We start from the raw sequence: 115816 nt of genomic DNA on the forward strand, positions 1-115816 counted from the left end.
ATTTCCTAACTATCGCTAATCTAACTGCTATTTAGACTCAATTTTTCAGCTTTCCTATCTCAGCTCTGCATCTTTGTTCCATCAATCTAAAGACATTTGCATCTAATCTATACTTAATAGACTGCAGCACATGTCTGAGCGCCGGCCCTTGCCTCATTTTGTTGTTCAGTTTTTTTTTTGGGGCGTGGCCAGCGGCATGTCTAGCGTGGGCCTAATGTCGCGGCAATTAAGAGGCAGCTAGCTGTCGTTCATCAATCATGGCCCAGGCAAAAGGCGCTTGGCTATTGAGGTTCGCGTCTGTTGACCCACAATGGGCCACAAATTAGGCAGCTCTGGGTGTGTGTGTGTGTGTGTGTGTGTGTGTGTGTGTGTGTGTGTGTGTGTGCTTGTAGCTGCTATGCAAATAGATTGAAGAGACAGCAATTGGGGAAGCAGGTGGCGCTCGTCTACGTTGACTGACTGCTAACTGGGCAACAAGCACAACAACAGGAACAACAATCGAGACAGCAACAACAACAACAACAACAGCAGCAGCAGCAGCAGCAACATGTTCAAGAGGACGCCCCACAAGCGACGTGCCATGAAATAAAATATCAGAGATAAAAGTCGCACGTCCAAATGGAGCAGCATCAACTGGCCAAGAGGCGAACGGCAAACGGCAAACGGCAAATGGCAAATGGCAAAAATAGTTAAACAGACGACTTAGGCAAATTGGCACGAGGCGATCGCAATGCCAACTTCTAAACTGGCAACAGTTGCTGCCAACTGGCAATTGCCAATTGCCAATTGGCAGCAGGAGCAGCAAGTGAGCCAAAGAATTACAATGATGCGTTGCCAGTCATAGAACGAGGCGACGTTAATAGATTTACACGCCAGCTGAAACAAGACAAGAAACGAAAGACAACAGCAGCAGCAGCAGCAGCAGCAGCAGCAGCAGCAGCAGCAACTGTTGCTGATGATGCCAAATTGAAAAGTAGACTGCGCATGCGTGGAATGGGAATGAGAATGAGAATGAGACTCGGACTCGGACTCGGACTGAGACTCAGACTGAGAATGAGAATGAGCACAGAATCAAACAGAAGAACAAGAACGAGCAGTTGCCCGTTGATGACAACTGTTGCCCATGTTGCAGCAGCAGCGGCAACATTGTTGCCCAGTTGCCCCCGTGTGGCATGGCGCGCCCATGTAGAGCTAATGAAGCGAACGGATGCAGCGTTTAGACGCTGCATTTGCGCCATTTTAGCTGTGTGGCAACGCTGTTCATTCCCATACACGCAATTAATAATCGCATTAGCCCATATGAGCTTTCATATGTGGCTAAAATTTTTATAAGCATTAATCAAAATCCACTTTCTTACGGTGTGGCAACTCTATTCAGCCAAAAGTCCTTTCAACTTCTCAAAGTATGGCAACGCTGCTCAGCTATATATACCCATTTAGCTATTTTTATATAACAACTTAGCAGACCTTCTTTAAAACCGAACTTTATATAATTTAATGCAGTCTGGCAACGCTGCTTATGTATGTATATAAGTAAGCATTTATGCTTTGGTACTGGGCTCAGATTTCTATATTTTATTATTGTCATAATGTCAAAATTTCATCAAATTGAGTTTTTCAAGTTCTGAATGCAGTCTGGCAACTCTGTAAGGCATAATTATACTTGTAATTCCGCACTCAAATAGCCATTATATTCCATTTCAACTGAAAAAAAATATATTTATTGGAAATTCTCACATTGCACTCGAAAAGCTGTCAAATCCAATTTTTCGGATTTCTCATGAAGCTTGGCAACTCGGTGTAACCAAATATATATCCATGTTTCAAATACTCTCGTAAAAATATTAATATATCTCATTATATACACATCCATATCTTATCTATCCGATTAATGTATTACAATAAATATCATGATAGACTCTTTAGCGAGGCTTTAGAAAGTACCGTTATTCATATGATGTCACACTTCTGGACTAAAATCAAATATTCAAGAACAATTGAACAAAAGCTCTATGCTATTTAAAGGTAATCTTTGTAGCGTCTGTCTATTATATAAAGCTTAAAGAAAAAAAATTTAATTTGTTCAAATTAGAGCTTAAATAGACCAATAAAAGCAGACGCCATTTACATGTGAATGCGGCGACAAGTGTTGCCACCTAACCAAACATAAACAAGAAGAAGCAGAATCATACAAAATGACAGTTGTTATCTGGCAGTTCATAACGGGCACTGCCTGTTGCATACAGGGATATTGCGCTCTAAGTATGCATGTGTGTGTGTCGCATAAACATGGTAGGTGACGAGGACGCAGACAAAGACGAAAGCGTAGACAGCGCAGACGACGTCGACGCCCGCCAAAGTCAAACGTTATTTAATCAGAATCGCAAAGGCAAAGGCACAGCACAGACGCAGAGCGAAAAATAACTGGCCCGCAGACGTCTCAGCAGCGTCTGCAGCATAACAACAACAGGTGCCTGGCAACGTCGACGACAGCATTGGCAGCGACAGAGGCAGCGGCTGTGACTGCTTAAAAAAATGCAGCAAGAAATAAAAGCTGGCGTGTGTAGTATGCGAACGCGACGGCCAATCAATTCTGAGAAATGAAAACGCCGTCTTCGGCATCGCCTGTTGTTGTTGCTGGCACAATTGTGCGATGGCTGGCAGTCCGCAGGCAAAGCAAAAGCCACAGCCACACATAAACATAAAAGAATGCGAAGAAATGCAAAATGCAAACACCACGAGCCACTTTCCAAATGCATTCATGATGTTTACCGTTGAAATGCGCCCAGTTGCCGCTCAGTGTATCTGTGCGCAAAAGAGAGGCAGCAGCATTGCAGGCTGAAGCAGAGGCAGCGGCAGCGACTGCACTGTCTCAAACAACAAATGCGGAGAAAAGCACAAACACAAGCGCATCTAAAGTAGTAGCAGCGCAGCAGCAAGCACACACACATGCGCACAAAGCAAAGCAATAGCGGCGCAAGCACGCACACATGCACACAGCTTGTGCTGACAGTAGAGTTGCCAATGGCACTGATTTTAACAGCAGCCCCTTACAAAAAATGAAAAGACATAAATATTTGTCAGTATCTAAACCAAATATATATTCTTAAACGATTGGTATAAAGAAATTTAAGTAGAAATCGACAAAATCCTGCGCTGCGCTTATTTTTCAACCTGGCAACTCTGTTACCATGAGCAACAACAAATTAGCTGTTGCTGCCCGCCTTTGCCGTTAGCTCGTAAGAACGCTGTGCGCCTTAAGTTCAAGTTCAAGTGCGCGTTAACTTCGACTGAGCTGCCACAAAAATGATCCTGCCAAAACTTAAATTGCCGTTGTAACCTTTTGTATCGATCGATTACCAAATGATTCAGCAATATTGGTGTGTAGAGCAACTAGTGCTAATTGAGCCTATGGATTGGCAGTTCTATGCTGGCGACGCGTCGGCTGCTCTGCTGTGCTCATTTGTGCAGTTGGCGTCGCTGTCGACGACAGCAACGGCGTCAGCGCGACGATATATTGTTGAGAGCGCCGGCGCAGCCAGTCACAGGCGGCTGCTTCTACTCTGCCGCAGATTTTGCTATGTGCGCGAGCGTTCGTCTGTCTGTGTGCGAGAGTGTGTGTGTCTTGTCTTGTCTTGAATTTCTTCTTCTGTTCCCGACAGTTACATTACGAGGCCAAAGAAAGTATCTTGGCTGGCTCGCGTGTATTTCGCGTTCGTCGCTCGACGAGTTCACACGTCTTTGGCTCGCTTGGCGCATCTAACACAGAATCCGAACAGTTGATTCTGAGTCCCCGAAACCAAATCCGAATTCCGCTCGGATCGTGAACGAGTCTCGTTTTTTGTCTCGTGCTCTCTAGCTGCAGACGCCGAGTGCCAGTGCCAGTGTATTAAATTCTTTTTTTTTTATATTTTGTATCTTGCTGTTGTTCTTTTCGCAATTACCGTTATTCAAATACACGCACACACACAAAAACACAGAGACTTAGCGGAGATCACCAGTGAAGTGAGTGTTGTTGTTCTTGTTGTTGTTGTTGTCGTCAATGCCGTTGTTGCTGTTGCCAGACATATAAGTTAACCCTGAGTGGGTAATTAAGCACTAAAAAAAACACAACTGCATAGCAAAAAAAAAAACTCGTAAACTAAAAACTTTTTTTTTTGGTGTTTACATTTTTTTTCTTATTTTTTTTAAATTTCATTTACTGTGCAACAAAAAGTTGTCAGAAACGAGAATTGTGTGCGTGCGAGGATGCCAATTGGACGCCAATCAGACCAAAATAGGACATGAGCCAAATGAAGAAGAAGTTGCATTAAATACCGCTGCACAGCCTGTTGAAAGGGGAAAGGCAAGGGGATCAGAAAATTGAGGCTTTTGTTGCGGTTCAAGCGGATTCGGCATTTCATGCTTTCTAATTTTTTCCAATTAGCACAAAATCCGTCTGTCCTCTGTATGTTTCTCGCTCGCTCAATTGAGAATCGAAAGAATCGAACAAAAAAAAAAAACGACCGGAATCATAGTTTTTCACAGTTTCCACAAATATTATAAAAATCATTACGCACACATATCAAAACGACCCACAAAAAGTGGCTTGTCATCGTGTTCCCTCCCCCCGCCTCTTTCTCAAAAATTCCCATATTCTCGTTACTTATTGACAATTTACCCAATGCCATTCACATTCTCCATTCACACACACATACACAAACAGATGCGCCTGCACCTGCATCTGTATTGTTGCTGTTCCTTTTGCTCTCTCCGTCTGCGATCCACATACCAAGCAACAAGTCACAGAGAGAGGAAAGAGAGAGAGAGAGGAAAAGAATTAGAGAGGGTGCGAGGGGAGTGAGTGAGCGAGCTTATGTGTCAAATGGCAACTAATCACTAATCAGTTGGCATCATCATTGGACTTTTCAACTTTTCAATGTGAAAAACACTTTATGATATAGCAGTCCCGCGCCACCGCCCTCCCCTCAACAAACACCCCGCATTTCACCTGAGTTGCTTGGCTGGTTAAGCCGTATGCTGTATGCTGTATTCTCTGGCTGCTTGGCTGGTTCCTATTTACGTTTACGTTTTACGTGCTGTGTCGATTTCACTTCAGCTTCTTCTTCTTCAGCGTACTTGCATGTTCTTCTACTACTACTACGACTATAACAGCAGCTTTTTTTTGTATCGTTATTTATTTGATTTACTTTTATTTCGTCTTCTTTTTCATTTTTTTTGGGTACATTTTATACACTCGCTTAAGAATTTAGTGCGACACACACACACTCACTCATACCCACACGCACACACACATTCAGAGTAATATCAGTCAGAAAGCTCTCATTGAGCGCAGCTTTCAAGGAGCAAGCGGCAAGTACGTGCGCGCAAGAGAGTTAAAAACGAGGACATTTGCTTTTCAACGGTAAGTGCTAAACAGTATAAGAGTATGTATATGAGTATAAGAGCGATCCAATTGCTATGCTTTGGGAATTAGTATGTGTACATATAACTGTATTAGGGCTCTTCTAGCAGCGATGCCAGCGTTAGCAGCTCTTGTTAATGAATTTTGGCAACGACACTTATACAAGAAAATGCTAACAGTAACCGTTATATCAATTATACACACGAGCTTCGCTTAAAAAGTTGTGCGCCCTTCAGCATATTTTTACAACTAGTTGTTATTCCTTGCGAGATTTAAATCACGACTTTTAGAATATAATAATATATTTTCTTGTTGGAAATGTACTATATATTTGAATAATATTAGAAAATATATATTTACAAAATCTAGTATTGCTTATAAATATATATAAAATGGTAGCTAAAAGATATGTAGTTTTTTCTCTAAGTGTATGGCCTATAATTAGGTTTTAATGCGAGTCTAATGAGTTCACATATCAATCAAGTCAAGTCAAGTCAAGTCAAATCAAATCGAATCGAATCGCTTAGCAAACAATATACACACACACACACACACACTTAAGCATACACTAAGCGAAAAGATCGGTGTTAAATGCATTTGATCCGTCTTGGAGCGCATTAAATGCACCGTTAACTACTTCGAATTCTAATCAAGCTGATGCGACAAACCAAAGAACACCGCGCGGTGGCACAATAAACTCAATTCCGCAAACACACAGACACACACACACACACAGAGAGCAATACAACATTAAGAGAGACAGGCAAGAAACACGCGACTTGGCCATAAATGCAATGCAACAGCTTTGCCATTTGCCAAGTTGTTGTTGTTGTTGTTGTCGCATCTGTTGCAAGTTGGCAAACGTAGCTCAGCTACACCTGTATCTCTCCCTCTCTCTCTCTCTCTTTCTGTCTGTGTATTTCTTTCTTGGCCTCAAATCATTTGGTTTTTAAGCTTTGCAACACCCTAAGCAGACGTCGCATCGCACTGCATCGCATCGTTCATGTCACTCGAACAACTCTTTGATGTATGAGTGTTTGCTGTTCTTTTCTCTCTCTTTCAGAGGATAATATCTCTGGGGCGTATCAGAAAGCCCTAAAGATTCAATTTGATATATGTGCAGATCTATGGAGACTATTTTCTATATATATGTATATATATCCATGGCACTTTATTCAGTTAGGAAATTGTACTTAATACTTCTCATAAGCAAATGATTGATTGATTGAGTATTGATTGAGCGCAGCTTAAGCTCTAAGCTCGTTAGAGCTAGAGAGCTGAAGGAAGTCAGTTGGAATCAGTCAAGACTCTTAATTGCAATATGGAAGTCTTAACTTAACTTTCATCACTAGTTTTTTGTTTTTTATTTTTTTCTTTTTGGTATCTTTTTGGTGGCGCCATAGATCTCTTTACATATGGCTGCTTGATTGGCATTTCAATTCAATTCACATTTGTTCGTTGCGCTCAGCTCAGTTGGACACATGAACTACATGAACATGTCCCCTCCCCTCCACCTACCCGCTTTCGGCCAGCTCTTTGATAACGCATAATTTATGAGCTGTTGGGCAAGTCAATTGGATTTTGGCCAGCTACTCTTTCATTCGGCACAAGAACTCTGCGCAGCTTTAGATATATTTACAGCACAGCACAGCTACAGCTACAGCTACAGCTACAGCTACATTTACAGCTTGGCTAACACGCGATTGGGCCCTGGCTCATAAAATGTTAATTTGCAGCTTAACAAGTTTTTTCCCCTCTGCTTTTTTTTTAACAATTTCTCGATATCTTCATCTGCTTCTTCTTCTGACTTTTTCGTGTTTCTGGCGTCTAACTGTTCTTTGCCTTTCTACATGCTGCAACATTTCCTCTCATGCCGCTCATTTGAATGATGAATGAACGAATGAATGAAATGGAAATCAGTTTGCATCTCGATAAGCCCAAATGAATGAAAAGGGAGAGTGAAGACGAAGCTCAATTTGAAGCTCAAGTTGAAAGAACATGCGCACATTAAGCTCACAAATGAATATACCCATTTCAATCGAATAGAAACTCCCAGCCCCAACTGTAAATGGGAGAAGAAGAAGCACTTGGCATATTTAAATACTTAACTATTTTGTTATTGTATTTTTGTTTTGTTTGCTTGTCAATTGCAAATGCTTTTAACTAAGCGTTTTGGTATTTTTTCGGTATTTTATACCGAATATATACTGCAAGAAAGGAGGAATATTTTCAGCTTTCAGCTCTTTGTTTAGCTTTTACTATTAAACTATGACAATTGAGCTCTTTTTATATTAACAATTTAAATAATGTATATAGCATAGTTTTTAGCATTAAATCTGCTTGTCAAATATTTGACATGAACTTCAAAGCTGTACAAGATATAGACTAGTAGGTCGGTTTTAATATTTGTTGATCCTATCTAAAGTAGCAATCGATTCAGTTTGCCAACAGAGCTGATGACTCATAAGTTAACTACATGTCAAATTTTGACGTGAACCCGAAAGCTGTACCCTTTAAACACTGTTATTACAGTAACCAGAGGCAAACTTAATTCAGAGCGCAAGCAGCTTTAGCTAACTACAAGACAAACTTGACACTAGCTGTTCAACTGTAGCTAAAACTGATATAATGCACAGGTGAAGAGCACACGAAGCGTGAGTCAATGATATGTAGCTTCGTCTCCCCCGCTCTTGAATAGAATTTCAAATTTAAGCAGTGGAAAAGTCAGTGAATTCGAGTGAAGTCTTCGACTCGTTTGCATATTGTCATCAAATGAGTCACTTTCCATGCGGTGGCATGTGGCAAGCACTGATAAAGAGCAGCTGGGGCATTCGAGCTGCGAGTCGGAAGCAAAACAAAAGGGCTTTGCCAGCTGCAATACCCAAAAGCAAACTTGTGCCAACTATTTGCTAACGCCTCTTACCCCTCTTCGACAGCCTCTACTTCTTCTGCGTGCTGTTGTAGCTGGGACATTTGACACGTTGTCGTTCCTTAGAACAGCGCAGCGCAGCGCAGCCAAACATTAGAAATGACAACGGCAAAGCTCACGAGAGAAAACTTCGCTCGGCTCTCGCCTCTCTTATCTCTCCCTCTGCCTGGCCAAGCAATTTGCATCTTGTGGCAAGCACAGCTGCGCATCCAAAATCTTGGCACTTGCCCAACTCCAATTCCAACTTCAACTCCAACGCCAATTGCATTGCAGTCGCTTAAAGTGCTTTAAGAAATTACCCCAACTTAATTTTATATGTATGCAATTTTAGCTATATTATAATATTGGGTTTATCAAAAAAAGCCAAAGGCTTTAAGCAATATTTGTAAAAGTTTCCAGACAATTGACATTTTTGCTGAATTCAAGTTTTAAATTGCCCAAAAAAGGAACAGCTACTATAGAGCCATTAAAACTAGTATACAGCTATTATACAACAATCCAGTTAACAGACATTGCTTAGTATATAGTTATATATATATATATATATTACCTCGATATCACTAAGCTGTTTGTGAAGGGATCAAGGCTAAAGATTAATGGAGAATATATATATATATATATATATATATATATTCTATAAAAGGGCATAGATCTACACAATATATATGTATATCTATATCTATATCTTAGTTCTTATCTATATGTTAACTGTTATATATCTATATTTATATAGTTGTAGATAAAATATTTTTCATTCTGTATACTTAGCATATTTTGTATAATTTTTATATGATCATCGAGTCAGATTTATATCAAGATTATCTATATCTATTAGTGCAGACTTAGCTAAATATATACAAATTTTTAAATATGAATATATATATATAAATATATATGTGACTTAAAGTTGAACTGCATTATTTCTTGTAGTTCTTTTTTTTTTGTTATAAGTGTGCCTATTAATTTGGCCATGGCTGTGCATGCAGCGCCCAGAGGCCAGCGATGCCCATTAACAATTGCCAACTAGACCAGTTCGGGCGCTAGAAACCAGTTTAATTAAAATCAGGTGCAAAAGAAAGTGAACCATTTTCGTATAAATATATCTTATAAATATATATATACATAAAATATAAATATATATATATTTATATATATATATATATAAATATACAAATCGGGTTTATAATTAACATCAATTGTTCAGCGATTTTCATTGTGCACACAAATATTTTCTGAAAGGAAAAAACCGCAAGAGAGAGAGAGAGAGAGAGAGAGAGAGAGATAGTGATAGTGACTGAAAGAGATAGAAAAGTCAATGAAGAAAAAAAGTTTCATAAAAATTTACGACTAACTGCGTTTTTGTTCGGTGATTTACCGTTAAATACTAGCCATCTGTGTGCTGTTGTGTGTGAAAATTCCGCTTCGATTGGAAAGTGGTCTTTTCCGAAAACGCCGCCCGCTTTTGATAGCTGGCTCAAAATGAGAAAAACCAAAATGAACCGCTAAGCGAGTTGCGTGAAAGAAAAGTGAAAACTGGGCGACAATTGGATTTTCCATTTCATTTCATTTAATTTCATTTCATTTGATTTTAATTTGATTTCGTTTCATTCTGCATCGTTTCAATACGTAAATGCATTATTATTTGGCATATGCCACGCCCACCTGCCACTCTAGCCGCCCCTGGCAACTGGCAACTGGCAACTGGCCGCGTCGAGTGGAAATACGGCGCTGTTAATTGGAACTGGCTGTGTGGCAGCAACTGTGGCAGCCAGCATTAACATTAATTAAGCGTTAGCGGAGCGTGCAACATGCTGCCCGCCCGTCCGCCTGCTTGCTACACGCTGGCTGCCACTTTCTTTGGCTTACATATTTAGGCTAGCCAACTCTTGGCTCAAATGCACCCCAAGACCAAGCCAGGCGCACTTAATTGGGCGCCATAGCGGTTGATTGGGGAAAGGGAAAAGGGGGGCAATGTCGTGTTAGTGTGGGTGCATTAAAGTGAGGCAGCTGCCACATGCAAAACAGTTAGACTCAACGGCGTCTGCAACGCTGTGTGGCACAAGCAGCCCAAAGAGTTCTTGAGACCTGATCAAACTCACCTTAAATCATAGCAATAGCATAGATATAGATATAGATATAGATATAGATATAGATATAGATATAGATATAGATATAGATATAGATATAGATATAGATATAGATATAGATATAGATATAGATATAGATATAGATATAGATATAGATATAGATATAGATATAGATATAGATATAGATATAGATATAGATATAGATATAGATATAGATATAGATATAGATATAGATATAGATATAGATATAGATATAGATATAGGTACAGATATAGATATAGATATAGATATAGATATAGATATAGATATAGATATAGATACATTTTCTATATGCCTAAAGTGAGATTTCATAATTAGGAAAAGTTGATAATCTATATACATAGATTCACATCAAATTGCCATCTAAGCTTCCTGCTTGATCATCATTAAAACTGTTTCATATCATATCTAGAGTAATGAAAAGATATTCACGATCTCAATAGCTTCTTGGAATACGTTAACTGATTTGCCAGCAGATCTTGTGTAGTTGGCATTGAAAGTGGTATTTAGTATAATTGTTAATGGCTTTATAACGCTAAGATAGAGTTATCTGTTCGAAGCAGGAAGTTAGATGGGTTTCTAATGAAATATCTTTTTGTGTGGATCTGCAAATGTTTCTAGCTGACGATTTCTTAATTTCTGATTAACAGAAGAACAGTTAGACAAGAGAACAAAGAGGTAGAAGACGGCGAAGAATAGTTGGCTAATGTGATCTACGCAGCGTCTGCTCTGATCGGTAGCCGACGGCGACGCATCGGCCAATTAGCCAAGTTAAAAGCAGGCAAAGAGTGAAAATGCGCTGCCCAAAAAAGAGAAATTAATTGGGCGCAAATTAAAGACAAAAAAAAACAAGAAGAGGAAAAGAAGAAGAGAATATAATAAAGTAAGACTCAACAAAAAAAAAGCCAAGCAGATGCTTAGAGTTTATAAGCAGACAATTTACCGTTGTTGAATCGCATTTCTATTGATTCATTTGTTGCTGGCTTTTTATAGTCGTCTTCTTCTTCTTCTTCTGCTTTTTACAATTTACAGTTCTGCGCGCGATTCTGACCGCATTTTTGCGCTTGAATTCAAGCGGCCAGTGGAAGTAGCCAACTGTATCTGTATCTGTACCTGTATCAGTATGTGTATCTGTATCTGTATCTGCATTTTGTATCTTTGTGTCTCATTGTATCTTTGGCATGCATACAGCAGCTGTGTGTGTGCGTGTCCGCCTTTTGTTCAGGCTTTAACTCACAAATCGATTGAAAGCAGCTCAACACAATTTCGATTTCATTTTCACCTGTTGTTCGCTTAGCTGCGACGCCCCCCCTTTGGCGGTAAAAGTGCGCAAATAGCCAGGCAATCATAAAAGAGAAAAACGAACGGCTTCTTCTCCTCCGTCGTCTGCTTTGCTTTGCTTTTATTATCATTGTGGGCTGGTCCATTTGACTCATTTGATTGACTGATTGATTGACTGCTTGAGTGACTGATTGTCAGCATGATTCAGATTCATATGTGCCCAAGTCGGCGAATTGTCGTTCAACAAAGTCTTAGTGAAAGTGCGAAAAGCTGCTTTTGACTCAATAAAAATTACTTTGAGAACACTAAAAATTTCTTTGTGAAATTGTCAAATTTTTATTTGAATAAGTTTTTTTTTTACTTCGCTGTAGTCATGCGCTAGGAATGCGTAGAGTTTGTTAGTCCCAAGACGACGACAGACTTGCATTTCACATTGATTTAATCTCTTAAGCTAGAGAGTTTAGATGGGCAATGCACGACGAGCATTTACCCAACATTCTTAATTATATCTATGTAAGTTAAAGGCAAGGAAGCGCAGTTATCTGAAGTGAAGCATCTATGTCTATCTATCTATCGAACTTGGTCAGTAAAACAAATAGTTAAAGACTCTATATATATATATATATATATAAATTTGATGTGTTTCATGTTAAATTATATAAATATGTTTTTTTTTTTCATTTCAACTTTGAGTTGGCTTAAATTATAGTCTCTCAATATCATAAACCAAATTGGTTTGGCTGTTGGGGCGTTAACACAATCTGCAGCGCAGATTTTTTTTTTTGTAAGCGGGCATGGGGCTGTGGTCTCTGGCCTCTGCCACCTTGTCGTTTACTTAATTTCAATTATGGTTTGTGGCTGCTCGGGTTAAATGTGATCGTTACCTGAATCGAGCTGTGTGGATGGGAAAACTTTGTTGTTCTTCAGCTGAGGAACGCGTTAAGTTTATAAAGTAATATTGAGGCTTGATTCTGCTTAAAGCTGTAACATGTTCTTCTCATTTATCCGATAGTTATCGATAGCTTATGAGGCGTAGTTCTGAAGAACGCTTGGATATTTATCGATAACTCTCAATTTATCGATAACTCTCAATAACTTACTTTAAATGTTCAATGTTACATGCTAAGCTACAGTATGAAGCTCAATAATAAGTTTAAGTAACTTCGATAACTATTGATAGCTGTCGATAGCTATACGATTTTTTTGTATTCGTTTTTTAATTGAGAAAAACTTAATTCAAATCGAATTTATTTGTATTTAAGCATACGTATCGATAGTTATCGATTATACTCGATAGCTGTACATCACAACCTGCAAACTAATTATAGTCTATAGTAAACTCTCCATACAACTTGCCTTTCTATGTTACACGTATTAACGATAAACCTTATTTTTTGCAATCTATCGTCTATCGATAAATACACAAAAGCAGCAGCTGCAAAGCTCAACTAATTTTCGCCGCTTGCACAATAATTTGGTTCTTTTGTGGGTCACCAACGAAGAATTGGACCAAGCGTGAGAGACAGGCGAAATGCATTTCGCACTTGGCATTTGGATTCGCGTTCGCATTCGTCAAGCTCTCCCAGCGAGATTTTTGCAATTGGGCAATTTCTTTTCATTAGCCGCATTCGCTATGCCACCCACTCACGCCAGCTCTCGCCGACAGCTAAGTGGCAGTTGCAAGCGCCGTGCACAGTGAAGCAAAGTGCAAAGAAAGAAAACCAAACTTCTTTAAGCTGCAAATCATATATCATAATCATAGAGACGTATCATATTAAGCTCACTTGGTCAATGCTGGCTATGATTAGCTTAAGACTACTTAACATAGATAACGAAAGAAAGAAAGAGAGAGACATGATTATGATTACATATAGCCTTTAGTTGATATATGTGTTAAGTGCTCAAATATCTCCTCTATTCAGGTGAGATAACAAAGGTCAATCTGTACTGGTGACCGGTATACCTGTACCTGTATGTACTATCTATATGTGTATACCCACCCATATCAAATTCATTGATGCTTAAATGCCTATTAACCTACGAATAGCATTCGACTCGGGGTTTGTTTATTGCCTTGAAGTGGGTCAGTTTCATTTCAGCTGCGATAACATTGCACAGCAGCTAGCAAATGTTAATAAAGATAACATCAACTGCAATTTTATGTATTTTGCAACTGTAAAAAAACAGTTTCATATATATCAAATTGTTTTTAAAATAAATTGGTCAGTCGCACTACTATTTTTATGAACATATTATTATATCTATCTATTAAAATTTCTTTTAATAATTTATTTACTAAATTCTTAATGCAAATCAATTTCACTGCATTTACAATCCTGTTGCACCACTGTGCACAGCTGCCACACGTGCCACACTGACACTTGTCATGGTCCACTCCAATGACATTTTGATATATATGCCGCTGGCTTAAATATATATTTATGTCTTCTTTTTATTCTTCTTCCTCTTTGCAGATATAGCCGCAGCGCCCACATCGCCAGTATGTGGAGCCCACAAAAAGGTCCTACACGGCTGTGGGACCTTAGACTGTGTAGCTGTATATTTATTTTACATTTAATGGTAAGTCGAGTCGAGTTATATTAAAGAATAAAATAACTAAATAAATATATAGTTAATGTTTAAGCAGATTATATATATTACATATAGATCTACTATAAATAAAGGAATATTTGGATACAGGAATATACTAAAAGAGAGAGAGAGATATATATATATATATATATGTATGTATATATATAGAGAGAGAGAGCTGACATCCATCACTTTTCGACAAGAGCTCAATCAGATCACCAAAAAATTTCCATATTCAGCTGTTGAGCTTTTAACGCTTTAACTGAACTTGAAGCTTTTCTGCTCTTCGCTTTGTGGGCCAAAGTGATTCGCACCGCTGTTAGGCTGGAACACAAACTTTGGCTATTTAATCGTGCTCATTATCATACACGCAATGCTCGAGTATTAAGAATATAATATATGATAAGATTCTCATCAGTCAGGCTGATATCGAGAGCGAGAGCGAGAGCGGTGTTGGCTATTATCTAAACGATCTCAGTGCCTTTCCCTCCCTCACTCCCTTATACATACATCAAATTGTTGATAATCATAAAAATTCAGGTTTTGTAGGCAAATTTCGTCATGTTCGAAGCATACTTGAGGGCAGAGTTCTCTGGAAATAAAAACTGCTTTAAAGTTACTTCTGAATGGATTTATTACTGTTTTTGTGAGTTATTTATGATTCTCATTATGAGTCTCATTTTTACCGATTATTTTTGGCATTTGTCTACATAAATAAATATATGTTTACTTGAGTATATATTCCTATATAGTAATTAGTCGCTTATGAAGCCAAAATAAATTTTCTTTAACTTTGGCACATATTTTAAATGTTCTATAAAGATCTTAGCCAGAGAGCATAAACATAAGCTTGGTTTTTAAATTTATTTTATATCAAGTTAGAGCGCTCTAGTCGGGAGTGCTCGCCTAAAAGATACCCTGAAACCTGAGTTACTACTTTAATAATTCAATATATTTAAGATCATACGGGCAGATCGATTGAACTTGTCGTTCTAATCAAGAATATATATACTTAATGGAGTCTGCCCTGCTCCCTTCTGCCTGTTACATAAATTTTCATTAAGCGATTATACTCTGAACTACTATTTGCTATAGATAAATTGGTCAAGATAGTATAGGCAGAGCTTATGTCATTGCAAACAAATACAACAAATCAAATGTCATACCTGATGTAGATTGTTCTATCAATTTCCCAACAAGTGTCTAGTCATATATGGTCATTGAGTTTGCTAGAATCTATCTACGCTGCTTTTAGAAGTATTACAATATGATGGAACTGTGTATTGCTTATATGAAATGATAATAAGCCAGAAAGATAGAGAGAGAGAGAGAGAGAGAGAGAGAGAGAGACCAGTATGAGAGAGAAAAAGAGATGCAAAGAGGGGAAGAGTGAGCTACGCAAGGGAGAGAGAGAGACAGGGAGAATAAAAGTCACGGAGAAATCGTAGTTCCATTCAGTATTTGTAGATAGTACACCCACATGGGGTATATCTGACCTTGGCGAACTCAAGTTAAGCTTTAATCTTAACAAATAATAATCAGTGCAAAAGTTTTCGATTTGATTTAGCAAGTAAAAAATTTTATTATGAATGAAAAAAAAAGAGGGAAATAAATATAATTCAACTTGGTCAGTATCTAAAGGCAGCTGGCAATTGATGGGCTTTAGAATATCTCGCCAACAGGCTTGATCGTTAGTTCGTGTATCTGGACATTGGGAGGTGTCTGAATGCAGTAGGAGATCGCATCGGCCACATCCTCGGAGCGCAGCATAGGGAAGCTACCAATGTTCGGCAGTTTGCTCTGGTTGAGGATTTCAGTGTCCACAGCGCCGGGACTGATGCTCTATAGATGACAGGAAACAACACAATGTTAGCAATCGACAGGTCTCCAGGACACTTCAATTGTAACTCACCGTGATCTTTGTCTTGGTGCCTTTGGTGAGGAACTCTTGGCGCAGGACCTCGGTCAAGGCGGTGACCGCAAACTTCGATGCCGGATACATGTTCAAACTGATATGCTGCATAACAGGCACATGATGGCCCGTAATGCTGTTCACAATCAAAATGTGTCCGTCGTCGATCTTGCGGCGCTGCAGCGATTGGAAAGCTTCACGTGTGCACCAGGTCACGCCCAATACGTTGGTGTCGAGGATCGCGCGCATTGCTTCGCTGTTGCCTTGGTCCACCAGGAACGTATTACTACGGACAATGCCCGCGTTGTTAACCAGCACATCGGCGCCGCCCAGTTCCTTATCGATCCAGGCAAACGTGTCGATCACTTGCTGCTCCACGGCCACATCGCAGACGCGATAGTAGAAGCGCTTGGCCTGATCTGCTGGCAGCTGTGCCTTCAGCTCCTGCAGGCGATTCTCACGCCGTGCCAGTGCCACGACGATCATGCCTTTGGCCACCAAGTCCTTGGCACTGGCAGCTCCAATACCCGAGCTGGCGCCAGTTACGACGGCTACACGATTCGACCAACGATCCATTTTGATATCGCAAATATTTAGTACGTTACGTCGCTGAGCTTTCAATGCTTTGACTGAGCCCCAAAGTCTCCAGCCGTCTCGTTTTTATAGACTGTGCACAGCTGGCTGCGTGTCTCTCCTCATGATACATTGGACATACATATACATACGATATGTTTGGCGTTACGAAAGTGTCGTGTCATGCTGATATTCTATTAAGCGCTATCCAGCTGGCATTTGGGCACCTTAAAGCGCTCTTTATTGATTCATTCCATAAAGTTAAGAGAAGCGGAGAGAGAGTGACTGGGAGAAATGGAGAGAGTGAAAGGGTGAGAGAGAGCAAGTGCAACAGAAAAGATAGAGAAGGAAAAAGAGACTAAGCAAGAGAGAGAATTTTAAAGTGTTAGAGAGATGTGTAGAGACAGCTATAGAAAAAGAGTAGAAGAGTGAGTCAAAAAAAGAAAGAGAGAAATTATAATAGATTGGCACAGAATAGACAGATAAACGTTTGTTTTCATTTTATATTTGTTGATATACTAGTTTACCCTATATTATTATTAATAATATTAACTGACTCAAGATCGACTAAAGGCACACTAAACAACAATCAATGCAATAGTTTTCGAGTTGTTTCAAGAAATAAGAGATTTTATTTTAAATTACAAAAAAAAGATTAAAAATAAAAACAAATAGGCCTTAAAATGTCTCGCCAACGGGTTTGATCGTGAGTTCGTGTATCTGGACATTGGGAGGTGTCTGAATGCAGTAGGAGATCGCATCGGCCACATCCTCGGAGCGCAGCATGGCGAGTACACCAAAGTCTTGTAGCTTGCTCCTGTCAATGATTTCAGTGTCAACAACTCCGGGACTGATGCTCTATACATGAAAGAGAACGAAACAATGTTAACGATCGACAGATCTCTACGGCACTTCAATTGTCACTCACCGTGATCTTTGTCTTGGTGCCTTTGGTGAGGAACTCTTGGCGCAGGACCTCGGTCAAGGCGGTAACTGCAAACTTCGATGGTCCATACATGTTGAAGCTGAAGTTCGGCATAATGGGCACCCGATGTCCCGCAACGCTGTTCACAATCACAATGTGTCCGTCGTCGATCTTGCGGCGCTGCAGCGATTGGAAAGCTTCACGTGTGCACCAGGTCACGCCCAATACGTTGGTGTCGAGGATCGCGCGCATTGCTTCGCTGTTGCCTTGGTCCACCAGGAACGTGTCACTACGGACAATGCCCGCGTTGTTAACCAGCACATCGGCGCCGCCCAGTTCCTTATCGATCCAGGCAAACGTGTCGATCACTTGCTGCTCCACGGCCACATCGCAGACGCGATAGTAGAAGCGCTTGGCCTGGTCTGGTGGCAGCTGTGCCTTCAGCTCCTGCAGGCGATTCTCACGCCGTGCCAGTGCCACGACGATCATGCCTTTGGCCACCAAGTCCTTGGCACTGGCAGCTCCAATACCCGAGCTGGCGCCAGTTACGACGGCTACACGATTCGACCAACGATCCATTTTGATATCGCAATTATTTAATACGTTACGTCGCTGAGCTTTCAATGCTTTGACTGAGCCCCAAAGTCTCCAGCCGTCTCGTTTTTATAGACTGTGGACAGTTGGCTGTGCGCCTCTCATCACAATATATATCAGATACATATATATATATATATATATATATATATATACATATATATATATATCTTTTATTATATTCTATTAAGCGCTATCCAGCCTTTGTTCTTTGTTCATTCATTTCATAAGAGTGAGAGAAAGAGAGCGAGAGAAAGATCAGAGGGTGAGCCATCGAGAGATCGAGAGAGAGAGACAGTGAGCGAGAGAAAGAGAGCGATAGAAGGAGAGCAGGAGAGAGAGTAAGAGAATTAGAGTGAAAGAGAGAGGTGTAAAGACAGTTATAGAAATAGAGTGCACGAAAGAGAGACAGAGAGAGAGAGAGAGATAGTATAGAATAGATTAGATTTGCATAGACAGATAAACATTTGTTTCAATTGTGTATTTGTTGATATACTTGTTTACCCTATATGTCTATGCATATGGGGTATACCTAATATTACATAACTCAAGAAAATAGTTTTCGAGTTGTATCAAGAAATAAATGATTTTATTGTAATTGACAAAAAAAGAAGAAATAAATATAGTTCAACCTGGTCAGATATAGTATCTATGGCAGCTGGCAATTGATGGGCTTTAGAATATCTCGCCAACGGGCTTGATCATTAGTTCGTGTATCTGGACATTGGGAGGTGTCTGAATGCAGTAGGAGATCGCGTCTGCCACATCCTCGGCGCGCAGCATTGCGAGGTCAGCAAGGTCACGCAGATTGCTTCTGTCAATGATTTCCGTGTTCACAATGCCGGGACTGATGCTCTACAGAACAAGGTTAGCAGTCGACAGGTCTCTAGAACACTTCAATTGTAACTCACCGTGATCTTTGTCTTGGTGCCTTTGGTGAGAAACTCTTGGCGCAGGAATCATGGGCACCCGGTGTCCCGTAACGCTGTTCATTGGAAAGCTTCCCGTGTGCACCAGGTCACGCCCAATACGTTGGTGTCGAGAATGGATCGTATTTCTTCGCTGTTGCCTTGGTCCACCAGGAACGTGTCACTACGGACAATGCCCGCGTTGTTAACCAGCACATCGGCGCCGCCCAGTTCCTTATCGACTCAGGCAAACGCCTCAATCACTTGCTGCTCCACGGTCACGTCGCAGACGCGATAGTAGAAGCGCTTGGCCTGATCTGCTGGCAGCTGTGCCTTCAGCTCCTGCAGGCGATTCTCGCGCCGTGCCAAACCCACGACGATCATGCCCTTGGCCACCAGGTTTTTGGCAGTGGCAGCTCCAATACCCGAGCTGGCGCCAGTTACGACGGCCACACGATTCGACCAACGATCCATTGTCAATGCTTTGAGTGATCTCCAAAATCTCCAGCAGTCTCACTTCTGAAAACTGTGGCCAGCCTGCTGCGTGCCTCTCGATGTAATGTATTATGTTTACTCATTTCATGCTTGGTATAAAAAGTCGCGTCATGCTTACATTTTGTATTTTGTGACCTTGAAGCGCTGTTTGTTCATTCATTTCATTAAGTTGAGAAAGAGGCCGAGAGCGGGCGAGAGAGTGGGAGAGACGCCGAGTCAGAAAATATGACCTCCCTCTCGCTATCTCTGTCCCTCTCTCTCTCTCTCTCTCTCTCTCTCAATCTCTACGATTTAATGATGATTGATCATCATTGAAATCAAATGGAAATTTGCGATGTTCTGCTTGACATAGATAGAGAAGAGATATGAAAGCTGAGCTGTGGACGTACAATTATATATATATATATAATTATATATATAATTATCTATGATTGAAATGAAAAGTTTTATTTATTTATATAGATTGATATCAAAAGCAAATATAGATCGTATTTTGTTTTATCTTTCTGTAATTTACATTTGAGCAAGATATATATATCGTTTGCCTTATCTCTGCAACAAGATAATGCCGTAACAAGCTGTTAAATATGCGAAACCATTAGACTAGAGTCAAGTCTATATATACACTTAAGCACACACATCATACCCATGTTGGGGCCCCAAATTGGCGGCTTTCATTGCTTCAGTGTTTTCGTGTCATCAATTATATATAATTTACATATTCATAAATATTGTGTGCATACTCGCTCACAAATGTCAGCTGAGCATATTGGTATACGATATTTTATTTGAAGTACTTCTTATGAAACACACAAATCTTACTAAATGATCGATAAACGTATCGATAACTCTGCACACATTTGCTTGATAGCACAACAGCGTGTATCACGTAGTCGCTAACACCCGACCACACATTATTTTAATTCGAGCTTATTTATCTTGCGAATTTGTTTGCCTCGGAAACTAAAACTCTGTTTTATCATTTATTGCGCATTGCAAGAAAATATAATTAAAATGAAATTAACTTAATCAACATTTGAATACAGCGCACGCTGACACACACACACACACACACACACACACACACACACACACACACACACACACACACACACACACACACACACACGCACGCACCCACAACGAAGGCGTAACACTATTAGTATCTTGTTTTTTATGCGAAATGTTTGTTGATAGGAAATTGTTGACATGGGGTATATTAGCTTTGATAGACATGTTTATGTTTATATACATACATATATCGGTAAATTATCCGTTTCCTGCTTTCCTTCTTTCTGTCCCTTTCTCTTGATTTGTCTCTCTCCGTTATCGTTGCTCTAGTAGTGGGAGAGTATGTAGCTGGCATCGAGAGAGAGAGAGAGCAGACAACGAGAGGGCGAAGGCGAAAACAAAGAAGAGCAGGGCGTTACGTCGTAGATCGAGTCTATCGAGAGAGTATATCTGCTCTATCTCTTTCTCTCTCGCTCTTTCTCTCTCGCTTCTCTCTCTCTCTCTCTCTCTCTCTCTCTCTCCTCTCCTCTATCTCTCTCTCTCTCTCTCTCTCTCTCTCTCTCTCTCTCTCTCTCTCTCTCTCTCTCTACTCAAGTCTACCGTAGCATAAAATACTTCAGCTATTACAGGGTATATCCATAGTTAACCACTCAAAATCTGTGTTGAAAACTTTTCAAATTAAGAAATTATTTATAAAAATACAAACTTTATGAAATTATATATGTTTATATAGAAGAACAATCACACATTTTTTATGGAATATTTTAGGGAATGTTTTCAAATGTATTTCGAGCACAGAGTCAAGGATTCTTCTTCTAGCTGTTGGTGGCTGCTGTAGGCCAGTGTAAATGCAAACACAAATCGTGTTGTGCAGTGTAGCTGCGCTGCAGACAATTTGGCACCGTCGTTGGCCAAGCACAGCTGTCAGTCAGGCCGCCTGCAAGAGTAGGCGTGGCGTGTTGTTGTTGTTGTGTGTGGGGATCAACTTTTACTGCAAGTGCAGCTAGAAATTCCATTTGCCGTTCAATTAAAGCCAAGCCAAGCCAAGCTAAGACCACGTCTAGGAGCTCTGCTTTCGTGTGGCAGGCTGGCAGGCTGGCAGGCTCTTGGGGCAAGTATGCAAATGTTGGCAGAGACTAGAGACGAGGCAGCTGCTGGAATTTGCTTTCTCAATGTGAAGCGGAAACTTGGCTTGCAGCATTTCGTTTTTATTGGCAACATGTTTGGCGGGATGTAATTAAACATAAATATATGCCATATGGATCGAATATGAATAACAATAAATCGATTGATTTGCAAGGCCGTCGATGTGCCGAACTCCGACCAAAGGGGGGCGGGTTAACGCCCTCGAGCACTCACTGGCAACGCTGGCAGCGCTGGCAACTCGACATCTATGCCAAAGCCAACTTGCGCCGACTCAACAGCAAATGCCATGCCAAAACCATTCCAGTTCCAGTTGCAAGTTGCTAGCTGCAAGCTGCAAGTTACCTGTTGCAGGCAGGTGGCAGCAGCAACAGGTGTCAAGTTTTGCCAGTGGGAATCGCGTTAATTAGAAATTATAACGGTCTACATATCTGGTTGTCTGTCTCATCAGTTAAGATCTACGAATGCACGAACACAGAAAATTTCTAAAAAAAAAAAAAATAAAAAAAAAGAATAATAATAATAATAAATTACATCCAGAAAAGTCAATTAACACGCCGCGAACTGTTGCAAAGCTATTTAAAGGCTATGATAACAATTCTCACACTTGGCTAACTGTGTAGCAAAGCGAAACCAGTTAGCAAATAACTTAAGTATCTCACTCTCCATCACAACTGGGCCCTCAGCTGAACATCGCATTTGAAAACTTTTTGATTAAAGATTTTGAAAGCTTGATCTGAAGCTTAAAGACTTTGTTTAATTGATTTGAGAGATGCTGTGTGAAGTGGCTAAAGCCTTCAGCTTCTATCAATCTGAGGCTTTACTCTGTGGTAGTGTAAATGTGCCTGATAAGACGGCTAAGCCCTCATTTTATAAGTCGCTTTAGAGATTGGTTCAACATGGTCCGAGGAAATCTATGTGAGTTCGCTTTAGACTTTAAACTTTAAGCTAGAAACCTAGAGCCTAGAAACTAATAAAATAAAAGCCAAAGTTGTTTCTTTAAGTGTATAAATTGATATCGGCTATGATGTTACTTGCAGTGACTTAATATTCCATTAAACAACTCCTTGAACCTAGAAACATGTTTAGATATTTTACAGTATACTTATAACACATAGAAACCGAGCAAACTAAACTTAAGCTGAAAGCATATTTGATTACAAAATTTTAACATGCACTTTAACATGCATTTCAAATTCCAATTTGCTCAAGATTCTGCCAGAGCTTAAATCAACATGGCCTGTGGCTATAGATAAACAGCTTTTGATAAGTTTTTAACATAACAATTAGATGTCAAAGATTAATCTTACTTTATTGCTTTATTCTGTTGTTTACAGTTTAGTTTAGTCATAGCTGGTAATGAACTGTGGCCCATGGATCGGCCAGATGGTATGCCAAACATAGTTTCACTGGAGGTCATGTGCGGTAAGGATCACATGGACGTCCATTTGACATTCTCGAATCCCTTCGAAGGCATTGTCAGCTCCAAAGGTGCGTAAGCCAAGCTCTACACAAATTCAGCTTTGATCCGATCGCATCTTATCTATTTCGAACAGGACAACACAGTGATCCACGCTGTGTGTATGTGCCACCGTCGACGGGCAAGACGTTCTTCTCGTTTCGCATCTCGTACTCGCGCTGCGGCACCAAACCGGATCTCAACGGCCAGTTCTATGAGAATACGGTAAGTGGAACGTCGCCTCAAACTGAATGTCGCTAGTTGGGGCATGGGCATGCAAAAGCAGTGTGGAACGGATGATCAGAATTGATCCAAGCAGATAGATCACAGGGCAATGCCAAATATTTAGGGAAGAGTAATCAATGGAATGCGTGATCCTAATATATGATCACTCTGCCCACAGATCACTCTTTCTTCCTTCAATGATCTTTAGAGCCGGAGGTCAGCGATCAGAATAATATAATAATAATATAATAATAATAATATAATAATAATAATATAATAATAATAATATAATAATAATAATATAATAATAAACTGATCACTAGTTTCATTATTAATTGCGAGAGTATGGAATCATACTGACAGCGCAAAAAGGGGATCTTTAATTGTGATCGGCGATCAGCAAACAGAGCTCCTTAATGAATATTCCCATGGAGCCCAAAAGTGAATGATCACACAGATAGCGTATGATCATATGCCAAAGCAAGCCCATGGGAGCATTGATCATTGAGCTGAAATGCATAACCGATCACCGATCAGCGATCGCTAAGCGTTGAACGCTTTCCCACGTCCCAACGTGCTGGGCATTCACCTGCTCGGGGGCCCTGGCAGTTGGGCCATTTACTTAACCCACTAAATCGCTAACCGCTAAACGGCATATTGCGACCGCAGGTAGTCGTGCAGTATGACAAGGATCTGCTGGAGGTCTGGGACGAGGCGAAGCGCTTGCGCTGCGAGTGGTTCAACGACTATGAGAAGACCGCCTCCAAGCCCCCAATGGTAATTGCCGATTTGGATGTAATACAGCTTGACTTTCGCGGTAAGTAGCGTGGGCCCTTGGCCTTTTCTTTTCTCCTTTTTTTTTGTATTTCTCATAGCCAGCATCCAGTGAAATGTGGCTTAAAAGAGTAACACGATTTATCGACACTTATATGTGTGTCTGACAAAGGCAAAGGCAGGCAAAAAACTGAGTCTTTATAGACTGAAGAATATTCTTCAGCTGTAGAGCTACGATGTTAAGCTTGTTTTATTGAAGTCTTTAAATTTGAATATATCGATAAATATCGATTGAAAAGATTAACATTACATCAATAACTTTTTAAGTTCAAAAGTACCTATAATCTCATATTATCTAATGAAGAACGAGAATATCGATAAGTATCGGTTTCAGAACACATCGCTGAAGATTCAAAATGAGATATATATATTGAAATCTTTAAGGTGGCTAAAAACTATATATAGAAGCTAAATTCATATAAATGCAATATATTTGCCAATTTTTATGATCGATAAATATCGATTAATGAAACCAAGTTATTCAAGCCTGGTTCATATAACATAGGAGCAATGAGAGCTTCATAATAGCCCGAAGAATCCTATGAATGTGAATATGACTATCTTGTGAATAACCACTATATACTACAGGGTATCTGTTGGTCGTGCACGGTCGCCTGGGCTTTCCTTTTCAATAAGCTGACCCCAAAAAAATAATAATACTAATAAGTGTATAACATTTTGTGCCTCTTTACTCTCTTCCGCGCGCAGGCGATAATGTTGATTGCTGGATGGAGATCCAGCATGGCAAGGGACCCTGGGCGCCGCCGGTGAGTGGAATAGTGCCGCTAGGATCAACGCTCACTCTGGTCGTGGCCATCAACGACTATCGCGGTAAGTGCGCCATGCAATCAATCAGCCAATCAATCAATTAACTAACCTCTCTCTCGCGGTCTGCAGGTGAGTTCGATATGCGGGTCAAGTCTTGCGTCGCCTCGGACGGATCGGGACATGTGATCAATTTGTCGGATGAGTTTGGCTGTGTGCTGCGTCCCAAGATGATTTCACGCTTCCTTAAGGCGCGCGCTCCCGATGAGCGGGCAACGGTCATTACCTATGCCTTCTTCCATGCCTTCAAGTTTCCGGATGCGCTCAGCGTGCACATCAAGTGCAAGGTGGAGATCTGCCGGCATGGCTGCCTGGATCACTGCCAGAACACGGCAGCTGGCGATGGACTGGGCCCGGCCATAAGCAATGCGCATGAGCGCAAGGATGTGCACATTGGCGACGCGATGGGCAGCAGCAGCAACAATGATCTGCACAGGGATCTGGCCATGCCGCCAGCTAACATGGGCCATGGATCGCAGAGTCAGATACATCATGGCATGGGCTCATCCATGGGCATGGATCATGACATCTTCTACGATGACATCATACACGATCACAAGCAGACCATGGGCGGTCCTGGCCCCGATCTGTACGAGGAGAAGAGCGGAAATCTACAGCCACGGCCCGTGCACGAGGATCCCGATGAGGAGGTCGATCTGTCCGATTTGTTTGGTGACGATGATCTGAGCGACATGGATGGTGATGGCGAACGTTACTTGGGCTTGAAGAAGAGCGGCAAATTCCCGCATGGACCACGCCAGCTGGAGGCGCAGAAGCGCATGGGCGTGCCCATGGCCGGACCACGGTCCTTGGAGCCCAAATCGGATCTGGAGGATGTGCCGCGTCCCGTTTACCGGCCACAAGCCGAGGCGCTGAAGAAGCCACGCGAAGATCACATCGACTTGGACGAGCCAAATGCCAACAGCTCCGCGGAGTCCACAACGACAGAGTCGCCGTCAGGCAGTCCCCGGCGTCGCCGATCGCTGGTCATAGCCGATCGTAAGGTGCGCAGCGCCGATGTCGGAGTCAGCGGTCTGTACGACGTCATCTCCGAGGCGGATCTGGCCTTTTCGCCGGACTCTAAGCAGGAGGCGGTAACCGTATTCCAGGGCAAGATCAGCGAGGAAGTGGTCTACGGCATCTGCATGCCAGTGCCGGGCTTCAGCATACTCTTCATCGTGGTCATCTCGGCGACCATTGTCTCGGCGCTCATTGCCGGCTCGCTGCTCTATCGCTATCAGCTGCAGAAGGAGGCGTTCGAAAAGCAGACGCCTATGCCGGTGCCGGGCACCCTGGCCTCCTGGATGACGTTGCGACTCTTCCGCTTGCGACACCTGCAACAGCAGCAGCAACAACAGCAGCAGCAACAGTTGCCCACCCCCGTTGCTGGCCATGAAACGGTGCAGTGAGCCGATTGCGTTCAGCTCCCTAACTAGCATCCATCTCCCCCCCCCTCTCCATCCCTTCGTTCCCTTTCTTCCTATGTCCTAGATAGTATCCTGCAACATGATTATTAAATAAATTTTTTTTTATTTTTTTTGTGCAAGCACAAAAAAATGCCCAATTGACTGGCAGGTTTTGCACCTGCGCCTAATTCGAATTCCAATACGTTTTGAAAATCGAAACTCAGCACCTATAGAAGAAAAGAAAGAGAGTGTAGCCAGGAAACAAATGGAATGGAACAAGCTATCTTTATCAGTCGAACGCTTGTTACGTACACAAATGGAGCAGAACTTCTCACACGCATTCAGTTTTTAATTCAAAGAACGAAGAAACGATATGGAATGGAACATGCTTTTTCAATAGTAAGCCACATCAATTGAAGCTAAGTTGACGGCAATTATTGAAGCTTTCATTAATACACTACTTTAAAATACTTGGAACCCGTGGAATGGAACAAAAATCAAGTGACGAATCACAATAGTATACAGCATGCAATCATTTAATTGCCAATCGACAAAATGGAATGAAACATAAATGTATAAGGAAGAGAGTCAAAAATGAGAGAGACGAAATGGAATGGAACACAGCTTAGTTCACTTGTACATGTGTTTGTTAGCTAAAGTGAGATACAACTGAATTTGAATGGAATGAAACTGGATAAGGAAACGAAATGGAATGAAACATAGACTAGTTCACTTCCACATGTGTTTGTTAGCTTAAACGAGATGTAATTGAATTCGAATGGAATGAAACAGGCTAAAGAAACAAGTGGAATGGAACACTCGTCGCTCCCATCTCAGCTAGGCTACACTAAAGGCAATCTAGACGATCAGAGAGATGAATTCAATGTTCCGATCTTCACACACACACACACACACACACATATTTTTTTTTGGTGCTGCATAAAATATATTTTATTTTTGTGTATTTTTTTATTGGGTGCATTTAGTCGTAAAATTTGCAATAACAATAACGAAAATACAAATAACAATAGTTTTTTGCCCGATGTAATCGTATTTCGAAATAGATCAACGCACAGCTTAATGTTAGGGGACACTTATTTATTTATTTAACTTATCTATCTGTATAAGAATCTATTCTATATCTATACTAAATACTAGACCATTGAGAGAATTGCGTAAAATTTGTAAAACAATTCAAAAATACTTCAAATTTCGGTCAAAAAGTCAAATTGGCAAATTTTATGCGAAAAAAAAAACAATTTTAGTTGAAATTATATGAAAACTTTTTTATATACATCTAAATTCACATAGAGCAGTTATAGGTATATGTATATCTCTTTCGATATGCTCTACTTTTTGGCTTTTCCTTCATTGATTTGATACCAAAATTCCGTATAGCTGATCCATGTGAATTTGGCCTCATGTATTTATACCTATTTAAACAGCTAGTAAATTATTATTAGAGAAATGGAAAAAAGACACAAGAAAAACAAAACAACAACAGCAACAAAGCAAATCGGTTGTCAAGGCCAAATAATTTATACAATCTTTATAAAATTAACTTTTTTTTATTAATACTCGTAAAGCTAAAGAGAAGAACGGAAAAACTCTGAAAATTGTAATGAACTAAATGCAAAAATATAATAAATTATAGTTAAGATTAAATATACTATAAATATGATACGTCATGGAGTGTTTTTATTTCTTTGCATCTAATATTTGTTCATCTACTGAAAACCTATCTGAATATCTATCTGAAGTCTAGAAATGCTTCTATCCAACTGCCTATATTACTATATTACTTACTGATGTTGTTCGATCAGTACACTAAACCATTTTCTATGTTTAACAATCGATCCATACAACTGTTTATCGATATTCTGCCATTCAAGGAGTTAACTATCTTTCGAGCTATCGATCTCTATCTTTTGATGTATGTAACATATGTATGTTTGTATCTATTTATCTGCTTAGCTAGCTATGCATATTTCTAGCATAGATAGATTATTTAGTCTGTCTTATATTTAACTGTTCGTTCATACATATACTTTTTGATCAATCGATCTTTTAATATATCTATTTTTCGATATTTTCATCTGTAGATCGATTGATCGATTGATCGATTGACTTTCCATCAGTGCGTCTCTCTATCTATCTGTTTATCTAGTGTTGTCTATATATAATTACTAGATTCATAGACTCACAGATATATAAAGATCGATAGGCAATATAATATTCTATTGATCAATCAAACTATCTCTTTCTTCAGAGCACGAATGAATAGCTGAATTTGGAAGAGCTTACAGCTTAGTTAACTTTAAGCAGACACTTACTAACATACTTACCATGAATCAAATAGAGCTCGGAGCTGTTAAAAGAGACGCGCCCAAAATAAGGCTTAAGTTAGCTAGAGAAAGAGTGGAAGTATAGAGCAGTCGATCAGCTGGCTTAGATGAGGAATAGTAGATATTACAGGGTCTGAAATATGTGGAGAATTTAACGTGATAAAACTATTCTAAACCTGCAATCCGAATAATAAAATAAATATCTTTAATCTCTGTAGTTTTTTTTTTTATAATTGTCGTTTATTGGTCTTGCTCGTATATAGATGCAAAGCTGTATTTGTAATTCGTACATTTCGTAAGTAAGTAAATAGATAATTCGATATGAAGGTTATGCAAGAGCTCGATTAAATTTGTAATATTTTTGTTACTGCTGATTTATTGAACAATTCTGTTAGCTTAATTTCCTTCTCTACAATTAAAGTAAAAGTAAACAAAAAAAAAAAAAAAAAATACTCATCATAAACAAAGGGATTAAGTGCGGGAGACAACTAGATGGTACAATAAATCAATAGATAAATCAATAAATAAAATCAATAAGTAAATCAATAAATAAGAATATAAATATAAGTATAAATATATTTTAAATTAACAAGATGCATTCGGGGATCGGGGGAACGGGGAGTCGACGGAGCTATGGAGTCAAAAAATCGAATCAAGTTCGGAGCTTAGACTAAGTTTAAAGCACTTAAAATATTTAGTGACTAATTGAAATACACACACACACACACGTTTATATGTATATGTATGTGTGTGTACATAGGTATAAGTATAATGTAAGCATAAATGTTAAGAATAGTCTTAGAGAGAGTATGCTAATGTCAAAGTTAACAGCGAGCAGCGTTGCCGGACCTGAGTCACGGGCAGCTCATGCTAACTGTAACCGAAACAAGTTGAGGAAGTACAGTCAGATTGTAGGAGAGGGAGACAGAGAGCGGGCGAGGCAGAGTTGCCAGATTGGCATTAAATATTTGAACTGTGAGCATTGGCTTAGCACCGATTTAAAATAGAACCTAGGCTTAAACTAGAGCATATATTTTAAATTGTGTTAAATCTGTTTTCTTTTATTTGTTAAATTGACTACCACCAACAGAGAGAGAGAGAGAGAGAGAGAGAGAGAGAGAGAGGGAGAGAGACTGAGCAAGTAGTAGAAAGAAACTAAGGGCGAGTGAGGCAGAGACCTGGCTTTAGATAGAAAGTCTGGGCAGAGGCGGGCTTAAGCCCAGTTAACGGCATTATGCAATTATTGATATTTAACTAATGCATTAGACAATTAGCTAATTTCATGGCCTAAACTAGTACAATGTGAAATGGACGTTCATGAGAGCGATCGCTTCTTGGAGAGCGTGCCCGCCAGTGCCTCGGCCGGTGATGGCAAATGGATGACGGGCAGTGGGCCGGCGGCCAGCTGGGGATTCGTAAAGGCGACGGCGCGCTCCTTGGCTGCAAAGCTGGAGAAGGGTCGCAGTCGCACGTAGAGCACGGCGGAAATCAAGCACGATGTCACCAGAATGCCAAGCAGCACGATCAGCGTAATGGCAAAGCCCGGCGTAGTCATGCAAATGAGTCCCTCCTCGCGCAGCGGAAAGACCATTGTCTGTGGCAAGGTGGAGCCACCGTTGCTGCTGCTGTTGTTGCCGCCACCGGCTGCCGCCTGTTCGTCAATGGCAAAGGTCAGGTCGCCGGAGGATACCACCTTGATGATACGATTGAGACCCACTTGCTCCGTGGACTCGGCAACGGCACGCGCACGCCTCTGGACGCGTCGCTCATCGCGTCGCTTGCCAATCGCACTGGCCACATGATACGCATCGCCATGTAGCTGAGGTGGTGGTCCGTACTGGGACTCGGGTCCCACCTGCAAGTGGTGCACATCCTGCAGATTGGTCTCGGCACTGCACTGGTCCGGGCAATGGTAGCGACAGATCTGTATGGTGCACTGGAAGTGCACCTCCATCGAATCGGGGAACTTGAAGGCCTGGAAGTGGGCGTACGACAGCACCGAGGCGGAGGCGCCAAAGTTCTTGATCTTGGTGAAGCGGGACATTAGCTTCGGTCGGGTGACACAGCCACGCTGATCCACCAGCTGAATGGGCGCCCGCTTGCCATCGTGTGCAACGCAGTTGCGCACCAGCATATCGAACTTCGAGTCGTCGTCCTTGATGGCCAGCACCATGGTCATGGTCTGTCCAATTTTGACCAGGCCAGAGACCTCCGATGCCCATGGACCCTTGCCCACCTGGATCTGCATCCAGCAGCCGACATTGTCGCCAGCGAAATCGGCCCGCACCACATCCAACATGTCCACCGGGAAGGGTCGGAAGGTCACGCTCTTCTCGTACTGATCGTGCCAAGTGCAGCGCAGCTTGCGCGCCTGATCCCATACCTCCTGCACCTGCGGATCGTACTGGATGACAATGATGTTCTCGAAGTAGGTGCCAGCGCCGGCGCTGCCGCCAGCATCGTGGCCATAGCCCTGATTGTAGTTGTCCGTATTGCCAGCTGTGCCGCACTCGTGTAGTCCAATATCGAAGCTGGCCGAGCTGCGACCCAGGCCGGAGGGCAAATGGACGCAGTTCATGTTGCTGTAGTGGCCCTTGGAGAAGACGATGCCATTGAAGGGCTTATCGAACTGGACAAACACCTTCATGCCGTTCTTCTCGCACTTGACGTCCAGCGACACGATCTTGGGCATGTCCTGGACGGGCGAGGCCCAGATCTCATTGTTGCTGGAGGCGCCCACGCTCAGATCAGCCAGCGATGGCACCTGCTGCACCTGCACCTGTTGCACCTGCTGCTGCTGCTGCTGCTGCTGCGATGGCGGCAGCACCAAGGGTCGCTGTGGTGCCGGCGGCGGTGGTCCCTTATAGAATTGTGCGCCGGGCGGCGGTGGCGGTCCGAAGGGCTGGCCAAAGCTCATCGGTATATTCTGATGATTGTTGCCTAGTTGGAACGAAATGAGTTTAAGTTTCGGCTAAAGCTACGACGACGACAACTTACTTCGGGCTGGGCCCAGGCCAAGGCTCAAACTGAGGCCAGGCGGCGCCTGCGGCAGACCATTGTGCGGGTAATGCACCTGCACCTTGGGCATGGAAACGGATTGCTGTTGTTGTAGTTGCTGCTGCTGCTGCTGTTGCTGCTGTTGTTGTTGCTGCTGCTGCTGTTGTTGCTGCTGCTGCTGCTGCTGCTGCTGCAATTCCTGTTCCGATTCGAGCGCCATTTGATCCACCTCATTGTCTTGCTCGCTCAGGCCAAGGGAGATCTCGTCGTTGCCGCCGCCGCCAGCGATTGCCTTCACCACCTCGACCTCATCCGCGTGTATCAAGGCGAGCTGCGCAAAACAAACACAAAAATGGGTCACAAGAGCACAAGCAGAAGAAGAAGAAGCAGCAGCAAAAGCAACAATGTTGCTTGCTTTAATGAGCTGCCACACAGTCAAACATAGAGAGTCTCGCCAAGAATTTCAACTAAGTACAATGGGAGCAGAGTCACATGTCGCATGCCAATTGCCAATTGGCAACTGTTGTTGGCGAATGGCGAATGGCGGATGCGACTAGCGATTCAATTGCATAAGGAAAAGCAACAACAGCAGCAGCAGCAGCAGCAACAAAAGAAAACTGCGCCAAGTGTAACAAATTTCACTTTTTTCTTTCTTTCTTTCTTCTTATTAGCCATCTCCAGCGACCCAATTGGCCCGGCAAATCCGTCTTGGCCAAAAACGATGTCAAGGCTAGAAAACGGGAACCGGATGAGCTGAGATCGCGATTTTCAAATTGTCTTGCACAGCACGTCAGCCATCGCGCCGCTAATTACTCAGCTCAGATCAGCGGCAAGTTCTACGGGAAACTATTTATTCTATGGTGAGCCAATCAGCCAGGCGACTAGCATATAGAGCGTTATAGTAACGATATTATTTACATTCTCCTTCAGTTCAAACGCCGTGAGACGAAACTGACACCAATCATGGCCCTAGACCAAGATTAGTGCTACAGCTCCAGCTGCAACTAGCAAATCTGTTCAGATCTATGTCAATGCTTCAAGAGCTTCAAGAACTAAACTTGGATAAGTCTTAGGAATATCTTAATGTCAATTCGAGCTCAGGCAAGTCTTAGGTGAACCATGATATCAATTCGAGCTTCAGGAACTAAACTTGAACAATTCTAAGGCAAATCCCAATGTCAATTCGGCTGTCAAGAACCTAACGCGGACCAGTCTTAGACAAATCTAAATCCCAATTCGAGTTTCAGGAACTAAACTTGTAAAACTCTTAGGTAAATCTGAATGTCAATTCGAGTTTCAAAAGCTACACTTAGGCAAGTCTTGGTATAATCTTAATGTCAATTCGGCTGTCAAGAAGGGTAGACTCTGGCAGGGCTTATTGAAATCTTAATGTCAATTCAAGCTTCCGGAACTAAACTTGAACAACTCTTAGGCAAATGCTAATGTCAATTCGGCTGTCAAGAACCTAACTCAGACAAGTCTTAAACAAATCTAAATCCCAATTCGAGTTTCAGGAACTAAACCTGAGCAAGTCTTATGCAAACTCAATTTTGTTTAGATTCTCTCAGAATTTAAATAGAAATAATTTATGTTTTTATAATATTTGATCAGCTTCACATTGTTGAGGCTTGTCCCTAGCTAAGATTTAAGATGTTTATAAATAGAATTTGTTTAATATCTAAAAAATAAAGAATTTAACGGGAAGTTAGAACTAGGCTCAACAACATTATAGGTACTTCTAGTGAATGTAATAGAGCATATAATATTCATAAATAATTTATATATATATATATATATATATATAATTTTTATATATATTATATATATTTATAAATATATGAATTAAAGAAAATTTGAAAATTAAAAAAAATATTTAAAAAAAAAGTATTTAATAAAATTTAATTTTTAAATTTTTTAAAAAGTTTTTTAAAATTTGCTCATTTTTTTAGAATTTTCAAAATAAAAATAATTTTTCATCAATTTTCTTTAAAGCTTTTTCTACATTATTTTCTACTCTTTCAGCTAGTCAAGTGATTTAATGCACAAAGAGATAGACAGAGAGAGAGAGAGAGATAGACAGGTGGCAGACGAGACAGTCTATGTGGCCAGCTGGCCCAGACCCAAGCATTTTCTTTGGTCCAAACTGTGCCGCGGGCCCAAAACAACTTTCACCCAGCCGCAGTGAGCAGCTTCCAATGGGGATGTCACATAATCAGCGCGACGTGGCATCCTGTGCCAATCCTGTTTAAGGTAGAAAGTGATGATGCCCATTCGGCAGACGACACACACACACACACACATACACTGAGATAAATTGGCAAACGAGTTCCCAAAACAAATTCTAAAAATATCAAAAAAAAAAAAAAAAACCAAAAAAATGAAGATTTTTGCATGCCAAGTCCGCGGCTTGGACGTGATTTGGAGCAGTCCATGGGCGATGGCTATGAATAACAAAGAGGAAGAGTTGCGGCAGCTGCAGAGCACTGGCTGCGCGAAGAGCAGGTGCGGAGGGAGCCCAAATTTCGCTTTTCAGATTTTGAGATGCGCGTGAGCCGGTTCCGCAATGCGATAGAACGCGCAGAGCCGTAGTTAAAAGGAGCCAAATGGGGGCCTGTGAAGGGGAGAGTGAAGCAGGAGGGGGAGGGGCCTGCTAGCGCCTGCGTTAATAGAAATGTGTGCCAAGTTTTCCATTTTGGCGACGGGCAATGCGCAAAATGCCCAGCGACAATAACAAAAAGTCGTGAGCAGCTGCTGCTGCTGCTGCTGCTGCTAATGCGACAGCTAATGATGCGGCAGCCGGAGCTGAAGACGGAACCAAAGCCACAGCCACAGCCAGAGCCAGAGCCAAAGCCAATGCCGGCTGTTGTTGTTAATCTTGACCTCGACCAATGCTGAAATGTCGAGTTTTGCTGTCTGGCTCCGGGTTCGAATCGCAGTCGCAGTCGCAGTCGCCGCTGCAGTCGCAGTCGCAGTCGCAGTCGCCGTCTGGCAGAGCGAGAGAAAGTAAATGTGAAAAAGTCACAGCAGCAGCCGCAGCAGCTTCTCCATCCAGAGTATGCGAAAATCTTTTGTCTTTTTTTTTGCTTCTTTTTTTTTTGGCAGCAGACGGAAACCTGGACAAGATCTGGCCGCTGGTTCAAAGTTGAACGCAACGAGGCTGGGAAAAACGAAAAGTTAGTGGAAAAAAAAAAACAGAAACGAAACGAAAAGGAAGAGTTTTCTTTTGTTGTTGTTGTTGTCGAGGCTGTCGTGCCAAAGGAAAGGGAAATCAGCTTTGAATCCATGCTTCAATTGTGTCATAGGCAGCGAGGGGAATGTTCAGCGAGGAATGTGGAATGGGGAAAAGGGAATGAGGGGAATAGGGCACAGGGAATGATGAAAATGGAATTTCGAATTAAGCACGAGGCATGAAGGACAAGAAATGGAAAACGAAGAGCTAAGTATGAGGAGCTCCCATTGGGAGTTAAAAATGAGGAGCAGCTAATGAAAAATTAATAATAAAGAATAAGGAATGAGGAATGAGGAGCTACAAAGTTAACAGAGGGAACAAGGTGAATAGAACAAAATAGCGAATGTGGAAAGGGAAACGAGAAATGAAGAATGAGAAACACAGAACTGGAAATCAGAGAAGGAGAATTGGAATCAGAAGGCGCAGAAATGGGGAACTAGAAACGAAAATAGAACAAATAAGGAACTAGCCAAGGTGAAGTAGCCATAGATAATAAGGAATACTCCATGAAGAACGTGCATCTAGTGAGCTAGAAATGTGGAATGATATGGAATGATGTGAGAACATATTGAGAACAGCTATTAACTATAGTTGCTGTCCTCTCGTAATTACTTAGCATAGTCCCATAGGCCACACTCTGAATATATATGACAGTATTTGTGGAAGGAACAAGTTTTTTGTACTTATATAGCATAGTAAATAAGAAATTTGTATTGCTTTTTATTATGTCATAGTTCTGAATATCTAATTCATTTGCTTTCTTTAAAGTCTTACACAATGCAGCTGAGATATCTGCAGAACTATTGTATTTATAGAGAAGATCTCTTAAAGGTCTTAATCTATAGAGCATGCTAAAGAAAAACAAGTAAGATAACATAGTAGACATCTCACATTTAACCTGATAGATATTAGGTATTACATCTTATATCTATCAATCTAATATCATTAATCTAGCATTAAGAGCTCTGCAGCTAAACGGATTATGATATATGATATATAATATATGATATATAATATATGATATATGATATATGATATATGATATATGATATATGATATATGATATATGATATATGATATATGATATATGATATATGATATATGATATATGATATATGATATATGATATATGATATATGATATATGATATATGATATATGATATATGATATATGATATATGATATATGATATACGATATATGATATATGATATATGATATATGTTATATGATATATGATATATGATATATGATATATGATATATGATATATGATATATGATATATGATATATGATATATGATATATGATATGATATATGATATATGATATATGATATATGATATATGATATATGATATATGATATATGATATATGATATATGATATATGATATACGATATATGATATATGATATATGATATATGTTATATGATATATGATATATGATATATGATATATGATATATGTTATATGATATATGATATATGATATATGATATATGATATATGATGTATGATGTATGATGTATGATATATGATATAGGATATATGATATATGTTATATGATATATGATATATATATATATATATATATATTTATATATATATGTATATATATTATACATATCTGTTATATATATGTTGCCTCTATAACTGCACAATCTGACAACTCAGGCAGATCGATAAATTTGTATTTATGTAAAAGAAATTTGAAGTAATCCCCATCACAATCGGTTTACTATATTATATATGTATTAATGATGCCTGTCCCTCCTCCTCTTCTTCTTCTTCTTCTTCGCTGCTTATCTCTTGATCTTTAAAGCTACTTTAAAGCGCGCTAAGCCGCAAAACTCTTTCACTTTACACACAAATGCGCTGATCGATAATTATCGAAATTGCAAATGTTGTTTGCTGTTGCTGTTGTTGCTGCTTAGCTTCAATAGATTTAAATGATGTGTGTAGAAAAGAAGTGTATGTTGTTTGTTGTTGTTGTTGTTGCTCACCTGCAGTGAAAAGAAGATGATAAGCGGCAGCCAAATCTTTTTGATCCCCAGACGTTGTCGACAGCTTTGGCAGCGCATTTGTTGTTGTTGTTGTTGTTGCTGTTGTTGCTTTAGTTGTTGCTGTTGTTGCATTAAGCTATTTGGCTGCTGCTGTTGTTGTTGTTTTTGCTGCTGTTGCTGTGAGTGTTGCTGTTGTCGCTGCATGTTGCTGCTAGCTGGCACGTTGTTTATTATTGTTGCTTGTTTGTTGTTGCTGCTGTTGCTTGTTGCTTGTTGTTAATGTGCATAAATTGCAATTAATACGTTATTTTTGCTGTCATGTGCGCGCTTTTGTCTGCTGTTGCTGTTGCTGTTGCTGTTGCCTGCAATATATTGTTGTTGGAAAGCAAATGAAATGAAATGTGACAAGCAGTTAGAAATATAGAAGCAGCAGCAGCAGCAGCAGCAGACACAGCGGCAACAGTTGTTGAAACACTAGAAAGTGTTTACATTGTTGCTTTTCACATGTTGCTGTTGCTGCGGCTGTGGCTGTTGTTGTTGCTAGCATCATTATTTGATTATTGGCAGTTTCGCTTTCAGCTGAGGCTTTGTCTGTTAATTATCAATTTATTGCTATTAATATCGCAGCTGGAAATGCCGCTTGACTGATTGAGTGATTGACTGATTGACTGTTTGATTGACTGATTCGTTTGATTGATTTGACATTTATTCATTGATACACAGCGATTTCTCCTCTGCCTACGTCGCCCGCCCCTCCCTGCCTCACCTGTGTCGCACTCTCACTTACAACTGGTACTTAGTGACCAGCTACCCAGCTGCCACGCCCTTCAAATTGAAAGCCCTAACTGTGCACTGAGCAAACGAATTGAAAGCCAAAGACAACAAGAAAAATACATTAAACAGCGACAAGTGACAGGCTGCAAGCTGGCAAAGAAATGAAGAAGCAGCAGCAGCCGCATCTCTTTTTTAATGACAACTTATTCACCTGGTCAGGTGGCTGACTGGAGGTGAAATGTGTTAATAATGTGTTCCATCAGCCAAGTGGGTCAACGTCAACAGGCCCAAGACAAATACGAGTCGAGCAATTAGAAAACTCAAGACTCTGACAAACTGCAAAACTCGAAGCTGAAGATTGAAGACTGAAGACTGAAGACTGAAGGCTGAAGACAGGCTACTTTCAGTAGACCAGAAATAAGTGGCAGTCAGTCAAAGAGAAAGAAACAGAAAGAGAGAGAGCGAGAGGGGGGAGTAGAGTGACAGAGAGAGAGAGAGTGAAGCTAGGGCATAGCCATAAAGATGCATAAACATAACCATCTAGAACATAATGAGCTGGGCAAATCTATTTTTAGACTCAGCTCTTAAAAAACGAAAACACTAAATGCTTAGATCATATTTCAGCATGTGCATGTATATCACATATATCATTAAAGTAAGCCACTTGCGGAAAAGCATTTATCTTTCATATATATATATATAGTATATATAAGTGGATCGAAATCAAAATCTTTAAAAGAAGTGTTTAAAACAAATTGTTTGTGCTGCTATCATAAGATCATAAGATCAATTAAGGAATACAACATATGCATATCCTCTATATATATATATATCTATATATAGCATATAGTAGTATAATACACATATACCCAATATATATATTCTTTTATAGAAACAATTGATAGCCAAAAAAATGAAATCTCTAACTTTACCTATATAAACATATATATAAATATTCATAGCTCTAGGAATCTATGAAAACTAAGAAATTCTTAAGCCCCAGTAGCTTATATATATACATATATATATAAATATATTTATATATATATGTATCAGCAGTGTTTATATATTAATGATGTCAAATCCTGACAGTCAATCAAAATTATGAGTCAATCAAGTGTTATGTGTATCATGGAACTACTGATTCGATTTCAGCTGCTTCCTTTTCATATATATGTTACTATATATTACTAGAGTAGATTTATATATATATATATATATATATATATATATATATATATATATATATATATATATATATATATATATACATATATATATATATATATATTTATATCTATATATATATAAATATTATCGCATTATAGATAAGATATCTTCTCGTATATGCTCAAAGTAGTTTGGCAGGATATTGTTAAGGAATAAGGAATATTATATATATGTTTATCCATATAATGGGAAATTGTTCTCTAATAAGGATATATATATATATATATATATATATATATATATATATGATATATATATATTTTGCTATATCTATAGTTACTTTTTGTCTAAGCCATTTTTTCTTATATAAAGGAACTATAAGAAATTGATAATGATTGATTGACTGATTGATAGTTTGATAGACTAAAAGATTGACAGTTTGATAGACTGACATATTGATAGCTTGATAGATTAATTCATGGATTTATTGCTTGATTGACTGATTGAAAAATAGATTGACTGATTGTTAGCGGACAAAGTCAGAGCTTTATCACCATTAGTACTAGCTGCTTGCCTTGAAGCTTATTCCACATTGAAATTGAGTTAGGCTTAAGTGTATCAATCAGCATCAGTTCTGGGAAACTTCATGCCACAGATGATGTATTAAGCCATCAAATTCTATAGTTTCAGTGCAGTTATAACTCACTTAACCTGCAAACTGTGACACGATAGCATATAGCATATAATAGGAGTATGAGTAAGTTCTTCAATCAAATTGATTGAAGCAAGCTGAGTTATCTCTTTCAGCTGTTGTGACTAGGCCTATTTGTATGTGTGTGTGTGTGTGCGTGCGTGCGCTGAGCACTTACCTACGCCTTGGACCAATTGCGAGAGCGAAGCGATTCCAATTTTGATGCAATGCCGAACAACAGGATGTGCTCGATGCGACTTTCGAAAGCAGTTGCTGTTCTGCGTTGCTATTGTTGTTGTTGCAGTTGCAGCTAGTGTTGTTGTTGTTGTCAATGCTGCCAATTGGCTCAAATTGAAGTTGTTATTGTTGCTGTTGTTGCCGTTGTTGTTCGACTAGCACGCGGACAATCAACAACTGTTGCAGGCGCGCGAACACACAATAAAAAAAATGTTTATTTATAGTTAACAAAAAATATCTAACAGAAAGAGTCAACAATAAAAAAAATCGAATTAGTTAACAGAAAAAAAAATAAAACCAGGATACGCGCGCACACGCACACACACGCACACACAGGCACAGGAGTGTTGCTGCTTCTTGTTTATTTAAAAAAAAAATATTTTTATATCTGCCACTTGGCCAAATTTTGTTGTTGGCTTTCGTTTTGTTTGTTGTTTTGTTTTTCTCTCGTTTTTGTTTTTCAATTACAATTTGTTTTTATCTTATTTTGTTTTTTTTTTTTTTGTGCTTTTTTTTTTTTGTTGCGTGAACAATTGTTGTGTCGCTTGTGAGCTGTTGCTGTTGCTGCAGCAGCTGTGGCGGCAAGCGTTGTGGTTGAAAACGCGTCTGGTTCGCGCCGTGGTTAAGCGCCGAATGCTGCATCCACCTGCTTTCTCGCAGCGAAACACTTCGCATGCGCAACGGCGCCGACAACCACGAGCCAAGCAGCGCAGCGAGCAGAGAATTGTTGTTGCTGCTGCTGATGTTGTAGGTATTGCTGTTGTTGCTGCTGTAGGTATTGATGTTGCTGCTGCTGTTGTAGTTGCTGTATTTGCTGCTGCTGCTGCTGCTGCTATTGTTGCTGTTGCTGCCGTTGTTGATGGCGAAATTTCTTCTTTTCATTGATAGACAGCAAAAAAAAAAAAAAAGTGAGATACTGAGACACGAATACAAATACGGTGTTGCGGTATCGGTATCGGTATCGCTATCGGTATCGGCTTAGCCGGCTGTTGCAGCAATTGTTGCTGCTGCTGCCGCTGCTGCTGCTGCTGCTGCTGTTGCTCGTGGCATGCGTTTGTTGTCAGCGCTGATCGGTTTCCCCATTCGTCTGTTTGTTTATACCGGGCAGACGGGGCAACTTTCAGTTGCAGACGCATCGCATTGGACAAGTCCTAAAAAACTGTTTGCACTTTCTATGCACCGCACCAACAGCCGCACCACCAACACCTCAAGCACAATGGCAATTGCAGTTGCAGTTGCAGTTCCAGATGCTTTTTTCATGCCTGTCCTCAGTTCGTGGCTTGTGGGCGCACCAAGCGCCCTTCTGGGTGGCTACTGGTCACTTTTTTCTATTGCTGCTGCTGCTGCTGCTGCTGCTGCTTGGGCGGCACCGCTGACTGCCCTAATAACAGCAACATTATCTGTTGCTGCTGTTGGTTTTTGTGCTCTGCTGCTGAAATGCCTAATCGATTGTTCCACTTTTCCATGAAATATTTTCGCATTTGATTTGCTTCAGCTTTGTCCACTCCATCTGCCATTTGCCAGCCTCAATTGCTGTCGTCTAGTCTTCACTGTACTTGCTCTGGTTGCGTATGCACAGTGTGCCCAAATGCAATGAACGACGATTGCATTTCATGCGAAATTATTGATTGATTGACTGATTGATTGCAACTAACTGATTGAGCTTGATTGATCGATTCTTTCTTAAAGCATTGATAGATACATATGAAACTGACTAACGTACTGACTGATTGGCTGACTGACTGAGCAGCTAAAATACTGATTGATTGACTGATTGTCTGATTGACTTAAGTAACTGAGCAGATTGATTGATTGATTAGCATGTTGATTGAGCGTATATCCATTTGATTTGAATTAATGTCTGAAAAATTGATTGCTTGATTGATTGATTGATTGACGGCTTGATTAACTGATAAGCTGACCGCTCGACTGGTATTGTGGAATCATAGTATCAAACATTTGATTAACTGACTGATTGACAGACTGAGATATTAATTGGTTGATTGATTGATTGATAGATTGACTGGTAAACTTAATAAAACTTAATAATAAATTGTTTGATTAAGTGATTGATTGATTGATTGACTGATTGACTGATTGATTGATTGATTGATTGATTGATAGATTGACTGGCAAACTTAATAAAACTTATTAATAAATTGATTGATTAAGTGATTGATTGATTGATTGATTGATTGATTGATTGATTGACTGATTGATTGCTTAATTGATTGATTGACTGACTGATTACTAGACTATGAAATGCTTGACTCACTGATAACTAGTATCAATCGTTTGATTGACTGACTGATTGATTATTTATTTGATTGATTGATTGATCAACGCATATGAAATCATATATGAAACTGATTAATTGCCATTTAGAAACAACCTATTGTCTTAGTCTCAAGCAAGAGCTCATGGACCTAGAGCCCCATAGACAATCGAAGCTCAAGAGCTACTCCTTATTCCTGGCCCTAAAAGTAGGCAGACATAGATATATATATATATAGAAGATATACATACACATATATGTATACGCATAGATATATTTGTCGAGTGAAACTCAGTTGTGTGACACTGTAAATTGCAGCAAATTGAAGTCGAATCTGGAACAAAACGATTTTTTTTTTTGCCTTAAGTCTATGAGTGGCAAAGCCATAAGCGTTTCGTAGTCAATAGCATTTCAGATTTTTGAAACAATGAAATATTTATTTTTAATTATTATTCAAAGGCCTTAAGCATATATAATATAAGCCAGGGCTAGTCGGAGCGACAAACCCGGACCCACAGCAATTGCATAGTTGGTTAGCTTAGCTCCCGAGGATGACCAGATTCATTATGTCTATGTGTGTGTGTGTGATGTGTGCTGCCTGAATCAGTGCTCAGCAGCGATTTCATCGCCATTTCAAGTCAAGCTGGCAGCTTCTTCTTCTTCTCCTCTGCTGCTCGGCTGTTCGGCTGCAGCTGCTCCTCGCCGCTCGATTCCTGTTCGCTAAATATGACCAAAAAATACTTGTCTCGAAATTGGAGTAATTTCATCGCAACCTGCTGGCCAACTGGCCAACTGGCCAACTGGGTAGGGAGGGGGACAGACAGCCAGACTAGCCAGATAGCCGGACAGACGTTGGAGTTCGAGCTGCCAGTTTGGTTCCGCCTGGAATTGGCAATTGAAGCCAGTCGCCAGTCGCCACTCGCCACTTGCCACTCGTCTGCTGCCTGCTGGCTGCTGCCTGCTGCTGGGGCACTCGCGACGTCTTCGTCTATTGAGGCACATTAAGTAACACGCGGACGCGTCTGGCTGCTGCCTGGCTGTGAGTCGCGCCACAAAGTCTGCCAAATGTTGGACGCTCAATTATTTGCTAGTTTTGCATGTCCAAGCCAAAAGCAAAAGCCGAAGCAAACATGCCACAAGTCTCATCATCAAAGAGGCAACAGCCGCAGCAGTCAGCCCACAGCCCACAGCCCACAGCCCACAGCCCTCAGCCCACAGCCCACAGCCCACAGCCCTCAGCCAAGGGCTTCAGAGTCTCTCTGGGTAGCTGTAACTGTAACTCCGTGTGGCTGGTTCCCATTGGCAGCTGCGCTGGCTGGCGACTCTTAATTGCTGGGCGCACGCCGTACGCATCTTAAGTAAATGCCCCCTCGGCCCCTTTTCAACTGGCCCCCCGCTCTGGCACTGCTCAGATGTCTTATTAAAAGTATCTTGTTACTTTCACCAGCCGCAGACTTGAATTGCGCTTCAATTTCACACACACGGGAAAGAGAGGGCGAGCACTTGAAGCTGTTGTCGGCCAGTTGACACTGACCAAATTTGGTGGCATGCCACATGCCGTATGCCGCAGCGAAGGTCTCGGCTAAATCATCTTTCAAGAAAGTAACAGGAAGTAGCTTCGCCAAGATCATCTAGTAAAGGCCATCTGGTCTTAGCTTAACATCATTTATCTTGTATCGCAGCTTCACTCTGCTGTGAAAGTATGTGGCAGCTGTACAAATTCTGTAAGCTTGCCATAGAAATGCTTTTATCGATATCGATATTGATATCGATATCAAGATATCACACATATTACACGATATATTCTGTGCATTTATGTATTTTGTTATTCAAACTATTGATTGATTGATTAATTGATTGATTGATTAATTGATTGATTGATTGATTGATTGATTGATTGCTTGAGTGATTGATCGATTGATTGATTGATTGATTGAGCGATTGATCGAATGATTGATTGATTGATTGAGCGATTGAGAGATTGATCGATTGATTGATTGATTTTGGGCGATTGATTGATTGAAATCGAATTGTTTTAGGGAAGCATATATTGTACTATAGATTTTCCAAAGGTTGCTGATCGATTGATTGATTGACTGACTGATTGATTGATATACTGAAGATTCACTTCAAACGACACAATAGATGAGCTAACCGACAGAACGACGTACAGACGGACGAACGGACGAACGGACGAACAGAGCGTCAGACAAGCTAAAAGACAGACGAAGAGCCAGTCGGACGGACGGACGGACGCACAGACGTAAAGACAGATTTACGGAGGGACAGACAGACAGATGGCTGGGCGAACTATAAACGGATAGACGAACAGAGAGCCAGACGGACAGACGGACATCCGATAAAGGGACGGACGGATATTCGGTGACATGGACGGATAGACAAACAGACGGACGGAAGAAAAGAAGACATAACAAATTGACGGACAAACAGACCATCGGACAAGCTAAGCCAACAGAGAGCCAGACGGAAGGCCGGAGAGACAGAGTCATGCACGAATGAGCGAATGATATATGTCTGATGGGAGCAGTCACGCCTCCCACTGCCCCAAGTTGGGGTGGGGGTAAAGCAACTGCTCTGCTGGTCTGCCATGATAAACGTGATGTTCATATTTTGGTGACTCCTGCAGCCGATCAGGGCGCTTTCGGGTGGCAACATTTGCATGGCTCACAGTGTGGGAGACACGTCTCGTATGGCCCCCGCCACGCCCAACGATTTATTTGCTGTGGCCCTGTGGCCCTGTGTGGTAAAGCTGGCGATGCGATGAGCGCCCAGTTAAATCCTCTTTGCCACGCCACGTTTCTAGCCAGCTATTTGGGTCGCTCTCACAATTTATTAGTTTAGTTTTCATTGCATTGACACTTCATCATCGAGTGGCTGTCGTTTGTCATCTGTCGCAGGTTGTTGTTGCCGCTGCTGTTGCTGTCTCCGTTGTTGTTGTTCTTGTTGCTGCAGCTGCGAATAACCTTTGGGTCGACTGCAATCGGTCGCATGCGTCCATTATTGCCAGTTTACAAGGTGGCAACTGCAACTGCAACTGCAACTGCAGCCAAAGTGAAAACGACACAAAGCAAACAACAACAAATAACAACAACAGCAACCACGACTAAAAAGCCAAGAAACAGTAGCAACGGCTGCCATTAAGCAATGAGAAGACACTTATATTTTTTAGCCATTGCAGCTCGGGCGGGAGGTTGGCAGTGGCGAGTCGCAGTCGGAGGCTGAGTCGGAGTCGGAGATTGGCCCTTTGCGCAGAGCTCAGAGCGCAGTGCGACGGAAATGCAGTTAAAGAATTAGGTTAAAGCTGTTGTTGCCACCATTGTAAATACCCTGCAATGGGACAGGTGTCTGGGAATACGAGCATGCCAAACTTATTGGTCTTTCTGAACTCTGAACTCTTAAGTTTCTACACTCTAGAATGAATCTAGAGTGATATTAGAAATAAATTAAGATCAATGCTAATGCTAATGCTAATGCTAATGCTAATGATAATGATAATGATAATGATAATGATAATGATAATGATAATGATAATGATAATGATAATGATAATGATAATGATAATGATAATGATAATGATAATGATAATGATAATGATAATGATAATGATAATGATAATGATAATGATAATGATAATGATAATGATAATGATAATGATAATGATAATGATAATGATAATGATAATGATAATGATAATGATAATGATAATGATAATGATAATGATAATGATAATGATAATGATAATGATAATGATAATGATAATGATAATGATAATGATAATGATAATGATAATGATAATGATAATGATAATGATAATGATAATGATAATGATAATGATAATGATAATGATAATGATAATGATAATGATAATGATAATGATAATGATAATGATAATGATAATGATAATGATAATGATAATGATAATGATAATGATAATGATAATGATAATGATAATGATAATGATAATGATAATGATAATGATAATGATAATGATAATGATAATCATAATGATAATGATAATGATAATGATAATGATAATGATAATGATAATGATAATGATAATGATAATGATAATGATAATGATAATGATAATGATAATGATAATGATAATGATAATGATAATGATAATGATAATGATAATGATAATGATAATGGTATATTGATAAGCTAGTTGAGTTCTGTTTACATATTAAGTTTACAGGGTATCTGTGTGTGGGTCCACTGCTCAACAGCAGCATTCTGACAGCTTGTTGCTGCTGTTGTGGTTGTTGCTTGTGTTTTAGTTGCTGTTGATATTTGCCCGCTTCGTTTCGTTTCGTTTCGTTTCGCTTTTAAGTGTCGCCGGCATGCGTGGTAAAAGCTGCAACTGAAGCTGCAACTCATGCAACTCATCCCCAGCCGCAGCTAAGGCGGCTTAGAAAGCGGCTGCACTGCTCCAGCTACTGCGCCGACTGTTGCTCCCTTTTCTCAGCACCATCCTTAGAATGGCCCTCGACAAAAGTCGACGGCGTATGAGGCACATGCAGCATGTGGCACTTGCTGCGCGATCAATTTCACTTTCTCAGCAACGGTAACGGCAACGGCAAGAGCCAAAAACCAGGTCCAAACATTGAAAGTCAATTAGCTGCTGTCCAAAAAGATTCTTCGGCTGCTCCACTCTCTAGCGAATGTCAAAAGAGACAGAGACAGAGACAGAGAGAGAGAGAGAGCTGGGGAGGGTGGCGCGCTGGGCTTAGGGAGTGGGCAGTGGTCCACTCATCAATTATGGCTTTTGTTATTGTAGTCATGCCTCAGTTTTGAAACGTTTTTTTGTGCGTTTTTTCATCTCTTTTTTTTTGGCGAACTGGGCGTGCGAACACAGGCACTCACCTAGTCAGGTACACACTCACTCACACACTCGTGCAGGTACTCAGGCGAATGCTCTAACTGATACTCACTCACTCGTCTTTGAGTTGACCGTTGAGCAGGCAGCGAGGCCTCGAGGCCTCGAGGCGCCACACTCTGCGCTGTATACCTACATGTGTAGTACTTCTGCTTCTGCTTCTTCTTCTTCTCCTGATCAGCTCTTTTCTCCTAATGCGTTTATTTTTATGGCTCTGTAGATCTTAGATGAAAGTTAGCAGAAAGTATATTCAACCGTTTAGCAGCCTAGAACATATCCTACATTGAAACATGAGCAGCTATTGCATCATGGTCTGAGCATCGAAAGCTATTAGCCACGGTAACACGAGCAATCAAAGTTTTCGGACTCACTCCGAATTTGGGCGGAAATTAATCGAATTTGCTATGTATGCAAAAATGTCTAACTGTCGATGGTTCAGATATCATTTGTCAACATTAAATTCTTTTTTATATATACAAAAATAAGTCAATTTCGGAGTTAACCCAAACTAAATTACATTGCTTCAAACGTATGAAGCACACCGAATTCGGAGTCAAACAGAATTTTTACTCAAATTGCATTGTAAATTTTTGACAATTTCCGCTATAGAGCTACAGCTACTTAGAAGCGTTAATGAGCGAACAACTTTTGATCTGAATATAGTGCATAAAATCTAAAATAAAACACCCGTTTTCGGAGTCGTTCCGAATTGTAGCTGCAATTGTTTCCTAATATGTTGTCTCTTTAAAGCAGAAGGCGTCACAAGTGAAAAAAGGCTTCAACTTTGGGTTTTTATTTGATCAAGCTGCCATCAATCAATCAATCAAAATTCGGAATTCGGAGTTCGGAGTTGAAATCGTTTCTTAATTTTTTATAATCATTTAATGGAATGCATCCATGCAAATTGAAAACAATCACAAATAGGGCTTCTGCCCTTTTACAAACACTGAGAGCCGAACCGATATGCCCCGTTGTGTTAACATACAAGCAGGGTATAAGTAAGAAGTATGAAAGAAAAACACAAGTAACACACGCACTTTCCAAACGAAAACAAAATCGTAGATCGGCAAATAGCATCACGAAGTGAGGCGTTCGAAATGCTGCGCTAGACCGGGACCCATCCCAGCCCATCTAAAATGATATGGCAGAGGGAGCGGAGCTGGCAGACGGCGACGTTGATTGTAAAGTATGCAAAGTGTTTGGGCAACGCATGCGCAAACAAATGAATGAAATGAAATGAAATCGACTCGTGTGCCGCTAGTCGTTGTGGCAAGATGGATGGTGCAGCCGCAAGGGCACGCACGAGCAGCTGCCTGTGCATAACTTAAGCCTGCCACACAGACCACAAGCAGCCGTAGAGCGCTGCAGCCATAACTCTCAGCCAACTAACTTTTGCTTACAATGATTGATCAAAAACGAACTGACACAGTTCCACGGCACTTGACTGCTCAAAAGTATTCGCATACAGATGAGCTGGTGTATGGTGTTTGCCTGCATGCATGACTATTTCGGCCAGAATGTCATGGGCACGTTAGCTCCATTCATACATCGTGATGTATGAATATTTATTAAGTGCTTAAGCCTGTAAAAATGGATTTTTATTGTACACAAAGTTATCAAATGATCTGTTAGTCTTGTTTTAAAATATACATCAGATGTACATCATGATGTATGCAAGTGAACCCAAACGAAACAATTGAAAATTCTTATCTTGCCAGTCCAGATCCTTATCTTTAATTTCTATATTTTTACATCAGTTTTACATCATGATGCATGTCTTACATCACATAGAAGAGAAACAGGAGCTGCGATTGTCGAATAATAACAGCTTATCAATCACTCAACTATAGAAATATATATATGTACAATATATAATTCATCAAGCTTACATCATGATGTATGCAAGTGAAAATCAATTAAGTGGAAAGTAATTATTAAGACTTTGTTCTTGTCGAGCTTATTATTTCTCTTGAATTTATGTATTAAACATCATTCATACATCATGATGTATGCAGGTGGAAGCTGTATATACATCAGCCAATTAAGTATAAATATGTAACAGATTGTCAATCCATCTGCAATAGAATATTATTATATACATCGGTTCTATATCTGATACATATGTGTCTTATACATCATGATGTATGCATGTAGATAGGAAGCAAACTATAATTGTATATATCTTATTTAGTAAATATAAGTTAGTAAATTAGTAAGATATAGAATTGTGCAGTAACATCAATCTTACATCATGATGTATGCATGTAAGTATCAAGCTAATGATCTTCACTAAACATTGAATAATGACTTTTTTATGATTATGATCTCTCGAAGTGGCTCTACATACTATTCATCAGTCTCAATGGAGACAAACTCGGCTGCCATAAAAGCGAGATTGCCGAAATTTGGTATATGAATGGATGGCTGTAAGGCTGAATGACTGTGCCCCACGCAGCAGAAAACAATTTCACTTTTTTCAATCTGAGCACCGTCAATCGATAATAAAAAAACGAATTGCAACCACAACGCTGATTATTGGAGGCAACAATTGTTGTATGCATTCCCAGCACTTCCAGTTGGCATTCTTCTCAGTCCAATTGGGCAAAAGTAAAACTCAGAGAATGTTGATGAATCTGTTTTGGATGGTGCAGCTGCTGCTGCTGCTGCTGCTGCTGCTGTGGTGCTTGTGCATTGAGCGATGTCCAGCCGCGACATTTGGCTTTGCGTTTGCCGCCTGCCAGCTGAGAAGAAAAAAGGCATCAATCAATTGCAAATAGAAAACAAAAATCTTCCAATCAGACGAATTGATCTTTGAATTGGTCTCGCTGCTGCTGCTGTCGCTGCCGCTGCCTTTGCCTGGGTGCGTACAACAGGCCGGAGCTGTTGCGGCTGCGGCAGCGGCTGTGGCATGTTGCGCTTGCGGGTGGCCCCACCTGCCCAAGCCAGAGGCTGTGACGCCAACAGCGATGCCAGCAGCGACGGCGACTGCGACTGAGGATTTGGGTTTGGTGTTAGGAACGTGGCCCGGCCCGGCTCGGCTAAAGAAGAAAGTGTTAAGTCCAATTTCAAATATTCGCTGGTGAAATTTAAATCATTTTCAAATTTAATTACCGACAAATAAACGTTTGACATTCCAGACGAGCCGACTGCCACCTGCTTGTCACCTGGGGGGCTTGTTGTTGTTGCTGCTGGGCGTGCCATTTGAGGCATTCAAGTGTAGAGTATCTCAACATCATTATCATCTGGCACCTCATAATGAGCATTGGCTCATTCTACGAATACGCACAGCTTTTTCTCTTTTGTGTTGCTGTTACTATTGTTGTAGTTGTTGTTGTTGCTGCTGCTGCTGCTTTTGTTGTTGTAGTGATTGCTCTTGTCATTGCAGCCTTGTCCAAAAAACTTAATTTTAATGGACAGCGCTTCAGTGCTTCATTAAGACATCGGACCACAGTGCACAGTGGTGCACAGTAAGCAAACGCAATTTAATTTTTCAATTGAATCAAATGAGATTTAAAGAAATAAAAAATCAATAAAATTCGATCTTCATATGAGATTAAGATTAAGATAAATAATATACTACTATTATACTACTATACAGATATATATATATAGTTAGTTAGCTTTTTTTCGTGTTCACTTTCACCTGGTAATTTAATTTAATTTTATAAATTATCAATTCGTATATTTTTGTGCCTATTCAACTGACTGTCAAAGTTCAAATTAAGTTGACAAGCACTTAAACTATCACTTCACTTGCAGATAGACAGGTTAAACTCACGCCTGACCAGGTGGCAGCACTTAAATTTGGCAAATAAATTTAGCTGCATGGCAAATTTTAACTGCTAATTAGAGCTACTCCAAAGGAACTCTAGCTGTTGGATGCATTACAAATTTGCAACTCACTGAGATTTTCGCGCAGTGTAATTTCATATTTATTGACAACATATGATCGATAGATAGTAGACTGTAAACTATAGACTGTCTGGCAGACAGTCAGCCAATCAGCTAGCCACCCACTGCTGGCCCCCTCCGATCTGCTTTTGTCGGCACACTCCATGCAGCTGCAACAATGTTGCACGCACTGTGTATTGAATTGATGGGCTGTCCACGCCCTTAGCGCATGCGCCAATTGCCAGTAATTATACCCTGTATTGTAAGATCTGCTAACAAGGTCCACATACAGCGATGGATTAGGAAAAGTATTAATAGTAATATTATAAAATATTACTAATACTAATGATGCAAACTATTAATTTACGAACTAAAACTACTAGACAATATCGAGTTTATACAACAATTTCGTACTATGCACCAGGTAACTTCCTGAAAACTAATCTCTAAGGGGAATCATATTAATAATAATAAATAATAAAATAAATAATAATAATAATAATAGTAAATATCGCCCAATTCAAATTATCATACATAACTACAGGGTAAGAACTAGTCGAGCACTCTGCTAACTGCACCAAATCGAGTTGTTTTCATTCATCTTCAGCGCACAGTTATTTGCGCGTGTGTGTGTGTGCGTGCGTGTGAATGTGCATTCGTTTATATGCGTGCGTGTGTGCGTGTGCGATCAGGAGACATTTCTCGTTGGTCGTTTTCTCGCCTTTTTCGCGCTGGCCGCTCGTTTCTTTTCTTTTTTCTTTTTTTTTGGCGCACATAAAAAAGCGGCTTTTCGTTTAAGTGCGTCGCGCCTGGATGAGTAGTCTGTCCGTCTACGTCTACATCTGCGTCTGCATCTGCAGTGAGATGACCGCTAAAGCCGGAACTGGCCATGGCCATGGCCAAGCGATGCAGTCGCTGTCGCTATCGTAGCGGCAGCGCGTCGAAAGTTGCGCCGCATTTGGACTGGCCAATTGACTGACTGACTGACTGCCTAACCAACTGACTAAGCCAGACAGAGACGCAGACGCTGACGCTGCCGCAGCACAAGCGCAGGCGGAAGAAGGAAAGTGAAGACGTTGCGCGCGTAGTTAGCTTCGACGTCAGCGCTGCCGACCCACCTGCAGCCGGCAGAACGCGAACGTTAGCGATGTCAACTGTAAATGTGGATGCTAACTATTGGGATGTGCAAGTGAATGTGGATGTTATTGTGCCGTTGTTGTTGCTGTTGATGTTGCTGTGGATTTTGAATGGCAGCGATGGCTGCGTGAAAATGCCGCCCAACGAGTTTCGCAATAAAGAGAAAGTGTCCAAAGGCTGTTCTCGCGATCGTAAAGAATAAATTTGTGTTTCCTGTTTGCTGCATACCTTTTTCAACGGTCTCACCAAAAAAATACAAGGCAAAAGAAAAAAGAAAAGAGAAGAAACAAAGCCGATTTCATCTTTATCAGGGAGAAAGAAAGTTATACATTTATACACGCATGTAGAGCCTGTTGCTAGGGTCTTGAGAAACCGTCAAAGGGAACGGCGAAAAAAGCGCAATTTGGTAAAAATAAAACATATAAAACTAAACTGGAAATGTGCTCGCAAAAATGCCAAATGCGGCCAAAAATACTTGTCGCTCGGTTTGTGGAATCCAAAGTGGAAGCGTGCACAGTGGTCCAGCGCTATTGAAAATAGCACAAATCTTAACTACACAATATGTACATATGTACTTGCATGTGTGTCGTTGCCTGAAACTGATAAGGGAGGGCGAAGTCATTTCTTGGATTCCAATATCAATATTCATACAAAAAAAAAATGACGCATTTTCATACCACATACATATACGTACACATGCCTAACAATTGTTGTCAGTGTGTGTGCCACTGTCGCTGACTGATTCGCAAATTTACCGCTAGTTCATTACAACAGTGCAACGCAAAGCGTGAGCTAAAAAAAGGGAAATGATATGCAAATTGAGTGAATCTGAAATCTAGTTAGCTGACATCGTCTGCATGAATATATTCGATCATTTATAAGATATATTTTTTTTTTTATTATTGGCAGGTTAACAGCATGCAGCTTAAGAATCTATATAGAAACAGAGCTGATCACGCTTACTCTAAAAATCTAGCTATAAAATAGCTAAGCCAACAGCTCAAAACATGCAACTCTTTGGCTGTGTGCGTGTGTTTTATTTTCAGCTACGATAATGAATGAGCCGCAGCGACAAAAAGAACGCGCAATATTTTAATAAAACTCTACATAAATACTATGTAATATGTGTATCTGTATATTATATATGTATTTATGTACTTAGTATATGGCGTCTTATCCGTTAAGAGTGGATCCGCTGTGCGGCATCCGTTCGAGACGGCATCGCCAGTCAGCCGGCCACAACGCAAAGGGCAGCGCACGACTCTTAGCTCTAGTGCACAGTAAACGGATAATATCCAAACAAGAACAGACCAAGTTATCCTTATCCGCAATATTACCAGCATGCTGCTCTGGCAACGGGTGGCTCAAGTGCTGCCGTTGCTGCTGCTCCTTGAATTGATGGAATTGCCCAGCGCATCAGCCTGGTTAAAGTTTAACAGTTACACGGCGCTGAGCAAGAAGCGCACGGATCTACGCAAGAAATGTCCAAATGTGAGTGCCCCCATCCCACAAAGTACAGTTTGGCTAAGTCAGCGAAAATCAGCTGACAATTGGACAGTGGAACGAAAACTATTGCAAATAGAACAAATATCTGTTCACATTATAAATTCGTAGAGCACTCGCTGCTTGCCTCAATGTCTCTCAGCAAACATTTGCATGTTAGTCTATGCATTGAGCGTGTGTTTGTGTGCCTGTGTGTGTGTATCTTCTCTCATCAATATGCGAGTCAGCCAGGCTCCCATTCAGAATGTGTCTGGGGGCAAAGAAATGGGCGCACACTGATGCCAAAATCAATCACACTTTCTAAGTGCCTGACTTGACGGACCGCGTGTCGCAGTTGACGTCGCCGTTGCCGTCGCTGTCGCTGGCAGCAGCAATGTCAGCAATGGCATCGCCATTGGCCGCGTCGCAACTTTGACAGGTGATTTCTGTTCTATACCCTGTAAATGTATAGCTGTGAGATAACTAGGCAGCAGACAAGCGTTCGATAAATAATATATATATTCATAATGAGCATAATAATTTGTAGAGCTACACAGCTACAGTGAACTATGGCACTGATAGCTCATCTATTAATGCTAAAGAAGCTAAACAGGTCTATATATATATATATATATATATATATATATATATATATATATATATATGTATATACAGGGTATCTGCTGGCCAGCATGCATTTGTTTTTGCTGTTGGTGTTGCAGATGTAAAACGCACAGCCAAAAGCTAAAGAAACAAATTGAACAAATGCACAAAGTAACGTGCAACTAGATTTTGTGCTGTGTGTGAGTGTGTGTGTGGCTTAATTTCAGCTGGCACGCACATTTGCCTCAATGAATCTTTGCTGTTGTTATTCTGATTTATATTTATGTGTTAACTTTCTACAAGAGCACTTACACACACACACACACACTCACACACGTACGCTGTCACTTTTTGGTTTCATTTTCCCACCCACAACAGGTGCGCGCCATACGCAACTTTGATCTGGAGCTAATGATGGGCAATTGGCATGTGGTTCAATATTACGCGTCCACCGAGGAGTTGCCCGAATATGCGTGTATGCGCAGCAATTTCGCCTTCTCCAGCGAGGATCAGCATGTGAGTAATAGTGCAATAAGCCAGCAATGATTGACTGATTTACTGATTGACTCACTGACTTGGTTGCATTAACAACAAGGTACATGCTAGACTGCAAGTAAGTTCTTCATATATTATCATATTTTTAGCATTGATTGATTGATTGACTGACTGACTGATTGACTGACTGACTGATTGACAGGCTGACTGAAGGGCAAGGTATACATAAGTCGAGACATAAAACAAGAAGTTTTTGATGAGTTTTAAAAACACTGATTGACTTATGACACACTGACTGATTGATTGATTGATTGATAGATAAACAAGCATTTGTAAGCGCATATTGTATAGCATGTGAGTTGTTGACTGATTGATTGATGAAACATCAATTGCTATATCTCAAAAGAAAGCAGATAGTAGATTAATTGATTAATCGAAATCTATTTACAGATAACCATGAACTTTAGCTATATTTTTGCGGAAGATCCGCTGCGCGAGAAGCTGCAGGGCAACATCACATGGCTAATACCGGACTTTGGCACGCCCGGCCACTGGATGCATACCGAGGATATATGTAAGATCGTACCGAAAGCAAATATATATAATATGCTAAGCCAGTTTTATGCATAGATGAGGGCATCTATAATACCTATGTACTGGACACGGACTATCAAAATTGGGGTCTGATTATGCACTGTGCCGAGAAGAAGAAGCATCCGCGCTATTTATCCGCATTACTGCTGTCGCGGCAACCTACGCTGGGCGATAATGTAATAACGTTTTTACGAGAGAAATTGCCAAGATATGATATTGACTTGTCTTTTATGTTTGCCATTAATCAAACGTCGTGCGAGCATCTGATGGAGTCTAGCAAAGATGATCCGTTGGCATATATAGTAAATGGTCAGCAGAGCGTTGCAGATAACGTTAAGCTCATCAATAAACCATAAAATGCAATTTAATCAATATTCAAATAAATGAACGCACTTTAAATTTGGCGCTTTCTTGAAGTTGGCTACGCTTCTGCTTGAAGTTGGCTGCGCGTAGGTGAGCTGAGCGCATTTTTGCGCAACTTGCGCAACGTAACGCACAATGTGCAACGTGAACGCTTGTTGAGTAGCGCGAAACGCAAAAAAGCGTCACGTAACGCAATAGAACACAACACTTTGCCGTTCGTGGTGAATGCCAAGCTGAACAACGCAAACAAAATTTGGTCACTCTAAAACGTAGTTGCGAAGAAAAAATTAAATATTTTTGTGTATTTTGCGAGTGTTTCAATTGTTTTAACAATACAGAAAACATAGATTAACTAACATATTCGAACGCGTATTCGCAATGTGCAATATTTTCAGCGATTTGTATGTATATAATCTGTAGCTGTTGTACCTGATTCGTTGCGATTTTCGTGTGAGCTGCCTTAAAAGTGGTGGAAAATGTGTGCAACAAAAAACATGCAATTGCCACTAACTATGCACATTGGGCAGTCAGCGGCAACAGTGCGTTAGTTAATATAATAACAATTTTTTTGATGTGGTGCAAGTGCGTTCAAAAACGCGAAAACTAGCTAAACGACAAAAAAATTCGCGCGTGCAACACAAAATTGCGCCAATAAGCGAACGACGACGTTTCTGTCTGTTTCTGTTTTATTGCATTCCTGCTCGCACACATACATACATACGATACAGAGCAACAGAGATTTTCGTGCATACATATGCATATGTATGCATGCATACACACACATATACCCACATGCATTCACGCAATAAACGCAGCACAACAACAACAAACAACAAACATTGGCTGCAACACAAATGTTTTGTTTCAGGTGAGCATGAAGCTGGGCATCAATACAATTTGTACAGTTTGAGAAAAATCAAAATATAAATCAAATAACAAGTGCAACAAATAAGTTGAATGTGCATTGATTTGTTTTTGCCGTTTCTGTGTGTGAGTGTGTGTGCGTACTTTTTTTTTGGGTTTTCTTTTTGGCAACAATAAAAATGGTAAATCGTTCGCGCTCGCACTGTGTGCGCGCAGTAGCACACACTAGTGTGTGTTCACTCGCACGCATGCTATGCTTACGGCAGTTAATTTGTTGTGTTTTGTTGTTGTTGCGTCTTGACATTTGCTGCGGGAAGCTCCGCTTGAATGTATTTCCTTTGCATTAATCTAGTAAATGAAATGAAGAGTAAACTAAAGTAAATGAATTAAATATTGAGTGATTACAATTCTAATAATTAACATCTTTCACTTGCAGTGTAATTGTTGATTTTGCCATCAAACGGCCACGCGCGCCAACCATCGCATAGAAGAAGTGTAAACAATATATAAAAATACAGGCGAAACTCGAATTGAAGTACGCTCGTTGAACAACTGGCATCTGGTCAAGATGTCGCGCTGGGGCAAGAACATTGTTGTGCCGCTGGACTCGCTCTGCAAGGAGAAGGAGAACACCAATCGGCCAACAGTTGCCCGCTCGGTGGGCACCGTTGGAAAATGGGGCAAGATGGGCTTCACCTCGACCCGCACCTACACGCTCTCTGCTTTGCATCCGATGGCAGCAGCGGCGGCTGCTGCTGCTGCTGCCGCTAGTCCCGCCCAGAGTCCGGCCTCCACACACGATCACGATCCCAATGATATGTCGGTGTCCGTGCCGGAGCCTCCGAAGCCCAAGAAGTTCTTCAAGTCGCGCAATGCGGCGCCGCCAGAGGTGATAGCACAGATTATACAACAGCTGCCGCACTGTGTGGCAGGCACGTCACCGATGCGGGATCAGGCATCGTCTGCGATACACATGACACCCACACGGGAGCCCATCAAGCTAAAGCTGGCTAAAGGCAGCTCCGCAGAGCGGAAGCGCAAGTCACCCAAAAAGAAGGCAGCGGCTACGACGGCGGCAGCGGCGGCGGCGGCGGCTGCTTTAACGCCCGGTGCGTTTAGCGCCGCCGAACTGAGCGACAGCTTGGCCCTAGATGCCGATCAAATGGATATGGCTACCGGTGCATCACCCACAGCTGAGCCTAAGGGAAAGAAGAAGAAATTGAAGGAGGAGAAGAAACTAAAGCCAGAGGCGCCGCCGTCACGGATTTTGGGACGCGCCCGCAAAGCGGTCAACTACTGCGAAGTGGATGAGGACGAACGCTATCCCACGCCCATCAAGGATTTGATCATTCCCAAATCACGGGCGCCCGAAACAACAACAGCATCACAGGATGTTGCCATACCTGCGTCAGCAGCCGCAGCAATCCCAGCAGGAGCAGCCGGAGCAGCTATAGTTCCAGATGGCAATCCAGCGCTTCCTCCGCCAGCAACGGCGCCCAGCGCAGCAGCTATTGGCTCCATTGGTGGAGCAGTAGCAGCAGCATCATCCTCCTCTGCTTCCACAGTGCCATCTGCATCCGCCTCGTCTAGTGCTTCCCGAACGCCCGAACATCCGCCAATTGTTCTGCGCATTTCCAAAGTGAGTTTCAGGAACTTAGTGATTCGATTTGTTATAGGAAAGAGTTGGAAGGAAAACTTAACCGAAGATTTACTCTGTTATATATGATGTATATATTTCTATTTTATCATACTTGAAACTGTTCCAACTAAAATATAGATCGTTTGATTATAGATATATGGATAGATTGATGCCTTTTATAACATTTATATAGAATATTATATATATGATAGATAGACAGATAGAAATATCCAGATATATACAGAAAGATGTTGATAAAAATTATATAAAGAAGTATAGATAGGTTAATAGATGACAGGAAGATATAAAGGATACCGATAGAATGTAGAATAATAATTATATAATAGATCATAGCACTATCTTTGCACAACAGTTCAGCATAATACTTCCAATTTAGTTCTATACTATATATGTTTATTATTACAGTTTCAAAACCATAAATTTAAAAAAAAAATCGCTCTTAATCTATTTTTATGTTCATGATTCTTTTGCATTGTATTTGTAGAGCGTTTGATAAGAATTATGAAAACTGTTATCTAACTAGACTACAAGGTCTTTGTTAAGAAAAAAAAATAATATATATATACATATATATATGTTAGGTTTATAGATAAATTGGATAATCCAATGAAAATTGCAAATTCTCCAATTACAAAAGTGCTTTGCATATGTGCACAGTTGACACATTTTTGTCGTCTGATCAACCACTGTGCATTGGGCAGAGCTCTCACGAGTGACGCGCTCAGTGAGAGAAGATCCCTCAATGCCTCTTGTTCGCTCACTCGTTCGCACTCAAGCACACACACGTATACATACATTAACTAACACACGCAACCCCATATCGTCGGCTTGAATCGCTCTGTGTGGGAAAGAGAAAGCGACAACAATAACAACAACAAGCAGCACAGTGTTAAATTACGCGCGCTTTTACATTAAACGGAGTTTTTTTTCACATTTCTTTTCTTGAGTTTCTGTTTCTTTTTTTTTTTTTTCGTTCAGTTTATTTCTTAACGTTTTCATTTGGTTGCTGCTGCAGCTTGGGCACAGTTGTTGTTTGTGTGTGTTGTGCGACAGTTGTCGCTGCCGTTAGCCAAGTGTTAATTGCGGCTGAAAAAATAAACTATCAACTATCATCTATCCTACATAGGCAAAGAGAGAGGCGGAGCGAAATAGAGAGAGAGCAATAGATCCATGCATGTTGGTTATAAACAATGGATTCATTTAGCGTTCTCCATTGCAGGGCACCTCACGTCTAGTCAGCACGGACAGCGAGGAGCCGCCAAATTGTTCGCCTGCCCAGCAGCATCTGTCATACGAGACGCCCAACGAAGCGCTGCTTGATCATCCAGTCGATGTTTTAGTTCCTGCACCAAAAATAACTGTAAAACCGCTGCGTCTGCCAACAGCAAAGTCGGCAAAGGACGACGACGCCACAGCAGCCGGTAACAGGGAGTTATTGACAGAGACTGCGACCGACAACAACAACAGCAGCAGCAGCACTAGCAACAACGACGACGAAGAGCAAGAGGAAGAGGAACAGGAGGAGGAGGAAGAGGAAGAGGAGGACGATGAAGAAGAGGAAGAGCCACCCGAAATCAATTATTGTACAGTGAAAATCTCACCAGACAAACCGCCCAAGGAACGACTGAAACTGATCATCAAAACGGACGTCATACGAAACGCAATTGCCAAAGCAGCCGCCGCAGCAGCTGCCAAAGCCGCTGGCGAGGAATCGCGCAGCGAAAAAAAATCCAAAAGCAAAAAGCATAAGCATTTGAAGCACGCCCAGCTAGTCGAACAAGTGCAGCCCAGCCAGACGGTAACAGCCTCCGCGGCCAGCGAATTAGCACAGAGCTCTGAATTTAAGACGCCCTCGCCTCACCTGGCATTGAATGAGCAACACCAGCACCAGCAGCAGCACCCGCATCAGCAGCAATTGCAGCAGCAACTGCATCGGGGTGCGGTTATATCACCTACGACACGCTCGGACCACGATTTCGATTCGCAATCCTCGGTGCTAGGCAGCATCTCCTCCAAGGGGAACAGCACGCCGCAGCTGTTAGCGCAGGCCGTGCAAGAGGATAGCTGTGTGATACGTAGTCGCGGCTCGAGTGTCATAACGAGCGATCTAGAGACCAGTCAGCACTCATCGCTGGTAGCGCCACCCTCGGACATTGAGTCGCGTCTGGAGTCCATGATGATGACCATGGATGGCAATAATGCAGGAGGAGCTGCAGCTGGAGCTGGAGCGGCAATAGTAGCAGCAGCAGCTGCCACTTCCACAGGCGGAGCAGACCAAACGGATAGTCGTCTGCCACTCGTGGAGCAGCCGCTACAGCAGGACATTCTGGCGGTGCTGCGTGGCGATGCGGTGCCGCGTCTCAATGGTGCTGACGATTCGGTGTCGGCGTTGGCATCGGCATCGGCTTCAGCCGAGTCCAAGCATTCAAAGCGTACAACGCGAGGACGTGCGCGTGGCAAGGCCAACAACAACACAAATAATTCGGCGGAGTCCACAGCGCCGACGGAAACGCGCACAAGAACGCGAGCGAAGCCCACAGAGACATCGCCCACGTCCACGACAGCCACCTCGACCTCGGCCACGCCCTCCAAGCGTGCCACACGTGCGCGTGGCAGCAAGCGATTGGAAACGGCAGCAACAGCTGAGGATATGGAACTGGCTGAGTCGCCAGAGAAGGCCTTGCTGGAGTCAGTTGAGCCATCGGCAAGTGAGGCACTGCCACGACGTGGACGCGCCGCGGCGCGTGCCATCAACAACAATTTGGCCAGCAGCAACAACAACAACAGCAGCAGCAACAACAACAACATCAATAAGATCGCTGCTAATTTGTCAGCGAAAGCTGAGGCCAGTCGTGCCACCGACAATGGTGGGTCAAATGCTGTTGCTGGCGGTGCGGCAGCTGCTGCTGCAGCTGGCACGCGCAGCTACGGTCGCAAGCGTAAGAATCAGCAGGTGACGCAACTGCTGCAGCATGCCGAATTGTCGGAGGCGGTCAGCTCAGCGGACCAGCTGAGTCAGGATTCGGAGCTGAACGAGGCGCAGCCAACGCCGGCCAAGGTGCCGCACACAGAGCTGGACCCGGATGCGGAGCCAGATCCCGGCATGGACGAGCTGTCGAACACCTCGAATGGGTCCTCCATGCAACATGATGGCTCGTCCTCATCGCCGCCGCCGCGTGACTACAAATTCAAGGATAAGTTCAAGCGCACCATCACGCTGGAGAACCAGGTGCCGGGTGCAGGTGGTGCTTTGGCTGCTGCAGCCGCAGCCGCAGCCGCAGCAGCAGCAGCTGCGGCCACCGGCGCAGAGGCCACCTCGAGCAGCGTCACCAATGTCAGCAGCAGCGAGGAGACGCAGCGCGGCGCCGTCAAGCTGGTCATCTCGAAGAAGAAGGGCAGCATATTCAAAAGCCGAGCGCTGGTGCCCTCCGACCAGGCCGAGCAGGCGACAGTGGCCAAACGGGCTCTGTACAAGCACAGCTGGGATGCAGCACTGGAGGCCAATGGCGCCGGCACTGGCAGTGATGCAAGCAATGCGTCCGCCTCAACGGCAGCGGGCGGTGCTGGCGCCAAAGCGGATGGCTTGGCTGCCAGCAAAGCAGCCACCATCGATGCCATCTATGGCGACTTCGGCGATAGCAATTCCAACAACAATACCTGCAGCAGCTCTGCCCTGCGCGGCGAGAGTCCCGCCCTGGGAAAACTGAGCCGCCTGGCCAAACCGCAGCACAACGCCCAATCCTTGACAGCGACCTCTAGCGATGCCTTCGACATGGATCTGGAGCCGAATGCCGATGAGGGAGGCTGTGGAGGTGCCGGCGGTGGCAATGGCAGTGGAGGAGTTGTCGGCGGAGGGGCCGGCGATCGCACGGGTCTCCGTGTGGACCGCAAGACCAAGGAATACTACACAGTGGTGCGGAATGTGAAGACTGCGCATCAGATACAAGAGATTGGCGAATACCAGGAGATGTACGACGATGTGGAATACATATTGGATGCATTGCAGCCGCACAATCCGGCGCCCACGCGTTGTCTGTCCGCCCTGCAGTTGGCCACCAAATGCATGACGCCCGCCTTTCGTATGCATGTGCGTGCCCACGGCGTTGTTACTAAGTTCTTCAAGGTGAGTGTGGCAAAGGGGCATAGTTGATGCCAGTAGCTAATCTCTTTAATCCCTTGCAGGCGCTCTCCGATGCCAACAAGGATCTGAGCCTGGGTCTCTGCACATCGGCCATTATGTACATACTGTCGCAGGAGGGTCTGAACATGGATCTCGATCGGGATTCGCTCGAGCTAATGATCAATTTGCTGGAGGCTGAAGGTGTGGGCGTGGCCGCGCACACAGATCGACCCAATTACGAGCGAAACAAGCAGAAGGTGCGCGAACTATGCGAGGAGATTAAAGCGCAGGGCAAGGGCACCCATCTGAACGTGGAGTCCATAACGGTGGGCACTTTGGCCATGGAGACGCTGCTCTCGCTGACATCTAAGCGTGCGGGCGAATGGTTCAAGGAGGATCTACGCAAACTGGGCGGCCTGGAGCACATCATCAAGACCATCTCAGATTTCTGCCAGCCAGTGATTGCTACAGCGGCGACAGATATGGCACTGGTCACCTGGGAGCCGGCGCTTCTCGACAACATGCAGACAGTGGCGCGCTGCTTGCGTGTCCTCGAGAATGTAACGCAGCACAACGAGGCGAATCAACGGTATATGCTCACCTATGCCAACGGCCGGGCTGTGGATACACTGTGTTTCCTATATCGTCTCTGCGATCGACAGCTGCTGCTGCATCCCTCGACGACGGAGCAGAATAGCAGCAAAGAGCATCCGGGCGTTGCAATGCGTGAACTCCTAATACCCGTCATGAAGGTGCTCATCAACCTGACGCACACGTTCAATGAGGCGCAGCCCTCACTGGGCGCCGAGCTGCTGGGCAAACGTAGCGACGTCATCGAGACGAGCTTCCATCTGCTGCTGCTCGCATCCAGCTACATTCCGGATCGTTGCGTCTTCGAGCTGAGCATTTTGGTGAGTAGCGCAACTCCCATGCCTGTTCCTATTCCTCTTCCTGTTCACATTTGGGCTATTCATCAATGTCATTCATGTCTCCCCTCCAGGTGCTCACCCTGCTTATTAACCTGTGCATGTACACGCCGCAAAATCGCGCCACACTGATGCAGGCGAATGCGCCGGCCGAATATGTGGCCGACAATCCAACGCCTGGCGATCAGCCTGTCAGTGCGGTGCAAGCGCTGCTCGAGTACTTCTACAAGTGCGAGGAGCTAGCCAGGTGCGTTATAAAGTCAACACTCTAACTCGTTCATACATTAATTCCTCTTTGCCCGCAGATTGGTGGAGAAGAACACGGACGCGTTCCTAGAGAGCAATGAGAAGAGCAAAAAGAAGCAGGAGGAGGTCGAGGAGACGGTCAACAATCGTAAGTTGAAACGCCAGTTCAGGATGGATTCTCTCGCGTTGCGTATCAATTATCCGTCATATTTCCCATTTGTATATATTGATTCGTTGTCTGGGAAAAAGAAATTCTGCGTAATCATCATCCATACGCTATGAAATTTGAGTATCTCGCACACATTCCAATCTGTTAGCTGGTTACTAAAGCCAAGCTGTTAGAATGGCTTACAGAGAAATAGACTTTGAATATTTACAAAAGAATGACTGAGTGGGGTGGGGGAGGTGTAAATAAAACAATATATAAATACAGCTCAATGGAAATGGAGACAGTAACATAAATAAACGAAAAGCTTAGCCTTGAGAGCGAGAGAGTGAGAGAGAGAGAGAGAGAGAGATATGAACATGGAATCCTATCCAAGTGCAGTTTAGAATAGAAAGAAGTCTTATATATTAAATACATAATTCATCTTTTTTTGCACTTGCCACAATTTACAGTCGTGCAACGCGCTGGCCACCACATGGAGCACACGCTCAAGGGCAGCTACGCGGCGATATTAATCGGCAATCTGATCACGGATAATGAACAGAACGAAACAATTGTACGGCGGCAGCTGCGAGGGAACAGCTTTAAGGAGATCGTAGGTGTTCTGGAGAAATATCACACCTTTATGAATCTGACTTCCAGTGTACGTGTAATACTTATTCCTATCTATATGTCGATTAATATACTTTACTTTGCTTGCTGCAACAGTTGGAGGCCGCCTTTGTGGCACACATGAAGTCCACAAAGAAGATCATTGACAACTTCAAGAAGCGTGACTATATCTATGAGCATGCCGATGAGGATCACACGATGTCGATGCCACTCAATCTGGAGACGACGACGCATCAACAACAACAACAACAACAACAGCAGCAGCAGCATCAGCAGGCGCAGGAGGCGCCCAGCAGTACGGCAATGAGCAGTAACAACACTAACAGCAGTAGCAACAGCAGCAGCAGCACAAACACAACAACCAGCAGCAGCAGTAGTGGCGGCAGCAGCAGTAGCAGCAGCATGCCACGTGTCTTCAAGACGTACAGCAGTCATAGATAATCAATGCTGGATGACCATGAAGCCAAATCTGTGGATAGTTGAATGCTGAAAGCCTTCCACCTGAAACCCTGCCACCAAAATAATAATTATATATGTTGTTTCGTAATTGATGACGATTAGTTATTTATTTACTAATATGCATGTGAATGTATATATATATATATGTATTTAAATGTATGTATATTTAATTATATATGTATATTTATGTATGTATGAAATTATGCTGTGCTCTGCTCGCTCGGCTCTGCCTTGGGTTCTAGCTTAGCTTTGCAATATTTTATTGTATTTAAAAAAACAGCAAACAAAAAAAAAACAAAAACAAAAAGTGATAGCAAATTTCATGAGCATGGTCAGCGTTTTAACTACACACACACACACACAGACAAACACTCAAAAATCCAAATTAACTACTGATAATGTGTACGTTATATAGTCATAAGCAATATTAGCAACTATTATTATTATTATATATTTACATGCAATCGATTGTACATATTGTTTTTTCCAACGATTTTATTCAAAGCTAAATTAGTTTTTATTTAATGTGTCTATGCTCCATTTTTTACTATTACAATTATAATATAATTATTTTTTTTTTTTTTATAACTAGTACACACACACACACACTTGTACATGTATAAAGTTAATGGAAAGAAAAAAATATGAAAAGCAAAGCACGAAATATATAAATATTTTATGCGTTTAGTGTTTAAGCAAAAAAAAACTTTATCCATAATTAGAAGAAAAAAAAAATGAAAATGAAAAAAAAAACATTGTATGTATGTATGTGTATGTTTAAAATTAAAAAAAAAAACTAAAACGAAATACAAAAATGTCATATTTAGGCTTAAAACTGAGATATAAACCTTATATATATATATATATATATATATATATATATATATATATATATATATATATATATATATATATATATATATATATATATATATATATATATATATATATATATATATATATATATATATATATAAATAAATGTAAAAGAAAAACAATTTCGGGAACAAATTATAAATGTATTTATTTTTTGTTTTTAAATCTGTGGATAATGTGAAAAATCTATATATTTAAGGCTACCATTACACACTATAATATATATATATATATATATATGTATATATATATATATATATATATATATAAAATAATTGTTCTTGCAAAAAAATTATGAAATAAAATTCAATGAAAAATTAATTGTTTCTATTTTTCAATATACATTTTTAATGGAATCTTCAAAATATCTAATTGAACAATAATCGAAATATATCATTTTATTTGCATAAAAATGTTATGTTAATGGCAAAAATTTACTCACCTAACTGAAACAATACTATATTGGCGCTAAATTACAATCAGTAATTAAAAATAGTTAAAATTGTTCCTAGAAAATTGTTTTTTTTTTGTTAATTTTGTTGTCGTTTTCTATAAAATTTGAATAAATAAAACTGTTAATAACAGTGCTGTTGTCTGTGGAGTCGAACTGTTAGATGTGGAGCGGATACGTGAACGGGTGAATGTCAGAAGGAGCAGTAGTCGTAATTTATGGCAATTGTACAAACAAGACGGAAAAATATGCGAGCGTAAAAAGTAAGAGAAAAAAAATAATTTTAAGTCTTTTAGTTTTATATATGCATTGCTGAAACGTTTCAATTGTGTACGACGACGGCAACGTCGGCGGTCGGGTGCAAGATTTTCGTCCAAACTGTAAATTGATAAAAAAAAAGGACTAACAAGAGAAACAACAAGGCAAAACAAATAAACAAAACGCAGCGCCAAGGCAGCTGTGTGTATGTGCGTGAGTGCGAGTGTAAAGACAACAGCAAGACGAGCCAGAGAGAGAACGAGAGGGGGGAAAGAGAGCGGGAGTGGGAGTGAGAGCAGGTGCAACTGCAACTGCAACTGCAACTGGAATATGTCCAAGGTGCAGCCCATGGCGTCGACACGCTCACGTCCCCGCCCCCGGCAAGCAGGCAGCGAGAGAGGGCGAAGTGGACATGCGGACGCCATCAATGGAGATGTGAGCAGTGTCCTGGACTACACCAGCAGCAGTTCGATTATAGAGTTTCTGGCTAAGGAGCAGGACTGCAGTCTGGAGCCCGCCGATCCGGATGTCATATTCCAGGAGGTGAATCGCCTCGCAGACAGTACAGATATGCGCTCCGTGGATGAGCTGCTGCTGGAGGCGGAGCGTCTTATACAGCAACAATTGCGATTAGGTGATGGCGATGGAGACGGTGACGGTGACGGCGACGATGACATCGATGGTGATGGCGATGGCGATGGCGATGGCGATGCCAGCTGTCCGTTGCAGACACCCTCGACCACGCCCTCGCCGCAATCGCTGGCATCGCCACAGAATAGCATCAAGCTAAACACACGCTACACTCGCTGCATCAGCAGCAGCACCACCACCATTAGCACCATCAAAGCCAGCACCATGTCTCCATGTCAAGCCAAAGCCAATGCGAATAAAGTCAACGAGGTGTTGGGCAACTCCACAGCCTCCACGCCACTGACAGCAGAGCCGCAGACCAATTTTGTGGCGTTCGTCGAGAATCTGCCCTCAGAGTCGGTCATCTCCGAAGAGTCCACGCCCAAGGATCTCCACAATCATACGCACAATGGTGGCGGTGGCAGCGGCATCTTGGCTCAGCAGCTGCAGCAGGAGCAGGTCGATAACACCGATGACGATGAGGACACGGTGAGTCTATTCGCTTTATTTGCCTATCGATAACTTTTGCACATTTTGAACTAAAGTCGATATTAACTAGTTCAATTTGTCTTCCATCTGTCAATTGCTGCAAGTTCAATGTGGCTGTGCATATGAACTAGTTCAATTCGATTCGAACTAGCTCAATTAGTCTTACCTATCGATCGCATTTTTCAATTGTGAACTAGTTCAATTTGCTTGGATTATCCTTCATACATAAAAATAATGTGGGCGGGCCTTGCACGACTTGGAACTCGGATATATCTAGAAAACTAAAAGTTTTTAGTATTTCCTATCGATTCTTATCGATTTCATTGACTATGGATTCTAGAGCAGAATCTAGATTATATGTATATATATTATAGTAAACGGATCGATTTGATCCTGTGAGGAGAGAGGTAGAACTTATTCATCTCTCTAAGCTTAGGCCCAATCTATTGTATCACTTAGGGATAAGAAAGTATTTTTAATTTTATTAATTTTTTTGATTTTTTTTTGTTTTTTTTTTTTGTTTTTTTTTTTGTTTTTACATATGTACAATGTACATGCATACATAAATAAGCATTCACACAGATAGGCGCACTCACACACTCATAGATCGTAGGTGGAGAAGGGGGTATTGCCCCTGGTTAGATGATGGCCTGGACAACCGTCTCGGCCACAGTCCAGCCCTCGAGGGCCGTGTCCTTGATGTATTTGGGTGGCAGGATAAAGCCGTAAGCGCCGCGATCGCGCAACTCTATGGTGTAGACGTACTTCACGCCGAGTGCTGCACGGCTCCAGTCGTCGGAGCCGCCGCCGGCAATGCCAAGGACCTGGTGGGTGACGGCTGCCTGGTATGTGGTGCCGGTCTTTTGGGCGATGCGATTGACTGCGGTGTCGGCGACGCGCTGCAGCACCGACGCGTCCTTCACCTTGACGGCTTTGTAGGCCCACGGATAGACGACCATCTGACCGTAGCTGTGGTACGTCAGATAGGCTTCCAGATTGTATTTGCGCTTGGCAAGGAAATTGGCCACCGCCTGCGTCTCAAGCTCGGAGGCGGCTGAATCGCCACGGAAGACATCGCTGCAAGGGTCCTTCGAGGATCCGAAGCCATTCCAGCCAATATCGAAATTACGATTCAAATCGACGCCAAAGCAATTCTGGCGCCTCGTCGATGGCGAACGATTCTTTCGCCACAGCCGATTCACGGTGCGTGAATACTGGTAGCCATCCGGGTTCATCACTGGCATTATGTACCAGGTGAGGCTGCGTATATGTGCCGGCTGATTCTCCCAGTTGTTCATCAGCTGATAAAGTATGAATGTCACCGTCGCAGGACTGATCCATTCACGTGCATGGATGCCGCCATCGATCCAAATCTTTTTGTTTTCGCGGGGATTCTCTGAGATGCTACAAATAGACGAAAAGCGGGCACAGGTTTAGGCGAGTCATGTTAAATCCCCCTCAGCTGCTGTTAGCCGAAGGTTCGACGGTGACAATGTTAACTAACAGTTTCTGTACAATACTTCGAAGCGGCAGTGCAAAATTTAAGTTTAGCTTACTGTTAGCTGTCTACAGTTGGCATTTTGTGTAGCATACTTTCAGGCTGCACGCTAAATGTCGACTCTGTTAAGTTAACAGCGTGCAATGAGTGTCAAACTGTTTATATGCTTTATGTTGGCATAAACTCGAGCGGACCAGCTAGCTAAGTTAATGATTATTTCATAGTTTGATATTCGATTCTACATACCGTAATACTTTCAAGTCGCGTCCCTCGGCCGTCTGTCCTATGGTGTAGAGACGGCAGATATTGGGATATTTGGCACGGATTTCGCGCATAAACGCATAGATGTTGTCCAGACTGTGGTAATCATTCCAGTGCATGCCGCTGCCATCGCGTGAGGCCTTCTCTGTTGGGCAATCAGTGTGAGTCGACTCGTTTTAATACATATTCGTTAGCTTGACAACTTACTTGTGCGAGATCCTGGCTGTGCTTGGGTGCCTTTGACGCCATCCAGCTGCTCCTCATCGATGAGCTCCTGGACATTATCGACCAACAGCTCAGCCTCCAGTCGATGGGCGACGAGGAAGCTGCGTGCCGCCTTCACCTGCTCCTTGTCAATGGAGATGTCCAGAAACTTGGAGTTCTCCTTCCAAATGTTGCCGCCAAACTTCTGCTCCATTATCTCGGCAACAGGTATTGTCTGGAGCAGGGCATCGCTCACGTTGTGAATGCGCCACAGCTCCGTGTCATCGAAGCGCATCTGTATGCCATTCGGATGCAGATACTCATTGTCAGCAGGCAAGGCCATTGAATCGCTGGAGTTGCCACTCGCCGCGGCCATGGCCAGCAGCGCGCCAAACAGCATCCCGAGCAGCAGTGATTGATGATTCATCTTGCTATCGATATGTCTCTATCTTATCAGTAATCGGCCAACAGTCCACAGTCAGCAGTTAACAGTTGTCAGCAATATCTGTGCAATGATAACGTTTGATAAAGATCAGTCAAGTGCTTGCGGTAATTAAGGCACCCAGCTACCCGCTCAGTGATGCTCTGCTGGGTATTTGGGACACCAGTTTTAAAATTGGTCGTTAATTGTAGCAATTTTGTTTGAACTTCAATCTAAATATCATTTTTATATAAATATCATAAAAAAGACCTAAGTCATTTACGATCCACATTATCTACGGTTCTAGCAGTAGAGCAGCTCAACAGCTGCTAAAATATAGTTTTCTTGTTCGATTTGCCATGCTCCCAACGAGGCAGCGCCTAACTTGTTTTATCTGTGGGCTATTACAGTCTTCATTCCCTGGACTCAAAAGCGCCATAAGGCTTACTCATCAGACGAGGCTATATACAGATATATATATATATATATATATATATATAGTTAATAAATCTGAACCTTGAGCCTCTGGCTAAGTGAATAGATATTTAGTAAATCGAATTTAGTGGGCAAACTATTTGGCTATTTCTGTCTGGAGTTCGACCTCTTGTACCCTCTTTAGGCAGTTGCTTAAATATAAACTTTTTGTTTTACCTTTCCGTTTGAGTTTTGTTATTGTTGTCGGAATATTTTTTGAGAATCACAAAGTGAACTAGTTGCAATTGCAAATGAAACTGAAACGAATAACTGTAATGCACGATATATATATAGATATATTCGCTGTGAGATGTATGTAACAGTCAAAAGAAGGCGTGTCAGATCTTGATCAGAACGACGAGTCGATATAGCCATGTCTGTCTGTCCGTACGTACGAGCGCACAAAAGCTACAAATTTATATTTTCAAATATATATATTCCCGTAAATCATAGGCATACAAGCTTTAATATTTTCCCATAACTCAATCCATTTCCTTATTGATTAAATTCGATCATTTAATTTGGTGTTATGCTTTAATTTAATTAGCATAAAAGATAGAAACGTTTGCCTGGAATGAATACACGGATTCAGTTTATTTCTGATTTCGGACTTCGCAAAAACCCAAATAAAACTACTTGAGATTTGTTCTTGGACAAATACCTACAGCGGATGGTGTTCTCAGTTTAAATACGAAAGTCTAACTAGAGGGACACTTGTTCAACAATTTTAGGCCCACACAAAAGAAGCGTCAAATGACTCGCATAGCAGCTCAGTAGGGTTCAGGGTAACGGCTAGTCGGGCTCTGCTTATTTCTTGCTTATACTGGTCTGGACCTTACTGACCTAATAACTTTTAAAAAAAAGTTATAAAGCGAGAAGTATATTGCCGACAAATGAAATTTACGACACTGGCAATTGATACTGAGCCAGTGTTGAAAACCATTAAATATTTTATTATTATGGAAAGGCAGAAATGTAAAGCTTGGCGAATACTTAAATTGTTTTCACTGCGTCTAATATATATATATAGATTGTAGATTATATGTGTATAAAAAAAGTTGAAATAGTGCCGAAAGCTTATTTTTTACGGCGATTTCCAATACATTTTTTATTTCATTTTTAATTGAGTTGAAATCGTAAAAAATCAATAAAAACTTATATAACAAACGTTAATAATATGCACTAAATAAATCAATATTTATTGTGATTTTAATAATCTATAATAATATATATATAATTATATATAATGTGTTGTTCAATCTGATTTATTGAGAAATTTCTTATCATCTAACTAAGACGCAATTTGTTTTTCTTTTTGGGGAATGTGGAATTGATGAAAACTGATTATACAAAAATGTTATTGAAAATTAAAGATGTGATGATCAATCAATCAATTGAGTCTTTCTCCCCATCAGAATTAGCCATTGAAGTGAAACTATAATGAAGCATAAATTTCCTAGGTTTATAATGCATTCATAATAATCATAATATTATTATCATTTGAATATTGTTTTTGATTTGAAGAGAGTAAAGAGAGATGGAATTTGAAATTTGCTTTATATAAAGCCCAGTTACGGACAGATTTCTACAAATCGAGAATTGTGAAGTCTTAACGTAGCTGAATTACAGATAGGCCTGAATCCGTCTATAGGTTCAGTCGGCTCTTACTTGTTTTATATAAATTTCTAAAAAATTCAAAAATATTTTTTTTGGTATTTCAAAATGAAAATGAATTAAATTTGGAACATAAGCTAATTCTAGGAAATATTAGAGAAAATATTAGTATATATATATATATATATATATATATATATATGTGTGTGTTCGTCTCTTTGGCCTTGACTAAGTTCAATATAATTTTGATATGGAACATGTTGATTTCTGTGCTGATTGTTTGGCAATCCATCAAGCTGAATTCAAATGATTTGAATAGCTGCAAAAGATCTATATATATATTTATATACATATATATATATGTACGTACATATATAGATAGAATGTCATATTATGCGATGGGGGCCAGCAAATCGTTCGATTCATTTGTATGCGAGTGACATTTGCGTTATATCGAGTCGAATCAATTACATATGCACACAATATATATTTTGTATAAGAAACTTTATTTGTTTTATTTAATGCTTGTATTTGAATTTGAATTATAAGCCCTGGCTACTGTATCTGAGTCAAATTGGGAATCTATCTTTCGCTCTTTATTATTTTGAGAATGGGAAACGTTGGGGCCGTTGCGAAATTGTTATCGCCTTTGGTTAGCACGCAATTGTGTTAATTAGCTCCGGACGAGCTGAACTGATTAAAGTCTCTATTTTATTTACTTTTTTTGTTTGTAGTTCGGAAAGCGGCCAGAGAACTGGTTCTGGGGCTTCCAATGGTAGTGAACCAACGTTGAGGAGTGTCTGCCAGATAGCCAGACAGAATCTTCCGACGCTTCAGACAGAATCTTCTGTATGGAGAGTGTCGTGTCGTTTCGTTTCGTTTCGTATCATATATGGGCCGACCTTTGTTTCGATCACGTGTCCCAGATGCTATCGCTGGTTCGTGCTTTGCTCCATAACTGGAGCGACTGCACATTTCCCTTGACCAGTCACAAAACAGAGTCAGAAAACAAGTAAGAGTGCTCTCGTCGCGAGTGATTGACGACGCGATTACCCTGTATGCACTTGTAATACACCATATATGCCTGTGCATGCATAATAATACATTTCATGAATCTTAAACAGGCTAAAAAGAACCAATGCAGGATATTGGCATTTTTCGCTTTTCTGCATCAGTTTGCGTAAGTACCTTGGAAATTATCGAGAGTATAACTCTTAAATCTCTTCATTAATTGCAGCTATATTTATCGATTAGTACATAATAAATATCGATTTTAAGTTAAACTTAATTGGGATCCTGAGTCCAGCTGGTCCACTCGACTCATAGGCGGATTGACTAACCTCGACTGTTGCTGCTGATTAGACATATGTGTATTTCTTATCTAATATGATAACTCATGCACTAAGCAGCCTGATTGGATAGTTTTCAATGCGTACAGGGTATCAAAACTAGTTGCAATTCGCTTGCATTCGAAATAATAACGTTACAGATTCACCACAATGTTACTGTTAACGCAAATGTTAATGTACATGCATGCATATGTTAATCATGTATGACCTCTCTCACATTCACATTTACATTTACATTCACACAAATGCAGGCACATTGGCGCTCTGCTGCTCTTGCACTCTCTCTCGTTCGCACACAATTCAATTCAATTAATTTTGCTTACATTTGACGTTTCGCTGTGATTGATGCTCCTTTTGTTTTTGTTGTTGCTTCTTGGATGCTGCAGTTGCCGGTCAGTTGCTGACACACCTTACCACCCGTGTGTGTGTGTGAGAGAGTGTGACTGTTACACTTGACAGCCCCCACTGACTGAGCCAAACTAAATGCTGCTTTTGTGTCGCTTCAATTTTTATATAAAACCAAGCCGGGCAACTGCGCCGAGGGCTGTTTCCCGATAAAAAAAAATCAAAAAAAAAAAAAAACAGAAAAAAAATCCAATCACAAAAATGAGACTGGGTAAAAGAAAAAAAAGGTGAATAAACAACCAACGTTAAACAGAATTACAACAGAAAGTGAAAAAAAAAAACAATTTTGGAAGAAAAAAATTGCGCTGCTAACTGACGACCGATCTTGGAGCGATCGGCGCGTACTGAATGAATTGACAACTACAGCAGTCGCAGCAGCACCACCAGCAGCAATCGAAGCGGCAGCAGCAGCGCAGCCAGTAATCGCAGTCAGCAGTAGCGCAGCCAGCGGCAGCAGCGATGCGAGAGAGTCAGTCACGCATCAACAACAACAACAACATCAACAACAACAACAAAAACTAATTTGTGAAGCTTGTGCGTGTGGGGTGGTTGCTACTGCTGTTACAGCTATCATTCTTGTTGTTGCTGTTGCTTTTTCTTTCTATTTTTATTTCACACTCTCTCTTTGCTTCACTGCAAGTCAGCGACATTGACTCTCTCGTGCTGTAATGCGACGCGTCGCTGCGCCCGCTGCTTCTGCTGCTGCTGCTGCTGCTGTTGCGCCTGCGCCTGTTGCTGCTGCAGCTGCTGCTGCTACTGTTGCATTTCGTGTGCTTTATCAAAAGCCAATCTATTACTCACTCTCTCACATACACACACACACATGTACGCAGAGTCGTGCAGTTGTCGTCCGCTTTGCACTTTGCACTTGCTCATGTACACAGTTTGACAGCCTCGCAATAACCGTCAATGGTGTTTTGATACCTATTGAAAATGCTTAAGCAGGGGATAATGTGTTTATGTGCAAGTGTATGTTATAGCTAGCAAAAAGTAAAGCTTTTATCAGCTACAACAGTCGAACTGATTTGGATGATTTCGAATATCGAATAGTTTCGATTTGAAAACTTTCGTTATATAAGAAAGCTCGATAGAGGGTATCATCTAGTTGCAAATTTCTAATTTCAAATTTGTTTTCGCAGCTTTGCCCTCTCGGCGCTTGCTGCTGAGCGTAACGCCACAAAAAGTTCATTCACAATTAACACCTCTATTTTAGGCACAACTGTTTTGGGCCACAGTCTATTCCAAAAGTATGCATACAGAGCTTTTAGTAATAGCTTTTTTACATGAAAATGCACTAAATGTCGCTAAAGACACCAAACATTAGATAGTTATGTTCATATTTCTTAAATTTCTGCTATGGTATGACAAAAAAGTTTGAAATACAAAACTTTCTCCTATTTCACATTCAAAATTCGCTACTGTATTCATTTATTGCAAAATACTTTACTAAATTTAACGGAAATACAACCGTTTGCCATATAAGATCCGCACTTGACTAGCCCTTGAAGTATGGAAATCCCTGATAAAAAAAACCTATAATTCCACACACACAGATCCAGCTACACAGATGCAGACAACTTAAATTATAGAATTATTAAACATAATTAATGATGGGATTTAACTGTTGACTTTAGAACTTGGAAATGCAAGATGTTAATGATGCAGTCTGTGCATGAGCAATCATGTCTATATATATATATCCAGTCTGCTTGCATGTGTGCGTTTGTGCCTGAAAGGCATTGTGATTTGCTGTAAATTTAATTTAAGCACATCACAAACTGCTATAAATGTGTGTGTGTGTGTGTGTGTGTGTTCGGATCTGACTATGTAATGTACGCCTATTTATGCACTTGTATATTGTGTATGTGTGTATGTGTGTGCCTGCCTGCCTTTATGTGTGCTTATGACGGCGCAATTTTTGACCCACTTGTCATGTTTTTACTTTCTTTCGCCTTTGATGATAATCAGCATGTTTCTCCTTCCTCTCCCCCTCCTCTTCCCCACACCAATTATGTTTTTTTCGTTACTTCTTTGTGCTTCTTCTGCTGCCTGCTGTGGCTGAGCTTTGTATTTTGCGTATTTGCTATTGTTGTTGTGTTCGTCTTTTCTTCTTCTTCAGGTTTCTTCTCTTTTGGGAAAAAAATTATTTTCACTTTTGTATTTTACCCTTTTGACGTCTCAATGCGCCTTTGTGACCCATTGAATTTTGTAGCACAATGCGTGGCGATCCATGCTTGTAGTCCAAGGAACACGCACACTCTTAAGTGAAGCTTTGCTTCACTTCTTTGTCTCATTGTTCGCATATGTAGGGTATCGCTTGGTCGTGAATATGCTCAATTTCGAGCCGTTCTTCAGCTGTATTTTTGATTTGTCTTCGTTTTTTTTTGTCTTCGTGCAGCGCTTAAATCACTTTCTTTGCGCGGCAAACGCTTATCGCTGGCCTTTCGCCTGCTTCGCATAATTTTTATATGCATGTTAAATAAATAGATAAATGAATAACATCTTTTGCCCGTTGTCGTGCCATTCGTCGTTTATCCAACAATCCCTCCCCCCTCCCAGCTCTCCGTTTCCCTTTCTCTTTCTCTCTCTCTCTCTATCTTGCTCGCTCGCCCCCGATTTGTTTATACTAGTTTTGAAAACGCGATTGAAAGTGAAAGTTTCACCCAGTTCAACTAGCTTTGGCCAACGCTCTCGCTCGCTCAACCTCTCTCTCTCTGTCTTTTGCTCTAACGGCAGCTTTTGCAGACTTGCTCTCTCAGCCACTCTCTTACAGTTTTTTTTTCGACTGCTTTCTATTTGGTTATGTGTATTGTGTTTGTTTTTCAAGCATTCTGGCATTCTTCAAACTACAAAGTGCTATTAAAATTATCCATTCAATATGTTATGTACTTCATATAGATACATAATATATATTGTATTAAATATAATATATTTCATTTTCGCTTATTTAAACTTAAGCTTAGCTTTAAGTGCCTCGCCTAAAAGCATGCAACAGTTTCTCTCTCTCTCGCTCTGTCTGCCTCTTCAAAGCAAGCAGTTCACGGCAAGTTCTATAAATTTCTATAAAGTTATTAATTGCTTTTAATTATTCATTTGCTTTTCCCATATTAAACACATCACATTGGGTGTTTCCCTGGAGTCTTAAATTGATGTTGATCATTGTTTATTATTGTTTGCTTTTTAACTAGTTATTAGCTTAGGTCCATTAGCAAGACTATGCCATAATTATTAGATGATTAAAGTAAAGATATAGCATATGAAAGTTGTTATGATGTGGTTAACTTTTGCCATCTGTTTGCATAAAGTTTCAATAGGGAAATACGAAGAGACGAGAAATCTATTGTTCGTTTATAATATATTTGTATGTCGCATGATTATTTAAAGCGACTATCAGATATCATAAAGTTAACTAATTAATATAGCAGTGTTTCCATTGGAAGAGAAACAAGCGCCAAATAAATAAATAAATAATTCCATAAAAAAAAATAATTTATATAAATAATTATCGAGTGATCGATTCTCGATCAATTCTGGCTGAGTTATTGCAACTGCTGAGCTATGGTCTTTAGGAATTCGTAGACCTCCTCGCCGGACTCGAGTATGTAGTGTGGTGGCATTAGGTAGCCATAACGACCCTGATCCTTGAGGAATACGTTGTACACGAATTGCGGCTCGATGTGCTGCTGCACCCAGTCGGCCGCGTTGCCCGATCGCGCCAGCTTCTGGCGATAGCTGCTGCCCATGCTGTACTCGGCGTGGTTCAGTCGACGGAAGTTGAGGATGGCCTGGCGAGCTGTGTGGCGCAGCTGGCGCTGATTGCTGGTCACATAGTCGGCGTCGCCCCACGGATAGGTGATCGCCTGGCCGTAGCCACCGAAGGAGACATATGCGCCCAAATAGTCGCGCATGCCCAGCAGAAAGCTGCGCATGGCTCGTGTTTCCGGCTCAGAGAAGCTTTTTGCGCCCCGATACAGATTCTTGCACGGATTTGATGAGGCGCCCGCCTCGCCCCAGCTATAATCGAAGTTGCGATCCAAGTTGACGCCGTAGCAGCCGGTGGCCGTGTCATAGCTGCGATTCTTGGTCCACAGTCGATCGGTGAGCCGCGAATGCTGGTAGCCATCGGGATTGGCTAGCGGCAGGAAGTACCAGTCGATGTGACGCATCGCCTTGTCCACTTGACCGTGGTCCCACAGCCAGGTCAGCTTCGAGATGGCATAGGTCAGCGCCGCCGGGCTGAGCCAATCGCGCGCCTGCATTCCGGCATCCACAAAGACAGCAAAATTATTTGGATTGCCATTCGAGACTCTGAAAAAGACAGAGCAATACGTTTGATTAACATTAGCCAAGCTTACAGTGTCTGTTAACAGTAGAGTTAACAGTGGAATAGTAACATTAACAGTATACGTAACACTAGGCAACATTATACGTTACACTAACTTTATAATGTGTAACAGTAACTCGGTACGTAACAGTCTACCGACCTGAGCACCTCGAGCGGTCGCTTGTTGCGTGTGACACCTATTTGCACGATCTCCGCCAGCTCGGAATGCGTTTCTAATACGTTCTGCAGGAACTGCTGCATGTCTGCCTGATCATGATAGCGACGCCAGGTGAGGAGAACACCCTCGCGATTTAGCCACGGCAGAGAGTAGTTGGCCAGAGGGTTGTCCTGGTCGGTGTCCGATTCGTTGATCTCCGTGTAGGTCTCATCGATGGCCGTCTCGAGATCGTCGATCATGATGTTGTAGCTGAATGCGGTCTGCTTCATATACTGCTGGGCGGCAGCCACGTTCTTGTGCTCGATGATCACGTCGATGCCATCTTGATTGACGTTCCACACCTCGCTGCCTGCAAGATATACGAATGAGAAGATCTGTCAGCAAGGCGATGGGCTAACGAATGTGATTTGCTTATGGCTACCAAAGTGTCGCAGAAATGCGCGTAGTTTCGGCTGCTTGAGACGCGTTTCGTGCAGTTTCCACAGCTGATGGCCATAATATCGTATCACTGAGGCATCATTGCGATAGCGTCGATTGATCTGATATGTAGAGCTCGGCGATAAGAAATCGAAACGTCGCAAATCGGTGGGCGAGAGCCACTGCAAGCTCTCAAAGGTCGCCTCGTACAGCTCGCTGCTGTTGAGCGTCCACAACTCGGGCAACGTCGTCAGACCCGGCACCGCGACACTGCGCCACAACAGCCACTGTGCACCACCAGCAGTCGCCAGTGGTGCCAACCACAAAGCCAACAATAACATCATGCTGATCGTGCCACACAAACAGAACTAATTCTCCACACTCTCGCATTTCTCAGCAGAAGGTCAAGATACGCAGAAGTCCACAGCTTCTTGATTAATGTCAATTTTATGCGTGCAGAACACCTGCTTCTCGCCAGGTGATTAGTTGACCAGCTGACTAGCTGACTAGCTGTGGCTCAGTTAAGTCACTCTCTGTGGTTGGACGTTTGATATTTGACACGCTGCTCAATTCTATTCTTTCGGTAAGGAGGTCAATAGCCCACCTTTGCTCTCAACCTCAGCCGATGTTGTGAACAGTTAAAAGTTTCTGATTTGCATATCTGACAGTTTCGTGAAGTGTTTTCTGCATATCTTTAAGGATAGTCACGAGCAACTAACACAAGTTTGTGAATCACATCATCTATTATATTCAAATGCCTGTTATATATATGCATAGATCCAAATTTCGATTTTATCTCTCTTTATGTCTATTGAGGTTTCATCGAAGTCGGACCAATATATAATTCGGATAGTTCTTCTAGCATACTATATACTCAGATCCCTTTAATCAATCAATCTGTCATTGAATCAATCAGTCAGTTAATAGCAACAAGTCATTCAATCAATCAGTCAGTCAGTCCGGCGTGCGTGAACTTTGATCAATCAGTCAATCAATCAACTCCTAAGCTAATTACTATCAGATATTAATATTTCTTTATGTTAACGTCCATCATCAATCAGTCAGTCAATCAATCTATCCATCAATCAATCAATCAATCAGACAATACATAAGTATTTGCAGTTGTTCGCTCATCAATCAATCATTCAAGCAGAGTTCACATAGATCACATTTATGTAAGAGTAACGAGTCTTCGATTAAGCGCAGCTCTCTTCAATCGGAAAGATTAGGTATGCGAATTTCGTGACCGAGCGCCTCGTTAGAACATCGGACCAGTCGATTGATGGTTTTTTAAGTGCTTTCAGCTAGATTGATTGGCGACTGAGAGGCCTCAGGTGGACTACTCACCAAAGTCTTCCACAAATTGCTTGAACTGGGCATCCGGTGAGCTGTCGCCCAATTTGCGAGTGCCATTGAAGTTGAGCTTCCAGAGCTGAGCGCCGCGATAGCTCACATAGTTCTCGTCCAGCGAGGCGCGCAGGGCAGAGCGTCGACCCATGCCACCACCGGGCTGCTCCATGGGCCGCAGGTAGCGCAGCAGCTGAGCCACGCCGCCGCCGAAGAAGGGCAAACGGACGAGATTATCGCCGGTGCGTGCAAAGAAATCGTAGCGCCTAGTTGCCTCCGATTGTGGCAGCCATGCGCTCACTGCAACGGCTAACAGTGCGTATGCGTATGCGTAATGCATTCTGCGTGACTTTTCGTTTGCGGCGTTCGAATTTGTTGTCGAATGTTGCTCGATTCGATGTTGAATTCTGTTTGGCATGCGGCAAGCTACGAATTGGCCAAATAACGGCTACATTTTGGCTTTTGCCTCTGTTCTCAATTCTCCATCATTACCACACACACACGCACACACACGCACACACATGCACACGCACAGTCGATGGGCCACAAATTTGCATAGCTTAACTTTTACTTTGCTCGAAATGTTATAAATAACTGTTATACTGTTATATAGCACAGCTATTCGCTGCAATTCTCAGTTGCTTTGCTTTCTCTCTCTATCTTGAGGTCTTTCAGTTGCGCTCTCCCTCTCTCGCTCTTTCGTTCTCTTTGCTTATTACTCTTTGCTTACTCTGTAAGCACGTAAAGTAGGCATATTCGACCCTTTATCATCTACAATATTCGTAGCGATCTAGTCGTATCACACTCCATATCTATCATACACATTTCCAGTTTCTCTTCTGTCATAACATTCATATAAATTTTTCTTGAAATTCATTGTGATCATTAATCTTAATTTTAATTCTTTGTTCCAGTTTATTGTTTAAATAAATTTATGAGTTTCGCACTATTTCACATTCAATAAATTATTTTTTTTGGGCATATGATACATGCTGGGAATTAGAAAAACAAAAGAAATAATCTATACAATGTGAGCAGATAATAGAAATATCAGAGATCAGAAGAAGCTGAATTGGACTGTCGCTCAGAGCTTAGATACTCTGTAGATCTTTTAAATATGTTTTGTAGTACATATGTGAATCATTTCTAGATCATCTGTAGATCAGTTGAATATAATTTGTCAATCATCTGTAGATCATCTGTAGATTATCTATAGATCATTTGTATACCATTTGTCGATCATCTGTAGATCATCTGCAGATCATCTGCTCATCATCTATAGATCATCTGTAGATCATCTGTAGATCATTTGTATACCATTTGTCGATCATCTGTAGATCATCTGTAGATCACTTGTATATCATTGGTCGATCATTTGTAGATAATTTGTAGATCATTTGTATACCATTTGTCGATCATCTGTAGATCATCTGTAGATAATCTGTTCATCATCTATAGATCATCTGTAGATCATCTGTAGATCATTTGTATACCATTTGTCGATCATCTGTAGATCATCTGTAGATCACTTGTATATCATTGGTCGATCATTTGTAGATAATTTGTAGATCATTTGTATACCATTTGTCGATCATCTGTAGATCATCTGTAGATAATCTGTTCATCATCTATAGATCATCTGTAGATCATCTGTAGATCATTTGTATACCATTTGTCGATCATCTGTAGATCACTTGTATATCATTGGTCGATCATTTGTAGATCATTTGTAGATCATTTGTATACCATTTGTCGATCATCTGTAGATCATCTGTAGATCATCTATATATCATCTATAGATCACCTGTAGATCATCTATAGATCACTTGTATATCATTTGTCGATCATCTGTTGACCATCTGTTGATCATTTGTAGGTGATCTATACATCATCTGTATGCATATGTATTATTCTGAGATCATCTTTCAATGATTTGTAGATAATTTGCGGAACACATGTAGATGATCTGATCCTTATTTGTAGACTAACTGTTAAATATTTTATTTTATTTAGATCATTTGCAGGTAAAGGCTTGTAGATTATTGTTAGAGCATTTGTAGGTGATCTTTCAGGACAGTGAAATATTAGTATAACGTCTGCAGCTTGACCAATCTTAACATGACCCCAAGATATTGTCTTAACTTTAACTTTCATTTGAATAATACTCGAAGATCGATCGCTTTTTTTTCAATAAACATGTCTCAGTCTATTTTGAAATATTCAATTTTTCTAGTTACAAATAAATAAATAAATAAATAGTTTCGTATAAATAACATTACAAAAAAAAAAAAAAATAATGGATGCGAGAAAAAAATGCATATTGAACTAGGTCTAAGAGGCAGGCAACTAGCGCACGCGGCGACGGATGCTGCTGCTGCGGGCATCCGTGGAGCGTCCTTGGATGATGGCGCGAGCGACGGTGTCGGCAAAGGTGTAGCCATCCTTGCCGTTGTACTGAATGAACTGGGCGGGCAGGACGAAGCCGTAGCGACCAGTGTCACCCATCTCGATGGTGTAGGCGTACTTGATGCCCGCAATGCCCTTGGCCCAATCATCCGAGCCGCCGGCAGCCGGATACAGCGTCGTAGCCGACGAGCCGACCGTATACTTAACGCCCGATGACTTGGTGATGATCTGAAAGGAGGCGTGGGCGTTAGCATATCTGTGGAATGGCCATGCTAGGCAGTTTGGCTAAGCCAGCTGATGCTTACCGAGCCCGCTTGGCGTGCCACGCGATCCAGGTCGGCACGGTCCTTGGTCAGTTGATAGTCATAGCCCCATGGATAGAGTATGTATTGGCCATAGCTGTGGAACGAGAGATACGCCTGGAAGGTGTTGCGAGGGAAGCCGCTTATGAATTTCGAAATGTAGAACGTTTCCGGCTCGGAGAAGGCCTTGCTGCCCCGATACGTCTGGGAGCAGGGGCTGGCCGAGGTGCCCTTGCCGCCCCACTTGTAGCCAAAGTTACGGTTGAGATCGACGCCGGGACATTGACGTCCATGGGCGCGCATATTCTTGCGCCACAGACGATCCGTGGTATGGGAGTATTCGTAGCCATCGGGATTGGCCACCGGATGGATGTACCAGTTAATGTTGCGCATGTGTTCGGGCAGATCCTCCCAGCCCTCGAGCAACTGATTCGCTATAAAGCTGACAGTGGCTGGACTAATCCATTCACGTGCGTGCATGCCGCCATCGATCCATACGCTCGGATTGCGTGCATTGCCATTGGAGATCCTACGAGGATTAGCATTACTCTACATGCTCCTAGACTATGGAGTGGTAATTCACTTACTTGAGTATCTTGAGCGGACGCTTCTCCACGGAGTAGCCAATCGTTTCGGTAGAGCAAATGTCCGGATAAGTCTTGGCCATATAATCAATGAAGCCATGTATATCGTCCAAACGATGATACGCCTGCCAGGTGAGCCGGTGACCTGTGAAGAGAGAGGGAGAGAGGGGGAGAGGGAGTTCAGTTTATGCTAACAAACTATGGCAACCCCAACTTGGCGTTCATTGAACTCGCTCGTAAAGAAACCAAGTGTCAAGTGCTTCGACTTGGATTGGGACTCAAGGAAATTGCGTGTCCTGTCTGTTATTGATTAAACAAGTGTCTTGCCAGGCTGCCTACCCGATTGCCTATTCCAACTGCCAAGTTCATGGTTCAGCCTCAAGTGCAACTCAGGAGGCGTGGCACTGGCATTTAAAAAGCTGTCGCAACTGCTCCGCCTGTCACTCAATCGACAGACTCGATGTCTATTTTTCTTGGGCAACCCCTTTCGGCTAGTCTCCTTCTTTGTATATATTTAAACCACCTTCACGGTCTGTTCGTTTGATAGCGCTGCCCGAAATAGGGTATACTCTATCGATAGTTCGATTGACATAATCAGACTGTGCTAAGCATATTTCATATTGTGAAAGCCTAGGCAACTTACAATATCTAATCGATAACAATTAAGACCGATATATATCGATTTCTAGCAAAGTATTTTTTAAGTTCTCGAAATGTGAACAGAGCGAGCTAAATTAGCTGTGATTATCGATAAATATCGATGCTTGTTTAAAGGCTTTAAGTATACATTTCATTTAGCAAGAAGATCGATATATAAGAATAATTTTTAGTAATGAATTGCTGTTGTAATTAGTCTGGCATTGAGGGCAGTGTCGATCAGCTTGATTAGCTGCAATGTACAGGGTATTTGCTGGTCGACTCACTCCAGTTGCTGCTATACTTTTGCCCCATGCCCTGGCTGCGACTTGATTTTTGTTATCGTGCGTCCCGTCACTTTACGTTTTATGACTTTTCGCACGCCTCAACTATTAGCTGCATTAAAAGCTCATTTATGGCGACACCTGAGCTGGGGCACAAACGCAAGGCTACCCCATTTCTTGGCTTTGCCTTTGGGTACTCACCCTTGCGATTCTGGAGCTCGGCAATTTTGTCAGCGGGCGGATTTTCGACTTCGATAACCTGCTGCAAGTTATCGATCAGCACGATGCGCGATAGATTCGCGGCGCGTATGTGACGCTCAGCAGCGGCCAGCACCTGTGGTTTCAGCAGGTAGTCCACCTCCTGTTTCACCTCCTTCCAAAGCTGTCCATCTGCAACGGAGAGAGAGAGAGAGAGAGAGAGAGGCTTAGTCGTGTATGTGGCATGTGGCATGTGGCATGTGAGACTAACCGTATTTCGATTGCAGCTCATCGGCCAGCTTCTTGTCCTTGTCCGTTTGCACCACAATGCGCCACACTTGGGCTCCATCGTAGCGCCTCAGCTGTGCACTGAATGCGCTCTCTGTGGCCGCCTCCTGCTCAAGGTCCATTTCCTGCAACTGATCCTGCTGCATAAATGAAGCATTCACATAGTTCAACACGCTGTCCATGACTTGAATCGGCTCCGCTTCGCGCTGGGGTATCTGTGGCACTACGGCGGGTATGATGGTGGTCAGGATCGATTGTTCACGCTCTGGCTGGAGGGCGGCTGGAATTTCGACTGCAACTTGAGCTGGGATTTCAGCTGGAGCATCGACTGGAGTTTTAGCGGGGATCTCAGCTGGAGTTTCAGCGGGGATTTCGGCTGGAATTTCAGCTGACACTTCAGCTTGTGGCACAGTTTCCGGCTCAGCTTGTGGCACAACTTGCTGCTCTGCTTCTGGTTCGGCTTGGCCAGCAGCTTCAGGCTCTGACTGTGGCTGTGGCTCTGGCTCTGGCTCTGGCTCTGGCTGTGCTTCAGCTTGTGGCTCAACATCGGTCATTTCATCAGCCAAGATCTCTGTTTGCTTTTCCGTTTCAACTGCTGGCAACTCCTCCACAGCTGGCTCCGCTTCCTGCTGTACCTCCGGCTCGACAACTTCTGCCGGCTTGATAGCTTCCTCCTCGACTTGTTCAGGTGGACTAAGTACTTCCATGGGCTGAGTTTCCGCATCGTTCAAGGTTTCCTTTTCTGGCTCTGCAACGGGCTCCAGCTCGGCTTCAGCTGTGGCTTCCGCAGGAGCTTCAACGGGAACTGGCACTGCAGCTGCCACTGGAGTTTCTACTGGGGCTTCTACTGGAGTGTCTGCTGGAGTTTCTACGAGAGTTTCCACAGGAGTTTCAGCTGGGTTTTCCGCTGGAGCTTCTGCTGGTTCTTCCACTAAAGCTGCGGCATCGTCTAGACTCTCTTCTGGCACGGGTTGCTCTGCAGCGGCATCATTAGCCACTGGCAGGGCTTCCTCTACTAGCCGTTCCGTTGCTGTGTCCATTATCAGCTCGGCAGCATCGGTCTGTGTGTCCAAATCTTCGACTGGCTGTTTTGCTGGTGTCTCCTCTGCTGGGCTGATTGTCTCCTCATCCTGCTGAGTCTGCTCCTCGGCTTCGGCTGCGTTCAACTCCTCGGGCAGGCGTTCACTCATGGCTGCGCTAAGGCCTTGCTCAATGTCCGCCGAGATGGACTCCAGCATGGATGATGACTCGGTGGTCTCTACTTCGTTCTCAGCAACTGCCACTGCCTCCGGCTTGGGGTCCTCCTGCTGTTCAGCTGTTTCTGGCTGGGATTCTGCTGCCTCTGAATCCACTTGCTGCTCCATTTGCATGATCGGCTGCTCATCTGTGGCAGCTGGCGTGCTGTCCTCTGCCAGCAGCTCGTCATCCGCTTGCGCCTCATCGTTGAGTTGTTGGGCTGCCTCGGTGGTTGCCTCAGCCATGGCCTCCAGTTGAGCCTGCTCCACAGACTGCTCCATTGGCTGCTCTACCACATGCTCCTCGATTAGCTCTGGCGATGCAATCTCCGCTGCCACCGGCTCCAGTCCGACTTGTTCTGTCCGCTCTGTTTGTGCCTCGATTGTATCGCTGGGCAGCTCCACCAGCTGCATGACCGGCGTGTCTTCGCTCTCTAGCATCAGCATATCGGCGCTCTCGCCCACAGCTGCATTCTCTGCCTCTGCCGCTGCCTCTGCCTCCGACTCCGACTGCGCCTCTGTCTCTTCGATAGTGTTGCGATGCACATGCTCCGTATCGTCCAGCTGGCTGGCCACAGATTCGGGCACCAGCATAAATATATCCGTGGCACCATTGGCCGGCACTGCCGCCATCTTCATGTCATCCACGACAACGGTGGATGGGGGCGCTTCAGCTGGAGCGGACAATTCGTTCCGCTCCAGGGCCAAGCGATCCAGTGACATGGCCGCCGTTTGCCCGACCGTCACCACAAGCAGCAGTAGAGCTGCTGCTGCTGCTCTTGTTGTTGTTCTTGTTGGCATAGTAATTGTTGTTGCTGGAAATGCTGCTCTTGATCTCCCGTCGTACATCTTAACGAGATCTAACAGTAAACCGTAATGAGACATGTCCCATTGGTGGAGTGGAGCTTTTATACCAACGCTTCGAAAGTATTGCCATTTCATTTTCGATATTTCTCTCTCGACAGCGCCGTTGACAGCGCCGTCGACGCTCTGTGCGAGCGAGTGTCCGCTAGGTGTGTGTGTGTGTGTGTGTGTGTGTGTGGCAATCGTGTTATGTATGTAGATTGCGGCGATTGCTTGTGACCAGCACCAGCACCACTAGCAGCAGCAGCAGCAGCAGCGACAGCAACTGCGACTTCAGCAGCGACTGCGACGCTGGCAGCGACAGCGACGCCTCTCTTCCTTGTGGGACGCGAGCGCTGCGCGTCGCCCGCTTTTATCGGTTGCATGAATCTTCATAAATGCGATGCTTGTTGTTGTTGTTGTTGTTGTTGTTGTTGCTGTTGCTGTTGCTGCTGCTGTTGAATCTTTTATGTTAATTTTCAAATCGGATCGTAGACAAATGTCACCAACAGCCGCCCGCTCTCGCTTTCTTTCCAGGGGTTGATTTGATTATAATAATAATTAAAATGTTGTTGTTGTTGTTGTTGTTGTTGCTGTTGCCTTTTCTTACTCTACTCCATTTCTTCGTCGTCTTCTTCTTCTTCTCTGATATATGTTAATACATAACACCGAAGCTTAGTACCTCCACAGCAATTATCACACATACAAATTTTTATATTTTATATCTATAAATAGCTTAACTCATTTTTAATGGGAGTTTCCCATTCGCTGGACTTTCTTGGTGATAAATATTAAATAAATGTTTTATTTTTGATAACATATTTATATATATATCTATGTTTATCTATGTTCCCTAGTCGCATTCTAAGATGGGAATATTTGAAGGAGAGAGAGAGAGAGAGCAATAGGGTGGGGGAGAGATAAAAAGATTATCGTATATAGAATAGATATATGCGATAGATTAGATAATATACGATATACGTTATATGAAAAAAAACGATATTCGATATTTGGTGCACGTTATATATACTATATAGTGTAACTTGTTACATGAAATATGACATACGATATTCGATATACATTATACGATATAGCAAAAATGATATACGTTATAAAATAGCTATATGTATAGCATATATAATGTAATTATCTTAATATTGCAATATCTATTTGCTCAACCTTTAGACGATATACGATATACAATATACGATATCTGATATACGATATACAATATACGATAGCTTATATATATTTAGTATTTTGTGATATATGATACACAAATGCGTTAAATAACAAACGATATACATTTTACGATATACGATATACGAATACCATATAGAATAGATATACGATATAGTTAATTTATTTTCAATATATTCATATCTTGATATTTATGTGCACATTTAGACATTATACGATGTACGATATACGATATGCGTTATGCCATATACGATATACAAATACGATATATAATATATATACGATATTGTGAATTTCTTTTCAATATCTGTGCGAACATATAACCATTATGCAATGCACGATATGCGACTTACGTTATACGATATACGATACACGATATACGAATACGATATATGCGTGCATGCACTTTCAATGGCTCAACGAAAATGACTTGAATAAACGCAGCGATTATTGATTGATATTTGGAGCATGTGCTATATATATGTGCGTATATAATGCTGGCACTTTCTAGACGCACAGAGGCACGAGCCGTTGATTATCGATCTTTAATTAGTGCCATGCCCTTGTTATCGATTTCAATTTGTTAATAATGTCACTTAATACTGTACAGCTGGATGTATGGGTGTCTGTCTGTGCAATGACAATACAGCGCAGGGGCGTGGCCAGTGGGACGTGCACGCCCACAAATGAATGACAAACAGATGAAATTGGCAGCTACTCAAAAATTGATCGATTGTTGTTGTCTTCTCGTCTTGGCTTTTGAGATTTCCAATTTGTAAAGCATTGACATGATTTCTGAATGAGCGCAGCTCTTGCTATTGTTGCTGTTGCTGTTGCTGTTGCTGCTTGTTGTTGCTCTGCTCTGATCTACTCTCGCTCTCTAATCAATCGCAGCTTTAATGTCGCTCCTTTCACTTTAGATATATACATATATATCTCCATCAATATATGCATAGTAGTCTATCAATTGTCAATTGAGGAAGCGCGAATGGAGCTCGAGTAATTGCAAATAATCAGCATTTGACTGAAGTAGTGAAATTGTCCTTAATACACTTAAATACCCAATTGACAGTGCCTCACTGGCACTTATTCATCTGTGTGCCTATATGGCCATAAGCATATCTACTTATCCATGCCAAGTATTTATAAGCAAATTGCAAATGAGGCACAGTTGCGAGCTTCAAGATAGGAAATTTGTTTTCTTTGCCTTTATAAAGATTCACTTTCCTCTCAAAGTGGAGAAATCGATGGAGGAAGAAGTGGAGCACGAGTTCCTTAAGCTACATTATCTGTTACTGCTTGATATATACTGAAACCCGATTCGAAAACTTACTGAGAAAGCATCAGTTAAAGTTTTAGAAAGAATTTGAAAAATATTTTTCATATTTATAATTTTCTAGCTAGAAATTTATATTTCTAACTAGATTCCATTTAGACACGGATTAACTCTAATTAGTGTGAGCTCGATATCGATTATGTTATCGATCAAATCGAGTCTTTAGTAACAATCAATCAAAACAGTATTTTCTTTGTTGGCCCTAAATATTATGATAGAATATTATCGATAAGCAGCATATAATGTTATCGATAAGCCAATGTACACTTTCGATTAAAAATAGAGCTAAGTCGAGGCAGGATAGAATATTATCGATAAGCAGCATATAATGTTATCGATAAGCCACTTAAAAATTGAGCTAAGTCGAGGCAGGATAGAATATTATCGATAAGCAGCATATAATGTTATCGATAAGCCAATTAAAAATTGAGGTAAGTCGAGGCAGGATAGAATATTATCGATAAGCAGAATATAATGTTATCGATAAGCCAATTAAAAATTGAGCTAAGTCGAGGCAGGCTCTGTAGACAGTTCCTCCCTCTGAATTGATATTTTCTATAGCATACTTTTGGCATAACAGTGCATGTATTACAGGGTATCTTTAAGTCCAGCGCGACCAGTTGGATTGGGTACTTGTGCTAGGGTAGTAGTGAGCTGGACTTATACCATCGCTGCATATGCCGGGCCATGCGGCATGCATTCCGCTCGGGACCCAGAGTTCACACTCCGAAATACCTGAGTTGAAGAATTCGTATACATCACGAGACGCCATTCACACAATGCTCAATGAAAGAAGTAAAAAACGTCTAGTAATATTTTAGGTTGTTTAAAATGTTTCGCTCGCTACGTTTTTTAATGAAATGGAAAGTGGGGATTAGCGAGCGAGTTTTTTCGTTTTCGAGAAATATTTAAAAGACAAGAAACACGTACGTAAACATCATTAACATATGAGAAACAAGACCCAAGACTCGTATATGGGTTAGTCGAGCTGCTCTATGGGGCCCGACGGATGACATTTGCCTTCGCCAGCTAGAATCCATCAGCGAAATGAGCTGAGCTATGAAAGCGAGAGTGTTGCCCGAGTGCTTCAAGTGGCTCGAATGGACAACCAGAAAAGAAGACAAAAAACACACACACAAACACACACACACACACATAGGTAATAACAAAAAGTTGAACGCTTTGTAATGAGACTTGACAGAGGCAGACATAGACAGAGAGAGAGAGAGAGATCGTTCAATAGGAGCTGGACGCCTGGGCGTGCGGACAAACTTCGGTTACATAGAAGAGTCACAAAACTTTCTTCTTCCAATATTCCCGCTGCTTCGTAAAGTGCATTGTTGTTATTGTTGCCACTGTTGTTATTGTTACTCCAACAGCACAGCACAGCACAGCACAGCACACACCCACACATCATCAACGTAATTATCTGCGCTGTGTAGCCCAAGTCGTCATCGCTTACCCTTGTTAAATACAACACACTCACACACATACGAGTGTGACATGCGAGGGCACGTACCAACGCACAGTGGTACAAAACAGCACTTGCAATAGACATGAATCTGAAAGTGTTTTCTAGTTGCTCATCCAAGACGAACTAAGCCTAGAATTGAGCCTTAGCTTGGTAGCCAGCTCTAGTTAGCTAAGCTTGAATGCAGGCTTGACAGCAACATGGAAATACAGGCATATACCTCACAGTAATGGCAGCTTGAATGGAGCCAAGAATTGCCTCTGTTTGAGCAACTATCTCCACTCAGACATCAGCACTAAACTAAGCACTGCAATACAGGGAAATTAAGCTTAAATTCAAGTTCAGAGAGCGGCTCTACGGCAGCCAGATCATAAGTCACAGGAAAACATGCGGAAATATATGCAGGGAAATAATAAATCAACACTCGGCTATAAGGCTTAAATACAGGGAATACATGTACATGAAAATATAGGGAAATTCTTAGCAGCAGTCGAGAGCAATGCTGTTGAATACTGGGAACATGCAGTACCTGCTCCTGCAATACGAGATTTCCATACGATTCCGTATAACTATATACAGTTATGTAAGCTATGTAAATCGTCTGATGTTTTTTATATAATATAAATATTGGAGTTGAGTGGCTTTGGTACCACTGTGCGCGCTGGTTGCGTAGCTGTTGCTGCTGTTGTTTTTTTTTCGACTGGTTTTCAGTTGCTTTTGTTGTTGTTGCTTTTTCGCCAACCTCAGAGGCATGAGCCGAGGAGTGTGTGAGGCGGCGGGGTTGGTGTTGGCGTGTCAATGTGTTTTTTGGGGTTTGGGGCTTTTGAGCTATTCGGCAGCAACGGCTAAAGGAAAAGGCGCGTAGAAACTACAGTGAACAAAAAGCGTTTGCCGGTGTTGCTGTTGCTGTTGTTGCTGTTGTTGTGGCTGTTGCTGTTGCTATTTTGTTGGCCCTGGGCTCGCTCGGGTCGGTCGGCGTTGCCGTTAGCACGGCGCGCACTTGACACACCCAACAAAGGCTGCCAGCCGAGCCACTTGGCAGGCAGACTTTCACGACGCGACTAATCCGTAAATATATTTTTTGCCTTTGTTTGCTGCAGATGGAGGAGCTAACCGAAGCGGAGGACTGTGCAGGAGTTGCCCTGCATCGCAGCAGCAGCAGCAGCAGCCAGCTGCAGGCACAGCCAGTGGCCAGCTGCCAGCCCATAGCGCCAATGGCCAGCTACTCGGAGAAGGCAGTGGGTAGCTCGCCGAAGCATTTGGTGCACACGCTGACCTCGCCCATCGAACAGATCGTTGCGTGCAGCGTGTCGCGGGAGCATGTGCTCAAGCAGGAGATCGAGAAGCTGCAGGAGCAGCTCAAGGACACCGAGGAGCGTCTGGCGTCGGTGCGGCTGCAGAGCGAGTCGCTGTCGCAGACGCAGCGCGCTCTGCGGGATCACAACGGGCGGCTGCAGGAGGAGTCCGAGATGCTGAAGCTGGATGTGCAGCATCTGCATGAATGCGCCGGCGTCTTGCGCAGCGAACTGCAGTCGGCACGCCGGGATCGGGATGAGGCGGTGCAGCTGGAGCGTTCGTTGCGCAGCGAGCTGAAGGATGTGCAGCAGGAGCGCCGCCAGGCGGCCGATAGCAAAGAGAAGGACGCCAGGATCATACAGGACTTGCAGCGCCAGTGCCGCGAAATGGAACGCATTCTCATGCGCAAGCATCCCGATTCCGTGTCGGCTCTAATAGGTGAGCTAGCGCTTCCTAATCCTGTCCAGCTCTTAGCCTTAACCTTTCACTCTGCCTTGCAGTTGCCTCGAAGAGCTCCAGCATCTGCTCGCTGAACGACCAGGAGAACCTGAACAGCCGCAAGCTGCTGGAGCAGCGCATCGCACAGCTCGAATCGGATGCCAAGGAGCAGGATCGCAAGGCTCAACAGATTTTGGCCAACGTGCAGGCGCGCTTCAACTCCGTGCAGGCCAAGTACGAGACGCACATTGCCGACCTGGAGACGCAGGTGCTCAAGTAAGTGTCCCAAGGCTTTAGTTTGTCCCTTTAGCCCACTTATTGTCTTTGCTCCTTAGCCTGCAGGAGATCAACACGAAGCTGAACGAGCAAATCGAATCGCAGGTGCGCACCTTGGATCGCTTCATGCAGAAGCGCGCCGACAGATACTACAACAACTGCACCCAAACGGAGCCACAGCTGGAGCAAGTGCAGCAGGTGGATCAGAGCAAGGCCATCAGCAGCAGCGGCAGCAGCAGCAGCAGCACGAGCACCCAGACGCAGGCGGGTGGCTCCATGCGGGATCACAGCACAAATACCATTGGCTGTCCCTCGCCCAGCATCAGCTGTCAGCAGCATCTTCTCCATCATCAGCAGCAGCAGCAGCAGCAGCTGCACTCGGCTGGCAGCAGCAGCACGAGCAGCACAGCCAACTCGACGCCCAACACCTCGCGACCCAATTCGAAGCAAAGCGGCGCACAGCGACGCAATCCCTCGGCTGTCCTGGGCGTCTCCAAGTTGCCCATCTCCCAATCGGACTCCACCCTGTCACTGCTCAGCCACGGCCATGGTCCATCGGGTGCCGGCCAGCTGCAGGACTCGCAGCTGCTTAGCTCGCTGCGCAGCATGCGCATCGATTTGGCACTGAAGAACAAGGCCATGCAGCGGCTCACCCATGAGCTGGACGATTGCAAGAAGACCATACGGAAGCTGCAGCGCGAGCGCGAAAGGGAAAGGGATCGTGAGCGGGAGCCGTCAGCAGCCGGAGTGGGAGCAGCTGCTGTTACTCCAGGTAAGCCTGTCTCTAAACACTAGTGTGCAGGTGTCTCTCTCTCTCTGTGTGTGTGTGTGTGTGTGTGTGTGTGTGTCAGTGTCACTCGGTCGTTGCTGCTGCTGCTCGTGTAATTTATGGACTTTCTCTGCTCGTCAGCACGTACAAGACTTAAAGCCAAGCGAAACACGCAAATAAATTGCTGAAATAAATCATTGCCTGCCTGTTGTTGCCTGCCTGCCTGCCTGCCTGACCGTCCAACCGTCCGACCGTCCGACCGTCTGTCTCTCTGTCCGTCCATCTCTCCATCCGTCCATCTGTCCGCTCGTCTGGCCCCTCCTAACCCCGCCACGCTCCTGAGCAGCTGCTAGCAGCCAACTTTGACCGCACAACTTTGTATTTGATACCCTGTAATGTGCTATGCAAACGTGGTATATTGGCTAAGTTATAGACTATGTAACAGGCTGTAGAGTGTGCCCAGAAATGTGTTCAAATTTGATATGCAAAACTCAAATCAATATCAACTCAAATTGCGCATCGATATTTATCGATAACTTATATGTTATCGCTAATAACATTAGCTTGAGATCTAATTTTTTAAGTCCAGCATCTAACACCTCGCCTTCAGCATTGATCATTGATCGATAGACCTCAAGCATTAGTTTTAAGAGCTTAGCTATTTACCTATTTGTACTATGAAATATCGATAAATATCGATACGCTTGTATTACTTTCTGAAAATATTCAGCATAGAAACTGTAATATTATTACAGACCTTTGGCTGCTATTACTAAAACGATATCTATCGATGTATAGATATATCGATATATATTGTGCTGTAGGGTAGTCTGCTAGTCGAGTATACCCGACTAGACCACGCATACTCGCTTTTTTGCACTTATTTCAACGGGCAGTGGCCCAAGCTCGCATAGCACAAAAACTGAAGAAAAAACTAAACACGTTAACAACGCCACGCCCCCCTTTTAGCCACATCGCCCCCTTTCGCTGGACGGTGGCAACTCGGCCACTTGGTTATGTCACCCGCATGCCGCAGGGGGCAACAGGTGGAGGATGCCAGCGGGAAGGGGGGCGGAGCACACATATTTTTTATTTACATTTCATCGATTTGAATTATTTTGCTTTTTTTTTGTTTTATTTTTGGTTTTTTTTTTGTAGTTGTTAAGAGAAAGAGAAAAAGAAAATTCGAAAGCGAAAGTCAAAGTCAAAGACGCGACCACACTTGGCACCAGGGGCGTGCCGTTCAAGGCGGAGGGAGGAGGTGGCGAGGGGGAGGCGTGGCTAATGCGTCGTTTGTCGTTTGTCGTTTGCGCATGCGCGCAGCGTTTTATAATTTCATGACTTGTTAGTCGCTTCTTCGGCGCTTGTTAATGTTACATTTACATTTGCAGCTCGTCTTTTGTTAAATGCCAGCAGCCGCAGCAGCAGCAGCAGCAACAACTATTTATAGTGCTAATAATAGCCAAACAACAACAACAACAACAAATTCATTTTAATTTCCAACGCGTGTTCAAATGCAAATTTGTTGACTGAACTTTTTGTTGCCTTTTGCCTCGGGTTATGCAATCGGACGCGTTATTTAATTATACCTTGCTCTTCTTCTTCTGCATCTTTCTCTACCCCTCCTCCTCCTCCTCCTCTTCTTTCATTTTTATTGTAGTTTTATTTCATTTCAGTTTGATTTTATTTGGCAAGTTTCATTTTTGTGGGAAGTGCATTGAACTTTGAGCCAAAGCCGCCTCTAATTGGCCACGTGATATGCCTTTATGCCGCCATCTATTAAAAGTTATTCAATTAGTTATTATTCACTCCATTCAGCACGCACACATCCAGCTAATTATGTAGCCAAACTCATTATTTATTATTGCTGCTGGCCAACTAAATCGTGTTTCGTTGAATCTCGACCTTTGCCTGCTGCTGAAGACTCTCCTTGCTGCTCTATGAGCTGCGGCTTGAGTGTAGCTAGCTGCAGGAAACTTAGCTTAAATGCTGTCTCAGACTACAGCTAGAACATCACTTAGCACTGACCAGAGAGACACCAAGTATCATAAAGAAATATACATTCAATTGCGAAGAATTAAGAGAGAAAGTTACTTTGTTTAAGACCTTAAGATATATATATATATATAAAGTATAACTACAGTATAATATTCTGCATTCCAAGTTCGATGTTCCATATTCAAATATTCCATATTCGAATATTCCACATTCCATATTTCATACTCCATAATCCTTATTCTATATTCCATATTCCATATTCCTTATTCCTTATTCCATATTCCATATTCCATTTTTCATAGTCCATATATTCCATATTCCATATTCCATATTTCATATTCCATATTCCATATTCCTTTTTTTCATATTCCATATATTCCATATATTCCATATATTCCATATTCCATATTCCATATTCCATATTCCATATTCCATTTTTCATATTCCATATATTCCATATTCCATATTCCATATTCCATATTCCATTTTTCATATTCCATATATTCCATATTCCATATTCCATATTCCATTTTTCATATTCCATATATTCCATATTCCATATTCCATATTCCATATTCCATATTCCATTTTTCATATTCCATATATTCCATATTCCATATTCCATATTCCATATTCCATTTTTCATATTCCATATATTCCATATTCCATATTCCATATTCCATTTTTCATATTCCATATATTCCATATTTCATATTCCATATTCCATATTCCATTTTTCATATTCCATATATTCCATATATTCCATATATTCCATATTCCATATTCCATATTCCATATTCCATATTCCATTTTTCATATTCCATATATTCCATATTCCATATTCCATATTCCATTTTTCATATTCCATATATTCCATATTCCATATTCCATATTCCATATTCCATATTCCATATTCCATATTCCATATTCCATATTCCATTTTTCATAGTCCATATATTCCATATTCCATATTCCATATTCCACATTCCACATTCCATGTTCCACTTTCCACATTCCATATTGAAATATTTTACATTCAACTATTTCTCCTTCTAGGCTCGCGTTTGGAGAGCAAGTTGCAAGGCGTTGGCATGTTGCCTGGTGGTGGCGCCGCCGCTCAGCGACGTGGACACGACCATCATCATTATCATCAGCACTATCCGGATCACGTGCCGGCGACCACAGAGAATCAGGCTCTGAAGGAGGCGCAAAACAAATTCCATCTGCTCGAGGCAGACTACAAGACGTTGCATGACAAGCGGCTGCATGATGTGAGTGCCAAGTCGAGTTGCCACTATGGGCTAGTTGCTAATCTGTCTCCGTCTCTTCCTCTCTCCCTCTCTTTCCCTTGCTCGATCGTTCTCTCTCGCTCCTTGTCTAGCTAAAGACGCTGCAGAGCGCCCACGAGCGGGAGCTGGCCTCGTGCAATGAAACGGTGCGCATTCTGCAGCAGCGCTTGAATGAGCGCGAGGAAGCGTTTGCCACGCAGAAGCGGCGCAAGGTGCCCGTCGATTACTATGCGCTAAAGGCAAAGGTAGTAGCTCCACACGGCACATACAGCTAGTCACATGTAAAACTGTTAACTCTTGCAGGTCTCGCTGCTGGAGCGTCGGCACTCGGAGCGTGAGGAGCGGCTGCACATGCTCGTCGAGGCGCTCAGCAAGGGACGACTGAATGGGGCACTCGAGGATCTGCTGCAGGAGAATAACAATAAGTAGCTGAGCATAGTTTAAGAAGCAGAAGCAGATCAGAACAGAGCTGATCAGAACACACAATTAACAGTTATCGATCATGTTATCGTTATCGCCATCGCCGACGCCGCCGCCGCCGCGGACGCTGTCGTGCAATTGAAAATTAAACAAATCGAAATTTGTTTAAACAAATTACATTTGTGTTAAATGTGTTAATGGAACAATTTTTTTTATAAAAAGTATTATGTATTACAATTGATCGATAGATCGATAACAGTTGCAGCCAAATTGAATTTACTATTTTTTTTTAGAGCTGAGGCTCAGTTAAGCTAAATAGATCTCAACTTAGGTGTAAGAAGTTGCCGAATCTTAACTAGAATATCCAGAATATATATATTTATATATATATATATATATATAGTTGCTGACATTTGGCATATACCCGAGTTTCCAAAGAATTCTAGTTAGATTTTATCAAAAAACCTATTGTTCAGTTTATAAACAGCAACAGCAAATTGTAGTTTGTATATATATAAATATATATATATATATATTATTTATTGTGAATCGTTGAATTCGGCGAAAGGAAAATTTGTGAATTTAAATTATTGTAAGTGAAGGCCCTCCGATCACTGCCCACTGCGCAGGTCCAAGGTCGACTTTGAGTACGATTACGATTACAACAAAATCCTTTAACACTAAACTTAAACTACAGTTCGTTCGAAATGTAACACGATACAGAAAGAGACAGCGCTAGAGCCAAGGAGCGAGCGAGCGAACGAACGCATAGATTTGAATGCGTAGAAGAAGTACGAATAGAGCATGAGATACTATATCATGCCAAATAACTCTATATACATAGGGCTCTCAAAAATTCTGCCAGTGAAAGTTGTTGCCGTCAGCAGTGCTGAAAAGCATTCGTTAAATGCCATTCGCTCCATCCACAAGTATCGAGTACTACGGGCCTTAAGAGCCAACAACAAATTGAATACGAAAACGTTTTCAGAGTTACACTTAAAAGTATTACAGTAGCAGTTGATATATAGATATATATATATATATATATATAGAACAGAGTATTACTCTTTGAAAGTATGTCCGTCATGAGTCGTGAGTCCGTCAATTCTATGTGTAGCGAAGTCAGTTTTTAAAGCCCAGCATATAATATAAAACTAACAATAAAACTATAACTAGACCTTCATTCGTACAATTGTTAGGTACAGGGTATTGTCGCAGTCGAGCATTGCCAGCAAGCGACCACTATCTTACTAGTCTCTAACTATGTTTGTGCAAGTGCTCAGCGTGCTATGCTGCATTCATCTAATTGTAAACACTTTCAAAAAGTTATTAACCGAACCAAACAACAAGAAGAAGAAGAAGAAGAATAATGTTTAAACTTCAAGTCAAATTGTCAAATTGTACAACTAAAAAAATTGAGTTTGAAATTATAAAACATAAAAAATACAAATAATAAAAGTATTTCAATAAGTATACTATAAGAAACTGTTTAGTATTATATTAAAATATTTATTTTATTTTAAAAACAATTTTTTATATTATTCTATTTTATTGAAATATTTTGTTCAGCTAACTTCAGATAATCAAGCTGTACGAATCTATTCGCATTCAGCTTGTTTGCAAACTGACTCCCTTGAATGTCGTCAGCTTTATCTGATCTGCTTACTATATCCCATATGACACTTTCGTACTTCGTAAGGCCCTTTCTAGGCGCTGCTCCATCTTTGAGTACTTCATTGGCCCGCACTGCCTGCACCTGTTTGCCTAGTTCTGCTGTAGCTTCTAGAGGCTGCCTTCTATCTTACCTCACCTGACTAGGCCCTTTACCTATAGTAATAAGTGAGGCAGTTGCTGTGCAGCTGAGAGCTTAAGCTTTCATGAGAGCACTTTCCAGCTTTAGGCCAGAGCAGTCTCAGCTGGGGCTTAGAGTTACCCTAGCACTAGACGTCAAGTGAAGGCGATTGGGCAAGCGTCCTAGGGTAGTCAGTTCGACAGTACGTTTTGTTCAGTTTCAATCACACAGCTAGGAGTTAGTCCGGATGAATCGGGAGTACGAGCTTCCACACTGAAAACAAAAACCAACAAAAACAAAAAACATAAATACGCAAAAGAAACATAAGAAACGCACATCTGAATACGAGAGATTATTGCTGGCATCATGGCTGAGGGTATGCGTCGAGGCAGACGCCGTCGCATTGAGCCGCCGCGCATTCAGTACGGCGCCTGGGATGATCCGCGCGTGTCGCTGTTTGCGACCGTGCCGCAGGAGCCGGTGGGCGACATGCTGGGTCGACTGAAGCCTTTGCCGCCGGATCAGCGTAATAGGACCTTGGATATGGATTCCTGCCCGCTGGTATTGGCGCCATCCAATTCGACAAATCGTCTCTTCCGCGAGGTCAAATACCAGGTGCAGCAGATAGCCGACGACCGCAACAAGAACTACCATCCCATACAGGAGCGGGAGCGGCAGTCGGCGATCATCGCCGGCATGGTGGCCGAGCACAATAATCGGGAGTTCGCTGAAGCGATGCGATCCAAGCAGCTGCAGGTCAACTCGCAGAGGCTGCGCGATCTCCAGATTGAAATCGATCGGGCCAAGACGACGTTGTGCGTGGTGGGCAAGCGCAACGAGAACATTATAAAAAAAGGCGCGGAGCGGGCAGAGGAGCGCCGGGAGGCACTCGAGCACTGGGAGCAGGTGCGCAAAGAGAAGCTGGCCGAGCAGCAAGCCCTGCAGGATAAGACGAAGGCATACAGTCAACAGCTGGTGGCCCAGATACATAAGTTGCAAGCGGAACGGGCGCAACGGCACATAACCGATCTGGAGGAGGGTCGTCAGAAGCGGCACAATGACGAAATGGCCCACGCCAACGATCTGAAGCAGAGCCTCGAGGATCGGTATAAGAAGCGAGGGGAGCTCAAGAAGATGCTCGATGACTTTTCGGCGCTGCAGCGCAGTATACGGGATGCGAATCCCATACAGCCGGATAAGCTCAACGTGATCCTGATGGAGGCCGTGGGCCCGGTCACTGCCAGCTTTAAACGGAACTCGATGCAACAGAAGCTGGACAAAATGGAGCGACGTCGTCTCATTAGCGACAAACTGTCCGAGCAGCTGCGCGAGATACGGGGCAAGAAGGATGCCCACGACAATATGCTCGCGGACATCTTGGTCTGCGAGCGGCAGGCGCGAGAGAAGAAGCGCGCACGCCAGGAGGTGCTGAACCGTCACAACCAGAAGCTGCAGGTGGCCAAGGATCTGATCAATCAGCGCAAGGAGAAGCAGTTCTATCGCGAAAAGGACGAGCTGCTCTTGAATACCATACACACGGATGCCACCAGCTTTATGCAGCGCCAATATCAGCAGGCCAGCGCCAGGGAAGCGGCCAGGCAGGAGCTCAATCTGAAGGGCACCGCTGACAGTGCCGTCGAAATAGCAAACAATGCACGACTCCGCGCCATTGCCGTCGAGGAGGACCGCATGCTCAAGAAGGCACTACAAGACATGGAGGATGAAATGGAGCGTCGCATCGACGAGGAACGCATGCGCGTGCTGCGCAGTCAGCCGCGAGAGATCATTGACGAGGTGCGGCCCTGCAAGCTGAGTCGCGCCGAGCGCTTCACCTTCAATCTACCAAAATGCACCAAAGACGAGGACACTCACACCCACTAACTAAATCAAGAGTCTGTCCATAAACTGATACAACTAGAAAAACGACTAGGATTAGGCTTAGGTAGCTAATTCAGGTAGCTGGTTCAACTGGTTCCGCGTTCACACTCCATAGTTCACAGAAATCGATACTCTAAGACTATAAATTATTTTGGCAGCTATTGCCGACTCACACACACATATGTATATATATATAGAAATATATATATTTGTTTTACGTGCAATCAAATTCTTTTTTTGCAGCGGATAAAAAGGGCCATCAGTCACAGGGCGACTATTTTACAAACTTCTTAATTTCTTAGTGCATACTTTTAGGCAGCATTGGCAGTTGACAAATGCAGAACAGTTACAGTTGTTTGTTTGATATGCCGCCTTTATATTTGATTGTCTTATACATATTTGCAAGCTGTTCAGGTTTATTATTTTCAATAATTATATATTGCTATAGTTGTATTTTATGCAGTTGATTTGTCAACTTCCTTCTACATTGAATATTTTGTTGCATACTTTTGCACCGCCTATTTAAAAGTGCTCGCTTACAAAAGCTGAGCAGCTATGCACAGTGTTTGGTTTCACAATTTGTTCGCTATATTTTTAACTTAAAAATTTTGACAATCACAATTCCATTGCATACTTTTGCGCGCAGCTAAAAATTCAATAAGCCGAGTTAAACTGACGAACGCTGAAATTTTGAAAACTGCAAATTTTCAAAATTGTTGTATATATTTCTAATTACTAAATTATAAAATTACAATAAAGCACAGTCATTTTGGTTTTTTTTCGCTCTTGGGCGTTGTTTTTATATTTATATTTATTTTTGTTATTTTTTGTTTATTTTTTTTTTGTTTTTGATTTATGCCTCGACTTGTATGATTAGATTTAGTTTTCGTATACATATGCATAGGTAGGTGTGTATACATAACTTGCCTAACAGCTAGATTCAATAGTTTAGTCACAGCTTGCTCTGCAGCACATCTGGGGCTGCTCTTACCTCCAATATAACGGTTAAGCCATTATTGACAAAAAAAAAAAAACATAAAATACATTCCAGAAATGCGTCTTTTGTTCAACTCGGACTCAATTCTGGCTACTTACTAACTAATAAATGCATTTGCCTCCGGTACGTTTCCAAAATTAATTTGTTTTTGTTTGAGTTTTTTTTTTGTTTTCTTTTTTTTCGATTTAGTTTTTGGCAGTTCCTGAACTTAACTTTGGCCATGTTTTTTTTTTTTGTTTTCTTTTCGTATTTTCTTTCGTTTTTTTTTTTTATTATTTATATTAAATTTGGAAGTAAAAGCATTCGCAAATCTTAAAACATTTCATTCTACCATAAATTGCTTTGTCTCCTAACTGATCTGAGCTGTATAAAGTAAATGCATGACAAAAAATCTGTATATATATATATATAAATATATATATATATACATGTGTACAATCAAAACAAAAACAAAAAAAAAGTGGGGGTGCATAAATAAATTATGAATAAAAAAATTAAATGTGCGACTTATGGGAAAATGATAGACATAGATATAGATAGATATAGATATAGATATGGTATATAGTAACTATATAGCCATGGGTGCAAAGCCCGGCCCTTAACTTAACTGTAGATATATATATATAACTGTGTATATATATAGATATGTATTATGTATGCGTTTTACGTATAGATCGAATGCCTTCGCGCACTCCTTAAATGCAAGAAACGAACAAAATTCGAGCACATCGTCAGCCCAGAAGTAAGTTTCGGAACTATAGCCTACTAATACACAACTCGTGCTGATCCGGTGGTTGTTGGGCTTCATTGAAGTATTTGTTGGTTAGTCAATCACCATGGACCAGGGGTGATCCACCTTGCCGTACTGTATGTCCGTCAGGGTCTCGCGTATCAGCTCATGGATGGGCTTCTCCTGCTCCATGGTGGGTATATACAGATCCGTGCCCATGTAGTTGATCCGATTGATGGGGCTGACGACGCAGGCGGTGCCAGTGCCGAACAGTTCCAGCAGCTGAATGGAATCAAAGCGAATCGAATCGAATCGAATCGAGTCGAGTGTGATCAGTATGCGAATCGAACCTTTAACGTGCTCTCTACTTACGCGTCCCTGGTTGAGCAGATCCGTGACCATGGCCATGGTAATGATGCCCTCGCGCACCTTGAACTTGCCCCACTGCTTGGTCATGGACAGGATCGAGTCGCGCGTAATGCCGGGCAGTATGAGACCGTTCAGCGGCGGTGTTATCAGTTCTTGTTCTGAAATCGATCAGACAGAAAAATCGAATTTACAAATTAATTTAAAAAAAATTAAAAATTATATGGAAATCTGTATTGGCTCTGAAAAACTCTCGAGTCAATATGCAGCTAGTGCAGAAAAAGTTCAGTGTTGGAAAACGTCAGCCGAACAAGTTGTGAAGAGTGGAAGATTTATCTTCTGGAATCCATTTCTATGACTACCAAGTAGAGCTTAGTAGAACTTAGACAATATTTCAGTGTTGGAAAACGTATTAAAGTGAACGTGCAAAAAGTTATATGAAGAAGTACAAAATTTGAAAGAAGTTTTCCAAGACGGCCTCGAGTCATTGACGTAGGAGAAAGCAAAAGATTTGGATGAGGTATTCCAAGACAGCCTCGAGTCATGGACAGAGCCAATGCTGAAGAGCCGCGAGTTAAGTGTTGCAAAACGCTGTTTTGCGTAGGCTTTAGCTCACCTCCTTGCTCGTTGACATAGAACATGAAGATGTTCATGGTGCCCACCTCGGTGAGCTGATGATCCTCGCCGTAGAGCCAGAGCACCTGCTGGAGGCCGCGTGCGGCCGCCTCCTTTTGTACGTTGATGGTGGGTGCATAGTTGGAGCCCATTTTGCGGTTGCCGACGCCGCCGGGCCAGGCGCGTGTGTAGCGGGGATCGGCCAGCAGGGAGACAGCGCCATTGCTGCCAGTCTTGAAGTAGCTGCCCACCGGGCTGAGTATGGAGTAGAGCAGCGCCGAGTCGGATGAGGCGACGCCTAACGTGGGCTGCAATGGGATGGAAAGGTCAATGGAGCTCCAAGCTGAGCCTGCGACTCGGGACTCACATCGATGCCGATCAAGGTGGGTCGGATATAGAGGCTGGCGGCATCTGTGTGGGGCACCCACTCGGAGTCGATGGAGAGCAGACGGGCGAGGCACTTGACGAACTCCTTGCCCTCGAAGGTGGGCAAGCCGGACCGCTGGGCGGCCAGGTTCATGCGGGCCATATTCATGTCCGGCCGGAAGATGCGTATCTTGCCGTCCAAGCCGCGGTACGCCTTCATGCCCTCAAAGAGCTGCAACGATGTGAGAAGCCAATCAGCTGGGATGACATTCGATGTGGATGATGATGCAGATGCAAATGATGGAGCCTAGCGAATCCACTCACCTCGACCGCATAGTGCAGCACCTTGGCCGCTGGGTGCATGACTAGATTCTCCAGCGGCGTTATCTCCGGCTTCTGCCAGCCGCCCAGACTCTTGTGGTAATAGATCTTGAGCATGTGATCTGTGAACAGCTTGCCAAAGCCGAGCTCCTCGTCGTTGTCCGGCTTCGGCTGCAGCTGCTGGGGCGTGGCCAGGCGCACAGCCAGCTGCGACGCCTTGAACTGCTGACCCAGATCCTTGTCATGCTTGATCGGCTCCGGGGCATGTGTGTACTCTGTGTTGACCGAGGCGCTGATCTCGAAGTCGGCCGAGACATTGCTCTTCTCTTGCTGCTGCTGTGCCGTCTTCAGCGACTGATTGCTGCACAGCCTGATCGACTGCTCGATGAAGCGGATCAAGCGATGCTGATTGCGGAATATATCCTGCAAACATAATCAAGGTGTCACACTTGGTTATTATGGAATCGATATTCACATATATATCTATATCTATATCTATATCTATATCTATATCTATATCTATATCTATATCTATATCTATATCTATGTCTATATATATCTATATAAATTAGAAACAATTTTCCATGAAATGCTAAGCTCGGCTGAAAGTGAGCTGGATCTAAAATTATAATTGATTTACACCTGCTTTGGGGCAGACAGCGAAATTGTATGCTAATTGAGTTAGACCCGAAATTTGGCGCATGGGCGGGAATTACGAATGCGAGTTGGCCTCAGCTGCGAACTCCATTTGCATAGCAGAAGCCGATCGAGGGCTGATCGAAGAGCGTAGAGCAAAGCGAAGGAAGGGGCAGGGCAGAGGCAGAGACGGCTCAAGCTACATATAATACAATATAATATACGATATGTACATATAAATACATTATATATATATACATATATATATATTTATATAGTCGTTCAACAACCTCGCTAAGAACTCAGCTCTCACATATAGATTTATATATATACAGATTTATTTATATATCTAGGCATGTCTAGCAGTGCGTACTAAAATGGGCCATGGGCAGCTCTAATTCATAGTGCCAAATGCACTGAGCTCCAATTTGAATAAACTACACAAAAGTCAGGTTGAAAATTGACTCTTAACGAATTCCAGGTATTAGCATCTCATTACAGTGGGATCGGGGCACACGCGTGCCTTATAGTCTGATTAGCTACAGCATTGAGGCGACGCATAATACTTAACGTCGAATGCTAGCTGAGAATTGCAGAGAAGAGTGCTCGACTAATGTTGCGTAAGAAGAAGAAGAAGAAAAAGAAGAAGGAGAAGAGAAATGGAGTTAAGTTTTATTTTGATTTGCTTCGTAGACTTCAAACTATATTCGATTTTTGCAGTATATATATAATAAAAAAATATATATATATATATATATATATATATATATATATATATATATATATATATATATATATATATATATATATATCAGAGCTGAGATGTATTTGAGTCATATATAGAATCGAGTATATATATATATATATATCTGCGTAAGGCAATCAGTTAAGTCCCTTTATCTACATCATGCAGCTGCTCTCGAGTTGTCTTCTTCTTCTTCTTGCACTACTCGAGTCTTCTTCTTCTGCTAACACTACCCTTAGCCTTAGCTTATAACTGACAAATTCTAATCTGAATAATAGATTTTGAGCTACGCAGAAATCGCTTGGTCATGATATTATGAGAGATCTACAAAAGTATTTGTAGCCGTCATAACAAATTGCTATTTTGTCGAAAGAGGTCAAAATTCGTAGTATACGAATAGTATACGGAGACCCCAGCTTAAATAGTGCCCAATAACAGATTCTAATCGTCTGCCAATCATCGGCCGATTCCCCCAGCGCGTTACATTTATGATGAAATAGTTGAGTTTGGTGTCTTCATGCCGGAAAACCGAAAATATTTAAATAAAGCGAATCGAGAAGTACACACATATATATATATATAGTAATATCTGCTGAACAGCGAAAAACTGAGTAACTCAGCCGGCGCATTGCATCAGCCACAGTAGTTCGAAAATATTGAGAAGAGAAAAACTAGTTCAAGCACAAACCAAAAAGCAAACGCGCGTTTGCTTTGAGGCCCGAATCGGAGCCGGATTGTCTAGCATATAGTTATATATATATATATATGTATATGCATATGTGTGTGTGCGTGTGCGTATGTCTATATCATATCAAAGCTCAGTTGAGGAGCACAGCGATGGGTCTAGTCTGGCGGGGAGCGTGCTTGGGGCATTAACAGGTGAGCGTGCGTCGCTGGCTTATCATAAAGCAAATCCCCAGAGATAAGCCCTATGCATCGAGTGCATTAAAAATATATGTGTTTTTTTTCTCCTCTCTTTTCGGCTAGTTGTCCAAACTTCATGTCAGCCAAAACTAGACGAAAACTATTTTTTTATAATTCCTTAAAAATAAATCAGCAGAAGAATCCAAATTGCAAAAAGTCCCAAGCTGAGTCGCGACACGCTCAAGTTCATTGATCACAGCTAAAGCTGCTCAAAATTATTTTCTAATAAATCAAAATTATTTTCAAAATATTTCCACAGTTCGCAAATTCGAAAGTGATTCAAATTAGCATAAATATAATTATGGTTGAAAGACATTCGTTGAGTATAATTTTGGCTTGATAAGTCGCAATCAGGAACTATCAGTTCTTAAGTGAATCCATTTGATATATTCATATGTTTAATTTCTAGTTATATTTAACATCTAGTTAACCATGCAAATTTGAAATGCCGTTAAACTTAACGAAACTCGTGTAGAGTCCAAGCTCAAGGCTTGAGGCATTTTGATGCAGATTTTATTCAAGTAAAATCTGATTTCTAATGCTGAGAGATAAAAGATTCATAATTTATTTAGCTATATATAAGATGACTCTTGTTTTTTTTTATTTTTAAGCCACTAGGCAAACTTGTATAAGTTAGATATAGTTTTTCAATTTACTTTTAGCCACTTGGCATAGTTTTTATTAAACATTTTTGGTGGTGGGCAAACCTTTTAAAAAAAAAAAAGTTGCTAAAAAGAAAGGAAACAACCTTATTTCACAGGTTGGGATCCATAGTACTCCTTTTCTTATCAGTGGCTTCGGCACATGTCACCGACTACTCGCGTGCCAAGTACATTCCCATCATCGACGGCGAAATCTTGATATGGGAAGAATACGCCTACGTTAGGCACTCGGCAAACCTCTCAGAATACGTGCGAATTGTGGAAGAAACGGTCAAATTAATTGACATGTTCCCGCTATCCCACATGAAAAAACTTCTGAGTGTGGACACGGTACATCTACAAGACCTATTGGAGGCGTTAGGCACGCATCATAGAGTCGCCAGAAGTTTAGATTTCCTAGGGTCCATACTGAAGGTTGTGGCGGGTACACCTGATGCCAGGGATTTAGAGCAGACTAGATTTACTGAAAGGCAGCTAGTAAATGCCAACAATAGACAGATAGAAATAAACACTAGAGTTCAAGACCAGCTTAACCAGTTGACATTCACTGTCAATAAGATTCTCAAGATAGCCAAAAACTCACAAGTTGACACTAGCCATTTATTCGAGACACTATTGTCTAGAAATAGAATGCTGGTAATGGAGTTGCAAAATTTAATGCTTGCTATTACTCTTGCAAAGGCTAACATTGTTAGCCCAAACATTTTGGACCACTCAGATTTGAAATCAATTTGGCTAGAGGAACCCACCAACACTCCCATAGGAGATCTTATGTCCGTTGCGTCCGTAAAAGTCCTTCAATCCATTAACACTATACATTTTATAATTAAATTCCCAAAGATTAAACAAGCTTGCAGAAAAATTACGATTTATCCTGTCATTCACAAGAATTTCATATTGCGATTGCCTGACAACATCATAGCCGAATGCGATGGAAAAACCCACACACTGCAGAGTTGCACCGCTTCACCTGGAGCCACCTTTTGTCGTCTGGCATTAGAGAGTTCATGTGCCAAAGAGCTCCATGCAGGTGGCACGGCACACTGTGAAATCCAGCCGAGCAACCTGGAAATAATCACCCACGTAGATGATGGAATCATCATTCTTAACGACGGGTTCGCAAGGATCCAGGTGGATAACGGCACTGAAATCCAAGTACACGGCACGCATCTCATTACGTTCGGGGACCGAGTCGCGATCAACGGGACTCTGTTTTACAACCACAACAACGTACGCAATAGAGTCCCGGGCATTGCCAACTCTCCCTTGCTGAACATCACTGCCAGCCAAGATGTCCTCAGCCTCCCTTATCTTCATCGTTTAAATGAACGTAATTTGGAGGAGATACAGCAATTCAAGAAAGACGCCGGAACTGATCAAGCTTATCGTGTGGCATTCATCATTGGAGCTATATGCTGTGCTTTAATCTACATTGGCCTCACCCTTTGGCGGTTCATCGACGCAAGGAAGTCTGCGAAGCAATTACGAGAAGTCGTCGCCGGAATTGGGTCGGCCGAGGGCGGCCTTACACTTGAAGGGGGAGTAGTTAACACATAACATTTAATATAGGGTATTTCATAAGTTTATAATCAACCCTCGCTATCGCGTGTTTCGTAAGTTAAGAAACAGCCCTCGCAATTGCGACACTGCATACTTTGTATCAGCGCGCTATAACTGCAATGGTCAGCGGCGGTAACCAGATACTTTTGTTTACTGCAAGAGTTTCCGTTATTGCCTAAGATTGCTGAGTCGGCTTGCCGACCATGACATTGTGGTGTGATGCGAGTTTTGGCTTAGCTTAAGTGAAATATTCTATGTAGCTAAAAATCAGTTTTGTATTGAAGTTTGAAGAATAAACTCGCACTACTCCGGCACACCGCCGTAATCAAATTGTTATATTTCTGATCATTGCTGAGCCACAAGGCCAGTTAATAGAAAAGGGGGTGAAGTCAAACCCTCCAACATAATCATCATAAGAAGATTATAATTACCCGATCAACGCTGGACCTGCCACCGACGCCTAGCTCATCGCTGGACCAGCAACTTATTGATTAAGACTATAAATACCCGATCAACGCTGGACCTGCCACCGACGCCTAGTTCATCGCTGGACCAGCAACATATTAATTTATATAAATAGAAGCTATATAGCTAGTAAGAAATCAGTTTTGAGAGCAGAGTAAGTTATTTGGCTGGCTCTTGTTTAAGTCAAAGTTTCCATATCCAAATTCCATAAATATTTATTAGTGGAGCACCTGTTTGGGGACAGCGCACCTGTTGTTAATTTGTATTTGTGAAGTGTCTGCTAGACGCAAGCTGGAATAATGTTTCTCTTGTATTCCAGTTGTTTCTAGGCAGTTTTTTTTTTATTAAACCTTTGACTTTAACAATCACTAAAAGTGAATTCGACTTTTTTTTAATTTTTTTTGCTTGAAAAGATTGTAGCTTATTAAATAATATATTTTTACCAACCTTTGCATTTATGGCCATTTTGGTAGTCATTTTCGAAGGCGTTCAAACTTAACGCCGAAGCGCGCGAAAGTTGTTTAAAAACAAAAACAAAACCAAAACAAAACAAAATAAATAATAGGAAAAGCTTAACGCACTTTTCCGGCACGCACGCACACGCGACTTATAAATATAATATATGTATATATATAGTTATTTGTAATTATCTGAATATTTTTGCTTAATAACTTTTTGCACGTTTTGCACTTTTTCACCAAAAGTTTTGGGGCTAAACTTTGTCAAAAGGGAGCATAAATTTGAAGCATGGACAACAAATGAATATATATATATATATTGTGAACGCCTGGTCTATATTGTTTTTTTTTTTCTTGATTTGAATATTGTGATTATATATTTATAAATATATATATTTTTGTATATTCTGGTCGTACGATACGTATGCACAACACAGAGTCTCTGCAAGAACTGAGCTCCTGCCGCTGTGCGCGCCTCTATGTATAGGCAGAGCAGAAGCGCTCGTGACGGCGATGGCGACGGCAACGGCGACAGCGAAGTCGACAAACAAAAACAACAACAGTCGACGTCAGCAGCAATGAGCGAGAGTATTGCGTTTACCGTTCAAATGCGGCCGGCAGCCATTTTTAAGAGCATAGCAATTCGCTCAGCTAGCGGCCAAGGGAGACAACATAATTTAACGAAGACAGAGAGGCGCGGCGAGGCTAGGCGAAGCAGCAGCCACACACCTCTACCACCACGTACTTATTTGGACGCAGCATTTGTAGCTTTGCGGCGACTAAAAAACTGAACGACAGATCGTCAAAACGACTGAACTCAAATTCGTTTTTTTCTTCTTGCCAACAACGAACTTTTTTTTGGCTGTTTGTCTTCTATTTGTTTTAACTTTTTATTTCGTTTCGATTAGCAACAACAAATCGTCGCAATTTTGGTTAGGTTTTTGTCTGCTCTACTGCTTCTTCTCCTCTGGTTTCTTTTTTCGAAATATTGCTGTTTTGCTTTTGGTGATTTCTTTTTACTTTTTAAATTCTCATTTGATTTTTTTTCGGCTTTTTGTCGAATTGCTTTGTTCGCCTGTGATGTGAGTACTTTTTCAATAGGCATTGTATCTCTAGATTTATTTGTGTGTATATCAGAATATATCTATATATAACTCTTTAAATAATAATATAAATCAAACTTGTGACTCGCTTAAGTTTTTGCGTGATTAAAGTTTCCCCAATTTAAACAAATACAAGCAGATATATATACATATATGTATATTTATATATATCAAATGAGTTATTACGTATTATCTTAGCTAACTGATACGAGCTGAAATTGCGAAAGGATGAGCCAATGATTCATGGCCTCTGCTGGCGGTGAATGACGAATGAAGAATACCCTACTCCCAGCCAGGTTGATGGTTCCATACTTCTCTGTATGGCTAAAGCCCTTATTACGAGAAATTACTACAATTAAGTTTAGAAAAATTTATAATTTTTGAAATTTTAGTCTGAATAAATTCAATAAAATTCTAGAAATCAGATATTTTAGATGAATGCAACAATTAAAATCTTATTCATATTTCCAGGAAATTTGTATAAAATATTTCAAGTTTTCATGCCCAATCACTATGCGATATGAAACAATATTGGTGATAAACAACTTGTTTCTAAATACGCAATTTCCGAAACGAACAAAAAAAAAACAAATACTTTCAAATCATTTCAAAGAACTCGCTCGAGTACGAATGTACCTATGCAGATATAATTATATATATACACATAGTTTGCTATCATGTGTTGGTATTGCTCTATGGCGCCATATGCTTAGTATGTATTGTATCTTAAAACGCATTAGATGGGCAAATACAAACTATGCGGCTCTGACGCATACTCGCTTCCTTCCAGTCTATGCTGCTTCTTGAATTTTAGCAATATTTTTCTACCTGAAGACACACACACTCTGTCAACACAAACATCCAGATTGACGGACGTATATATACATATATAAGCATATATTTATTTCATTTTTATCATATTAGAAAAAAACCATTTATGTCATTGCGCTTATCTGTCACCTGGACAACATGATGTGCACATTTTGTTGTTTTTTCCTGGCGGTAATTTTTATTTTTGGTTTGGCTTGGTTTTTTTCTGCCTTGCTTAATTTCCCACTGAAACAACAACAATTTCCTGGAAAAGTGGAGAGGTGCTAACCCAATGCTAGATGTCATGCCTTAATGCGTGTATTAGCTGATGTAATATATCGGCGTCAATATCATCAGCATCATAATTGCTGATAAGCGGCATCAGTTTTTCCCCCCTCCCCACCCATATCAATTTACGAGATCTTTCCATTATATGCTCGTGTGTTCCTTAAGAGTCACAACTCTTTTACAACGCTCTTTGCTCCTTGCTCTTTGCACTCTCTTGCTGGCTCGTTCGCTCGCGCGCTCTCTTCGCTGTTACATGTGGGCTGCTTAGCAAACATTCCTGCCATCTCATTCCCTCCCTTCCGTTCCCACTGCTTTGCTGCTCGTCAAGCAGCTTATCGCGATCACGCGATGCGAATACACGCACACACATGCGAGCTCACACGCATTCTGTTTGCATGTATTTCCAATGTCAATGTACTGGCCCGCTTGACTCAATGAATCGCTGGATATGCCCAGAACATCATGTAATATGTAATCGTGTACATGTGCGCTCGTGTCTGTGTGTGTGTGTGTGTAGCCTCTCGCAGTGGGTCAGTGTTCTGTGACCTTCGGGCTAGGCGGGCCACCGTGTCAAGGATGGCTACACACAACACAACTTGGGCATCTTGTAAACAAGTTAGCAAATCTTGATGATGGCCCAATCATTTAGTAAACAACAAGTGGTCAGCCCTTTGGCTTTGCTCGTGCCACTAAGTAACCTAAGTACTTACCCCAAAAATGCTGTTAACTGTTAATTATCGTCTCAATAGTAAATCATTAATTGTAATAAAGTATCACACGCACGTACTAAATGCCATATCTATACTTTCCTGCTTCCTGTCACTGCTCAAGTAGCGTACAGATAGGAAGAACACACTCTATATACATACATACATACATATATATATTAATATATATATAGCTCAATATTCCTAATCTTATTTCTACAGTTCATCTAATATAACGAAAGCAATTCAGTCATACAAAAATATTGAAACAGTTAGTTAACATCATATCAATATGTAATATAAAATTTTAATTATTTTATTTTCGACTTGACAATAAAAAAAGAAGACTATTTTAAGACATTATCATCTGGTGCATATGTAAATGCTACGATCTGATGTCAGGGGGCGTTTCAATCAAATTAAATTAAATTCGAAATACGTAAGTAAACAGAATAATCAAGAGCACGAAAAAAAAGATGCAGATCAAAAAACTGAGAAAACCAGACGACCTCGGAATGCCCTAATAAATGATTTTGATAATGATAGTAATAAAGATAAGGCTTAAGATAAATCATTAATATTATTAACTAATATGTATGCTAATGCTAATGCTAATGCTAATGCCAATGCTAATGCTAATGCTAATGTCAATGCTAATGCTACTGCTATTGCTAATGCTAATGCTAATGCTAATGCTAATGCTAATGCTAATGCTAATGCTAATGCTAATGCTAATGCTAATGCTAATGCCAATGCTAATGCTAATAATGCAATACTAATACTTAATGCTATAGGCAATGACTATTATGATTCTAATTCGAATACTAATGATATTCATAATGATAATGATAATGATAATGCCAATGATAATGAGAATCATAATAGAAATAACGATGAAGTGAAATGAATTCTACGAATAAACAGGGAAATCATATAGACTTCAAATATAAAATGGTTTCACTCGAAAATTAGACTTTTCTCTTTTAACTGAAACAGGCTCGACTACTGAAACCAGATCCGACTTACCGATTTTGGATTATCTTTTGATAAGTGTTTACAGTTTTGATTTGAACTAACGCTTTGTTTTCGCTTTAGCACTACTTACTTGCGGACATATAAGCAGGCCATATAGATAGATTTGTTTATATATACTCTGTAAGATCTATATATGGGAGCATCTGTTATTGCTGTCAACATGTCGCAGATCTTGCTGTTGTTGTTTGTCATGTGGCGAAAAAAACAACTGACTGTCATATACCAAAGTAACTCGTTGCTGTGCAAGATTGCAGGATGAGCGTGTGTGTGTGTGTGTGTGTGTGTGTCTGCGTCAGTGTGTCTGAATGGCATATCAAGTGACACAATTGGAGGCGCGTGCAGCAGAGATTGTGGCATAAATAGTTGCATATTGACAACTACATGACGCCAATGCGGTTTTATATGCTTCACCAACAACAACTGTGGTGTATGTGTGTTTGCGTGTGTGTGCTTTTGGAGGCACGTTCACTGGCTAAACGGGCCCACTTTTGCATACCCTAAGTACGTAAATGAATAGGGTATACTGTTTTAAAGCAAATGTACGTAACAGGCAGAGAAAAACTGAAGAAAATTTACTTGGTCAGATCCACATTTATAGAATACTATTTTATAATAAAATCATATTATAAGCACCATATCATATCAAGAACCATAAGAGTTTGGCTTAGCTCTCTCTCTCTCTCTCTCTCTCTCTGTTATATATGCGCTTGCCTATACCTAGGGTATCTGCTAGTTGGGCATGTCCATCTAGAGGAGTGCTTGTTTTATTATTAGTACATTTTCTTGTGCTTCGCATCAATTTTGAATTTATTTGTTGCGCAGCTCACGCGTCGTATGCGCAATATGAACGGCCTCTTAATATTATTGTTGCTCTGTTCGATGTTGTTGTTGTTATGCTTGAGCTTGTGCGTTTTTAGTGCTTTTGTTGTTCACTTACTAGCATTTTGTTTTGCTTGTCTTAACCTTGATAACCGAAGCGCGTCATCGTACCAACAACAAGTCCAAGCCCAACCCCAACCCCAACCCCAACCCCAAGCCAAGACCCCACCCCAATCGCATTCGCCGTCGCCGTCGCCGTCCCAATTGCAACTGCGATTCATCCTGTTGTTGTTTTCGCACATGTAAATATTATTCTATTATTGCAAGAGAAAATAAAAATAATTTATCAGGTTGTTATTGTTCGCCACTATCTAACAAGCAGCACGAGCTGGCCACTCTCACTTCCCACAATCAAGGCTGTTATTCAAGAAACAGATCTCTCTATCTCTCTCTCTGAGTCTCTCTTCTTTCTCTTTCTCTTTCTCTCTCTACTCTCTCTACTTTCTCTACTCTCTCTCCTCTCTCTCTTCTCTCTTCTCTCTCTCTCTCTCTACTCTCTCTACTCCACTCTCTCTATCTCTCCCCCTCTCTCTCACTCTATCTCTCCTCTTTCGCTTTCTTGATCTCTCTCACTCTAAGGAATGCCATCGATCCCATCTATTGAATCCACAACGGAGTAGCATACGGAATGAAGTTAAGTTCTTGAGTAGCCGCTCTACGTTACTAGGCACCGACATCGGCGTCTATATATCTGGGCGGGTTATAGGCGCTGTCGCTTGCCATGCAAATCCATTTACATGGGGAGTCAAAAGGTTCTCTGGCTACGTAATCATTGTGTCTTTCTTTTCTAGTGCAAATAAATGTATATATAGTCGATAAGTACTTAAATAACGATCTCTTTTCTATAATACTATCTATATACATATATACACAATATATACGATCCCCACAACTTTTGCTCTTTTCATTCCTTTTTTCCGCAGCATTTACGTCAACGCAAAAAATAATTAAAAAAATAAAAGATAAATAGAATAAGAAAAGGGAAACAGATAACAGAAAAGAACCAGCTCACACCCCCAGCACACATTTTACGCATGTGTGTGTGAATGTGTGTGTGTGAATGTGTGTGTGTGTGTGTGTGTGTGTGTGTGTGTGTGTGTGTGTGTGTGTGTGTGTTTGTGTTTATCTGAGAAT

The 115816-nt window shown here is 41.8% G+C and overlaps 11 protein-coding genes across 13 annotated transcripts; 5 read left to right on the forward strand and 6 right to left on the reverse strand.

Annotated features, from left to right (window-relative positions):
• Positions 1 to 5302: 5302 nt before the first annotated feature.
• LOC111596707 lies at positions 5303 to 26682 on the forward strand. Its single transcript, XM_030223103.1, has 7 exons — positions 5303 to 5404; positions 14215 to 14320; positions 23231 to 23384; positions 23450 to 23577; positions 24247 to 24394; positions 25120 to 25242; positions 25309 to 26682. Exons 2-7 carry the CDS (start codon positions 14243 to 14245, stop codon positions 26643 to 26645), a joined length of 1968 nt encoding a protein of 655 aa, XP_030078963.1. The 5' UTR covers positions 5303 to 5404; positions 14215 to 14242; the 3' UTR covers positions 26646 to 26682.
• On the reverse strand, positions 15940 to 16868 carry LOC115482855 (farnesol dehydrogenase-like). The gene is made up of 2 exons (XM_030223104.1): positions 16245 to 16868; positions 15940 to 16174 (listed from the first exon to the last, which is right to left on the reverse strand). Exons 1-2 carry the CDS (start codon positions 16818 to 16820, stop codon positions 15995 to 15997), a joined length of 756 nt encoding a protein of 251 aa, XP_030078964.1. The 5' UTR covers positions 16821 to 16868; the 3' UTR covers positions 15940 to 15994.
• On the reverse strand, positions 17460 to 18378 carry LOC111596716 (farnesol dehydrogenase). The gene is made up of 2 exons (XM_023311038.2): positions 17746 to 18378; positions 17460 to 17675 (listed from the first exon to the last, which is right to left on the reverse strand). Exons 1-2 carry the CDS (start codon positions 18319 to 18321, stop codon positions 17496 to 17498), a joined length of 756 nt encoding a protein of 251 aa, XP_023166806.2. The 5' UTR covers positions 18322 to 18378; the 3' UTR covers positions 17460 to 17495.
• Positions 26683 to 30118: 3436 nt separating the features above from the next.
• LOC111596708 lies at positions 30119 to 37347 on the reverse strand. Its single transcript, XM_030223105.1, has 3 exons — positions 37216 to 37347; positions 32003 to 32315; positions 30119 to 31927 (listed from the first exon to the last, which is right to left on the reverse strand). Exons 1-3 carry the CDS (start codon positions 37345 to 37347, stop codon positions 30303 to 30305), a joined length of 2070 nt encoding a protein of 689 aa, XP_030078965.1. The 3' UTR covers positions 30119 to 30302.
• Positions 37348 to 53527: 16180 nt separating this feature from the next.
• On the forward strand, positions 53528 to 55851 carry LOC111596715. The gene is made up of 4 exons (XM_023311036.1): positions 53528 to 53781; positions 54754 to 54891; positions 55321 to 55444; positions 55501 to 55851. The coding sequence occupies exons 1-4, from the start codon at positions 53632 to 53634 to the stop codon at positions 55818 to 55820; spliced, it is 732 nt and encodes a 243-aa protein (XP_023166804.1). The 5' UTR covers positions 53528 to 53631; the 3' UTR covers positions 55821 to 55851.
• Positions 55852 to 56087: 236 nt separating this feature from the next.
• LOC111596712 (protein wings apart-like) lies at positions 56088 to 64960 on the forward strand. 2 transcript variants are annotated; one of them, XM_023311033.2, is made up of 8 exons: positions 56088 to 56695; positions 57128 to 58330; positions 59571 to 62474; positions 62534 to 63382; positions 63472 to 63644; positions 63703 to 63791; positions 64262 to 64452; positions 64518 to 64960. In XM_023311033.2, exons 2-8 carry the CDS (start codon positions 57260 to 57262, stop codon positions 64860 to 64862), a joined length of 5622 nt encoding a protein of 1873 aa, XP_023166801.2. In that variant the 5' UTR covers positions 56088 to 56695; positions 57128 to 57259; the 3' UTR covers positions 64863 to 64960. The 2 variants fall into 2 exon arrangements, with proteins under 2 accessions (XP_023166801.2, XP_023166802.2); XM_023311034.2 differs by having other exon boundaries at positions 56088 to 56228.
• A 1812-nt stretch (positions 64961 to 66772) lies between these two features.
• On the forward strand, positions 66773 to 97633 carry LOC111596710 (centrosomal protein of 162 kDa). Its single transcript, XM_023311030.2, has 7 exons — positions 66773 to 67584; positions 91960 to 92593; positions 92656 to 92869; positions 92929 to 93641; positions 96693 to 96907; positions 97018 to 97170; positions 97229 to 97633. Exons 1-7 carry the CDS (start codon positions 66796 to 66798, stop codon positions 97352 to 97354), a joined length of 2844 nt encoding a protein of 947 aa, XP_023166798.2. The 5' UTR covers positions 66773 to 66795; the 3' UTR covers positions 97355 to 97633.
• Positions 68141 to 74146, reverse strand: LOC111596711 (carboxypeptidase B). Of its 2 annotated transcripts, none has more exons than XM_023311031.2 (4): positions 73729 to 74146; positions 69551 to 70052; positions 69329 to 69488; positions 68141 to 68988 (listed from the first exon to the last, which is right to left on the reverse strand). In XM_023311031.2, exons 2-4 carry the CDS (start codon positions 69972 to 69974, stop codon positions 68223 to 68225), a joined length of 1350 nt encoding a protein of 449 aa, XP_023166799.1. In that variant the 5' UTR covers positions 69975 to 70052; positions 73729 to 74146; the 3' UTR covers positions 68141 to 68222. The 2 variants fall into 2 exon arrangements, with proteins under 2 accessions (XP_023166799.1, XP_023166800.1); XM_023311032.2 differs by lacking the exon at positions 73729 to 74146 and adding an exon at positions 70620 to 70696.
• LOC111596717 (carboxypeptidase A1) lies at positions 77350 to 80416 on the reverse strand. Its single transcript, XM_023311039.2, has 4 exons — positions 80097 to 80416; positions 78734 to 79074; positions 78295 to 78661; positions 77350 to 78118 (listed from the first exon to the last, which is right to left on the reverse strand). Exons 1-4 carry the CDS (start codon positions 80414 to 80416, stop codon positions 77350 to 77352), a joined length of 1797 nt encoding a protein of 598 aa, XP_023166807.1.
• Positions 97634 to 99318: 1685 nt separating the features above from the next.
• LOC111596714 (intersectin-1) lies at positions 99319 to 101216 on the forward strand. Its single transcript, XM_023311035.2, has one exon. The coding sequence runs from the start codon at positions 99504 to 99506 to the stop codon at positions 101016 to 101018; it is 1515 nt and encodes a 504-aa protein (XP_023166803.1). The 5' UTR covers positions 99319 to 99503; the 3' UTR covers positions 101019 to 101216.
• Positions 101217 to 102518: 1302 nt separating this feature from the next.
• LOC111596709 (branched-chain-amino-acid aminotransferase, cytosolic) lies at positions 102519 to 110048 on the reverse strand. The gene is made up of 6 exons (XM_030223095.1): positions 109850 to 110048; positions 104414 to 104833; positions 104091 to 104321; positions 103725 to 104031; positions 103115 to 103269; positions 102519 to 103024 (listed from the first exon to the last, which is right to left on the reverse strand). Exons 1-6 carry the CDS (start codon positions 109877 to 109879, stop codon positions 102836 to 102838), a joined length of 1332 nt encoding a protein of 443 aa, XP_030078955.1. The 5' UTR covers positions 109880 to 110048; the 3' UTR covers positions 102519 to 102835.
• Positions 110049 to 115816: the final 5768 nt, after the last annotated feature.

The sequence above is a fragment of the Drosophila hydei genome, unplaced genomic scaffold (assembly GCF_003285905.1).
Source record: "Drosophila hydei strain 15085-1641.00,03,60 unplaced genomic scaffold, DhydRS2 tig00000131-arrow-arrow-pilon, whole genome shotgun sequence".
NCBI lineage: Eukaryota > Metazoa > Arthropoda > Insecta > Diptera > Drosophilidae > Drosophila > Drosophila hydei.

Coding starts and splice junctions, on each gene's coding strand:
- LOC111596717 (XM_023311039.2), bottom strand. CDS start 80,416: ATGCATTACGCATACGCATACGCACTGTTAGCCGTTGCAGTGAGCGCA. Junction 78,662..78,733: donor CGCATTTCTGCGACACTTTG/GTAGCCATAAGC, acceptor TATATCTTGCAG/GCAGCGAGGTGTGGAACGTC. Junction 78,119..78,294: donor CGACCGCTCGAGGTGCTCAG/GTCGGTAGACTG, acceptor TGTCTTTTTCAG/AGTCTCGAATGGCAATCCAA.
- LOC111596709 (XM_030223095.1), bottom strand. CDS start 109,879: ATGACTACCAAAATGGCCATAAATGCAAAG. Junction 104,322..104,413: donor TGCTGCACTATGCGGTCGAG/GTGAGTGGATTC, acceptor ACATCGTTGCAG/CTCTTTGAGGGCATGAAGGC. Junction 104,032..104,090: donor CCACCTTGATCGGCATCGAT/GTGAGTCCCGAG, acceptor ATCCCATTGCAG/CCCACGTTAGGCGTCGCCTC.
- LOC111596707 (XM_030223103.1), top strand. CDS start 14,243: ATGTGGAGCCCACAAAAAGGTCCTACACGGCTGTGGGACCTTAGACTG. Junction 14,321..23,230: donor TATTTATTTTACATTTAATG/GTAAGTCGAGTC, acceptor TGTTGTTTACAG/TTTAGTTTAGTCATAGCTGG. Junction 23,578..24,246: donor GCCAGTTCTATGAGAATACG/GTAAGTGGAACG, acceptor TTGCGACCGCAG/GTAGTCGTGCAGTATGACAA.
- LOC111596710 (XM_023311030.2), top strand. CDS start 66,796: ATGTCCAAGGTGCAGCCCATGGCGTCGACACGCTCACGTCCCCGCCCC. Junction 92,594..92,655: donor TTCCGTGTCGGCTCTAATAG/GTGAGCTAGCGC, acceptor TCTGCCTTGCAG/TTGCCTCGAAGAGCTCCAGC. Junction 97,171..97,228: donor ACTATGCGCTAAAGGCAAAG/GTAGTAGCTCCA, acceptor TAACTCTTGCAG/GTCTCGCTGCTGGAGCGTCG.
- LOC115482855 (XM_030223104.1), bottom strand. CDS start 16,820: ATGGATCGTTGGTCGAATCGTGTAGCCGTCGTAACTGGCGCCAGCTCG. Junction 16,175..16,244: donor GCACCAAGACAAAGATCACG/GTGAGTTACAAT, acceptor TGTCATCTATAG/AGCATCAGTCCCGGCGCTGT.
- LOC111596711 (XM_023311031.2), bottom strand. CDS start 69,974: ATGAATCATCAATCACTGCTGCTCGGGATGCTGTTTGGCGCGCTGCTG. Junction 69,489..69,550: donor ACAGCCAGGATCTCGCACAA/GTAAGTTGTCAA, acceptor ATTGCCCAACAG/AGAAGGCCTCACGCGATGGC. Junction 68,989..69,328: donor CGCGACTTGAAAGTATTACG/GTATGTAGAATC, acceptor GTCTATTTGTAG/CATCTCAGAGAATCCCCGCG.
- LOC111596716 (XM_023311038.2), bottom strand. CDS start 18,321: ATGGATCGTTGGTCGAATCGTGTAGCCGTCGTAACTGGCGCCAGCTCG. Junction 17,676..17,745: donor GCACCAAGACAAAGATCACG/GTGAGTGACAAT, acceptor TTTCATGTATAG/AGCATCAGTCCCGGAGTTGT.
- LOC111596708 (XM_030223105.1), bottom strand. CDS start 37,347: ATGCAACAACAGCAACAACTAAAGCAACAACAGCAACAACAACAACAA. Junction 32,316..37,215: donor TCATCTTCTTTTCACTGCAG/GTGAGCAACAAC, acceptor TGTTTTGCGCAG/CTCGCCTTGATACACGCGGA. Junction 31,928..32,002: donor TGGCCTCAGTTTGAGCCTTG/GCCTGGGCCCAG, acceptor CGTTCCAACTAG/GCAACAATCATCAGAATATA.
- LOC111596714 (XM_023311035.2), top strand. CDS start 99,504: ATGGCTGAGGGTATGCGTCGAGGCAGACGCCGTCGCATTGAGCCGCCG.
- LOC111596712 (XM_023311033.2), top strand. CDS start 57,260: ATGTCGCGCTGGGGCAAGAACATTGTTGTGCCGCTGGACTCGCTCTGC. Junction 58,331..59,570: donor TTGTTCTGCGCATTTCCAAA/GTGAGTTTCAGG, acceptor TCTCCATTGCAG/GGCACCTCACGTCTAGTCAG. Junction 63,383..63,471: donor TCTTCGAGCTGAGCATTTTG/GTGAGTAGCGCA, acceptor TCTCCCCTCCAG/GTGCTCACCCTGCTTATTAA.
- LOC111596715 (XM_023311036.1), top strand. CDS start 53,632: ATGCTGCTCTGGCAACGGGTGGCTCAAGTGCTGCCGTTGCTGCTGCTC. Junction 54,892..55,320: donor TCTCCAGCGAGGATCAGCAT/GTGAGTAATAGT, acceptor ATCTATTTACAG/ATAACCATGAACTTTAGCTA. Junction 55,445..55,500: donor GATGCATACCGAGGATATAT/GTAAGATCGTAC, acceptor TTTTATGCATAG/ATGAGGGCATCTATAATACC.